The sequence below is a fragment of the Ranitomeya imitator genome, chromosome 1 (genome assembly GCF_032444005.1).
Source record: "Ranitomeya imitator isolate aRanImi1 chromosome 1, aRanImi1.pri, whole genome shotgun sequence".
NCBI lineage: Eukaryota > Metazoa > Chordata > Amphibia > Anura > Dendrobatidae > Ranitomeya > Ranitomeya imitator.
In genome coordinates, this window is record NC_091282.1 from 75,188,381 (window position 1) to 75,332,559 (window position 144,179).

The following is a 144,179-nucleotide window of genomic DNA, read 5'->3' on the forward strand; positions in this document are numbered from 1 at the left end:
AAATACATACAGACAGAAAAACTGAATTTTTTAATGATCATGACCTTTTATTTGCCTCGTTATTTGTAATTTTGTTTTGTTGTATATTTTGTCTATAACATGGGATTGCTTATTGCATTTAATGTGGGAAATTTTTAAGGTGGGTTTGATTTTAATTTATTTTTCTCACTTCATAGACAACTAATTATTTATTTTATCTGATATCTTGATTTGTTTATTTGATATATTATAGCTTTTTTGTTACTCAGTATTATGTTGATGATAGGGATTTACCTTTTTTTTACATTACTTTTCTATGTACAACTAATATCTCGACAATGTCTAAGGCCGGCGTCACACTTGCGAGTTTTACGGACGTAAGAGCGCAGAAACTACGTCCGTAAAACTCGCAAAAAATACGGCACAATTATTCTCTATGCCCCTGCTCCTATCTGCCGTATTTTACTGATCAGTATTATACGGCTTTCTACGGTCGTAGAAAATCGCAGCATGCTGCGTTTGTCACCGTACTGCGCAAGAAATACGCCAATGAAAGTCTATGGAAGCGTGAAAAATACGGATTACACACGGACAAGCAGTGTGACTTGCGAGAAATACGCAGCGGTGTTAGAGAGAAAAGCCGGTAATTCAGTGCGGTGTACAGTAAAATCACACTGACAGCTTACAGTCCAATAGGTAGAATAAATGTGTACACATAGAATAGGTATATATATATATATATATGTCAGTGAGACACATATATGTATATATATTAATATTTATTCCAGCGCTATACAGCTTGAAAGCCGGTAATTCAATTACCGGCTTTTTCTTTCTCCTTCCTAAACCCGACATGATTTGAGACATGGTTTACATACAGTAAACCATGTCTTCTCTCTTTTTTTTTGCAGATTCCACACTACTAATGTCAGTAGTGTGTATCTGCAAAATTTGGCCGTTCTATCTAATAAATTAAAGGGTTAAATGGCGGAAAAAATTGGCGTGGGCTCCCGCGCAATTTTCTCCGCCAGAGTAGTAAAGCCAGTGACTGAGGGCAGATATTAATAGCCTGGAGAGGGTCCACGGTTATTGGCCCCCCCTGGCTAAAAATATCTGCCCCCAGCCACCCCAGAACAGGCACATCTTGAAGATGCGCCTATTCTGGCACTTGGCCATTCTCTTCCCATTCCCGTGTAGCGGTGGGATATGGGGTAATGAAGGGTTAATGCCACCTTGCTATTGTAAGGTGACATTAAGCCTAATTAATAATGGAGAGGCGTCAATTATGACACCTATCCATTATTAATCCAATTGAATGAAAGGGTTAAAAAAAACACAAACACATTATTTAAAATTATTTTAATGAAATAAAAACAATGGTTGTTGGAGTATTTTATTCTACGCCCAATCCAGTCACTGAAGACCCTCGTTCTGTAAGTAAAAAAACATAATAAACCAACAATATCCTTACCCTCCGCAGATCTGTAACGTCCAACGATGTAAATCCTTCTGAAGGGGTTAAAACATTTTGCAGCCAGGAGTTCCGCTAATGCAGGCTGCTCCTTGCTGCAAAACCCCGGGGAATGAGGCTAAATATAGATCAATGATCTATATTTAGCTTCATTTGCGGTGAGGCGCCCTCTGCTGGCTGTTCATAGATCGTGGGAACTTTCCTAGAAAGCCTGGGAGCTTTCTAGGTAAGTTCCCACGATCTATGAACAGCCAGCAGAGGGCGCCTCACCGCAAATGAAGCTAAATATAGGTCATTGACCTACTTTACCTTCATTCTCCGGGGTTTTGCAGCAAGGAGCAGCCTGCATTAGCAGAACTCCTTGCTGCAAAATGTTTTAACCCCTTCAGAAGGATTTACATCGTTGGACTTTACAGATCTGCGGAAGGTAAGTATATTGTTGGTTTATTATGTTTTTTCTTTTACAGAACGAGGGTCTTCAGTGATTGGATTGGGCGTTAAATAAAATATTACAACAACCTTTGTTTTTATTTCATTAAAATAATTTTTAATAATGTGTGTGTGTTTTTTTAACCCTTTCATTCAATTGGATTAATAATGGATAGGTGTCATAATTGACGCCTCTCCATTATTAATTTGGCTTAATGTCACCTTACAATAGCAAGGTGGCATTAATCCTTCATTACCCCATATCCCACCGCTACACGGGAATGGGAAGAGAGTGGCCAAGTGCCAGAATAGGCGCATCTTTCAGATGTGCCTGTTCTGGGGTGGCTGGGGGCAGATGTTTTTAGCCAGGGGGGGGCCAATAACCGTGGACCCTCTCCTGGCTATTAATATCTGCCCTCAGTCACTGGCTTTACTACTCTGGCGGAGAAAATTGCGCGGGAGCCCACGCCAATTTTTTCCGCCATTTAACCCTTTATTTTAAGAGCTAGAACGGCCAAATTATGCAGATACACACTACTGACATTAGTAGTGTGGATTATGCAAAAAAAATGGTGATATGAGATGGTTTACTGTATGTAAACCATGCCTCATATCATGTCGGGTTTAGGAAGGAGAAAGCAAAAGCCGGTAATTGAATTACCGGCTTTTTGCTATCTCGCGCTGTATGAAGGAATAATATATATATATATATATATATGTGTCTACTGACATATATATATATATATAGACAGTATATATGTTTTTATTTTTTTTTTAACACATGGATCCCTTGTATAGGCGTATGTCGGTTTGGCAAGCCTCCGATAAAAACACGCAGTACGGCTGCCATACGGATTACATACGGAGGATGCCATGCGCAAAAAACGGTGACACACCCTGCCTACGGAGGAGCTACGGACCACTATTTTCGGGACTTTTCAGCGTATTACGGCCGTAATATACGGACCGTATTTGCATACACTGAGTGTGACGCCGGCCTAAATGTTCCGATGACTGTTTCACTCTGAGCTGTCGGACGTGGAGGGGTGATGGTGTGTTCATGGTTTGCAATGACTATTTGTGTGTTTTTCACACCGGTCTCATGTATGAGTACATGTTCCTCATTATGGTAGTAACTTATTTGTTCACAACATCGGTGAGTTCAAAACTAGTTTTTAATACGTTTATTAGTGCTATGCGATAAAAAATCACTTAGCACTCGGAGCAATGTTAATCTATGGGGCAGCTCCCATCATCCGTTGTTTTCTCGGCCGTATTCGAAGTGCGAGAGAAATCGCAGCATGCTGCGATTTCCACCTTATCTTGGCCGAGAAACGCCAATGCAAGTCTATGGGTGTGAGAAAAACTCGCACACCACATGGACCATCAGTGTGACTTGCAAGAAATACGCACCACTGTCCTTTAGAAAAGCCGTCAATTCAGTGCGGTGTAATGTAAAACCACACTGACAGGTTAAAATAGAATAGATAAAATAAATGTCTACACATAGTATAGGTAAATATATATATACTAGCTATTGAACCCATTCTACGCCTGGGTGGCGAGCATTTATATTGGTATATGGTCTCCATCCTGGTATGTGCTGCTCCCATCTTGCTCCCCCAACCTGTCATGTGCTGCTCTATCCTGCGTCCCCATCCTGTCATGTGCTGCTCCATCCTGCGCCCCCATCCTGTCATGTGCTGCTCCATCCTGTGCCCCATCCTGTCATGTGCTGCTCTATCCTGCGTCCCCATCCTGTCATGAGCTGATCCATCCTGCGCCCCCATGCTGTCATGTGCTGCTCCATCCTGCGCCCCATCCTGTCATGTGCTGCTCCATCCTGCGTCCCCATCCTGTCATGCGCTGCTCCCATCCTGCGTCCCCATCCTGTCATGTGCTGCTCCCATCCTGTGTCCCATCCTGTCATGTGCTGCTCCATCCTGCGCCCCATCCTGTCATGTGCTGCTCCATCCTGCGTCCCCATCCTGTCATGTGCTGCACCCATCCTGCGCCCCATCCTGTCATGTGCTGCACCCATCCTGTGCCCCATCCTGTCATGTGCTGCTCCATCCTGCGCCCCATCCTGTCATGTGCTGCACCCATCCTGCGCCTCCATTCTGTCATTTGCTGCTCCCATCCGGCGCCCCCATCCTGTCATGTGCTGCTCCCATCCTGCGCCCCCGTTCTGTCATGTGCTGCTTCCATCCTGCACCCCCGTTCTGTCAGGTGCTGCCCTCTTCTGTCATGTGCTGCTCTATTCTGTCATGTGCTGCTCCCATCCTGTGCCCCCGTTCTGTCATGTGCTGCTTCCATCCTGCACCCCCGTTCTGTCATGTGCTGCCCTATTCTGTCATGTGCTGCTCTATTCTGTCATGTGCTGCTCTATTCTGTCAAGTGCTGCTCCCATCCTGCGCCACAGTTCTGTAATATGCTGTTTCCATCCTGCGCCACCATTCTGTAATTTGCTGCTCCCATCCATATGCCCCATACGCTGCTCCATAAAGGTTGATGGCCACCATAAGATGCTCCATAGTATATGCCTCATATGCTGCTCCATTATGGTTGATGGCCCCCATTAGATGCTCCATAGTATATGCCCCGTATGCTGCTCCATAAAGGTTTATGGCCCCCATAAGATACTCCATAGTATTATATGCCCCGTATGCTGCTGCGATATATAAAAAAAATAACATACTCACCTATCGTCGCTGGGCGCCGAGTGCTAGGGGGCCAGAGCAGGCGGGGACACCGGCGCGCTGTGGGGGTCAGGTGCCGGAGTCGCCGCTAGCTCAGGCCCCCGACACTTGCTATATTCACCTGTCCTGTTCCAGTGCTGCGTGCCGCTCCGTCTTCTGGGTACTCTGGCTGTGACTGTTCAGTCAGAGGGCAGCGCCCATTAAGCGCGTCATCGCGCCCTCTGAACTGAACGTCACAGGCAGAGGACCCGGAAGACGGAGCGGCACGCAGCACTGGAACGGGACAGGTGAATATAGCATACTCACCCTCCTGGCACATCCCTGCTTCTCTGTTGGAGATCGCGGTGTGCGTTCAGTGCTTACGCATACCGCGATCTCCGGGGCTGCATCACTCTGTGGGGTCCAGACTGCGCCGGCGCAGTTTATAAAGACTTCGGACAGAGTGACGCTCCCAGCATTATATTATAGATATATCATTGACACATATATATATATATATATATATATATCTAATATATAATTGCCTAGAATACTACTTCCTGCAATTTGTGCCAACTTCCGTGGCTTTGTCCGGAGCTAATGTCCGGAGCTAATGTCCGGAGCTAATGTCCGGAGCTAATGTCCGGAGATTAATTGCCTAGAATACTACTTCCTGCAATTTCTGCCAACTTCCGTGGCTTTGTCCGGAGCTAATGTCCGGAGCTAATGTCCGGAGCTAATGTGCGGAGATAATGTCCGGAGCTAATGTCCGGAGCTAATGTCCGGAGCTAATGTCCGGAGCTAATGCCCGGAAATAAGTGACGTCAACAGTGTCCAGTGTCTGATTGGTTGCCGCCTGCTGCGAGCGACCAATCAGAAACGTGCCGTACTGTGACACACTCCGCCCGCCATTTTGGTGTGATTTTTGAATTTTTACCTCACAGCAAGTTTCTACTGCGTGGAGGCGGGCCCAGTGACGTTGCTCTTCAAGCTCCTGCCGAATTTCGTCAAAAAAATGATAATACCATTTACCAAAACTATATATATTTAGTTGTGAAGTGGTTCAGTGACATTTTCACACCAATTTTGAACTTTTGTTTGGTGTTTTCTCCATATACTGCCTATTATTTTTGTTCTTTCTTACTATTATTTATTAATTGTATTATTCTTACATTTGAATAAATAAAGTATATATGGATTCTAGACTCCCGATTCTTTAGAATCGGGCTGCCATCTAGTATATATATAAATATATATATATAGTACAGAGCAAAAGTTTGGATTTGGACACACCTTCTCATTTAAAGATTGTTCTGTATTTTCATGACTATGAAAATTATACATTCACACTGAAGGCATCAAAACTAAGCTGCTGTTAACCTGCGATTTCTGAGTTTGGTGACTCGGATAAACTTATCCTCAGAAGCAGAGGTGACTCTTGGTCTTCCTTTCCTGGGGCGGTCCTCATGTGTGCCAGTTTCTTTGTAGCGCTTGATAGTTTTTGCAACTGCACTTGGGGACACTTTCTAAGTTTTTCCAATTTTTTGGACTGACTGACCTTCATTTCTTAAATTAATAATTGATATTTTTAATATATTTATTGCACGCTCAATCCAAACAAAGCCCTCGCTCTCCTGTAAAAAATTCCAAGATAAAAAAACAACAATATCCCATACCTGTCTGCTGTACAGTCAAGTCCCACGCTGTAAATCCATCTCAAGGGGTTAAATAGTTTACAACCGGGAGCACTGCTAATGCAGCTGCTCACGGCTATTAACGACAGGGGAATGAATGAAATTCAGGGAATGGAGCTTCGGTGACTAGCAGTGCCGTCACCAAAGCTGCGCCCCCTGGCGGCATGAACTCATATGAACTCTGTAGCGTGGGAAAGATTCTGAATATTTTCCTACACTACAGAGTTCATGTGGGAGTCATATATTGTTAAATACAGTATTATGGGCCACATATATTGCTCCATACAGAATAATGGACCCATACACAGTATTGCTCCATACAGAATAATGAGCCCCATAAGTTGATCCATACAGTATTATGGGCCCCATATATTGATCCATACAGTATAATGGACCCCATATAATATGGCATGGGGAGTAATTGGCACTGTGTATTGCTCCATAAAATATAATGGACCTCATATAATGCTCCATGCAGAATAATGGACCTCATATAATGCTTCATACAGAATAATGGGCTCCATATAATGCTCCATACAGAATAATGAACTCCATATAATGCTGCATATAGAATAATGGGCACCATATAATGCTCCATACAAAATAATTTACCTCATATAATGCTCCATACAGAATAATGGCCCTCATATAATGCTCCATACAGAATAATGGGCACCATATAATGCTCCATACAGAATAATGGGCCCCATATAATGCTCCATACAGAATAAAAGACTTCATATAATGCTCCATGCAGAATAATGGGTCCCATGTAATGCTTCATACAGAATATTGGGCCCTATATAATGCTACATAAATCCATACATAAAAAAATAAATAATAATGAAATACTTACCTCTCTCTCTTCCCCCACAGTTCCAGGCTCCGTTGCTCTAGGTTTCTCAGTGTCTTATGACTCGCTGCAGTGCACAGCGCAGAGGGCATGCTGTAGTGAAGTCATCACGTGTTCTGCCCTGAGAAGCCAGAGAGTCATGGACACTGGTGCTGCAGAAGAACAGGGAGAGGTAAGTATTTCAGTTTATAGCAAGGGGGGCCCGGTGCCAGCACCCGCACTGGTACAAAGCCCTCCCGACTCATGGGCCCCATAGCGTTCTGTTCTCCCCGATGGTCCTGGGGCCTGCAAGGGCCCCCCTCCACCTTCGGGCCCTGACGGTATGTCCGCCCCAACTTCCTGTATAAGAGTGAGATCACCAGGTCCAGTTTCAATAATGTAACTACCCCACACAGCAGTGATGTCACCATCCAAAAACTAGCATGTAAAATGACAACAGTCCCAAGCTTATTTTCTGCAAGGTCTTTAGAACGGCCAGCAAAGCCCTCCTTTCTCACCATATATGGACAGCTATGGAAGCGCACAGGGGTATTCTCACCTAGAATTGCCACCTATACAATGGACAAGCAGTAAATGGTTTTGGTGAATTGGCCCTTTAAAATTTAAAAGTATCTGACAATATTTTTTCCGCTCTGGGTGCTGCATGACAGTGATTCCTCCCCTCCCCCCTCGTGTATCATCCAGGACCCAGTCCCACACATCACTGAGGCTCTGGAAAGAGTGCGCACGAGCACAGCAGCAGCAGTGAGTCACTAGAAGAGCCTGCTTCAGTGACTCACTGAGAGGCCCTCCCCCTCCCTCCTTTCTTCCTGTTCCTGCGTCTTCCTCCCATGACCGCACAGCATCTCCCCAGTGACAGCCGGCCTTACAGCAGCATAATATATGCTAACAGGTGAGGAAGGGGGCCCATTTGACTGTCTATTCACATTCGTGCAGCAGAGCGGGCCCCCCTACTTCTCCTGTTAACAGCAATACTGCCGCCGGCTGTCATTCACAACATTGCTATGTATGTCCGTCTCTGGCCCCCTCTCGCTCTGGGCCGAGGTGCAGTTGCACCGGTTGAACCAGCGGTATGTCCGCCCAAACCTCCCCTACCGCAAACAAAACAGGAGATAATGAATCATTGCACTAAGGAAGAAGCTGCCTGATAGGAGATAGTAGTTCAGTCACTGTAGACTTGTGTCTATCAATGTTGACTCCTAATTAATCTGCAAGAAAATGTAAAGTAATCCAAAGATTTAATTCTAGTAAAGTCTTTTGGTCTTGTTCACCTGCTACATTTGTAGCATTTTTTTTTAAGGGTAAGGCCATGTTTATATGTCTAGTTGTAGTTAAAATAGATCCAGCAGCAATCCGTGGGCAAAAAAATGCTGACACAACTTTTTAGTCCATTTTTCAAGAACTGATCTCTGCTAGATCTGATTTTTTTTAACACTGAAGTGTATAGAAAATTGATCCGTTAATCATTCCTCCATTTTTCTGGGTCCCGTAAGCAATAACAGATCCTTTACAAATGAAGGAAAAAATGGATCCATTTTCTATAGACCTCAATGTTAAAAAACCCAGATCCAGCAGTTATTTAAAAACGGACTAAAAAGTTGTGTTTGCACTATATTTTACCGACGGATTGCTGCTGGGCCCGTTCTAACCGATCTCTACTGGACATGTGAATGGAGCGCCCCCAAGGGCTAGGGGTACTCGGTACCGGGTCCTTTGGTACTCAGGGGGGATGTCACGGCGGCTGACCCAGTCCGTGGCCCGTGGGATGTCCGTTGTAAAAGGGGAAGGTCTTTAAAGGGATATGTTCATGACGCCACCTGTGGTATTCGGTCAGGGTGGCTCACACTGCTAATGGGTCCGCTGGGGTGATATTATGGCAGCTAGATGGTATACCTTCCCACAGGTGAAGTATGTCCCCAGGGCTCCCAGTGTGTAGATGGTGGATGGTGTGAGGTGCAGTGAAGAGCAAGGACACAAGGTTGCAGTCACTTTACCTTTTACTGAAGGCTTCAGCATCCACAGTCCAGAGCACCAGATCACAGAGCAGGCAGAGTCCGGTCGGTTTGGAGGCAAATCCAGAGTCCCCTTATCCAAGTGGAAATCAGTAGCCTTCCTCTAGCACCTTGGTGTTTTAGTACCTTACTGCTAAGCCTCTCATAAGGTCCTTACAGATGTTGTAGATGTTATCGATGTTATGTCTCTCTCTCTGTCCCCCAGATGCATAGGACAACCTGTATGACCGGTGGCTTGAAGCTTTTTACAGGGACTCTATCATGCCCCGGCCTCTCGTGGGTGCCACCTTGCTTCCTGGGTGTGGGGTGGATCAGTAACTTGCAATTAGCTGTCCTGCCTGTCCAGCATAAAGGACTGTTGCTCCCTCGGTGTTCCGGCTACCAGGATCCTGCGCCTCAGAAGGAGGCAGCCTGTGTAGGGCAGAACTCCTTCTGGTATCCACTCCTTTGCTATGACTTCTTCACCCTCTCTACAATACAGTTCTCTTGTCGTGTCCTTTCTTAGGAACTGCTGCACATAGGGCAGGCACAGCTCCGTGTCCCTCTGTCTCAGCCTCTGAGAGGCTCCCACCCCTGTCAGAGACCAACTACCTGAGAAAAGCTCAGCCAGCAACTGCCTACCTTCCTATCCAGGCCACCAGTTTTACCTAAGTATGAAGAGTGCCCTAATAAATAGGAGCATAGCTCCCCTTGGAGTATGAAATGTGTTGTATGTTTGTGATACCTGGTAAAGAGATCTCTTTCATTGCCTCCAAACGTAACATCATTCCCCCCCAGAGGAGAATTACATTACTGCAACGACCAGGACTCTGGGGCGCTGCATGAACACAGCCTAAAAAATACCGCACTTCACAGTACAAGCACAGTGAATGAGATTTCTGAATATTTAGTCCAAACATTTTTTCAAATCTGCAGCATTTCAACATTTTTGCAGCATTGTTCACCAATTCAAATTAATGAAAATAAAGCAAGAAAAAAATGCATAAAATATGCGTAGAAATGTCCAAGTCACGCGTCTTGTACACGTTTTTCCTACAGAAAAATCTGCTTCAAATACTTCTTCAGGGACTTCACTCTGTAACCCGCCTGAATAAGCACTAAATAAAGGCTAAAAAGAATGATCATATACATAGCAATGTAAAAATACCTTGTTGTACATATGTTCAGTCTTTCGAGCTTTTAACTGGTTCATGTTTGTAAAGAAGCAAAGCGATGAAAAAAATGATTGTCCGTCCTTCAGGCAGCTTCAGCTTGGATACCGCTCACTTATTAATTTATGCAAATACATTTATACAAATAAAATAAAAACAGTAGCTGCAAAGTTGCAGGAAAAGGCGCTTCATCAAAAGCGCTGCTTGCGGTTTTTCTTAAGAATCTTCTCCTTGGAGAACTGATTTTGTATTATAAACTGTGTAGAATACTAAAGGGGTTTTCCTGTTTTATAAAACCTTTTACTCCTTTACCCTCCATGGATCCAGTTCTAGTCGGCGACGCAACACACAACGCATGCAAAAACGCATGCAAAATGCAGCAAAACGCTGCGTTTTGTGACGCATGCGTTCATTTTTGTAGCGCAAAAAAAATGCAACAAGCAGCGTCCTCTGCGCCCTGACGCTTGCGCCCCAAAAACGCATGCGTCACAAAACGCAACAAAACGCATGTCCATGCGCCCCCCATGTTAAATATAGGGGCGCATGGCGCATGCGTCGCCGCGGTTGCGCCCGACGCACCGCAAATGTGATTGTAGCCATAGCGCTGCTGCCAATCATTGAGCTCAGTGGCTCTGCCAAGGTTGAGCCACTCACAGCCACTAACCTCACTAATTGGCTGCAGTGCTGTTGATGTGATATCAGCTCTGCAGACAATAAGACAATAATAATAAGTGAGTCGTCACTGAAAGTCCCTTTAAATAGATGTCATATTTATTTTAGAAATTGATGTTATAATGGCTGTAAAATCCTTGATGAATATTTAAATCAATCTACGCCCACATATCCTGAATGGCAGCTCTTTACTGTCCCTCCTCCTTGCTGCAGCTGAGATCTAACACTGCTCAGTACAAGCTGCAGCTGTCAGGTATGCTGGGCAGGCAGAGAATGGGATTCATGATCCCATTTAGCTGAACTCATAGAACGATCATCTTGATATCAGGCTTATAAAGCCATTCTGGCATGGATTTTCAAAGTAAATTCACCAGGTTTTATCTGGCCCAAGAGATCTATCTAATAAGGTATCTGCAGCTGATCTGCAGTACCTGGCAACATCTGCTACACATTGAACAGAGCTGCACAGTTCAGCTCCATTCGCTGTCTGTATGCGGCTGCTGGCGGAGCTAAGAATAAATAATGGGTTTGGGGACCCAGGTGTGGGATCTAAACTGATCTGCTATTGAAAAGGTATCCTAAGAACAGGTCTTTGATTTCATGAGACTGGAGAACCCCATTAATACTTTTCCATATTACGTCGGCCAGTTGACCCTTCCTTGTGTTTTTACCTTGGTACAAGCCCTCAGCCTCCTATTCTCTAGAACCTGCAGACAGTAAGGCTGCCGTCACACGCTCAATATTTGGTCAGTATTTTACATCAGTATTTGTAGCCAAAACCAGGAGTGGAACAATTAGAGGAAAAGTATAATAGAAACATATGCACCACTTCTGTATTTATCACCCACTCCTGGTTTTGGCTACAAATACTGATGTAAAATACTGACCAAATACTGCTAGTGTGACGGCTGCCTAAAAGAGAGGTCCGAGGGCAGACACTGAGCAGACACTGAGCTCTGGCTAGTAGCCATGTGCGCAATATTAAAATATTAGTAGATTTTACCATTACGTTGAGATGCGTTGGAGCAATAGTACAATGTTACAAAGGTTTAAATTCCTCTTTAAAGGGAACCTGTCATCTGAATTTGGCGGGACTGGTTTTGGGTCATATGGGCGGAGTTTACGGGTGTTTGATTCACCCTTTCCTTACCCGCTGGCTGCATGCTGGCTGCAATATTGGATTGAAGTTCATTCTCTGTCCTCCATAGTACACGCCTGCGCAAGGCAAGATTGCTTTGCGCAGGCGTGTACTATGGAGGACAGAGAATGAACTTCAATCCAATATTGCAGCCAGCATGCAGCCAGCGGGTAAGGAAAGGGTGAATCAAACACCCAAAACCTCCGCCCATATGACCCAAAACCAGTCCCGCCAAATTCAGGTGACAGAGTCCCTTTAAAGTAACATCAAGAAATGCAATCTTGAAAGTAGCAAACGTTGTCATCTTTTTCCCGCGATGCGATACATTTCTACGTCTTTTAAGAACATGCAAGGGACAATCACCACCGATGTGAACCTGGAGCGGACTCCACCCCAGATAAAGGTGCAGAGAAGGAAATCATCGAGAGAAATCAGCCCCTGGGCTCCGAGCCAAAAGAAATAGTTTCCAGCAGTCTATAAATACAGAGAGCTGGAGGGGAGCGCTCATAGAACGTGTCCAAGTCTCCAATCCACAACTGACACTCGCTCAGGATGAAGACAGTGTGGACTCTGCTCATCCCCGGGCTCCTCCTGTGCCACCTTGTCTGCCTGCAAGGTAAGCACTGTGTATACTGCTCATGTATAACCATAGTGCCACCTGCTCATCCACCGGGCACTTCCAGTACACCATAGAAGCTGAACCCACTCCAAAAATATGTATATATATATATATATATATATATATATATATATATATATATATATATATATTTTATTATATATATATATATACATATATATATATATATGTATATATATATACACACATATTATATATTTTTTTCTTTATTATTATTATTATTTTTATATATATATTTTTTGTTCAATATGTTACTAATAAAGTGAAGATTTTACAGTTTATTGTATTGATTTTTATATAATATTTTCCCCAAAACATAAAAAAAAAAATAGCTGTGAGATAATAATCATGCGTTACTGGTCGTGTTGCGCAGGTTACTAGTTACATTATATTCATCAGATCTATTATAGATAGTGTGATGGAGACTAATTAGGATGTTGCAGCCTGCGGAGGTGTAGATGGGTGACAGAGAATAATGGGTACTGGGATTCCTGTCATTTGGTACAATGGGATTAATTTCCAGCATCATGCATCCAACCCATATATCTGTGCGCAGAGTGCATTGCATGTTCTCCAGCAGGATGATATACACAATATATAGATTGTATGAATAATGATAGAAATGAGCTTTTCATGGAATTTAAGAGAGAAAATGAAAATAAATAAAACCTGTCGATATACTGGAAACGTTTGCAGAGTTTTTAATAGGAAACATCTTACGACCAATTATATATTTTTCACGTGTACTGAAAAATCTATTAAGATACCGGCTACTGGGCCGAATCCTAACTGATCACAGCCCATTCTTGTCTAATTAATGCTTGGAATTTATCGCAATTTCTGTGTTTTTGTTTCTCTTTCCACGTTCTGAGGATTGAACACAAGTTCTCAGTGGGAATGAGATCTGGGAAGTTTCCTAACCATAGACCTAAAATGCTTTGATCACCAAGCCACTTAGTTTTCACTTTTGAAGATACTCTTGAAGGATGTTTAGATCCCATTTTTTATTCTTGTCAGTGTCTTAGGCAAAATTGTAAGTGAGCCCCCTCCATGGATAAAAAGCCCCCACACATGAACGGTCTGAGGATGCTTTACTGTTGGCATCACACGGGATCCATGACAGGTCTCGCTTTTTTTCTCTGGACAATCATTCTTCCAGATTTTCCAGTTTAAAGGGGCTTCATCAGAGAGAGTAACTTTACCCTCGACCTCTGCAATCCAATTCCTGCAAAGTTATTTTCTCTGATGAAGCCCCTTCACCCTTGTTTTAGACATCTCGAATAATGTGCAAAGAAGAAAAAGTTCTGTGTGATGCCAACAGTAAAGCATCCTGAGATCATTCTTATGTGGGGGCTTTTCATCCATGGAGGGGGCTCACTCACAATTTTACCTAAAAACACAGTCATGAATAAAGAATGGCGTCTGATCATTCTCCAAAAGCAACTTCTCACAACCATCCAGGAGCAATTTGGTGATGAACAATGCTTCCTCCAGCAGGATGGAGACCAGGTCACATAGTAATAACTAAGTGACTTGGTGAACAAAACATTGAACGTTTGCATCAATGGCCAGGAAACCCCCGAGATCTCAATCCCATTGAAACCCTGTGGCCAATCCTCAAAAAGTAGAGAAACAAAAACACAGAAATTGTGATAAACTCCATGCACCGATGAGACAACAATGTGCGTCCGTCAGTCAGGATTTGGCCCAGAGTCTCGTATCCAGCTGCCGGGGCGAAGAGCAGAACAATGGAGAAACAAGGGAGAATGCTGTCAATAGTCGTACTGTCGTATTTGTCAATAAGAGTGTTAAACCTTCTGAAATGCTGATTATTGTCCTTCAGTAACTATAGAAATATCCCTCTAAAAGATCTAAAACCAATGAGGCAGCAAACCTAGATTTGTGTCGGTCTCAAAACCTTTGTCCACAACTATATACATACATTTCTGCTAGATATGTATTTGTATATGTATATCTTCCTCTCTCTGACAAAGAAAAATGGTCAAAATTTTTAAAAAAACAGCGCTTTCAGACCTCAAATAATGCAAAGAAAAAAAATCATAATCATTTAGAAACAACAATATTAATGTTTTAACTCAGGAAGAGTTCAGAAATCAATATTTTGTGGAATAACCATGATTTTTAATCACAGCTTTCATGCGTCTTGGCATGCTTTCCACCAGTCTTTCACACTGCTCCTGGGGCAATAATGTAAGTAGTTCTTCTTTGTTTGATGTCTTGTGACTATCCATCATCCTCTTGATTACATTCCACAGGTTTTCAATGGGGTTCAGGTCTGGACATTGGGCTGCACATGACAGGGTTTTGATGTGGTGGTCTCTTAATTTTTGCCAGAGCTGTACATACCTACAGTGTATAAAAGCATGTTCACAGTATGGATAATTCACAGACAAAGCCCAAGGAAAAAAAAAAACAAAATGAGTAAATGCCCACAGATAGTAGATTAGTAAATAATAATAGCGCATTTAATTAACATAGAGTACTTAGTTATTACTATTTTGATAAAAAGCCATCTCTTATATAGCACCACTAATTTCCACTGCGCTCTTGCGGACATCATCATAAATACTTACAGTAATATAAACGTTGATATCCGTAGAAATAAATAATTGGACGTAAGATGTTCCATATTGTGGTAAATATTCTGCAAGTCCTTCCATATACTGATGTGGTGGAATTGCTTTGTTTGTGTTTTTCCATTTTCTCTCTTAAATTCCATGAAAACTTCATCTATAATATGTAATGACAATAAAGAATGTTGAGCCCAAAAATGTCCAGATTGTCTCCTCTGTGAGTGCAGAGTCTAATGAAAAGCACATGGGTCTTGTACTCGCTGCAGCCGCACAACAAGTATGGAAGCTGAAGACATGAGAAGTGACCAGTCAGATCAACAAGATAGATATAATAGATAGATGATAAATAGGTAATAGATAGATAGATGATAGATAAATATAATAGATAGATAGATGATAAATAGATAATAGATAGATATTAGATAAATGATAGATAAATATAATAGATAGATAGATAGATATAATAGATAATAGATAGATAGATAGATAGATAGATGATAAATAAATATAATAGATAGATAGATGATAGATAAATATAATAGATAGATAAATATAATAGATAGATAGATGATAGATAGATAATAGATAGATATTAGATAGATATGATAGATATAATAGATCGATAATAAATAGATGGATAGATAAATTTAAAAGATAGATATAATAGATAGATGATAGATAAATATAATAGATAGATAGATGATAGATAGATGATAGATAGATAATAGATAGATGATAGATAGATAATTAGTGTTGAGCGATACCGTCCGATGCTTGAAAGTATCGGTATCGGATAGTATCGGCCGATACCCGAAAAATATCGGATATCGCCGATACCAATATCCGATACCAATACAAGTCAATGGGACATCAAGTATCGGAATGTATCCTGTTGGTTCCCAGGGTCTGAAGGAGAGGAAACTCTCCTTCAGGCCCTGGGATCCATATTAATGTGTAAAATAAAGAATTAAAATAAAAAATATTGATATATTCACCTCTCCGGCGGCCCCTGGACATCACGCTGCTAACCGGGAGGCTTCTTTGTTTAAAATGCGCGCCTTTAGGACCTGCGAATGACGTCCCGGCTTCTGATTGGTCGCGTGCCGCCCATGTGACCGGCACGCGACCAATCAGAAGCCGCGACGTCATTCGCAGGTCCTTAATTCCTAGAATTAGGAGTTTTTGTGAATGAGAATGACGTCGCGGCTTCTGATTGGTCGCGTGCCGGTCACATGGGCGGCACGCGACCAATCAGAAGCCGGGACGTCATTTGCAGGTCCTAAAGGCGCGCATTTTAAACAAAGAAGCCTCCCGGTTAGCAGCGTGATGTCCAGGGGCCGCCGGAGAGGTGAGCATATCAATATTTTTTATTTTAATTCTTTATTTTACACATCCTTATTGATCCGATACCGATACCCGATATCACAAAAGTATCGGATCTCGGTATCGGAATTCCGATACCGCAAGTATCGGCCGATACCCGATACTTGCGGTATCGGAATGCTCAACACTATAGATAATAGATAGATATTAGATAGATAGATATGATAGATAGATATAATAGATCAATAATAGATAGATAAATTTAAAAGATAGATATAATAGATGGATAAATAGATATATTAGATAGATATAAAAGATGGATAGATATAATCTGTCCATCTATTATAGCTTTCTATTATACATCTATTATATCTATTATGTCTGTTCATCCAACTATCTATTAAATCTATCCATCTATTATCTATCTGTTATAATAGATGGATTATAAACAGATGGATAGATACAATAGAATAGATTGATAGATATAATAGATAGATATAATAGATGGACAATGGATAGATGGATCGATAAATAAATATAATAGATAGATATTAGATACTATATAGATATTAGATAGATATGAGATAGATAGATACATAGATATAATAGATGAAAAGATAATAGATATATAAATGGATAGATGGATAGATAGATGGCTAGAGAGATAGATAAAATAGATGGATAATATATAGATAAATAGATATAAAAGATGGATGATGGATAGATAGAGAAATATAATAGATAGATATAATAGATGGATTGATAAAGATAATAGATAGATATGAGATAGATAGATAGATACATAGGTCTAATAGATATAATAGATGAATAGATAATAGATATATAATAGATAGATAGATAGATAGATAGATAGATAGATAGATAGATAGATAAGTTATATTTACCTTAAAATCTGCTTTGTCGATTTTGCTGTTATTTATTGTATTTTGCTGTTTTCTATGATTTGAAATGACATTTCATTGTCTCACTCTGTTTGATGTTAATGAAGAAATATAATATTCATTTGTGCCCTTTAAAGTTACGATCACATTAATAACCTCCACAACCATCTAATGACACTAAAGTGACTTAGGCCGGCTTCACACTCAGCGTATGAAAATACGGTCCGTATATTACGGCCGTAATACGCTGAAATGTCCCGAAAATAGTGGTCCGTAGCTCCTCCGTAGGCAGGGTGTGTCAGCGTTTTTTGCGCATGGCATCCTCCGTATGTAATCCGTATGGCATCCGTACTGCATGGTTTTCTCGCAGGCTTGCAAAACCAACATACCGCTATAGAAATGATCCATGTGTCCCAAAAAGAAAAAAAAATATATATATGTTGTCTATATATATATATATATATATATATATATATATGTCATTAGACACATATATGTATATATATTAATATTTTTTCCAGCGCTATACAGCTTGAAAGCCGGTAATTCAATTACCGGCTTTTTCTTTCTCCTTCCTAAAACCCGACATGATTTGAGACATGGTTTACATACAGTAAACCATGTCTTCTCTCCATTTTTTTGCAGATTCCACACTACTAATGTCAGTAGTGTGTATCTGCAAAATTTGGCAGTTCTAGCTCTTAAAATAAAGGGTTAAATGGCGGAAAAAATTGGCGTGGGCTCCCGCGCAATTTTCTCCGCCAGAGTAGTAAAGCCAGTGACTGAGTGCAGATATTAATAGCCTGGAGAGGGTCCATGGTTATTGGCCGCCCCCCTGGCTAAAAATATCTGCCCCCAGCCACCCCAGAACAGGCACATCTGGAAGATGCGCCTATTCTGGCACTTGGCCACTCTCTTCCCATTCCCGTGTAGCGGTGGGATATGGGGTAATGAAGGGTTAATGCCACCTTGCTATTGTAAGGTGACATTAAGCCTAATTAATAATGGAGAGGCGTCAATTATGACACCTATCCATTATTAATCCAATTGAATGAAAGGGTTAAATAAAACACAAACACATTATTTAAAATTATTTTAATGAAATAAAAACAATGGTTGTTGGAGTATTTTATTCTACGCCCAATCCAGTCACTGAAGACCCTCGTTCTGTGAAAGAAAAAACATAATAAACCAACAATATACTTACCCTCTGCAGATCTGTAACGTCCAACGATGTAAATCCTTCTGAAGGGGTTAAAACATTTTGCAGCAAGGAGCTTTGCTAATGCAGGCTGCTCCTCGCTGCAAAACCCCGGGGAATGAGTCTAAATATAGATCAATGAGCTATATTTAGCTTCATTTGCGGTGAGGCGCCCTCTGCTGGATGTTCATAGATCGTGGGAAATTTCCTAGAAAGCTCCCAGGCTTTCTAGGCAAGTTCCCACGATCTATAAACAGCCAGCAGAGGGCGCCTCACCGCAAATGAAGCTAAATATAGCTCATTGATCTATATTTAGCCTCATTTCCCGGGGTTTTGCAGCAAGGAGCAGCCTGCATTAGCAAAGCTCCTTGCTGCAAAATGTTTTAACCCCTTCAGAAGGATTTACATCGTTGGACGTTACAGATCTGCGGAGGGTAAGTATATTGTTGGTTTATTATGTTTTTTCTTTCACAGAACGAGGGTCTTCAGTGACTGGATTGGGCGTAGAATAAAATACTCCAACAACCATTGTTTTTATTTCATTAAAATAATTTTAAATAATGTGTTTGTGTTTTATTTAACCCTTTCATTCAATTGGATTAATAATGGATAGGTGTCATAATTGACGCCTCTCCATTATTAATTAGGCTTAATGTCACCTTACAATAGCAAGGTGGCATTAACCCTTCATTACCCCATATCCCACCGCTACACGGGAATGGGAAGAGAGTGGCCAAGTGCCAGAATAGGCGCATCTTCCAGATGTGCCTTTTCTGGGGTGGCTGGGGGCAGATATTTTTAGCCAGGGGGGGGCCAATAACCGTGGACCCTCTCCAGGCTATTAATATCTGCCCTCAGTCACTGGCTTTACTACTCTGGCGGAGAAAATTGCGCGGGAGCCCACGCCAATTTTTTCCGCCATTTAACCCTTTATTTTAAGAGCTAGAACGGCCAAATTTTGTAGATACACACTACTGACATTAGTAGTGTGGAATCTGCAAAAAAAATGGAGAGAAGACATGGTTTACTGTATGTAAACCATGTCTCAAATCATGTCGGGTTTTAGGAAGGAGAAAGAAAAAGCCGGTAATTGAATTACCGGCTTTCAAGCTGTATAACGCTGGAATAAATATTAATATATATACATATATGTGTCTCACTGACATATATATATATATATATACCTATTCTATGTGTACACATTTATTCTACCTATTCTACTGTAAGCTGTCAGTGTGATTTTACTGTACACCGCACTGAATTACCGGCTTTTCTCTCTAACAGCGCTGCGTATTTCTCGCAAGTCACACTGCTTGTCCGTGTGAAATCCGTATTTTTCACGCTTCCATAGACTTTCATTGGCGTATTTCTTGCGCAGTACGGTGACAAACGCAGCATGCTGCGATTTTGTACGGCCGTAGAAAGCCGTATAATACTGATCAGTAAAATACGGCAGATAGGAGCAGGGGCATAGAGAATAATTGTGCCGTATTTTTTGCGAGTTTTATGGACGTAGTTTCTGCGCTCTTACGTCCGTAAAACTCGCAAGTGTGAAGCCGGCCTTAGGCTACGTTCACACTAGCGTTGTGCGCCGCTGCGTCGGCGACGCGATGCACAACGCACCGAAAAACGCGTGCAAACGCATGCAAAAACGCTGCGTTTTTCGACGCGTGCATCGTTTTTTGACGAAAATCGGACGCAAGAAAAATGCAACTTGTTGCATTTTCTTGGTCCGATGCTAGCGTCAAAAAAGACGCACGTGTCGGAAAACGCAACAAGCAAAAACGCATGCGTCCCCCATGTTAAACATAGGGGCGCATGATGCGTGCGTCGCCGCTGCGTCGCCAGACGCTAGCGCGACGCACACTAGCCGAACGCTAGTCTGAACGTAGCCTTACGTGATCCTGTTTACGCCACCCGTCATTTTATTTATTTTTTGTAATTGAGGTCAATGTGTGTAAATAAACTGATGCAGAGTAATGTCATCTGTTGTCGGCTTTTTTCTTCACTTGTACAGTATAGAAGTCGCAGAGCTAAAAACAATGCAAGTGTGAACCCGGTCTTACAGGACGGAGTATTAGTTAAAGATACAAGGGACTTTGCTATCGGTTGGCTCAGTGGTTCGCAGCTTTCTCTAGATCTTGACCCCACGTCACCTGAACATTGTGTCACCATTGGAATCTGATGTGAAATCCTACAACTGTAATATCTAGGTCTAACACTACATTTACAGAATGGATTTGCATTTCTAAAAGCCATAATGTGTGCCTTTGGCTATAAGGGAGAATGTCTATGCGGCTTGTTAAATCACAGAGGAGTACGGGTGATCAATCACTATTGTAAATAGAATTGTCCCTGTTGGCGCCTTTATCTTTCCTGATTCTGCCAGTAATATCCAATATATAAACAATGAGGATCAACAATGATAAATGAGATTAATGACAGCTTTATACTTCCTCTTCATTAAAGTGAATACATAAAATCATAAGTGGTGTAATAAATGACCGATGTAAAGAGACTTCAGGGCGTGTGCACAAGTCACGTTTTTCCTGCAAAATATCACTTGATTTTACTGTCCCAGTGAAGTGATGAGGTTTCTGAAATCTCCTGCACGCTGCTTAATTTTTCCTTGCGGTTTTGAAGCAGTGTCATATCTGCAGCACGTCACTTCTTTCAGCGTTTTGACTCATTCTAAGGCCGGAGTCACACTCAGCGTAGGGAAATGCGATCCGTTTTTTACAGGCTTAATATGCAGAAATGATCCCAAAACAGTGATCTGTATGTCATCCGTAGGCGGGGTGTGTCAGCGTATTTTACGCATGTCATCCTCTGTATGTAATCTGAATGACATCCGTACTGCGTTTTTTTCTCGCAACCTTGCAAAATGGACATATAATGGATCCATGGGCTCAAATATTCCTGAAAACATATATACAGTATATATATATATATGTCAGTGAGACACACACATATACTGTATGTATATATATATATATATATATATATATATATATTTCATACAGTGCTAGATAGCATAAAAGCCGGTAATTCTTTTGCGATCTCCTTATCAAACCCGACAGGATATGAGACCTGGTTTACATACAGTAAACCATTTCATATCCCTTTTTTTTTTGCATATTCCACACTACTAATGTAAGAAGTGTCTGTGTGCAAAATTTTGGGGGCTCTAGGTGTTAAAATAAAGGGTTAAATTGTGGAAAAACACTGACGTGGGCTCCCGCGCAATTTTCTCCACCAGAGTGGGAGAGCCAGTGACTGAGGGCAGATATTAACCCTTTCCCGCCACGGCCCTTTTTCGCTTTTGTGTTTTCGTTTTTCACTTCCCTCCTTCCCAGAGCCATAACTTTTTTATTTTTCCATCAATATGGTCATGTGAGGGCTTATTTTTTTGCGGAACGAGTTGTACTTTTGAACAACACCATTGGTTTTACCATGTCTTGTACTAGAAAACGGGAAAAAAATTCCGAGTGCGGTGAAATTGCAAAAAAAGTGCAATCCCACACTTGTTTTTGGATTGGCTTTTTTGCTAGGTTCATTAAATGCTAAAACTGACCTGTCATTATGATTCTCCAGGTCATTATGAGTTCATAGACACCTAACTTGTCTAGGTTATTTTTTATCTACGTGGTGAAAGAAAAATTCAAAACTTTGCTAAAAAAAATGCGCCATTTCCGATATCCATAGCATCTCCTCCATTTTTCATGATCTGGGGTCGGGTGAGGGCTTATTTTTTGTGTGCCGAGCTGACATTTTTAATGATACCACTTTGTGCAGATACGTTCTTTTGATCGCCCATTATTGCATTTTAATGCAATGTCGCATTGACCAAAAAAACGTAATTCTGGCGTTTTTAATTTTTTTCTCGCTACGCCATTTAGTGATCAGGTTAATGCTTTTTATATTGATAGATCGGGCGATTCTGAACGCGACGATACCAAATATGTGTAGGTTTGATTTTTTTTATTGTTTTATTTTGAATAGGCAAAAGGGGGGTGATTTAAACTTGTATATACATATATATATATTTTCATATTTTTAAAAAATTTTTTGTTAACTTGTGCCATGCTTCAATAGCCTCCATGGGAGGCTAGAAGCTGGCATAGCCTGATCTGCTCAGCTACATAGCAGCGATCATCAGATCGCTGCTATATAGCTGAAATGCAAGCTTGCTATGAGCGCCGACCACAGGGGGGCGCTCACAGCAGGCCGGCATCAGTAACCATAGACATCTCAAGGACCTCTATGGTTACTATCCTGATGCATCGCCGACCCCGATCATGTGACTGGGGTCGTCGATGTGCTCATTTTCGGCCGCGCGTCCGGAAGCGCCGGTTAAATGCTGCTGTCAGGGTTTGACAGCAGCATTTCACAGGTTAATAACAGCGGGTGAATTGCGATTTCACCCGCTGCTATTGCACGCACATGTCAGCTGTACAAAACAGCTGATATGTCGCGACTTTGATGTGGGCTCACCGACGGAGCCCACATCAAAGCAGGGGATGCGACATGCGCCGTACTAGTACCGGGTATGTCGGGAAGGGGTTAATAGCCTAGAGAGGGGCCATGGTTATTGGTCCCCCCTGGCTAAAAACATCTGCCCCCAGCCACCCCAGAAAAGGCACATCTGTGAGATGCATCAATGAGACACCTATTCATTATTAATCCAATAATATTAAAGGGTTAATAATACACATGCATTATAAATAAAGTATTTTATTAAAATAAATACACACATGATGTTGTAAAATCTTTATTATACACTTAATCCACCTGAAGACCCTCGTTCTGTAAAAGAAAAAAAAGAAAAAAGCAACAATATCCCATACCTTTCCAGTGCTCAGTCACGTCCCACGCTGTAACTCCATCTGAAGGGGTTAAATAATTTTACAACCAGGAGCCTGCTTATGCAGCTGTGCTTCTGGCTGTAAAATCTGGGGAATTAATAGAATGCAGGGGAACGTAGCATCGTAGACTTGCGGTGCTGCGCCCCCTGGTGGCATAAACTCGAATGAAATCGAGCGTGAGAAAATATTCAGAAAAATTCCCACGCTCGAGTTCATATGAGTTTATACTAGCAGGGAGCACAGCACCGCAAGTCTGTGATGCTACGTTCCCCTGCATTCCATTCATTCCCCAGATTTTACAGCCAGGAGCACAGCTGCAATAGCAGGCTCCTGGTTGTAAGATTATTTAACTTCTTCAGATGGATTTACAGCGTGGGATGTGACTGAGCGTTTGAAAGGTATGGGATATTGTTGCTTTTTTCTTTTTTTTCTTTTACAGAATGAGGGTCTTTAGGTGGATTAAGTGTATAATAAAGATTTTACCATTTTATTTAAATAAAATAATTTATTCATAATGTGTGTGTATTACTGACCCTTTAATATTATTGGATTAATGATGGATAGGTGTCTCATTGACACCTTTCCGTTATTAACCAGGCTTAATGTCACCTTACAATAGCAAGGTGACATTAACCCTTTATTACCCCATATCCCACCGCTACAGGGGAGTGCCAGAATAGGAGCATCTCACAAATGTGCCTTTTCTAGGGTGGCTGGGGGCAGATGTTTTTAGCCAGGGGGGGCCAATAACCATGCTCCCTCTCCAGGCTATTAATATCTGTCCTCAGTCACTGGCTTTACCATTCCTGCGGAGAAAATTGCGCGGGAGCCCACGCCAGTTTTTTCTGCGATTTAACCCTTTATTTTAACAGCTTTTGCACACACACTCTACTAACATTAGTAGTGAGGAATATGTAAAAAAAAGGATATGTAAACCATGTCTCATATCCTGTCGGGTTTGATAAGGAGTTAGCAAAAGCCGACAATTGAATTACTGGCTTTTATGCTATCTAGCGCTGTATTAAATATAAATATATATATATATAGTACAAACCAAAACGGCTCACACAGAGAGGCTATAGTAAATGGCACTTGGAAAGAGCCGAAAAAATAGTTGAAAAAAGACCACGCTTCAAACCAAAACAAAATACTAACATTTGTTCCACAAACTCAGTCACCTTGGTTCTGCAAATCTATTTTGAGAGAGGACCAAGATATTGTGAAAATTTAAAAAAATGGATGCAGAATTGTGTCTAGAAAAGCACCCTCCTTAGGCCAATCTCACACGTCCAGATAATTCCGCTACCGGAAAAATCGGTACCGGAATTATCAGTGTCCGTGTGTCAGTGCGTTTATGTGGCACATCAGTGTGGCACACGTGTGGCATCCATGTGCCGCCCATGTGCCAACTGGGTACCCCACACAGCATGCAGGAGACATAGCTAGAGTTAAGCGCTGTCCCCTGCATCTGGTGCTGAAGCCGCCATTCATATCTTCTCTCCAGCAGCATTTGCTGTAGAGAAGATATGAAAAATCCTTTTTTTTTTTTGTTCGTGTTTAAAATAAAGATCCCTGTCCCCACCCCCTCCCACCCCCTGTGCACCCGCCCGCTGTTAATAAAATACTCACCCGGCTCCCTCGCAGCGTCCTGTCCTCGCCACACCTTCTCCTGTATGAGCGGTCACGTGGGGCCACCCATTACAGTAATGAAAATGCGGCTCCACCCCTATGGGACAGGGATCTTTATTGTAAACACGAAAAAAACAAAAAAAAAAGAGGATTTTTCATATCTTCAATCCAGCAAACGCTGCTGGAGAGAAGATATGAATGGCGGCTTTAGCACCACGTGGGGGGGACAGCGCTTACTGTAGCGCTGTCTCCTGCACGGCACACGGACTGCACACGGACAGCGTCCCTGTGCGGTTCGTGTTTTACACGGACCCATTGACTTTAATGGGTCCGTGTAATCCATGCGCTCCCACAAACACTGACATGTCTCCGTGTTTTGCACACGGACACACGGTCCGTGAAAACACGCTGACATGTGCAGAGACACATTGATTTCAATGTGTCTACGTGAGTCAGTGTCTCCAGTACGTGGGGAAACTGTCACCTCACGTACCGGAGCCACTGACGTGTGAAACAGGCCTTAGGCTGTAGTCTTTCACCCAGTTCCTTGAATGCCCCTCGGGCTCAGCTATCCAATTGGCTTAGCGCAAAGGGTTTTTATAAATGTGGTGCTGCAGCCTGTAAAACTTGTAAAGATTCACAAAAATGTCATAATTTTACAGATGCTAGTAATCAGAACACATATATACTAAAAACCCTCTTTAATTGTAATACAAACAATGTGGTCTATATTATGGAATGCACAGCTTGTCATCTTAAATACGTTGGCAGTACTATACGCCAACTTAAAGCAAGAATTTGAGAACACATTTATGATGTAGAAAATGTTAATATCAATAGAAATACATTACAAATCTCAAAGCATTTCATCGATCAACATCTAGGCAACCTTGAATCCCTTAAAGTTTATGCAATAGAAAAAACGCATTAAACCATTTAGAGGAGGTAACACTGAGAAACAGAGAAACCTGGTGGATATTTAAGCTCGGTACGAGAATACCGCATGGTCTAAATAAGAGAAGGGACATTATGCTTTTTTACTAATTTTTTACGAATTTTGTTCTGTTATTTGTTATTTTGTGGTCCTCTCATCATGTAATAATTTTGTCTTATCATAAGCATGCATCTATTAGATAATTATATGCAACAGCAATGGATTAACATTTACCGGCAATAGTCATGTGTAGTTTTCCCCTTCTTGTCTCTTTTCTGGAAGGATTTAATTTATAGCTTATTTAGACCCTAAAACTTATCTCTTTCATGACTAATTCTAGCACATAAACTTTAAATGTTCTTTTCCAGCACCCAGTGTTATACTGGGTAATCATGCATAGCGGTAACAAACTTACGGAGCTCTGTTATTCCTCTTTCGGAGTTTCCAACTGTTAGCTCATTTATATTCTAGGAGTAATTTTCTGGATAGGAAACCCTGCATTATTAATTCCAAATGCTCCTATATTACATATAATGAACTGTATATCTTAAAACAAAAACACAAAATAAAATCTATATATGTTTAAAATATATTCTTTAAAAACATTTTCTAGTCTATGCGGTTTTTGCCAGTACAAAATACACACAGGGCATTTTGTCCCTTTTTTTTCCCCTCCTTCTAAGGCCGGTTTCACACGTCCATATAATTCCGGTACCGGAAAAAATCGGTACCGGAATTATCCATGTCCGTGTGCCCCTACGTTTCTGTGGCACATCAGTGTGGCACACATGCGGCACACGTGTGCCGCCCGTGTGCCCACTGGGTACCACACGCACCGTGCTGGGTACCACACGTACCAGCATCTGGTGCTGAAGCCGCGATTCATATCTTCCCTGCAGCAGCGTTTGCTGCAGAGAAGATATGAATAATAGTGTTTAAAATAAAGATCTATGTGCCCCTGTGCGCCCCCCCGCTGTTCTGAAAATACTCACCCAGCTCCCTCGTTGGCTGTCGCTGCTTCCTGTTCTGGCCGCATCTTCTCCTGTATGCGGTCACGTGGGGCCGCCGATTACAGTAATGAATATGCAGCTCCACCCCTATGGGAGGTGGAGCCGCATATTCATTACTGTAAATGAGCAGCCCCACGTGACCGCATACAGGAGAACATGCGGCACATAGATCTTTATTTTAAACACTATTATTCATATCTTCTCTTCAGCAAACGCTGCTGCAGGGAAGATATGAATCGCGGCTTCAGCACCAGTGGGGGGGACAGCGCTTAATGTAGCGCTGTCTCCTGCACGGCACACGGACAACGTGACTTTAATGGGTCCATGTAATACGTGCGCTCCCACGAACACTGACATGTCTCCGTGTTTGGCACACGGAGACGCGGTCCGTAAAAAATCAATGACATCTGCACAGATGCATTGATTTTTATGTGTCTACGTGTGTCAGTGGCTCCGGTACGTGAGGAAACTGTCACCTCACATACCAGAGACACTGACGTGTGAAACAGGCCTAAAATGGATACAAAGGTCAGCATGCTACATCAAACCTGCCGCTAATTATATTAACCCCTTAGTACTTATAGTGCAGAACAACCACATGTAACGCAACCAATCATTGATAAAATCCATTTATAGGACTTTATTCACAAATTGAGTGATAGCATTAGATTTGCTTTTATACTATATGCGCTAAAAAAATATGGTGTATTATATTGTATGCGCTAACAATTATGGTGTATTTTCCCATGCTTATAAAATCATGACATCAAATGAAATTCCATATATATGGGATATTTTTGCTGCTACTTATTCAATACTGTGAAAAATATATTGCCCATATTGTATTTTCATCCAGCCAGAGTATTTGTTTTAATCTGTATGTATATTCACTCTCTTGTGTTTTCACTTTGTTTAGCAATTATGTTAATTAATCAGTGTACTGGTGTGTTCACCGGATCTTAGTATAAGAATGCAAGACAAGCCACACACTAGAATGCATGATTAAGGGTGCTTGATCACCAGAAACGCGTTGATATCGCATTTTATCCTTCGTATTCGCTGATGTTTTTATACTCCACTGAATATATTTTCAAGTGAATAAAGAAAAAGTTTTTTTTTTCACTACCTCGTTGAGCTGGATTCCTCATTTCTTCTTCGATTGCAAGTATTTGCCTTTTTTAAAGCCGTATCTGAGCCCTAATGTTTAAAAAATGTCAAATAAAATTGCCAAATTCTCCTGTAAATAATTGTGCAAAGAGAGAACCATCATACCATTAAAAAATACGAGTTAATTTTCCTGGGCCCATCCAGTATGTGGGTTCCAAGGTCTAATGGGGTGCATATGACAGACTATGCAGCAGGGCTGGCCTTGCCGCCAATGTGTAAAACAAAGGAGTACAAAACGCATATTGTGAAGTGGATTTTCATGGGCACATCCAGTGTGTGGGTTCCAAGGACTAATGGGATGCATATGACTATGCACTCTCTTGTGTTTTCACTTTGTTTAGCAATCATGTTAATTAATCAGTGTACCGGTGTGTTCACCGGATCTTAGTATAAAAATGCAAGACAAGCCACACACTAGATAGCATGATTAAGGGTGCTTGATCACCAGAAATGAGTTGATATCGCATTTTATCATTTGTAATCGCTGATGTTTTTATCCTCCACTGAATATATTTTCAAGTGAATAAAGAAAAAGTTTTTTCTCACTACCTCGTTCAGCTAGATTCCTCATTTCTTTTTCAACTTCTCCACGCCCTGACACAGCGGTTCCGTGCTCCAAGTTCCCAAGGATGTCCATCATGGTGAGCTAGACTTTGTTCGATTAAATACTTGTAATACAAGTCAATTTTATTGCAAACTACAAAATTCAAGGAATAGTATGATTGAATAGTGTGAGCGAGTACACTTTTGTATGTGTTAACATAAATAGGTTAATAAGTGCATATAAGGATTAAATAAATATAGTGATTATGTGTATATGAAGATTAACTACATACAGTATAGTTAGATCATCACCAAGAGGCTTTTAACATCATCCGTCTGGAATATCAGAGAAGCAACACCAAGACAGAGAACCCCTGGGAGATTACCTACACTGCATGGGCATCCCCAATTATGCAGGTATCAGAACATTGTACATGTACAGGTACCTCAGTTTTGGCATCTATCTTAATCATGTTTCTCTGGTCTTATGTAGTGAATAACACTATGTAGTAACTCTAGTTTCACCCACACCTTTAAGTGGCCACTTTTCAAGGTTGGATGAAGCTAAGATATCATGGAGTCATCAGACGAGGGGCCATAAACCCCTAGAAAATAAAAGCCACAAGGATTTAGATCAAACCACCACCGGCATAGTTTCAGTAAACCTTAATGTTTTACAATGACAAACAGCAAACATATAGAGGCTTAGAACTGTTTGTGAAGTGAATAAACAAACATTTATCAAGATTGTGTCACTATGAGCATTGTCTGTTCCATCTCTAAATGTTTTACAAGAAATGCAGCTATGTGATTGTCTGAATGCATTCGGTATACAGTATTTCAATCTTGTTTACAAATCGCCATTTGTATATTCTCCATTTGTATATTTGAGGCAGACAAAGTTAAGGCTCGCAAGGAGAGAAACTAATATAGTTTCCAAAGCTATATTTTTAATTAACTACTGAGGCAAAGTAACATCATTGCTGTATCAAATTTATATGAAGTGTATTGTGTCCAATGTTAGCAACCAGGCAACACAAAAAGGAGCTTTTCAAGATAGCACTTTAAGGTACACAAATGTTATGAAGTGTTTTCCAACAAGGATGTGGTTTCACCAATGCGGGGTACCTTTTGTAAAAATAGACTAGTGCCATCACAGCCCCCCTTGACCAAACTTCACCGGCCTATAACAGTACAAATCACGTTCACCCTGGTGATCTAGTGGCAGTTATTCAAAAGACATTGCAGGAGACAGAGTTAAGAAGTAGGCCCAATGGAATGCTATGCCCAATTCCCCAATGTGGGGTCCTTTTTGGACTGATTGAAAAAGTGCCATCACAGCCCCTTAGACCTAAATGCCCCGTACAGACCACGTTCACCCTGGTTATCTACTCGCAGGTATAGGACAGATTGCAGGAGACAGAGTTAAGAAGTAGGCCCAATGTAATATCATGCCCAATTTCTCAATGTAAAATCCTTTTTTTTAAAAAATAAGAGTGCCATCACAGGCTCCTTGGCCAGCATGCACAGTACAGGGCACGTTCACCCTGATGATCTACTGGCAGGTACAGGACAGATTGCAGGAGACAGAGTTAAGAAGTAGGCCCAATGTAATGCCATGCCCAATTCCCTAATGTGTTGTCCTTTTTTAAAAAAATAAGAGAGTGCCATCACTGCCCCCTTGGTCAAAATGCACCGTACAGGACACGTTCACCCTGGTGATCTATTGGCAGGTACATTTTAGAGTGCAGGAGACCGATTTAAGAAGTTGGCCCAATGTAATGCCATGCCCAATTCCCCAATGTGTTGTCCTTTTTTAAAAAAAATAAGAGAGCCATCACAACCCCTTTGGTCAAAATGCACCATACAGAGCACGTTCACCCTGATGATCTATTGGCAGGTACATTTTAGAGTGCAGGAGACCAAGTTAAGAAGTTGGCCCAATATAATGCCATGCCCAATTCCCCAATGTGTTGTCCTTTTTAAAAAAAACACAAGAGTGCCATCACAGCACCCTTGGCCAAAATGCACCGTACAGAGCACGTTCACCCTGGTGCTCTATTGGCAGGTACATTTTAGATTGCAGGAGACCGAGTTAAGAAGTCGGCCCAATGTAATGTAATGCCCAATTCCCAATGTCTTGTACTTTTTTTAAAAAACACAAGAGTGCCATCACAGCACCCTTGGCCAAAATGCACCGTACAGACCACGTTCACCCTGGTGATTTAGTGGTTCTGGATGAGGAGGATGAGGATAAGGAGGAGGCTAAAAACAAACAGACCAAATCTGGAAGAGTATACCCATGTGTGGGTGTAAAGAGGTGCATGAAAATACACCTCCCCAAAAGAGAGAATGTATTTGAGGTTATGTTTCACTGTTTTCACTTGGTTGTGTACAGAAGTCTTTCCCAATGCAGGCCTTGTTCATTTTGATAAGAGTCAGCCTGTCAGCATTTTCAGTTGACGGGCGGATGCGCTTATCTGTTAGAATTCCACCAGCGGCACTAAAAACCCTCTCTGACAGAATGCTAGCAGCAGGGTAGGCCAGGACCTCCAAGGTGTAGAGAGCCAGTTCATGTCATGTGTCCAGCTTGGATACCCAATAATTAAAAGGCACAGAAGAATCACGGAGGATGTTTGTACGATCTGCAAGGTACTCCCTCACCATCTTCCCAAACATTGCACTTCTTGTTTCAGCACCCCTTGCCTCTGTGCCACCACGATGGGAGGATCTGAGAAAACTGTCCCAGAACTTGGCCATTGTTCCCCTGCCTGAGCTGGATTTTACTTCTGTCTCTCTCGCTTGGAGTCCTTGGTTGTACAACAAACTCTGACGTCTGCTGCCAGCGTTCTCACATAGGAATTTTCTAACTAATGCTGCTATAAGGGCCCTGTGGTACTGCAACATTTTAGTACACCTCTCTGCCTCAGGCAGAAGAGATTGAAAGTTCTCCTTGTAGCGTGGGTCTAGAAGTGTCACCAACTAGTAATGAGTGTCACCCAAAATTTTGATAATCCGAGGGTCACGTGAAATGCAGCGCAACATAAAGTCAGCCATGCGTGCCAGACTGCTAACAGGCAAGACTTCCGTGTCCTCACCAACAGGACGACTGACCATACTGTCCTCCTCCTCCTCATCCTCCTCCGTGTCCTCAGGCCATCCCCACTGAACAGAAGTTAATACAAATGTGTTTGTAGTACCGTCTATAGCGCATGAAAGTAGCTCCTGTTCTTCCTCCTTCTCCTCATTGCCTACCAATCCACGTTGAGAAGACATGAGGCTGGGCTGAGTGTAATCCCCCTGCATGTTTCCTTGCTCCATGTCCTCGTGCTCCACCTGCAATGCATCCTCTTTGATTGTGAGCAGAGAGATTTTCAGAATGCCAAGAAGCGGGATGGTGATGCTAATTTTGGCGTCATTGCCGCTCACCATCTTGGTGCAGTCCTCAAAGTTTTGGAGGATGTTACATATGTCTGACATCCATGTCCACTCCAGAGGTCTTATGTATGGAGTCTGACCTGAAATTCGATGGCCTTGTTGATGTTGGTAGTCAACAACGGCCCTCTTCTGCTCACAAATCCTTTCCAACATATGCAGCGTAGAGTTCCTGCAAGTGGCAACATCACACAACAGTCGGTGAGCTGGAAGCTGAAACCGCTGCTGTAGCACGGCAAGGGCAGCTGAAGCAGTAGCTGACTTTCTAAAATGGGCAGACAGATGGCATACTTTCACTAGCAGATCCGGCAGCTCCGGGTAGCTTTTTAGAAAATGTTGAACCATGAAGTTAAGTACATGGGCCAAGCAAGGTACTTGTGTGAGCTCACCTTGCCTCAGAGCCGCTACCAGGTTATGGCCATTGTCACACACGACCATACCTGGCTGTAGGTTCAGCGGTGTCATCCAAACATCTGACTGCTCTTTCTGTGCTGTCCACAACTCTTCTGCATTGTGCGGTTTATCACCTATGCAGATTAGCTTCAGCACAGCCTGTTACCGCTTGGCTGAGGCAGTGCTGGCTGCAGTGCTTCCTTCTAACTGATGTGTTGACTTCAGACATGGAGGATGAAGAGGAGGAGGTGCAGGAGCTGTAGTCTGTGGGGGCAACCCTGTTTGACGTAGGGCCAGCAATCCTCGCCGTGGGGAGGATGTGTTCCATCCCAAGGTCCAACTGGGTCCCGGCTTCCACTATGTTAACCCAGTGTGCCGTCATTGAGATGTACCGTCCTTGCCCTGCACTTGTCCACGTGTCTGTGGTTAGGTGGATTTTCCCAGTAACAGCATTGTTGAGGGCACAGCTAATGTTGTGGGACACATGCTGGTGTAATGCCGGTATGAGTACTTTGGGATGGCTGCCGCCATCAGGTTGCGGAAAGCTTCCGTCTCAACAAGCCTAAAAGGCAGCATTTCTAGTTCAAGCAGAAGAGAAATATTAGAATTGAGGACTGTGGCCTGTGGGGCGTTGGCTGGGTATTTCCACTTGCGTTCCAAAGACTGGGTTATAGACAACTGAGCGCTGTGCTGGGACAAGGATGTGGATGCGCTTGCTGATGGTGCTGCTTGACTGTGGGCCACAACAGGTGCAGGGCTAGAGGCATCTTCACATGCACGGTGTACTGGGGATTGGCTTCTACGCAAAACAGTGGAAGAAGCAGTGGTGTGACCAGCAGGAAGTGGTCCTGGAGCCTTGGGTTCGGCCCACAAAGTCGGGTGCTTTGCTTGCATGTGCCTGATCATGCTGGTGGTGGTCAGGCTGGTTATTTTACTACCCCTGCTGATGCGGGCATGGCAGGTGCTGCAAATGGCCTGTTTGGGGTTATCGTCAGAGTCTTTAAAAAATAGCCAGACTCTGGAAGATCTCACAGGTGGAATGGCAACTTCACTCATGTTGGTGTTATGGGGAACGGATGCATGCCTTCTGTCTGTGGCCACCACACTGCTTCTTCCTGCCTGTTGGGGGGATATGCCTCCTTCCCCATTTGTGCTGCTTTCCTCGCTATGCATGTCCTCCTGCCAGGTTGGGTCAGTCACTATGTCATCCACCACCTAGTCTTCCACATCCGCACTCTGCTCCTCCTCCTGACTTTCTGGCAATTGTGTCTCATCATCGTCCACCTCTTGTGACGCTTTCCCACCATCGCCTTCATGTGACTGGGGCTGGTCAAAGCTTTGTGCAGCTCTACATGCGATCTCATCTTTCCCCACTTCAAGTTGACCGGCAGAGATTTCTGAATCTTGAAATGGAAAACTGAACAGCACTTCAGAGTGTCCAAGTGTGGGATCAGTTGTTTCAGGGCACTCGGCACGGTGGGAGGAAGGAGGATCAGAGTGAGGAATATCCTGGCCACACTCACGGCTACTCAGACTTGACCATGTGGGGAGACAGTCAGGAGGTAGTAGGAGGTGGGGACTACCACCTCCTGACTGTCTCCCCACCCTGCCCTGCAATTAGGTAAGCTTATGTCCTTACGCTGGTCACTATGACTCCAAGTATTTTTGTATAAGCTGCAGCAGGGACGGCACTTTTGTGCGTATAGGCGCCTATTTGTTAGGTTGAGGCACATCTGTGTTTCTATTTACCCGTGTCTCTATTTACCTGTGGACCTTATAACCCCTGGTGCTGTGTTCTTACTAATTTATATGGTTTTAGTACCATTACGATGTTTAATCTAATACTATCACGTAGTGTATGGGGCTAGATTCCTTTCAGGTTGGACACACGTGTGTCCATGGGCATATTTCCATCAACATTTGTGCTTCAACCTTGTTCCTCCCTCGGTTTTTTGGAGGGGGTGGGCATGGGTTTGGGGGAGTAGGAGTATGGGGGTTACTTGTCAGCATATTCTAAGCTTTCATCGTTGTTCAAATTACTCCATGATACTTGATATGAGATTTAATGCTATTTTATTGGTTTTGGAATAAAGCTTATCATAATTGTTCATCAATGCTCATTTGTTTCTCCTTGAACTACAGTAAATAAGCTGCAGCAGCAGCAGGCAGTTGTGGAGCTTTGAGAAGGATGCAGTGGGAGCAATGGATGCACATACAGTGCCTGCAGGCCTTGCACTGATGTGGATATGTTGTGCCCTGCCTACCTAGCTCTGCAATATCGGGACCCACAAATTAGCCCTAAAAAGGACTTTTGGTTTCTGACGAATTGTGAATGTAAAAGTTGCAGACCTTCACTAACTCTAAAACCACGATTCTGACCTCGGCAGCAGTTTTCCCTACTCTCGCTGAAACAGGAACAGAATGCGGCGAGCAGGGCGGCGCCTGGTCTCCTATACTCGGAATGATGCTGTACTGCTCAGCCAATCACTGCACAACCACAACAAAGATGGCTGCGGTGTTTCATGGCCTGGCAGACAATCCCTGCACTGTGATTGGGTCTCTAAAGTCTGCCAAAACTGCTGGGTGGAGACTGCAGTTACCGCCGAATAATCCTGGAAATGCTTGCTGTTCTCCGAGTACGCCGAGCATAGTGATACTCGGGCGAGTAACGAGTAGTGGCAAGCACGTTCGCTCATCACTATCTGTGACCTATTTTCTTCACACATATGTTTTGATCATTGTGGCCAAAGAGTTCTATTTTAACCTAGTCAGTCCACAGGACTTGTTTGCAAAAAAGGCAACAGGTTTGTTTAGATGTTCTTTTGCACACATCTGACACTGAATTTTATGTTGAGGATGCAGGAGTGGTTTTCTTCTGATGACTCTTGCATGAAGGCCATATTTTTGCAGGTGTCTCTGAATAGTATAACAATATACCACAACTCCAGAGTCTGCTAAATTTTTCTGTAGGTCTTTTGCAGTCAATCTATGGTTCTGATTTGCTTCTCTAGAAATCCTATGAGAATTTCACTGAAATTTTGCTTCGTCTTCCAGACCTTATCTTGACCTCCACTGTTCCGGTTAACTGCCATTTCTTAATTACATTTCGAACTCAGGAAAGGGCAACTTAAAAATGCTTTGCTATCTTCTTATTGCCGTCTCCTGCTTTGTGGGCCTCCACGATTTTCAGCGTGCTAGGCAGCTGCTTAGAAGAACCCATGGCTGCAGTTTTTTGGCACAAGGTTAGAGTAGGCTGGGTTTTTATAAAACTGGGAAATTTTCATCCCCTTGTCCTTTTCTAACAATGATAGCGTACAAGACGTATCCCTAACAGTGTAATTAAGGTCTGAAACCTTGGTCAAAGTTATCTAAATCTACAAACTTTTGCATCTGGACTATTGCCCTTTTTTATAATTTTTAAGATGAAAAAAATGACAATATATTTTTTGGGGTCAAAAATACAAAAGAAATGTTTCCTCTTTAACTTGCTTGACTCTTCACAATAACAGTAATTTTGACAAGCAGTGTCCAAACTTTTACATGCCTCTGTATATGGGCCCTTTAAAGTTCATTAGCTCATCATAATTCCCAACTCCTGGTTTAAAGATATAAGTGCACCAATGATGTGTCCGCCATGATACTTGACACCAGGGTGTCTTCATACATTAGCTTCTGCCTGATGTGAATGGGGTTTAGCGTGGGGTGACATGTGGCACCAGGTACTGCTGCAGGTGCTGAAGCATTGCTGTCTGTAGTACAATTGTGGAGTTGGGGCACTTGATTTGGCCCAAGTAAACTAAAGCAAAGCATATTGAACATTTTAGATTGCTTGGTCAGCGCAGGCTCAGCTACCATAGGTAGAGATGAGTGAATATTTCAATGTTTGGTTTGGATTACGATCGCCGAATTTGCAATATTCGCTGATTAATTTGTCGAATATTCTCCGAACATAATCGAACGCCATTCATGTCAATGGGAGGGAAAAGCAAACGCATGCACAATGCCTTATAACGGCCCCAAATGCTGCCAAAACATATCAAATGAGGGACAGACACCAGGAAAGTGGCATCAGTTCATCCGCAGTACAAATTTTAGCATGGCACTGCAGCAATCAGTCAGACATGAAGTATTGGGTCTGGGACAGCATTTACAGCTTTCAATTGAATGTCAAAGTAAGACAAGGTGGGTGAGGGATCATGGTAGGTCTCTTTTGCTGGGAGTCCTGATACCACAAGCAACACCTCTACCTCCTTTCATGCTGAGCCACACTTAAGTGGCACAAATATCAGTTTCGCAAACTACCATTGTCAGAAAAATGTTATGATAGTAAGACAGGTAGTTGAGTCCAAGGAAGTGGATGCCTGATGGTCTCAGAGGCCTAGTGCTACAGGCAACACAAGTGAAGGAGACCCAACCAGGCATGTTCACATTTCCAAAAATTATTGGCACCACAAAAGTGGCATCAATTTCACCACAGTAGAAATAGTATAATAGGGCCCAATAGGTCTTCCACTACACCCAATCCAGCAGATGGACACCCAACCAGGAGTGTTCACATTTAAACAAATGAAGGCCTTACACCACAGAAGTGGCATCAATTTCACGGGAGTAGAAATAGTATAATAGGGCCTGACAGGTATTCCACTACACCCAACCAGGAGTGTTGACATTTAACCCCTTCATGACCCAGCCTATTTTGACCTTAATGACCTGGCCATTTTTAGCAATTCTGACCAGTGTCCCTTTATGAGGTAATAACTCAGGAATGTTTCAACGGATCCTAGCGGTTCTGAGAATGTTTTTTCGAGACATATTGGGCTTCACGTTAGTGGTAAATTTAGGTCGATAATTTTTGCGTTTTATTTGTGAAAAAAATGGAAATTTGGCTAAAATTTTGAAAATTTCGCAATTTTCACATTTTTAATTTTTATTGTTAAACGAGAGAGTTATGTGACACAAAATAGTTAATAAATAACATTACCCACATGTCTACTTCACATCAGCACAATTTTGGAAACAAATTTTTTTTTTGCTAGGAAGTTATAAGGGTTAAAATTTGACCATTTTTACAACAAAATTTACAAAACCATTTTTTTCTAGGGACCACCTCACATTTGAAGTCAGTTTGAGGGGTCTATATGGCTGAAAATACCCAAAAGTGACACCATTCTAAAAACTGCACCCCTCAAGGTGCTCAAAATCACATTCAAGAAGTTCATTAACCCTTCAGGTGCTTCACAGCAGCAGAAGCAACATGGAAGGAAAAAATGAACATTTAACTTTTTAGTCACAAAAATGATTTTTAGCAACAATTTTTTTATTTTCCCAAGGGTAAAAAGAGAAACTGGACACCAAAAGTTATTGTACAATTTGCCCTGAGTATGCGAGGGGGAACCACTGTTTGGGCGCGAGACAGGGCTCGGAAGGGAAGGAGCGCCATTTGACTTTTTCAATGAAAAATTGGCTCCAATCTTTAGCGAACACCATGTAACGTTTGGAGAGCACCTGTGTGCCTAAACATTGGAGCTCCCTGAAAAGTGACCCCATTTTGGAAACTAGACCCCCCAAGGAACTTATCTAGATGTGTGGTGAGCACTTTGAACCCCCAAGTGCTTCACAGAAGTTTACAACGCAGAGCCGTGAAAATAAAAAATCTTTTTTCTTTCCTCAAAAATGATGTTTTAGGAAAAACCGAAATTCAATACTACTATAGGTCAGAGAGAATCAAAGTACAACCAAATAAACTATAATCCTCAATTAACTATATAAAACAATGCTTTTATTGGTTAAAACCATAAACACAACCACAACCATAACACAACACACAACCATGCTCTCTGGATATACCCTATCAAGGGGACCCTTAGTACCTACTACTTATCAGTGGAGGTTGGCACTCTAGACACAATCGAGATTGGCGCCCCCACTAAACGGTGGCTCACCCTAAATCTCCTGTTACTGCCCTAAATATGTGTCACATTTTGGCTCACAGATATACAACAGGAAATAATTGGGTAGACAGATATCAGTAGCCAATACTGCCTAATGGTAGATAAGGCACAAAAAATTGTATTTCTTATGATAGGGTGAGAGACACAGACATACAAAGTGCAAAACAGTGCAAAATAAAGTGCTAAAAGTGACCAAAAAATCCTTGCTACACTGCTCCCTAAACTCAGTTCCTGCCTTGCTGTGGGGGTTGGCACCCTACTGTACAGCGGAAATGGCGCCCCCACTCCAAGTCGGCTATCCCTTGGATTCCCTATGGGTAACATAGTAACATACATAGTAACATAGTTAGTAAGGCCGAAAAAAGACATTTGTCCATCCAGTTCAGCCTATATTCCATCATAATAAATCCCCAGATCTACGTCCTTCTGCAGAACCTAATTGTATGATACAATATTGTTCTGCTCCAGGAAGACATCCAGGCCTCTCTTGAACCCCTCGACTGAGTTCGCCATCACCACCTCCTCAGGCAAGCAATTCCAGATTCTCACTGCCCTAACAGTAAAGAATCCTCTTCTATGTTGGTGGAAAAACCTTCTCTCCTCCAGACGCAAAGAATGCCCCCTTGTGCCCGTCACCTTCCTTGGTATAAACAGATCCTCAGCGAGATATTTGTATTGTCCACTTATATACTTATACATGGTTATTAGATCGCCCCTCAGTCGTCTTTTTTCTAGACTAAATAATCCTAATTTCGCTAATCTATCTGGGTATTGTAGTTCTCCCATCCCCTTTATTAATTTTGTTGCCCTCCTTTGTACTCTCTCTAGTTCCATTATATCCTTCCTGAGCACCGGTGCCCAAAACTGGACACAGTACTCCATGTGCGGTCTAACTAGGGATTTGTACAGAGGCAGTATAATGCTCTCATCATGTGTATCCAGACCTCTTTTAATGCACCCCATGATCCTGTTTGCCTTGGCAGCTGCTGCCTGGCACTGGCTGCTCCAGGTAAGTTTATCATTAACTAGGATCCCCAAGTCCTTCTCCCTGTCAGATTTACCCAGTGGTTTCCCATTCAGTGTGTAATGGTGACATTGATTCCTTCTTCCCATGTGTATAACCTTACATTTATCATTGTTAAACCTCATCTGCCACCTTTCAGCCCAAGTTTCCAACTTATCCAGATCCATCTGTAGCAGAATACTATCTTCTCTTGTATTAACTGCTTTACATAGTTTTGTATCATCTGCAAATATCGATATTTTACTGTGTAAACCTTCTACCAGATCATTAATGAATATGTTGAAGAGAACAGGTCCCAATACTGACCCCTGCGGTACCCCACTGGTCACAGCGACCCAGTTAGAGACTATACCATTTATAACCACCCTCTGCTTTCTATCACTAAGCCAGTTGCTAACCCATTTACACACAATTTCCCCCAGACCAAGCATTCTCATTTTGTGTACCAACCTCTTGTGCGGCACGGTATCAAACGCTTTGGAAAAATCGAGATATACCACGTCCAATGACTCACCGTGGTCCAGCCTATAGCTTACATCTTCATAAAAACTGATTAGATTGGTTTGACAGGAGCGATTTCTCATAAACCCATGCTGATATGGAGTTAAACAGTTATTCTCATTGAGATAATCCAGAATAACATCCCTCAGAAACCCTTCAAATATTTTACCAACAATAGAGGTTAGACTTACTGGCCTATAATTTCCAGGTTCACTTTTAGAGCCCTTTTTGAATATTGGCACCACATTTGCTATGCGCCAATCCTGCGGAACAGACCCTGTCGCTATAGAGTCCCTAAAAATAAGAAATAATGGTTTATCTATTACATTACTTAGTTCTCTTAGTACTCGTGGGTGTATGCCATCCGGACCCGGAGATTTATCTATTTTAATCTTATTTAGCCGGTTTCGCACCTCTTCTTGGGTTAGATTGGTGACCCTTAATATAGGGTTTTCATTGTTTCTAGGGATTTCACCTAGCATTTCATTTTCCACCGTGAATACCGTGGAGAAGAAGGTGTTTAATATGTTAGCTTTTTCCTCGTCATCTACAACCATTCTTTCCTCACTATTTTTTAAGGGGCCTACATTTTCAGTTTTTATTCTTTTACTATTGATATAGTTGAAGAACAGTTTGGGATTAGTTTTACTCTCCTTAGCAATGTGCTTCTCTGTTTCCTTTTTGGCAGCTTTAATTAGTTTTTTAGATAAAGTATTTTTCTCCCTATAGTTTTTTAGAGCTTCAATGGTGCCATCCTGCTTTAGTAGTGCAAATGCTTTCTTTTTACTGTTAATTGCCTGTCTTACTTCTTTGTTTAGCCACATTGGGTTTTTCCTATTTCTAGTCCTTTTATTCCCACAAGGTATAAACCGCTTACACTGCCTATTTAGGATGTTCTTAAACATTTCCCATTTATTATCTGTATTCTCATTTCTGAGGATATTGTCCCAGTCTACCAGATTAAGGGCATCTCTAAGCTGGTCAAACTTTGCCTTCCTAAAGTTCAGTGTTTTTGTGACTCCCTGACAAGTCCCCCTAGTGAAAGACAGGTGAAACTGTACAATATTGTGGTCGCTATTTCCTAGATGCCCGACCACCTGCAGATTTGTTATTCTGTCAGGTCTATTAGATAGTATTAGGTCTAAAAGTGCTGCTCCTCTGGTTGGATTCTGCACCAATTGTGAAAGATAATTTTTCTTGGTTATTAGCAGAAACCTGTTGCCTTTATGGGTTTCACAGGTTTCTGTTTCCCAGTTAATATCCGGGTAGTTAAAGTCCCCCATAACCAGGACCTCATTATGGGTTGCAGCTTCATCTATCTGCTTTAGAAGTAGACTTTCCATGGTTTCTGTTATATTTGGGGGTTTGTAACAGACCCCAATGAGAATTTTGTTACCATTTTTCCCTCCATGAATTTCGACCCATATGGACTCGACATCCTCATTTCCTTCGCTAATATCCTCCCTTAAAGTGGACTTTAGACAAGACTTTACATAGAGACAAACCCCTCCTCCTCTCCGATTTTTACGATCCTTTCTAAACAGACTGTAACCCTGTAAGTTAACTGCCCAGTCATAGCTTTCATCTAACCATGTCTCGGTTATTCCCACTATGTCAAAGTTACCTGTAGATATTTCTGCTTCTAGTTCTTCCATCTTGTTTGTCAGGCTTCTGGCGTTTGCAAGCATGCAGTTTAGAGGATTTTGTTTTGTTCCAATCTCCTCGCTGTGGATTGTTTTAGAAATGTTCTTACCTCCCTTCTGAGTATGTTTTCCTGGATCTTGTTTGTTCAGGGTAGCTATGGAGGATGGCACAAAAATGCCTAATAATCAGCTTGATATAATATATCAAGCAAGGCAGAAATAGATAGATGCACTGATTAAATAATAGATGGTACAGCAGTCTATGTATGATAAAGATATATTAGCAGACCAATAGTTATGCAAATCTAATACAGATCATCATGGTATGAAAATTATTATTCAGAGGCCACCCTAATCAATAGCCAAAGGTTTAACAATCTTGCACAGAGATAGCAGCCTCATTTATAGTCATTGCATAAAGTACCATACAATTATTCAGTATAGCCAATATAGCTATAACCGCATTAGTCTGTCAGTGTACATAGATGACGATACAGTAGAGCAGTGAGCAAGGAACAATACTCATCATTCTGAAGATGTCATAGTACGCCTCTACGCGTTTCACTTTCACGGATCATCAAAGCCTCCTGATGATCCGTGAAGGTGAAACGCATAGAGGCGTACTATGACATCTTCAGAATGATGAGTATTGTTCATCAAAAATGATGTTTTAGCAAGAATTTTTTTTATTTTCACAGGAGAAATTGGACCCCAATAGTTATTGCCCAGTTTGTCCTGAGTATGCTGGTACCCCATATGTGAGGGTAAACCACTGTTTGGGCACACGTCGGGGCTCGGAAGGGAAGTAGTGACATTTTGAAATGCAGACTTTGATGGAATGGTCTGCGGGCGTCACGTTGCATTTGCAGAGCCCCTGATATGGCTAAACAGTAGAAACCCCCCACAAGGACCCCATTTTGGAAAGTAGACCCCCCAAGGAACTTATCTAGATATGTGGTGAGCACTTTGAACCCCCAAGTGCTTCACAGAAGTTTACAATGCAGAGCCGCGAAAATAAAAAATAATTTTTCTTTCCTCAAAAATGTTTTAGCAAGCAATTTTTTATTTTCACAAGGGTAAAAGGAGAATTTGGACCCCAATAGTTGTTGCCCAGTTTGTCCTGAGTATGCTGGTACCCCATATATGTGGGGATGAACCACTGTTTGGGCGCACGTCGGAGCTCGGAAGGGAGGGAGCAGCATTTGACTTTTTGAGCGCAAGATTGGCTGGAATCAATGGTGGCGCCATGTTGCGTTTGGAGACACCTGATGTGCCTAAACAGTGGAAACCCCTCAATTCTAACTCCAACACTTACCCCAACACACCCCTAATCCTAATCCCAACTCTATCCATAACCCTAATCACACCCCTAACCACAACCCTAACCCATCACACGCCTAACCCTAATCCCAACCCTAATCCTAACCCCAACCCTAACCACAACCCTAACCCCAACACACCCCTAACCACAAGCCTAATCTTATCCTATTTCCAACCCTAGCCCTAATTCCAACCCTAACTAATTCCAACCCTAACCCTCAGGCTATGTGCCCACGTTGTGGATTCGTGTGAGATTTTTCCGCACCATTTTTGAAAAATCCACAGGTAAAAGGCACTGCGTTTTACCTGCGGATTTACCACGGATTTCCCGTGTTTTTTGTGCGGATTTCACCTGCAGATTCCTATTGAGGAACAGGTGTAAAATGCTGCGGAATCCGCACAAAGAATTGACATGCTGCGGAAAATACAACGCAGCATTTCCGCGCGGTATTTTCCGCACCATGGGCACAGCGAATTTGGTTTTCCATAGGTTTACATGGTACTGTAAACCTGATGGAAAACTGCTAAGAATGCGCAGCGGCCAATCCGCTGCAGATCCGCAGCCAAATCGGCACCGTGTGCACATAGTCTAATTCTAAGGGTATGTGCACACACTGCAGAAAACACTGCGGATCCGCTGCGTTTCCGCAGCTGCGGGTCCGCAGCAGTTTCCCATGAGTTTACAGTTCAATGTAAACCTATGGGAAACAAAAAACACTGTGCACATGCTGCGGAAAAAACTGCGCGGAAACACAACGGTTTACATTCCGCAGCATGTCACTTCTTTCTGCGGATTCCGCAGCGGTTTTACAACTGCTCCAATAGACAACCGCAGTTGTAAAACCGCAGTGAAATCCGCAGAAAAACTGCGATAAATCCGCAGTGGTTTTGCACTGCGGGATTTATCAAACCTGCTGTGGAAAAATCCGCAGAGGACCAGAACGTGTGCACATAGCCTTACCCTAACGCTAGTTCTAACCCTAACCCTAATGGAAAAATAAAAGTAAATATATTGTCTTTATTTATTATGGTCCCTACCTATGGGGGTGATAAAGCTGGAGGGGGGTTCATTTACTATTTTTTTCATTTTGATCACTGTGATAGGTTTTCTCACAGTGATCAAAATGTACATGGAATGAATCTGCCGGCCCTAATATGGCGGCGTCCATGGAGAAGACGGACGACACCGGGAGGCTCGGTAAGTATGAAGGGGGGGAGCACGGGGGGTGGTGGATCGGAGCACAGGGGGGGTGGATCAGAGCATGGGGGGAGCGGACAGGAGGACGGGGGGAAGTGGACCACAGAACGGAGGACTGGGGAGGAGATCGTTGGCGGTGGCGGGGGGCACATCAGGGTTTCCAGCCATGGCCGATGATATTGCAGCATCAGCCATGGCTGGATTGTAATATTTCACCACTTTTCATAGGTGAATTATTACAAATTGCTCTGACTGGCTGTTGCACTTTCAACAGCCAATCAGAGCGATCGTAGCCCATCCCTTCTTCCTTCTTCATTTGTTCCTCGGATCTTGCACCTTCAATAACAGTTTGTCTGCTATCACCAGCCCCCCTCAAACGCAGTAATCCACCCTCCCTTGACACCCGCCTGCGTGACGACAGCCTTGAACTTAGAGAAAATGTTATCCCTGCTGTATCCTCCTCTGCTTCCTCCTCTTCTTCTGGGACCACCATCTCCTCCTGCAGGCTATTCAAAGTCTGCACCAGCATATAAATTACCGGAATAGTGATGCTGATTATGCTTTGTCAGCGCTAACCATCTTAGTCACCATTTTGAAACTGTGCAGAACAGAAGGATACAGAGCTCGTTAATCAGTGCCCACTCTGTAAAAGTGATATGCGCCATGTACATACTGCTTTGACCCAGGCTATACGACATGACATACTGCATCAGGGCTCATTGCTGCTGAAACAGTTGCTGCAACATGTGCACAGTGGAATTCCACCATGTCGGCACATCGCATATCAACCAGTTAACTGGCATGGATAAAGACCTCTGTATCAATGCAAGTCGATGACTTGAGGGGTGCAAAAAGTGGAAATGAGCACACAGCTTACATGTTTTCTGGAACAGCTCACCCAGGCCAGGACAGTGATGGAGAAAACACTTACCACCAGGCTGATGACGCGAGCCATGCAAGGCACGTGTGTGAGGTTGCTCGACATAGGGCTGCCACCAGGTTTGCACCGTTATCGCACACGGTCTTCCCTAGATGCAGTTTCAGTGGAGACAGACATTGATCAAACTGCTGTCCACAACACTTCAGCTGTATCACTGCGATCTCCAAGGCACAGCAAATTTAATACTGCCTTATCGCGGTGAGCCCTGGCTGCGCAGTACAGAGGTGGGGCGGATTCGCTCTGCACTGTTGGAATGCTTGTGGTATAAGCATTCCAACAGTAAGTGGTGTAAGCAGTGGTGTAAGTGTTAAATGTAAAGGTTTATCCTGCAAACCTTGGGGATTCCAAGACTTGTGGAGCAGCGCCTACCTCCACAGCCACCAGAGACACACAGTGTCCAGACAGCAAGATGTAACATCCTTAGAAATGCTTACTCATCTAAGTGTCTGTGGTGAAATGCACCCTGGCAAACAGAGATTTAGTCAAGGAATGGGTGATGTTGTCTTTGACATGCTGGTGTAGCGCAGGCACAGCTTTCTTAGAAAAGTAATGGCGACTGGGCAATTGGGACTGGGGGACTGCGAGGGGTATCAGCTTTCGGAAACCATCTGTATCTACCAGGCGGAAAGGCAGCATTTCTGTGGCCAACAAATTGGAGATGGTAGAGTTCAACCTCTTAACTTTATCATGTATAAGAGGAAACAATCTTTTACGTGACCACAACTGCGGAACCGTGGTGTTGTGAATTCTGTGGCAGAGCTCCCTCCTGTGGTCACAAGTGGTGCTTCGGCTGATTCTCTCTGTGAGCTTCCGTTGGTGGAGGAGAGTGGTACTGCGGCTTCTGAGTTTCCTTCCTCAGGTGATGTGGTGAAGTCGTTAGGTGCTGCTCTATTTAACTCCACATAGTGCTTTGATCCTGGCCTCCAGTCAATGTTCTAGTATTGGACCTGTTTCCTCCTGGATCGTTCCTGTGGCCTGCTGCTCTGCATAGCTAAGTTCCGCTTTTGCTATTTGATTGCTGTTTTTTTCTGTCCAGCTTGATTTTTTGTTTTTTCTTGCTTGCTGGAAGCTCTGGGACGCAGAGGGTGTACCTCTGTGCCGTTAGTTCGGTACGGAGGGTCTTTTTGCCTCCTTTGCGTGGTTGTTTGTAGGGTTTTGTGTTGACCGCAAAGTTACCTTTCCTATCCTCGCTCTGTTCAGAAAGTCGGGCCTCACTTTACTAAATCTATTTAATCTCTACGTTTGTCTTTTCATCTTAACTCACAGTCATTATATGTGGGGGCTGCCTTTTCCTTTGGGGTATTTCTCTGAGGCAAGGTAGGCTTATTTTCTATCTTCAGGCTAGCTAGTTTCTCAGGCTGTGTCGAGTTGCATAGGGAGCGTTGGGCGCAATCCACGGCTGCCTCTAGTGTGGTTGGAGAGGATTGGGGATTGCGGTCAGCAGAGTTCCCACGTCTCAGAGCTCGTTCTATGTTTTTGGGTTATTGTCAGGTCACTGTATGTGCTCTGACTTCTATGTCCATTGTGGTACTGAATTACCAGATCATAACACCGTGGGCTGGCTGCAGTGCTGAGAGAGAGCAGAGTACGGTGAACCGGACAAACTGCTGGACCGTGAGAGAGGTGCAGGTGGAGATGTTATGGTGGATTGAGAAACTTGGGGTGTGATCGTTCCCTGAGATCGGTCAAAAACAGCAGGCATTTCCACTTCCGTTTCATTTGACGGCGGGCTCTCAGTCAGCGTGACCGGAGCGGGTAAAGAACCTGAGGTTCTGCGGTCGAAGACCTGCATCTCAGTGGTTGGCACGGTAACAGAGGAAGAAGCAGCTGATGTGATTGATGGACCGGCTGATGTTTGTTAAGGTCAACTGTCCTCATTTCTGTGCAGTGGGATTTCCACAGTAAAGCATGTTAATTGCGCATGTGAAGGTTCATATATGTAGTAGTCAAGTTATTGCACTTTTAACCTCATTTTTTTTTTTTAAAGTTGGCAGATTACATGAATTGGCTCATCCTTTCCAGTGTCAAAAAAGGCCCACGCAAGGAAACCCTTGCCACTGCTGTGAGCTGAGGACCCAAGGATGTTGCTGGTCACAGGATGCCTTGCTCGCTATGGCTGCATCACTAAGTGTCTGTGATGTATGGCGCAATGTAATCTCCTTGTTTTCATCCCCTGGTGACCTACTCAGTTGTGTGCCTCTATGTTCATGCCAATTGGAATCTAACCCCTCATCATCATCATCCTCTCTGCTATCACATTCCTCACCCTTGGAGTCACCCTCCTAGTCTTGACTCTGTGAAGCTTTTGAGTACACTTCTGATGACCATGTCATAGAATGTGTGAACAGCTCTTCAGACTCACCCATCTGTGGTTCTGTACAGTCAGTTGTATGGTTGGATATTTGGGACGCGGAGGGAAGCAAAGGGAATTTGGGTGCCTGCTCTGTGGACTGTACTGGGTGTGATACTGAAGTGAAGGAAGAGGCGGATAGGCCACTTGAAGCTGTGCTTGCGATCTACTCAAGCACTTGCTCTTTCTGGGCCTCATCAACAAGGTGTATAGCTTTGCATCTGCCAAAGAAAGGTAGTGGAGTAGCCCATCCAGCAACAGTAGTTGTCAGTTGTCCATTAAAACAAGAAAAAAGCAGCAACACTCCACTTCTTGGTGAAAAAACAACCTTAGTCCTTTATTGCATAATAAAGATCATGGACAAGGTATTACGGGTAAAACAAGTGCAGGTTATGCAGGCAAATGAAGCAGGACGACGGCCGTTTCACGCAATATGCGCTTCTACGGGTCCAGATACAGAGAATGGTAAGTCAGTTCTTTTAAATACACACATGTGATCACATTTGCATACAATTAAAAATCATGAAAAACACATGCGGCGATGTCAGCATAACATACAAGAAGAATGTGCATTTAAAAAACTGTTCCTCAGAACAGTATAATCCAGAATGACAAAACATTCAAACATTGAATGCAAATACATAGGCTGTTTAGAGGTGATAAAAACCATGTGAGACAAGTAATCTGAAAAACAGAAAAAGAAACATCAAAAAAAAATTTTTCTTCAAAAAATCTTTTTTAAAAAATTCTACAAAAGATTCTACAAAAAACAAGAATAATCCAATCTCTCATTCAGTCCCAATGGACCTTGGGCATTTGCTTTAATAATCCATTTAGCTTCACGCCTTAAAAGGATTTTATTATGATCCCCCCCGCTTGGTGGTAATTTAACCACTTCCAAGCCTGCAAAACGCAGGCAGCGAGGGTTACCATCATGTTTTTCTTGAATATGCTTAATGAATCTAGGGGAGCCTTTGCCCGTTGTGACTGAATGAAAATGTTCACGGAATATAATGAAGACAGGTCTTATAGTCTTACCTATATAATAGAAGGAACATGGACAAAAAATTGTATACACCACATATTTGGTTTTACATGTTATCAAGTCTCTTACATGATGATATATAGAGCCAATTTGTAACGATTTACCTGTTTGATGATAAGAACAGAAATTACAATCCCCACAACGATAATTGCCTTTTGGGGTATTAGTAGAAAGCCAGTTAGTATTACGTTGAGAAATACGGAGTTTCACTAACATATCAGTTAGATTAGTCGTCCGTCTATAAGAAAAACGTGGAGCGATTTCACCGAGTTTGTGCAAGACCCCATCTGAAGCCAAAATGTGCCAATGTTTACGGATAGACGAATAAATCGCCTGATCAAGAGAGGTATGTTCAAAACAAAAGTTAAAAATCCTTTGTGAACTGCCAGAACGCATTGAGGAGCGACCTGATTTCTTCCTCAACAAAGCAGATTGCGATATTTTTTTAACACGTTGTTCAGATGCATTCAGCAAATTTTTTGGATAACCTCTTGCCTCAAACCGCGTTTTTAAATCATCTAATTGCTGTTGAAACACACTTTCATCGTTATTTATTTTCCTTAGACGCAACATCTGGCTATAAGGCAAACTTTTTTTCGTATAGTGCGGGTGGGCAGAATCATAATGTAACACTAAGTTGGAAGCTGTGGGTTTTCTATGGACTTTTGTTATAATAACATCATCTTTGACACTTATATCAATGTCTAGAAAACACAAATTGTTATATCCAAAATTAGAAGTAAAGCGCATATTTTCATCATTGATGTTGTTCAAATACGCCACAAATTTTTCAAAATCAGAAATATCACCATCCCAGATAACAAATATATCGTCCACATAACGTAAATAGCATTTTATATGCTTCAAGAAGGGATTCTTTATACCAGTAATAAACTTCTCCTCAAAGGCTGCCAAAAACAAATTGGCGAAAACGCATGCTACGGGCGTACCCATTGCGGTACCAACCACTTGTAGGTACCACTGATCCAGAAATTTGAATGCGTTATGAGTTAATACAAAATCAAGCCCTTCTAATATAAAGGAAACGAATGCGGACGATTTATTTGAGTTATATAGAATTCTCTCTACTGCTGCTATACCAAGCTTGTGCGGGATTCTGGTGTATAGACTCTCTATATCAATAGAGGCTAGGGAAAAATTAGGTTGCCATTCAATTGACTGTAAAATCCTAATAAAGTCGCCGGAATCTCGCACAAAAGAGGGAATTTGGGACAGCAGCGGTTTTAAACACCAATCTAAATACTGGGAGAGAGGTTCTGTGACAGAATTCAGACCTGACACGATCGGTCGTCCAGGAGGGTGTGATTTTCGCCAATTTGTTTTTGGCAGCCTTTGAGGAGAAGTTTATTACTGGTATAAAGAATCCCTTCTTGAAGCATATAAAATGCTATTTACGTTATGTGGACGATATATTTGTTATCTGGGATGGTGATATTTCTGATTTTGAAAAATTTGTGGCGTATTTGAACAACATCAATGATGAAAATATGCGCTTAACTTCTAATTTTGGATATAACAATTTGTGTTTTCTAGACATTGATATAAGTGTCAAAGATGATGTTATTATAACAAAAGTCCATAGAAAACCCACAGCTTCCAACTTAGTGTTACATTATGATTCTGCCCACCCGCACTATACGAAAAAAAGTTTGCCTTATAGCCAGATATTGCGTCTAAGGAAAATAAATAACGATGAAAGTGTGTTTCAACAGCAATTAGATGATTTAAAAACGCGGTTTGAGGCAAGAGGTTATCCAAAAAATTTGTTGAATGCATCTAAACAACGTGTTAAAAAAATATCGCAATCTGCTTTGTTGAGGAAGAAATCAGGTCTCTCCTCAATGCGTTCTGGCAGTTCACAAAGGATTTTTAACTTTTGTTTTGAACATACCTCTCTTGATCACGCGATTTATTCGTCTATCCGTAAACATTGGCACGTTTTGGCTTCAGATGGGGTCTTGCACAAACGCGGTGAAATCGCTCCACGTTTTTCTTATAGACGGACGACTAATCTAACTGATATGTTAGTGAAACACCGTATTTCTCAACGTAATACTAACTGGCTTTCTACTAATACCCCAAAAGGCAATTATCGTTGTGGGGATTGTAATTTCTGTTCTTATCATCAAACAGGTAAATCGTTACAAATTGGCTCTATATATCATCATGTAAGAGACTTGATAACATGTAAAACCAAATATGTGGTGTATACAATTTTTTGTCCATGTTCCTTCTATTATATAGGTAAGACTATAAGACCTGTCTTCATTAGATTCCGTGAACATTTTCATTCAGTCACAACGGGCAAAGGCTCCCCTAGATTCATTAAGCATATTCAAGAAAAACATGATGGTAACCCTCGCTGCCTGCGTTTTGCAGGCTTGGAAGTGGTTAAATTACCACTAAGCGGGGCAGATCATAATAAAATCCTTTTAAGGGTATGTGTCCACGTGCAGGAAACGCTGCGTGTCTGACGCTGCATAGAGCTGCAGCGTCAGACACGCAGCGTCCAGATGTTACAGCATAGTGGAGGGGATTTAATGAATTCCCGTCTCCACTATGCATGGTAACACGCACGCGGCGGCCCTGCGACTCCGGACATGCTGCGCGTCTTTTCAGATCGCAGCATGTCCGTATATCTTGCGGCGACGCAGCGTCGCCGCAAGATATAGCACAGGGCGCTATGGTGGGGAGCGATGATCCCGGATGTGTGCTATGAACACATCCGGCATCATCGCGTCCCAGAAAGGGGGCGGGGCTTACCGCAGAGCGGCTAAGCCGCTCCGGCGATACCGCCGGCCATCCTGAAAGTGGACACATACCCTAAGGCGTGAAGCTAAATGGATTATTAAAGCAAATGCCCAAGGTCCATTGGGACTGAATGAGAGATTGAATTATTCTTGTTTTTTGTAGAATCTTTTGTAGAATTTTTTTAAAAAGATTTTTTGAAGAAAAATTTTTTTTTATGTTAATTTTTCTGTTTTTCAGATTACTTGTCTCACATGGTTTTTATCACCTCTAAACAGCCTATGTATTTGCATTCAATGTTTGAATGTTTTGTCATTCTGGATTATACTGTTCTGAGGAACAGTTTTTTAAATGCACATTCTACTTGTATGTTATGCTGACATCGCCGCATGTGTTTTTCATGATTTTTAATTGTATGCAAATGTGATCACATGTGTGTATTTAAAAGAACTGACTTACCATTCTCTGTATCTGGACCCGTAGAAGCGCATATTGCGTGAAACGGCCGTCGTCCTGCTTCATTTGCCTGCATAACCTGCACTTGTTTTACCCGTAATACCTTGTCCATGATCTTTATTATGCAATAAAGGACTAAGGTTGTTTTTTCACCAAGAAGTGGAGTGTTGCTGCTTTTTTCTTGTATTATTGGACCCTTTATGCACCTTCTTCATAGCAAGCACCTCCAGCAAGGTGAAGGTTTCTGGAATGTGTCCGTGATTCAGAGCTCATTCATCCTTTATCAGTGAGTACTAGGAGCTTTTTTTCTCAGTGCCATTCATATCTCTTTTTACTGATTTGCGTAGTTGTCAGTTGTCTTTGCATAGGACGTGACGTTGTGTGGATAAGGCCTGTACGACAAAGAAGATATGCTACAAACAATTTGAAAGTCAGATGTCCTCTACTGTATGACGTTAGGAACACAATAATTTTTTAGTGGCCTCTGGATAAGGCCTCTATAACACACTAGATGCTGCAAACTATTGGAAAGTCAAGTCGTCTACTGTAGGACACTAGGAACAGAAGGATTTTTGGTGGCCTCTTGATCAGGCCTCTAAAACACACTAGATGCTGCAAACTATTTTAAAGTCAGGTCCTCTACTGCATGACAATAGAACTGAAGGATTGTTTGGTGGTCTCTGGATCAGGCCTCTATAACACACTAGATGCTATAAACTATTTTAAAGTCAGGTCTCCTAGTGTATGACACTAGGAGCAGAAGAATTTTTTGTAGCCTCAGGATCAGGCCTCTACAGCTTTATTTCAACCCAACAAAATGAGAAAGTGTGATACGGCGGGTTGTCTAACTTTTTGAAACTGAAAAATTAGATATTTTTTCATTGTGCCTTAGGACTGCAGACAGTTTCATATCACCACAGCACAAAATGACAAGGTGGGATACAGCAGGCTGTTTTACATTTAGCTAGTGAAACAATATTATTTAGAATGCTATACTCGTGCATGGAGCACAATAGAAGCAGTGCACACCACACTTGGAGGACATGTGTCCTGTTTGGCTTTGTCTGTGGGCCTCAGTGAGGCTATGTGCACACGTTGCGGATTAGGCATAGGAATTTCTGGTGCGGATTCTAACTCTCCTGGCAGAAAACACACCTGCGGATTTGTCGTTTTTTGTGCGGTTCCACAGTGTTTTTTGTGCATCTTTGCTACGGTTTTGTTGTGGATTTGCTGTGTTTTTTATCCCTGCTGTTTTCTATAAGGGGTAGGGTTGGCATTAGGGTTAAGTTTGGCATTAGGGTTGCGTTTGGGATTAGGGTTAGGTTTTGGGTTAGGGTTAAGGTTAGGGTTGGGATTAAGGTTAGGGGTGTATTGGGTGTAGGGTTAGGTTTGAGGTTAGGGTTGAGATTAAGATTAGGGGTGTTTTGGGCTTAGGGTTGAGATTAAGATTAGGGGTGTTTTGGGCTTAGGGTTTTGATTAGGGTTATGGTTAGGGTTAGGTTTAGGGTTAGGGGTGTTTTGGGGTTAGGGTTGGAGTTAGAATTGGGGGTTTCAACTGTTTAGGTACATCAGGGGGTCTCCAAATGAGACAGCCAATTTTGCGCTCAAAAAGGCAAATGGTGCTCCCTCCCTTCTGAGCTCTGCCATGCACCCAAACAGTGGTTTACCCACACATATGGGGCATCAGCGTACTAAGTACTAGTTGGAAAACAACTTTTGGGTCCAGTTTCTTCTGTTACCCTTGCAAAAATAAAAAAAAAACTGGGGACTAAAAAAATCATTTTTGTGGAAAAAAAATATTTTTTATTTTCACGACTCTGCATTATAAACTTTTGTGAAGCACGTTGGCATTCAAAATGCTCACCACATACCAAGATAAGTTCCTTGGGGGGTCTAGTTTCCAAAATGGGATCACTTGTGGGCTGTTTCTACTGTTTAGGTACATTAGAGGCTCTACAAACGCAATATAACGCCTGCAGACCATTCTATCAAAGTCTGCATTCCAAACGAGCTCTGCCATGCGCCCACATATGGGGCATCATCGTACTCAGGATAAATTGCACAATAAATTTTAGAGTCCAATTTTTCCTGTTACCCTTGTGAAAGTAAAAATTTTGGGGTAAAAGATCATTTTTGTGGAAAAATAAGATTTTTTATTTTCATGGCTCTACATTATAAACTCCTGTGAAACAGTTGGGGGTTCATAGTGCTCACCACACATCTAGATAAGCTCTTTGGTGGTCTAGTTTCCAAAATGGGGTCACTTGTGGGGGGTTTCTACTGTTTAGGTACATCAGGAGCTCTGCAAATGCAACATGATGCCCGCAGACCATTCCATCAAAGTCTGCATTTCAAAACGTCACTACTTCCCTTCCGAGCCCCGATGTGTGCCCAAACAGTGGTCCCCCCCACATATGGGGCATCAGCATACTCCGGACAAACTGGACAACAAATTTCCTGTTACCCTTGAGAAAAGAAAATATTGCGAGCTAAAAAATCATTTTTGAGGAAAAAAATTGATTTTTTATTTTCACGGCTCTACGTTATAAATTTCTGTGAAGCACTTGGGGGTTCAAAATGCTCACCACACATCTAGATAGCTTCCTCAATGGTCTATTTTCCAAAATGGGGTCATTTGTGGGGAATTTCCATTGTTTAGGCACATCAGGGGCTCTGCAAACGCGACATGTCGTCCGATCCCAATTCCAGCCAATTCTGCATTGAAAAAGTCAAACGGTGCTCCTTCTCTTCCAAGCCCTGCCATGCGCCCAAACAGTGGTTTACCCCCATATATGGGGTATCGGCGTATTCAGGAGAAATTGTACAACAAATTTTGTTGTTCATTTTCTCTTTTTACACTTGTGAAAATAAAAAAAATTGGTTCTGAATTAAAATGTTTGCAAAAAAAAAGTTAAATGTTCATTTTTTTCTACCACATTTCAGTTTCAGTTCCTGTAAAGCACGTAAAGGGTAAATAAACTTCTTGAATGTGGTTTTGAGCACCTTGAGGGGTGTAGTATTTAGAATGGTGTCAAGTTTGGGTTTTTTCTGTCATGTACACCCCTCAAAGTGACTTTAAATGTGAGATGGTCCCTAAAAAAATGGTTTTGTAAATTTTCTTGTGAAAATGAGAAATCGCTGGTCAGCTTATAACCCTTATAACTTCCTAAGAAAAAAAAATTTGGTTCCAAAGTTGTGCTGATGTAAAGTAGACATGTGGGAAATGTTATTTATTAACTATTTTGTGTGACATATCTCTCTGATTAAAGGGCATAAAAATTCAAAGTTTGAAAAAACAGAATCAGTGGGATCCGTTAAAGCGTTCCAGAGTTATAACCTCATAAAGTGACAGTGGTCAGAATTGTAAAAACTGGCTCGGTCATTAAGTACCAAATTGGCTCTGTCACTAAGGGGTTAAGGGGATCAGAACAGCACAACTATGACAGATTGTTGATAAATCAAGTGCCAAATGTTTTATAAATAGTAAACAATTATTATAAATAATAGTAGTCAATTATTATAAAGGGATGGATAGTGAAGGCTCAAGTAGAAAAAAATTCTACCTCCATTAAAATTCCTCGTCTGTTAGCCAAACTAGATTATCTCTGCAAATGGTGTCACTAAATATGGAGAACCTAACAAACATTTAAATAGTAAGGAATTAGTAATGGAAATTGAGGTCTACATAAAAATATAGAGATGGTAGAAAACCAAGGTAAAGATTAGAAAGGGATGAAGCTTTAGGTGGGACTGTAGAAGGAGTTGGAGAACAATGTAGATCCAAAAAAAAAATGTAAATCAAGAATAGAACAGAGAAGATAATAAAGAACTGAGTGCACATGTTAATAGAGAGATATAGATCTAAATGTGCATGAAGGAGGTGGAGATGTAGGAGTAAGCTAAAGGTACCGTTACACTAAATGACTTACCAACGATCACGACCAGCGATACGACCTGGCCGTGATCGTTGGTAAGTCGTTGTGTGGTCGCTGGGGAGCTGTCACACAGACAGCTCTCTCCAGCGACCAACGATCAGGGAAAAGACTTCGGCATCGTTGAAACTGTCTTCAACGATGCTGAACTCCCCGAGTAACCAGGGTAAACATCGGGTTACTAATTGCAGGGCCGCGCTTAGTAACCCGATATTTACCCTGGTTACCATTGTAAAAGTAAAAAAAAAAAAACACTACATACTCACATTCCGATGTCTGTCACGTCCCCCGGCGTCAGCTTCCCACACTGACTGTGTCAGCGCCGGCCGTAAAGCAGAGCACAGCGGTGACGTCACCGCTGTGCTCTGCTTTATGGCCGGCGCTGACAGTACTGTTTTTTTTTTTTTTTACTTTTACAATGGTAACCAGGGTAAATATTGGGTTACTAAGCACGGCCCTGCACTTAGTAACCCGATATTTACCCTGGTTACAAGTGAACACATCGCTGGATCGGCGTCACACACGCCGATCCAGCGATGACAGCGGGTGATCAGCGACCAAAAAAAGGTCCTGATCATTCCCCAGCGACCAACGATCTCCCAGCAGGGGCCTGATCGTTGGTCGCTGTCACACATAACGAGATCGTTAGCGGGATCGTTGCAACGATATCGTTAACGAAATCGTTATGTGTGAAGGTACCTTAAGACATAAAAAGAAGATAAGGATGACATCTAAACATAATCTGAGAAGGAGATAAAGATATAGATATACAGTTTGTAGAACAAGAAGATGAATCAGATGTCATTGAGGAGGAGAGGGAAATACAGACATAAATGTAGAAGGAAAGAGGAGATGAAGATCTTAAACTAACGGAGAACAGGATGGAAAATAATGTGGATGTAGGCAGAGAAGAAGATTGCCTTTCTGATAAGTAAGCTACTGCCAGTGAAAAAGGTTTAATTCACTTATCCATCTCTTTATCTAAGTCACTATGGCAAAGTGTCTTCTTGGCTCCACTCCATTAGTAGCCAGCATCTGGAGCACATTCCAGGGTTGCTTCCCCCCAGTAGATCCCCCTGAACATGAAAACGGAAAAGTTAGTAGAGAAGGAGATGGAGATCTAGATGTAAAGGAAGAAAGCACGGTGGCTCAGTGGATAGCATTGCAGCGGTGGAGTCCTGGGTTCAAATGCCACCAAGGACAATATCTGCAAGGAGTTTGTATGTTCTCCCCGTGTTTGTGTGGGTTTCCTATGGGCTCTCCGGTTCCCTCCCACATTCCAAAGACATACTGATAGGGAGTTTAGATTGTGAGCCACATCGGGGACAGCGTTGATAATGTGTGCAAAACTGTAAAGCGCTGCGGAATATGTTAGCGCTATATAAAAATAAAGATTATTATTAAAGTAGTGGAGATCTAGATATGAATGGAGATATAGAAAGAAAAGACAATGAAGGTTTAAATGTATGAAAAGAAAGAAATGAAGATCTTAATGTGAATGTAGAGAGATGGAGCGCTAGTTGTAAGTGGAGATAACGATAGAGAAGTAAAGGGAAATTGAATGGAGCTAGAGAAAGAGATAATTGTGAACATAGAAAGAGGAGGGGATAGAGAACAAGATATAAAGCAAGGAGATAGAAGAAGAGGATGATCTAGATACAAATGAAGAAGAAAACAGAAGGAGATGAAGTTCTAGATGTAAATGAAAAATGAGATTAAGATCTACCTGTAAAGGAAGGAGACAGAGGGGGTGAAGATCTAGATATAAATGGAGAAAGAGAAGCAGGAGAGGAAGATCAAGATATAAATGGAGAAAGAAGTAGGAGAGGAAGATCTAGATATAAATAAAGGAGAAAGAGAAGGAGATAAAGATCTAGATGCAGATAAAGAAGAATTAGGAGAAATAGATTGTACATGTTTAAGCCTTCCAGGGTCGTTCTTCACCAAGTCACAAGACTACTGCGCTTCGAGGTTGACTTGGAAGCTGAAGTATTTTAGAAAGACTGATTGAGTTGTCACAATGTTGTGCAACATAAGAAACAATTGATCTTTCTGTAAAATAAACACTGATGCCAAGTTCATTCCTTTTAAAAGACACAAAACTTTACAAAGGGAGAAGGATAATTGGTTCCAGCTTTATGATGTCTGTTATCAGGACAGAACGTGTCCGCAGTATTGTTTAGCTTCATATTTCTGCAAAATATTTTACAATAAACAAACATTTCTGGGTCAAATAATCAAGTTTGTTATTTTTTTTACTTCACATGACACTTTCTCTCCTCCTTATTTGGTTTCACCATTCCAGATGTATTGCTCTGGGTAATTAATATGTGGAGGTTGAAATTTTGGAGAGACAGTGTATGGATTAGTGTTTCCAATTTGTATTGCACTTTTTGAGGACCTATAGGACCGTCTTGCCCTACCCTAATTAATCACAATATGCAGGATATTAATTAGGGCTCATATACGGGACCGTATAAATCCCTCTCTCACCTCGATTGTCACCCCACAACGCAATCATGGGGAGCTGATGATGGTCATGCACTCGGAGGTGTTCATGAAGGTCATGCCACTCCTGGTCTGCCAGGTTTGGTGGCCTGTGAGTCTCAGCCATAGCCAGGGTCTAGCAGGTGTCCTATCAGTGTAATTTGACAGGTCTCATGCATTGTACCAGTAATCAGTGAAATAAAGTTAAAGTCTCATAGAGGGCCTAGGTAAAAAAGTAAAAAAAAAGTAAAGAAAAAAAGCCACAAAATAAAGATAAAGAACAAAAGAAGTACACTAATAAATACACACATTTATATTTTGAACTTTTCTGTGTAATATGACTATCTGGATAAGGCCGGGGTCACACTAGACCGTAATACGGCCGAGTGCAATGCGATAAAAAATCGCATTGCACTCGAACCAATGTTACCATATGGGGCCGCTCCCACCAGCCGACTTCTTGTCGGCCGTTTTCCTCGGTCCGAGACAATCGCAGCATGCTGCGATTGTCTCGGACCGAGGAAAACGCTCAGCTCACTCGCACCCGTATAAGCCTATGTGTGCGAGTGAGACAGCGCACACCACTCAGATATCATCCGAGTGATGTGCGCTATAAGCGGACCCCAGCAATGGAGGAGATGGAGAAATTCATTTCTCCGCCTCCTCCGCAGCTGTGCTCCGATCCTCCCTGTGCGAGAGAATCGGAGCACAGACGCACGACACTCGGCTCCTGCTCTGCTGCGAGCAGGAGCCGAGGGTCATTAGCATATCGCATCCGATGCTCTCGCATCGGATGCAATACGCTAGTGTGACCCCGGCCTTAAAGGGATAATCATTCAAAGTTTGAATATTGCTATTTTTTTTTACATTTTTGGTCAAATGTCTGACATTTTTATAAATAAATGCAAAACATATTGACCTAAATTTACCACCAACATAAAGAAAAATGTGTCACGAAAAACCAATCAGAAAATTATGTGGATATGTTGAAACATTCCAGAGTTATTACCTCATTAAATCACGTTAAATTTTTTAAATATAAATTGGCTTGGTCACTAATGGGTTAAACTGATGCGAAAACACCAAAAGTTGCAAAAATTTTGCGCAACTCTCTGTGTCACAAAATGTGTGACTTTTTAAAGCTTTTACACCAGTTTTCTGCTGTGCAAACGTTAATTGGCCACTTGTGAACATACCCCTATGTGCTATAAAGCTCCCATGTAGAACTGATATAGGATGTAATATCCTGGGGCAGTTTACTGCCGAGCCTATGTATATAGCTCACTATGTGTTCATATGTTGTCATTTTATGTATATAATGATATGTAGAACGTTTACACATAAAAGTATATGGAACATTTTTTATTTTATTTTTTTGCAGGGACATATTTTTAGTGCTTGTGGCCTTAATTTAAAAGAAAAACAACAAAAAAACACTCCCGATAACTTAAACTTTATAACTGATCTGAGCTATCTGGAATATAAATTTAAAGAAGTCATCCTATGAAGTTTTTTCCTTCACTACATCTGTGTAGTTATGCATGTAGTGTAGTGTCGGTGTGTTAGTATACAGTACTCGCCTGCTGCTGTCTTCTCTGGTGTCCAGCTCCATTCTGCTCCTCTTCGGAGTGACGTCACTACTTGTCTGACTCTACAGGGCACCCTAATGTATACACTATGTGTGAGCTGGAAGTCTCTTTTAGGCCGGTTTCACATTTGCGGTTGTGTCCGCAGTATTTCTTCCGCAAATATCCGCATGCGTTGTGTATTCCTATATTTAACATTAGGGACGCATGCGTCTGCGACCGGTTGCCTTTTGCCGCGTTTGACGACGCATGCGTCGTTTCGTCGTCTGCAGGTTGGCGCGGTAAACGCTACATGTAGTAATTTTAGAGGCGTCAATTTGCCGCCTAGAAACATATGCGGTCGATTGCGTAAGGAATGCGCCAAAAAAACGCATTGCTGGCTATGTGAACGCATGCGTTCACAAGCATATGCGCTTGCTTGCGTTCGTGAACGCATGCGTTGCACCAGAGAAAAACATGTCTAGACACTGATAAGCCACCCCCCACATACAAGGTGATAAAGGGAGGGAATGGACAGTTGCAGGTCACTACGCAGCAGACAGAGAAGCTTTCCAGATGCAGCAGACCAGACACAGGAAGGAATCTACACTCAGAACAATGTGAGTATATCCTAGCCAATGCCTTTATTTTCTATTTTCTGTCTCTACATGTCCTAATTTCTGCCATTTCTTTCTTTCTGCATGCATCAGAATGTCTTCTTCTGATGAGGAGCAACAACCTGGGCCTTCTGAAGCCGAACATGTCAGTGAAGTGAGTACTCACCTCCTCAGATTGGTAAGTATTCACTATAGAAAAGAAGAGCAGCATCCATACCGGGTGATAGAGATCCAAGAAACGATTTATTCTGCCTAGGCAGAATAAATCGTTTCTTGGATCTCTATCACCCGGTATGGATGCTGCTCTTCTTTTCTATTTTGATTATTTGGTCCGATTGGATCCTTGGACTTTGGAGCGTGCATCCTTCAAGCTGAGTGCTGATGGTTGATTTTTCTATATTTGGTAAGTATTCACTGTCACATCAACACATATGACAATTTTTGTTTTTCATTTTTTAGAGCACTTCTTCTACTGCGGCAGAGGCTGGACAGGAGCAGCGGGGTCACGGTCGAGTGTCAAGGCGGCAGCGTGTAAGTATACCTGGCTGATTGTTTCCTGTATCCTCACTTTAGTATTCTTGAATCTTCCTTTCTTTACATTCCTATTTCTTTACATTTTTCTTCTGGAATCCTTTTGTATCTTGACTTTCCTTATTCATGTCATTTCTTAGCATCTGTTTTCTTTCTTTTCCTTATGTTAATGTATCCAACATTAATGTCTGTATTTAATTTTAAGGTTCCAGAACGGGATGAAGACCTCATAGAAAATTACCTCCTCATCTCCATGGTACAGGAGCGAGTCCCGTTGTGGGACACCCGGGTTCCACAGCACTCGGACAACGTGACGATCCAGCGCCTATGGAATCGGGTGGCCAAAGTAATGTGGGATGGCTGGGACAACTCCCCTACTCGGGTCCAAAATGCATTTTGTAAGTATTAGAATGCAGTGTGAAGCAGCAGAGACCTTGGCCGTGCTCACACAACTGTGTGTGATGAGAGAAACTTGGCCAAATGTACATTGTCTAACCATAATTTTTTGTTTTTTCAACAGAGCTCAAAGTCAAAACACGTTGGCGTTCGATGAAGGACCGCTTCAACAAGGACCTGAGTCAAGAGATCCATGTTCCCAGTGGTTCAGGAGCAAGGATCCGAAAGTACAAATACCATCACGTTCTGGCATTTTTAAGACCGGTCCTTGCCCAGAGAACGTAAGTATTTCTGCCGTGCATTAGGTTGTGTTGTATTAACATAATCTGTATGTTTCTATTCCACAGGAGTTGGCGTCTGGTTAATTTTTGTTATTAATTTTTTTTTTCCTTTTTTCACAGCACATGGAGCAGCACTGTGGGCCCAGGTTCTGGAGCAGTCCTTCATCAGACAGTCACGGACCCGTCCCAGCCATCCAGCAGCACTGCAGCAAATGGGCCTGCCACACAAGCTGGAGACCAGGAAGCTTGTCCATCAGGTCTTCCCCTTTTCCAGTCCTCTGCCCCTTTTTTGGGGGGGCTCCTCCCGACAGCGGCAGAGGGCAACGGACAGGTCCCTCATGCCCGAGTTTTTGCACATGAGCTCGGTTTTTCACGAAGGACTCAAGGCTTTGGGTGACCGAAAAGATATTTCACTTAGCCACATGAATACACGTATCCAGGAGGTCACCAAAAGCCTTGACCAAGTAAAAGCCGACCTCCAGAGGCCAGCACATCATTTATTTAACCAAATTGAGCAGGGCATGTCGGAGAACCTTACTCCTGATCTCCAGCTTAGTGTCCAGCAGGCCTGCAATGCTGCTTATGTGCAGGCTAGGCAGCAGAGTCGATATTTTCAGAAGACAGTGGCGGCATATCCACCTGTGCCTTCACTGATGATTAACCTCAATGCTGACCTCTGCTGCATTCCACTGCATGGCCACCTCTATTCCTAGCACTGCCGGACACCAGTACACCACCACCACCATGCCGAGTGCTGTTGGACAGCCCACCGCCACCACCATGACAACCGCTGCTCCTGCTTGGACCTCCTCCACTGACACCACGATGCAACAGGACCCTGGCATGGCCTTCCATACCATCACCACTGTGATGCAGCAGGACCATGGCGTGGCCTTCCGTACCGCCACCACCATGATGCAGCAGGATCCAGGCATGGCCTTCCGCTCTACAAGCGCTATGGCCTTCTGCTCTATGAGCACTATGGACTCTGGCATGGCTGCACGCTCTACGAGCACTATGGACTCTGGCATGGCTGCACGCTCTACGAGCACTATGGACTCTGGCATGGCTGCATGCTCTACAAGCACTATGGTCTCTGGCATGGCTGCACGCTCTATGAGCACTATGGACTCTGGCATGGCTGCACGCTCTACGAGCACTATGGACTCTAGCATGGCTGCACGCTCTACGAGCACTATGGACTCTGGCATGGCTGCACGCTCTACGAGCACTATGGACTCTGGCATGGCTGCACGCTCTACGAGCACTATGGACTAAGGCATGGCTGCACGCTCTACGAGCACTATGGACTCTGGCATGGCTGCACGCTCTATGAGCACTATGGACTCTGGCACAGTGCAGCCAGACCCTGACAAGTCATCAACCACGACCATGCCACGATATATGAGCCCATTGAGGCTTACCAGAACCCGGCGATCCCAGAAAGGGAGAAAAAATAAAAAACTGCGTACTCTTAGTATTCCTTCCCCCTCACCTCCCAGTGTGTCTGTAATGTCAGGTTTGTCTCACCCTTCCAGTGTGTCTCAGGCCTCCCATGTGTCAAGCCCTATCTCCGAACTACTAGACCCCATAAGTTTCATTGCCCCTTCTCCTGCCACCCCTGAGTCATCCACTGTTTGCTAGGCCTCACTGCTTCACACTCCCTGTTTCCATGACTCTACCCCAAGCAGACACAGTTAAATAAAAAGTTTGTGTATAACAAAATAAATAATATTATTTTTAGCACCCAATTATGTGTGGTTTAATTGTGTATTTCGCCACCGTCAACACACACCGTGCGCCGAACACTTAATTTTTTGGCCACATCATAGTTCCAGTAGTTAGCAAGTAAAAGACTGCAGCTTTGTGTGTCTTTAGTATAGAGATATGAGGTGGCCCAAAAAATTAATACTTGTATTATCTCCATAATCTCTTCCTTCTGCTTAGTCTGTGACTAGTGTTGCAGACTGAAGAGAAAATGGCGGAAATACAATGCAGAACTATACTCAACAGGTCAGGTGTCCAAAAACTCATTAGTTAGGACACCTGACCTCGTGAGTAGAGAACTGCCTTGTATAACCTCCATTTTCTCTTCTGTGTACGTAATCTATATCACACAAAGTGAAGGGATGATGGCGGTCATACACGGCATATCTATGCTCACCTGGACCTGTGTCAGAAATAGTGCATTCATGAGGCTGCTATATGTGCATCATGAATTCATTATTTCTGACACCTGACTTGATGAGTATAGATCTGTTTTGTATGACTGTCATTGTCTATTCAGTCTGTGTCCAATGGATACTGCAGAACAGAATCAGGACGCAATGACGTCAACAACCTTACCACTAAAACAACATGGCTGCCATCACAATAACAGTATGTGGTCAGTATTTTATATCAGTATTTGTAAACCAAAATAACGATTGGAACAATTATAGGAAAATTATAATAATAACATATCTAGCACCTCAGCTTTTATCACCCACTCCTGGTTTTAGATTACAAATACTAATATTAAATACAGACCAAATACTGCTAGTGTGAGGACAGCCTTGGTTTGTAGAGGATATACATAGGAGACACGGTCAAGACACCAAAAAATAAAGTTTATTAACGAGAAATATTAGTTACATTTAAGAAAATAACTGGTACAGATAAAATCCCAACAGGACATTTACACAACATTGTCCTGCCATGACACACGCCCAATATCCGAATCAAAAAAGGCAGCAAATTGGTCCCGCATGTGGCCAACTTCAGCTGTTGACCGCAGCGGGTGATGCTGGTAATCGGGCAGTGGGTGTGCAACTGGTTCATCCAGTTCAATGTTGGGCCGCTCCTTAGGCATTGCGTAATTGTGCAGAACCACACAGGCTTTGACCACATCGTCAACTATCTCCATTTTTAGATTAATGGCTGATGCAAGAATGCGCCATTTTGAGACTAGAATCCCAAAGGTACACTCTACTGTTCTTCGGGCCCTGGTCAGTCTGTAGTTAAAAATCCTTTTATTGTGGTTCAAGTCCCGACTGGAATATGGCTTCAGTAGGTTTTCACAAATCTGAAAGGCCTCATCACCAACCATAACAAATGGCATTGGTGGACCTTGAGTGTTGGGGAGCGGTCGTGGCCATGGAAAATTAAAATTTTGCCATACACACGGCGGCCCATATCAGAGTTCTTAAAAGTCTGGGAATCGTTGCCACGGCCAAAAGCTCCAATGTCCACGGCGATGAAGCGACAGTCCACATCGGCTATTGCCATGAGCACAAACGAAAAATATTTTTTATAATTGAAGTACTCCGATCCTGTTCTGGCTGGTTTGATAATGCGGATGTGCTTTCCATCCACTGCTCCCAAACAGTTGGGGCAATCACACACACTCCAGAATTTTTCTGCAATTCCAATCCACATGTCCAAGGCAGGTAGGGGTATAAACTCATCCCGGAGTACATTCCACAAAGCCCGGCAGGTGTACGCAACTATTCCGGACAGGGTGGATATTCCAAGCCAGTATTGGAAGTGGAGGGATGATAAACTCTCTCCGGCTGCCAGAAATCTGGAAGAAAAAAAAAAAAAGAAATTACAATCAATTCTATTTATGGTGTTTTTATGCTAAAGACATAAAGGAAAACACCAAAAAAATACATGTCAGAACACCCAAAATTTGCACTGCTACGTACCGTAATGCAAACAGCAAACGTTCCTCTAGTAAAATAGCTCTACGGAGCTGGGTGTCCTGTCTCCGTATGGTTCCTTGGACACGAGCAAGCAATCCCGGAACAAGTCTTGTGACATCCTTGTATGTTCCGGGAATTTGTCCGGGTTGGCATTAAGCTCACCATACAGCGTGTGATATGCTCCACGGCTCTCACGTAGTTCAATAATGGGGTGTCTCCAAAAACGCCTACAATGTCTCCTTCTCCATCTTTCTCGATTTCTGTCTTGCTCCCAAGCAAACGCACAGGCAAGAAACAGCTTGATGCTTAAATCCAGGTTGAAATAAAAGCTCTCCCTGTGAAGATCCATCATGACTAGTGTTGAGCGATACCGTCCGATACTTGAAAGTATCGGTATCGGATAGTATCGGCCGATACCCGAAAAATATCGGATATCGCCGATACCGATATCCGATACCAATACAAGTCAATGGGACATCAAGTATCGGAAGGTATTCTCATGGTTCCCAGGGTCTGAAGGAGAGGAAACTCTCCTTCAGGCCCTGAGATCCATAGGGATGTGTAAAATAAAGAATTAAAATAAAAAATATTGATATGCTCACCTCTCCGGCGGCCCCTGGACATCACGCTGGTAACCGGCCGGCTTCTTTATTTAAAATGAGCGCCTTCAGGACCTGCGAATGACGTCGCGGCTTCTGATTGGTCGCGTGCCGCCCATGTGACCGGCACGCGACCAATCAGAAGCCGCGACGTCATTCGCAGGTCCTGAAGGCGCTCATTTTAAACAAAGAAGCCGGCGGGTTACCAGCGTGATGTCCAGGGGCCGCCGGAGAGGTGAGCATATCAATATTTTTTATTTTAATTCTTTATTTTACACATCCCTATTGATCCGATACCGATACCCGATATCACAAAAGTATCGGATCTCGGTATCGGAATTTCGATACCGCAAGTATCGGCCGATACCCGATACTTGCGGTATCGGAATGCTCAACACTAATCATGACACAGGATACAGGAGCAAAATCTGAAGATTTCAGCTGTTGAAGGGTCTATATAAAGATACTAGATTGTGGCCCGATTCTAACGCATCGGGTATTCTAGAATATGCATGTCCCCATAGTATATGGACAATGATGATTCCAGAATTTGCAGCAGACTGTGCCCATCGCTGATTGGTCGAGGCAACCTTTATGACATCATCGTCGCCATGGCAACCATTATGACATCTACGTCGATACTGTGCCCGTCGCTGAATCAGAGACGCGGGATGTCTACGTCCTTTATGACATCATCGTCGCTGTGCCGGTCGCGGGATTTCTACGTCGATACTGTGCCCATCGCTGATTGGTCGAGGCCGCCAGAGACGCGGGATTTCCAGGACAGACAGACAGAAAGACAGACAGACAGATGGAAAAACCCTTAGACAATTATATATATAGATCCCATAATACACGCCCTCTGTAGTCACATTGGCGGTGTCTGGTTATCTAGATTTTTCTCCTGTAAAATTTGTCACCATGCGCACCAAAAACGCAAACACAGGAAAAAACGCATTGAGAAGCATGCAAACGCGGCGGTTTTTTAACTGCATGCGTTCCCGCATGCGTCTAAAAAATGCAGTGTTTATATGCATTTTTTCCTGTACTTGCAAATGCGGATTAAACGCTGCGGATTCTAACGCAAATGTGAAACTAGCCTTACAATGTAAGTCTAAGGAGCCTTGCTCTGAGACGTACCTGGTTGACCCTGCCAGTAACATATCCTTGTCTCCAAGATTAAGCCATGCATGTGTAAGTACAAACTGATGGTACAGGGAAACGCCAAATTGCTATTTGGTTATCAGGCTATTCACAAGTCCATGGCCTGAAATTGATGCTACCAGTGTGTGGTGACTGCAGTTTTATGGTGGTGGTTATTAATTTTTTAGGGCCTATTGGGGCATATCAGGGCATGCTTTCGGTGAGGGGGGTATCAGATGTGAATTTAGGGTGCCAACCTCCGTGGCGAGATAGTGTCTTCATCACAGATATGACAGGGCATTTTAGTGATGGTTAATTATCTCCCTGTTTAGTGGCCTACTGGTTCACGGCATTATCCCATGATATTACAGTGGGGCAAAAAAGTATTTAGTCAGTCAGCAATAGTGCAAGTTCCACCACTTAAAAAGATGAGAGGCGTCTGTAATTTACATCATAGGTAGACCTCAACTATGGGAGACAAACTGAGAAAAAAAAATCCAGAAAATCACATTGTCTGTTTTTTTAACATTTTATTTGCATACTAGCTGAAGAGCCCGGCGTTGCCTGGGCATAGTAAATATCTGTGGTTAGTTATAGCACCTCACTTCTCTTATTTTCCCATCACGCCTCTCATTTTCCCAATCACATCTTTCATTTTCCCCCTCACATCTCTCATTTTCTCCCTCACACCTCTCATTTTCTCCCTCACTCCTCTCATTCCCCCCTAACACTTGTCATTTCAACCTCACATCTGTCATTTTCTGATCACTCCGCTATTTTTCCTCACTCCTCTCATTTTGCACTCACACCTTTTCATTTTCACCTCACACCTCTCATTTTCACCTCATCACCTCAGTATATACATGTTTGTCATCTCCCTTATATATAGTATACATCTGTATGTCATCTCCTGTATATAGTATATACCTGTATGTCATCTCCCCTGTATATAGTATATACCTGCTGTGTCATCTCCCCTATATATAATATATACCTGAATGTCATCTCCTTCTATATATAGTATATACCTGTATGTCATCTCCTCCTGTATATAGTATATACCTGTGTGTCATCTCCCCTGTATATAGTATATATCTGAGTGTCATCTCCTCCTGCATATAGTATATACCTGCATGTCATCTTCTATATATAGCATATACCTGTATGTCATCTCCTCCTGTATATAGTATATACCTGTGTGTCATATCCCCTGTATATAGTATATATCTGAGTGTCATCTCCTCCTGCATATAGTATATACCTGCATGTCATCTTCTATATATAGCATATACCTGTATGTCATCTCCTCCTGTATATAGTATATACCTGTGTGTCATCTCCCCTGTATATAGTATATATCTGAGTGTCATCTCCTCCTGCATATAGTATATACCTGCATGTCATCTTCTATATATAGCATATACCTGTATGTCATCTCCTCCTGTATATAGTATATACCTGTATGTCATCTCCTCCTGTATATATATGTACCTATATGTCATCTCCTCCTCTATATAGTATATACCTGTGTGTCATCTCTCCTGTATATAGTATATATCTGTGTGTCATCTCCTCCTGTATTAGACCTCGTTCAAACGTTATTTGCTCAGTATTTTTACCTCAGTATTTGTAAGCTAAATTGGCAGCCTGATAAATCCCCAAGCCAACAGGAAGCCCTCCCCCTGGCAGTATATATTAGCTCACACATACACATAATAGACAGGTCATGTGACTGACAGCTGCCGTATTTCCTATATGGTGCAATTGTTGTAGTTTGTCTGCTTATTAATCAGATTTTTATTTTTGAAGGATAATACCAGACTTGTGTGTGTTTTAGGGCGAGTTTCGTTTGTCAAGTTGTGTGTGTTGAGTTGCGTGTGGCGACATGCATGTAACGACTTTTGTGAGATGAGTTTTGTGTAGCAACATGCGTGTAGCAACTTTTTGTGTGTCGAGTTACATGTGACAGGTTAGTGTAGCAAGTTGTGTGCAGCAAGTTTTGCGCATGGCGAGTTTTGCGCGTTGCGAGTATTATGTGTGGTGCCTTTTGAGTATGTACAAGTTTTGTGTGAGGCAACTTTTGCATGTGTCGCAACTTTTGTGCATGTGGCAATTTTTCCGCGTGTGCAAGTTTTGCGTGTGGCGAGTTTTTCATGAGGAGAATTTTGCACTTGTGGCGAGTTTTGCAAGAGCCTAGTTTTTGCATGTGGCGAGTTCTGCGCGTGGCAAGTTTTGAGTGGCGACTTTTGTGTTTTGACTTTTATGTGGCGAGGTTGGTGTATTTGTGGTGAAATGTGTGCTGAGGGTAATATGTGTTCAGGCACGTGGTAGTGTGTGGCGCATTTTGTGTGTGTTCATATCCCCGTGTGTGGTGAGTATCCCATGTCGAGGCCCCACCTTAGCAACTGTACGGTATATACTCTTTGGCGCCATCGCTCTCATTCTTTAAGACCCCCTTGTTCACATCTGGCAGCTGTCAATTTGCCTCCAACACTTTTCCTTTCATTTTTTCCCATTATGTAGATAGGGGCAAAATTGTTTGGTGAATTGGAAAGCGCGGGGTTAAAATTTCACCTCACAACATAGCCTATGACGCTCTCGGGGTCCAGACGTGTGACTGTGCAAAATTTTGTTTCTGTAGCTGCGACGCCTCCAACACTTTTCCTTTCACTTTTTTCCCCATTATGTAGATAGGGGCAAAATTGTTTGGTGAATTGGAAAACGCGGGGTTAATATTTCACCTCACAACGAAGCCTATGACGCTCTCAGGGTCCAGACGTGTGACTGTGCAAAATTTTGTTGCTGTAGCTGCGACGCTTCCAACACTTTTCCTTTCACTTTTTTCCCCATTATGTAGATAGGGGCAAAATTGTTTGGTGAATTGGAACGCGCGGCGTTAAAATTTCGCCTCACAATATAGCCTATGACGCTCTCGGGGTCCAGACGTGTGACTGTGCAAAATTTTGTGGCTGTAGCTGCGACGGTGCAGATGCCAATCCCGGACATACACACATACACACACACACACACATTCAGCTTTATATAGTAGATTATGGTGGAAAATAAGTATTTGGTCAGAAACAAAATTTCATCTCAATACTTTGTAATATATCCTTTGTTGGCAATGACAGAGGTCAAACGTTTTCTGTAAGTCTTCACAAGGTTGCCACACACTGTTGTTGGTATGTTGGCCCATTCCTCCATGCAGATCTCCTCTAGAGCAGTGATGTTTTTGGCTTTTCGCTTGGCAACACGGACTTTCAACTCCCTCCAAAGCTTTCTATAGGGTTGAGATCTGGAGACTGGCTAGGCCACTCCAGGACCTTGAAATGCTTCTTACGAAGCCACTCCTTCGTTGCCCTGGCGGTGTGCTTTGGATCATTGTCATGTTGAAAGACCCAGCCACGTTTCATCTTCAATGCCCTTGCTGATGGAAGGAGGTTTGCACTCAAAATCTCACGATACATGGCCCCATTCATTCTTTCATGTATCCGGATCAGTCGTCCTGGCCCCTTTACAGAGAAACAGCCCCAAAGCATGATGTTTCCACCACCATGCTTTACATTAGGTATGGTGTTTGATGGATGCAACTCAGTATTCTTTTTCCTCCAAACACGACAAGTTGTGTTTCTACCAAACAGTTGCAGTTTGGTTTCATCAGACCATAGGACATTCTCCCAAAACTCCTCTGGATCATCCAAATGCTCTCTAGCAAACTTCAGACAGGCCCGGACATGTACTGGCTTAAGCAGTGGGACACGTCTGGCACTGCAGGATCTGAGTCCATGGTGGTAGTGTGTTACTTATGGAAGGCCTTGTTACATTGGTCCCAGCTCTCTGCAGTTCATTCACTAGGTCTCCCCGCGTGGTTCTGGGATTTTTGCTCACCGTTCTTGTGATCATTCTGACCCCACGGGGTGGGATTTTGCGTGGAGCCCCAGATCGAGGGAGATTATCAGTGGTCTTGTATGTCTTCCATTTTCTAATTATTGCTCCCACTGTTGATTTCTTCACTCCAAGCTGGTTGGCTATTGCAGATTCAGTCTTTCCAGCCTGGTGCAGGGCTACAATTTTGTTTCTGGTGTCCTTTGACAGCTCTTTGGTCTTCACCATAGTGGAGTTTGGAGTCAGACTGTTTGAGGGTGTGCACAGGTGTCTTTTTATAGTGATAACAAGTTTAAGCAGGTGCCATTACTACAGGTAATGAGTGGAGGAAAGAGGAGACTCTTAAAGAAGAAGTTACAGGTCTGTGAGAGCCAGAAATCTTGATTGTTTGTTTCTGACCAAATACTTATTTTCCACCATAATATGCAAATAAAATGTTAAAAAAACAGACAATGTGATTTTCTGGATTTTTTTTTCTCAGTTTGTCCCCCATAGTTGAGGTCTACCTATGATGTAAATTACAGACGCCTCTCATCTTTTTAAGTGGTGGAACTTGCACTATTGCTGACTGACTAAATACTTTTTTGCCCCACTGTATATCTGGCATATTGATAACCCATATCGGAACCGGGACCAGTGGCTCGTTCCCTGTCCCTAACGCTAGGGGCACTCTAGCTAGACTTGATCCGCAGATTACTACTGATGGTGACCATGCCGGGGCCACGTACCTTGCCTGAATTCCTTTATCCGCCCTCAGTCTGTACCCTTTTCCCACCCAGAGAAGAGGGGAGGAGTAGAAAAACGAAAGTACGAGAAGGATGGGATTAGCACACAACCATAACCACGCAACAGTCTTTGATAAATCCACAAAATGCCTTCTCAAATAACAACACACCACCATCTCCGGAATCATTGAGCAATGAAGCTAACTCTGGCAATGATGGTGGCCAGAGCCCAGAATATATAGGAGAGGGGAGTGCACAGGGCACAGATGAGAACCTTAATACAGGACAGCATCCAGGAGCTCTCAACTGAGCAGATTACCCTCTGCACTGCTTAAAGGATCTTGCACCATTTACTAAGATGATGTAGTGCTTCTAGTCAGTGCAGGAGTAGGAGAAATCAGATTTTGTGGTCTTCTGGCTCCTATTTGTCATGGTAAACTCGTGACAGGTAGCCTATTATATTTGGACTACATTTGCATTTGTTATGTGTTAATTTTAATGACCATAATAAAAACCTATATTTTAATAAGTGCATTATTTGGTTAGTTTTTTAAAGATTATATGTTCTAGTTATTTTTTCCCTTGATGGCTTCATAGACTTACATTGTAGAAGTCACTTCTGGGTAGGGTTGAGCGAAACGGGTCGGCCATTTTCAGAAGTCGCCGACTTTTGGCAAAGTCGGGTTTCATGAAACCCGACCCGACCCGACCCCTGTGTGGGGTCGGCCATGAGGTCGGCGATCTTCTGAATCTGGTATCGGAATTCCGATACCGAGTTCCGATATGTTTGCAATATCGGAAATCGGTATCGGAATCCATATATAAGTGTAAAATAAAGAATTAAGATAAAAAATATTGCTATACTCACCCTCTGACGCGCCCTGGTACTAACGGGCAGCCTTCCTTCCTTAGAATCAGCGCGTGAAGGGCCTTAGATGACGTCGCGGCTTGTGGTTGGTCGTAATAGGAATATACTCACCCTCGGACGCGCCCTGCTTCTTTCCGGCAGCCTTCCTTCCTAAGAATCAGCGCTTGAATGACCTTCGGTGACGTCGCGGCTTGTGATTGGTCGCGCGAGCAGTCACATGGGCGGTCGCGCGACCAATCACAAGCCGCGACGTCATCTATGGCCCTTCACGCACTGATTCTAAGGAAGGAAGGCTGCCGGTTAGTACCAGGGCGCGTCAGAGGGTGAGTATAGCAATATTTTTTATTTTAATTCTTTATTTTACACTTAAATATGGATCCCAGGGCCTGAAGGAGAGTTTCCTCTCCTTCAGACCCTGGGAACCATTGGAAACCCAATGCACTGCATTGGGTTTCGTGTTTCGGCCGACCCCGACCCCGACTTTTTTATAGGATCGGCCGATTTCACTCGACCCGCGTGAAACCCGACCCGATCCTATAAAAGTAAAAGTCGCACAACCCTACTTCTGGGTCACGCAGAGCGAGGAGTGATCTACAGAGTCTGCAGCGTGGGACATCACTGAGAAGCTGAGCAGAACGGCACTGGATACCCGACAGAGTAGCAGTAGGTGAGTATATTCATGCAGTTACACACACTTTATGCATATACACACATTTAGACTATGTACCCATGATGAGCTTTTTGTGCGTTTTTGATATTACAGAATTTCTGCACCATTTTTGTGTGCATTCTTAATATTAAGCAGCAGTTATTAAATGCATCAAATTCATATCAATCAAATTTGCATAACAATAATCATTTCTAGTATAATCGTGTCAATCAAAATTACAAAATTATGTTATCAATCAAAATTAAAATCAGTCATTAAATGTTTCCACATTTTTCTTTAAAAACATAACGCAAACAAATATGCTTTTATAGCATATTTTATAGCAATTAATTATTTACATCAATAACAAACACTTTGCATCCACACACTGTCCCTGATTTCAGCAATGCATTCATTCAGTACCCAGTAAAGTTTCTCATTTACATATGAACAAAGAAAATCACACTTTACGTCCCAGGTCACCTCGACGGGATAGTGCGTCATATGGGATTAAGGGGTTAAGTACCAAATTGGCTGTCACTAATGGGTTAAATAAAGCTGCTTTGTTTTCCCTACTTCCTGGTATTTGGCTTTGACAACATTTTATTGATATACTTAGGTACAGATTATATGGGTTTTTGATGTGTTTCCACTATGGAAATGCACTAAAAACACATGTGTTTTTTTTACCTACAGATTTTCCGCATCCAATACAAGTCTATGGATAAAATCCGCACATAAAACTCAGCGTACCCGCCGGAGAAATGTACAGTTGTGGATAGGGTTGAGCGAAACGGGTCGAACATTTTCAAAAGTCGCCGACTTTTGGCGAAGTCGAGTTTCATGAAACCCGATCCGACCCCTGTGCGTGGTCGGCCATGCGGTACGCGACTTTCGCGCCAAAGTCGCGTTTCAATGACGCGAAAAGCGCCATTTCTCAGCCAATGAAGGTAAACGCAGAGTGTGGGCAGCGTGATGACATAGGTCCTGGTCCCCACCATCTTAGAGAAGGGCATTGCAGTGATTGGCTTGCTGTCTGCGGCGTCACAGGGGCTATAAAGGGGCGTTCCCGCCGACCGCCATGTTACTGCTGCTGATCTGAGCTTAGGGAGAGGTTGCTGCCGCTTCGTCAGAAGCAGGGATAGCATTAGGCAGGGTCCATTAACCACAAACCCGCTTGTGCTGTAGCGATTTCCACTGCCCAACACCACCTTCGGTGTGCAGGGACAGTGGAAGCTCCTTTTTTTTTTTTTTTCCTCAGCGCTGTAGCTCATTGGGCTGCCCTAGAAGGCCCCCTGATAGCTGCATTGCTGTGTGTAGCCGCTGTGAAAACCAACTGCTTTTTTCAAAGCACAAATCCTCTTGTTCCTTCCTTTCTGCACAGCTATCTTGTTTGTTTGTCCACACTTTTTATTTAATTTGTGCATCAGTCCACTCCTTATTGCTGCCTGCCATACCTGGCTGAGATTACTGCAGGGAGATAGTAATTGAAGGACAGTTCCTTTTTTTTTTTTTGGTGGGAGATTAAGATTGACATTTCTGCTAGAGTGCCATCCCTGTCTGTGTCATCTCTCACTCAGTGGGCCATAGAAAGCCTATTTATTTTTTTGCTTGATTTGGGTTCCAAAATCTACCAGAAAAAATCACAACATCAATCAGTGGGAGAAAAATATTGGCCTCAGGGCTTGTGTGCCACTCCTTACTCCTGTGTGTGCCATCTCTCACTCAGTGGGCCATAGAAAGCCTATTAATTTTTTTGCTTGATTTGGGTTCTAAATTCTACCTGAAAAAATCAATAAATCAATCAGTGGGAGATTAATATTGGCCTTTGGGCTTGTGTGCCAGTCCTAAGCGTGCCATCTCTCTCTCTCTCAGATAGTGGGCCATAGAAAGCCTATTTTTTTATTATTTTATTGGGTTTATACATTTTCCCTGGAAAAAAAAAAAAAGTGGGAGATTAATATTGGCCTCTGGGCTTGTGTGCCAGTCCTGAGCGTGCCATCTCTCTCACAAATAGTGGGCCATAGAAAGCCTATTTATTTTTTTGGTTGATTTGGGTTCATAATTCTACCTGAAAAAATCAATCAATCAATCAGTGGGAGATTAATATTGGCCTTTGGGCTTGTGTGCCAGTCCTAAGCGTGCCATCTCTCTCTCTCTGATAGTGGGCCATCGAAAGCCTATTTATTATTATTTTTTTTATTGGGTTTATAAATTTTCCCTGGAAAAAAAAAAAATGGGAGATTAATATTGGCCTCTGGGCTTGTGTGCCAGTCCTGAGCGTGCCATCTCTCTCACAAATAGTGGGCCATAGAAAGCCTATTAATTTTTTTGCTTGATTTGGGTTCCAAAATCTACCAAAAAAAATCACTAAATCAATCAGTGGGAGATTAATATTGGCCTCTGGGCTTGTGTGCCACTCCTGACTCCTGTGAGCGTCATCTGTCACTCAGTGGGCCCTAGAAAGCCTATTTTTTGTTTTATTTGTTTTCTAAATTCTCCCTGAAAAAATCATTTTATTTTCTTTGGTTTCTAAATTATTCCTGAAAAAAATCATTTTTTTTGTATTTTTTTTTCTCTAAAGTCTCCCTGAAAAAAAAAAAAAAAAAAAATCTGTGGGAGATTCATATTGCCCCTTCTGCTTGTGTGCCAGTCTTGACTCCTGGGTGTGCCATCTCTCTCTCTCTCCCCAATTGTGGGCCATAGAAAGCCTATAAATTTTTTTGCTTGATTTGGGTTCCAAAATCTACCAAAAATAATCACTAAATCAATCAGTGGGAGATTAATATTGGCCTCTGGGCTTGTCTGCCACTCCTGACTCCTGTGTGCGTCATCTGTCACTCAGTGGGCCCTAGAAAGCCTATTTTTTGTTTTATTTGTTTTCTAAATTCTCCCTGAAAAAATCATTTTATTTTCTTTGGTTTCTAAATTATTCCTGAAAAAAATCATTTTTTTTTGTTTTTTTTTTTCTCTAAAGTCTACCTGAAAAAAAAAAAAAAAAAAAAAAATCTGTGGGAGATTCATATTGCCCCTTCTGCTTGTGTGCCAGTTTTGACTCCTGGGTGTGCCATCTCTCTCTCTCTCCCCAATTGTGGGCCATAGAAAGCCTATAAATTTTTTTGCTTGATTTGGGTTCCAAAATCTACCAAAAAAAATAACTAAATCAATCAGTGGGAGATTAATATTGGCCTCTGGGCTTGTGTGCCACTCCTGACTCCTGTGTGCGTCATCTGTCACTCAGTGGGCCCTAGAAAGCCTATTTTTTGTTTTATTTGTTTTCTAAATTCTCCCTGAAACAATCATTTTATTTTCTTTGGTTTCTAAATTATTCCTGAAAAAAATCATTTTTTTTGTATTTTTTTTTCTCTCAAGTCTCCCTGAAAAAAAAAAAAAAAAATCTGTGGGAGATTCATATTGCCCCTTCTGCTTGTGTGCCAGTCTTGACTCCTGGGTGTGCCATCTCTCTCTCTCTCTCCCCAATTGTGGGCCATAGAAAGCCTATTAATTTTTTTGCTTGATTTGGGTTCCAAAATCTACCAAAAAAAATAACTAAATCAATCGGTGGGAGATTAATATTGGCCTCTGGGCTTGTGTGCCACTCCTGACTCCTGTGTGCGTCCTCTCTCACTCAGTGGGCCCTACAAAGCCTTTTTTTTTTTTTTTTTTCCTAAATTCTCCCTGAAACAATCATTTCATTTTATTTGTTTTATAAATTCTTCTGTAAAAAATAATTTTTTTTTAATTTTTTTTTTCTGAAGTTTTTCTTTTTAAAAAAAACAAACACAAATCAGTGGGAGATAAATATTTACATTTGCGCTTCAGTGACAGTCCTGCGTGTGTGCCATCTCATTTGTTGCCAACAACAACAGAGTGTGTAACATTGTGGCTGATTTTCGTTGTGGTCTCACCCACCTGTAAAGGGGTAGCTAAATCATACTGAAGTTATAGCTCACCGTGTAAGTTGTGTGACAGCAACAAATACCGTTCCCCTGGAACCAATTTTAAATTGCCTACAGCCAGCCCATTTTATTATGTTAGGCCTTCGAAGCCTGTCTGCGGTCCCTCCTTCCACTAGGCCTCCACTGACCTGTCTACTGCTGCCCGTGTACCCCTTGAACCAACATCATAAAATAAAAAAAAAAGTATTTTGCTTATAAAAAAGAAAATACTGGTGAGATATCAAATGCAGACATTTTAACATTAAAAACAAACACACAACTAAAATCTGGTACAGTACTAAAAATGGCCACCAGCTACAATTACTTTATCCTGCAAGTATTTAACTGAAAGGTTTTTTAAATTGAAAACACAGATATGGCATCCACCGAGTGTTGTCCTGTCGCGTCTTCTTTATATTATTGCCGAGAAGATGCAAAACAATGAAAATAATAAAATCATTAATTACCAAAATAATAGAGAAAGTCAACACCACATTGCAAATAAACATTCATTCCAAATAAAGAAGCAGGGCGCGTCCGAGGGTGAGTATATACCTAATAAGAATATAATCACCCTCGGACGCGCAATGCTTATTTCCAACAGCCTTCCTTCCTAAGAATCAGCCCTTCCGTGGTGTAGAGAGACATTGTGTTACACTCCAAGGTGTTCCCCAGGTTGCCTTTCCTGAGCTTCGATCTTCCGGCTTTCGTTTAGTAGTTGTTGGAAACTACGCTGCATTAGGCCTTCAAATTGGGTATGGGGTGTAGAGAGATGGTGTGTTACACTCCAAGGTGTTCCCCAGGTTGCCTTTCCTGAGCTTCGATCTTCCGGCTCTCGTTTAGTAGTTGTTGGAAACTACGCTGCATTAGGCCTTCAAATTGGGTATGGGGTGTAGAGAGAGGGTGTGTTACACTCCAAGGTGTTCCCCAGGTTGCCTTTCCTGAGCTTCGATCTTCCGGCTCTCGTTTAGTAGTTCTTGGAAACTACACTGCATTAGGCCTTCAAATTGGGTATGGGGTGTAGAGAGAGGGTGTGTTACACTCCAAGGTGTTCCCCAGGTTGCCTTTCCTGAGCTTCGATCTTCCGGCTCTCGTTTAGTAGTTCTTGGAAACTACACTGCATTAGGCCTACAAATTGGGTATGGGGTGGAGAGAGATGGTGTGTTACACTCCAAGGTGTTCCCCAGGTTTCCTTGCCATTGCTTCGGTCTTCCGACTCTCGTTTAGTAGTTGTAGAAAAGTACACTGCATTAGGCCTACAAAATGGGTATGGGGTGGAGAGAGATGGTGTGTTACACTCCAAGGTGTTCCCCAGGTTGCCTTTCCTGAGCTTCTATCTTCAGGCTCTCATTAAATTGTGGTTAAATGGAACAACTGCATTTGGCGTACTAGTTGGTTTGGGGCCTACTATCGGTGTCTGCCACTCCTTGCTGTTCTCCTGGTTTCCTGTCCTGAAATTCCATTTTCAGGCTCTCGTTAAGTAGTTGTTAATGTTAGACTGCATTTGGCCTACTAGTTGGGTTGGGGCCTACTATCGGTGTCTGCCACTCCTTGCTGTTCTCCTCCACTGAACAAAGCTGTGCCGCCTGTTTACTACGGTTGCCAATTTTGAACTGCATTTCGACTACTTACTGATTTGGCCCTACTCTCTGTGTCAGCCTCTCATTCCAGTTGTCCTCCACTGCAATGCCCCCTGGTTATTCCTGTGTTACCAATTTTGAACTGCATTTAGCCCACTTTATTCTTTGGGCCTATATCTGTGTTTCCACTTCATCGTGCCCATTGCCCAGCCAGTGATAGATGAGTCTGCTGGTACATTGACCCATAACGCAACATTCCCCGTGCATGCTACACAACAACATTGTGACCCTGCTGAAAGTCAGGTTGCTCTTCCCGCATACCATACCACCTTACACGGGGGCAAAGAGGAAGGTGCAGATGAAAGTGCAGGTTCCTTCATCAGGTGGGGGGAGGAATACTAGTTGGCGACGTCACTGGCACATGGCCTCTCATAGTACGCAAAAGTGTTGCTGCCGGTGGGAGGCGCCCCCGCCGTGCAAACACACCGCTGTACTTTGAGGGGCCCTGTGCCAGTGCCAATGCCAACAAGTGGGCCCCCCCTGCTTGCTCAGGATCACAGCACTTGCAAAGTTGAAATACTTACCTCTCCCTACTCCACTGCCGTGACGTGGTCCAGATTTCCTGGGCCCACTAATTACTTGAACCAGCCCTACCCCACACAACTTTAGCCAAATGACCCCCAATTTCAAATGCCTTCCAATTATTATAAGGTAAATTACGCTTGACAAGCTTCATTAAGAAGAATGGATGGTTTTGACATTAAAATGGGCACTCTAGGTGTTTTCCTGGCCCCCACTCACTGCCGACTATGCTGCCCCATTGACTTGCATTGGGTTTCGTGTTTCGGTCGATCCCGACTTTTCGCCATAATCGGCCGATTTCACTCGACCCGACTTTTGAGATAGTCGGGTTTCGCGAAACCCAGCTCGACTCTAAAAAGGTCAAGGTCGCTCAACTCTAGTTGTGGATTTGAAACACGCACCGCAGATCAGTTTATGCTGAGTGTAAAGGAAGCACAGTGAGTGTGAGATTTCTATAAATCCCATCCACTTTGCTGGAACCGTAAGACGCTGCGTTGATGCAGCAAAAACTCAGTGTCAAAAACTCACCAAAAACTCATCATGGGAACGTAGCCTAAATGTAATAGAAACTTAATGCGAGGGCTTTTCTAATGCCTGAGAAATATTATTGATCAGTAATTTTGGAGCAGAGTACTGTACTTGATCTTTCCGGGGTTGAATACACAGATCACATACTTTTGTGGTTAGGCTAAGTTCACAGTTAGGTTTGCACATTCTTGAGGAACTGACAGAAATAAATGTGGAAATGTAAACGTGGTCTAGATAGCTTTATCTGCTGATAATCTGTATGAACCGGTTTTTAGCCAGCCGTCACACTGACCTAACGTCACCTTCTACTCGTACAGCTATAGACACAGACATTACACTCAGTGGATGGCTCTAATGCTTTGTAACTCTTCAGAAATCACTTTTTTTTAATCTCAGGACATATGGGGGTCTCGGCTGTGTCCACTGACCCCTGGTATCATGGTAAATTAGTCATTGCTGGGATGCAAATCCACTTCTTACTAAGTACTTATCAGTGGGCTTCATTTTCAGTTTACACACCTACGGGTCGACTAATAAAACAATTTGTGCCAGAAATATGCCATAAAATTTGTCAACTTTTTGAAAACTGGGCAGACTTTATCATGGAGGTGGGCATGGCTGACCGCTGCCAACAATCTCCTCACAGCCCGTGAGTAAATTATGAAAAAAATGCACTTGATTACGAAATGCACTTGATTACATGACAGGAGTATATTTGTTATGCTGTTGTTCAGTAGCTGAAAGATGCATCAAATTTGTTAACAAATGTATTTCAATCCAAAGGACTCTGCATAAGGGCTCGCTCACACTGACGATCTGATGATTCTCTCTAGCAAGATTGGGATCACAGGTGTGGAGAAGATGGAGAACTTAATATCTTCATCTTCTACATTGTGTGAGTCGGTGCATATCAAGCTATACTCAGATGACATCTGAGTGCAGTCCGATATTTTTCACAAACCCATAGACTTGTGTGGTTGCGCGCCATGCGATAATATGCTGCCAATTGCAGCATACAGCGATTTTTAATAAGCCCTAGTTGGTACGACTCCACTATGTGCGCACGTTCAGTATTTGCTTGTCGAAATTTCTGCAAGGTTTCTGTATCTCTTGGCAGGAAAAACGCTGCAGGAAAAGCACGCGTTTTGGGGGCATTTTTGGTGCGATTTTGTATGCATTTCTGTACAGCAATGAAGGTTTTTTGAGCTAATAAAGATATTTAAAAAAAAAGGTTTGTGATGTATTTTCTTGGTTCAACACCACCTTTTTCATGATGGTGAAGTGGCATCAGAATACTGGGACTAATGCTTGGTGTCAGCAGCTGTCATTGACACCTAGGCCTAGGCTTAGTAATGTAAATGTGTCAGCCCGACACCCCCTTTACTAAGCAGATAAGTAAACACAAACACACACAAACCTACACACACATTGTCACCAGCTTATGTAGGAGCATTAACAGAAAAAAAGTACATAGGCTGTAACCAGACAGCAACTAAAGAAAAAAAAAATGAAAAAAAAGGCATGGGCTCCCACATAATTTTAATAACCAGTAGAGGGAAAGCCGAAGGCTGGGGGCCAATGTTTATAGCCTGGGAAATGGGTTGTACCCAGGGAGCTTCCCAGGCTAGTAATATAATTTCACAGCTGTATACTTAGCCTTTGCTGGCTATTAAAATGTGGGAACCCCTAATAACATGACGTGGGGTCCTCTATAATTAATAACCAGCAAAGGCTAGGCAGACAGCTGTGGGCTTATATTAACAGCCTAGGAAGGGGCAATGGATATTATCCCCCCAAGCTAAAAACATCAGCTCTCAGCTGCCCCAGAAAAGGTGCATTCTGGCAGTGGGGTTGATGTCACCTTTGTATTGTCAGGTGACATCAAGCCCACAGGTTTGTAATGGAGAGGTGTCAATAAGACACCTATCCTATAGTAACCCCATAGTGATAGTGTATAAAAACACAGACACCCAGAATAAAGTCGTTTATCTATCTATATAATTGTCTAAGGGGTACTTGCATCTGTTTGTCTGTCTGAAACTAACTTCCGTAATGGAAATCCCACATCGCTGATTGGTCGCGGCCGGCAGGCCGTGACCAATCAGCGACAGGCTTACTCCGGCCCCTCCCTACTCCCCTCCAGTCAGTGCCTGTGTTGCCCCATCTCGGACCAACTTTTTACTATTGATGCTGCCTATGCGCATTAATAGTAAAAAGATATAATGTTAAAAATAATAAAAAAAATAAAAAATTGTGCTATTCTCACCTTCCGCCATCCACCGATGCGCGCGATGCTGCCTCCAGCTTCCATTCCCAGTGATGCAATACGAAATTACCCACATGACTTAGTGGTCTCGCGAGACTGCTAAGTCATCTGGGTAATTTCGCCATGCATCACTGGGAACGGAAGCTGGCGGCAGCATCGCACGTATCGGCACAGCTTTGCTGGACGCCGGAGGATGAGTATATAACTATTTTTTATTTACATTTTTTTTAACAGGGATATGGTGCCCACACTGCTATGAACTATGTGGCCTGTGTTATATACTGCATGGGCTGTGCTATATATTACGTGGGCTGTGTTATATGCTACGTGGCTGCTATATACTACGTGGGTGTCTGTGTTACGTGGGCTGTGCTATATACTACATGGCTGTGCTATATACTACGTGGCTGTTCTGTATACCACGTGGCTGTGTTATATACTACGTGGCTGTGTTATATACTACGTGGCTGTGCTAAGCGCGACGTACATACATACATATTCTAGAATACCCGATGCGTTAGAATCGGGCCACCATCTAGTTTGAAATAATGACACAGACCCCATTAATGAATCTTAGTTAAACCCAGGGGTGAACCTAGCCACACTGCTGCCTGAGGCAAACTTCAAAAAGGCGCCCCCCAAAACTCATATACAGTACAGTCCCCCTATAGTGCTCCCATCTCATATACAGTCCCCCCATACATTACATGAGTGATAACTATTGTACATTCTACAATAGGTCATAAATCAGACAGTATAGTCCTCCATACAGTATTGTGGGTACCGCACAGTGCTCCATACAGAATAACATGCCCCATATATTGCTCCATACTATATAATGGCCACACATAATGATGCATACTGTATAATGGCTGCACATGATGCTCCATACTGTATAATGGCCACACATGATGCTCCTACACACGCGGCTCCGCTCCGTACACCTCGTACACACGCGGCTCCGTTCCGTCCACCTCGTATACATGCGGCTCTGCTCCGTACACCTCGCAGACACATGGCTCCGCTCCATACACCTCGTACATATTCACTCCACTCCATACACCTCATACACACACGGCTCCATGCACTATTATGGGAGGTCTGTAGATGACGCACTATTATGAGAGATCTGTGGGTTACACACTGTTATAGAAGATTATGGGGATCTGTGGGTGGCACACTGTTATGGGGATCCGTAGATGAACCTGTTATGGGGATCTGTAGATGACACTGTTATGGAGATCTGTGGATGACACTGTTATGGGGATCTGTAGATGACACTGCTATGGGGATCTGTGGATGATGCACTGTTATGGGGGATTCAGAAGATGACACACTGTTATGGGGATCAGTGGATGACACACTGTTATTATGGGAGATCTGTGGGTGACACAGTTTTGGATAATCTGTGGATGACACACTGTTATGGGGGATCTGTGGGTGACACATTGTTATGGGGATCTGTGGATGACACACTGTTATGGGGATCTTTGGATGACACACTGTTATGGGGATCTGTGGATGACACACTGTTATGGGGATCTGTGGATGACACACTGTTATGGCAGATCAGTAGATGACACACTGTTATGGGGGATCAGTGGATGACACACTGTTATTATGGGACATCTGTGGATGACACACTGTTATGGGACATCTATGGATGACACAGTTTTGGGTAATCTGTGGGTGACACACTGTTGTGGGGGATCTTTGGGTGACACACTGTTATGGGACATCTGTGAGTGATGCACTGTTATGGGGATCTGTGGGTGACAGTTTCGGGACATCTGTGGGTGACACATTTATGGGGATCTGTAGATGACACTGTTATGGGGATCTTTGGATGACGCACTATTATGGGAGATCTGTGGGTTACACACTGTTATAGGACATCTGTGGGTTGCACACTGGTATGAGGATCTGTGGGTTACACACTGTTATGGGGATCTGTAGATGACACTGTTATGGGGATCTGTAGATAACAGTGTTATGGAGATCTGTAGATGACACTGTTAAGGGGATCTGTGGATGACGCACTGTTATGGGGATCTGTGGGTGACACAGTTTTGGGTAATCTGTGGATGACACACTGTTATGGGGATCTGTGGATGACACACTGTTATTATGGGACATCTGTGGATGACACAGTTTTGGGTAAACTGTGGGTGACACACTGTTATGGGACATTTGTGGGTGACGCACTGTTATGGGACATCTGTGGGTGACACAGTTTTGGGTAATCTGGATGACACACTGTTATGGGGGATCTGTGGGTGACACACTGTTATGGGACATCTGTGAGTGACGCACTGTTATGGGGGATCTGTGGGTGACAGTTTTGGGTAATCTGTGGGTGACACACTGTTATGGGGATCTGTGGATGACACTGTTATGGGACATCTGTGGATGACACACTTATGGGGATCTGTAGATGACACTGTTATGGGGATCTTTGGATGATGCACTATTATGGGAGGTCTGTGGATGACGCACTATTATGGGAGATCTGTGAGTTACACACTGCTATAGGAGATCTGTGGGTTGCACACTGTTATGGGGATCTGTGGGTTACACACTGTTATGGGGATCTGTGGGTGACACACTGTTACGGGACATCTGTGGGTGACACAGTTTGGGGTAATCTGTGGATGACACACTGTTATGGGGATCTGTGGGGGACACACTGTTATGGGGATCTGTGGGGGACACACTGTTATGGGGATCTGTGGATGACACTGTTATGGGGATCTGTGGGTGACACACTGTTATGGGGATCCGTGGATGACACACTGTTATGGGGATCTGTGGATGACACACTGTTAAGGGGGATCTGTGGGTGACACACTTATGGGGATCTGTAGATGACACTGTTATGGGGATCTTTGGATGACGCACTATTAAGGGAGGTCTGTGGATGATGCACTATTATGGGAGATCTGTGGGTTACACACTGTTATGGGGAATCTGTGGATGACACACTATTGTGGGGATCTGTGGGTGGCACACTGTTATGGGGATCTGTAGATGACACTGTTATGGGGATCTGTAGATGACGCACTTTTATGGGGATCTGTGGATAACACACTGTTATTATGGGACATCTGTGGGTGACACAGTTTTGGGTAATCTGTGGATGACCCCCAACCCTAACCCTATAGTCCTAACCCTAACCCTAACGGAAAAATGGAAATAAATACATTTCTTTTATTTTTTTATTTTTCCCTAGATAAGGGGGTGATGAAGGGGGGTTTGATTTACTTTTATAGCGGGTTTTTTAGCGGATTTTTGTGATTGGCAGCTGTCACACACTGAAAGACGCTTTTTATTGCAAAAAAAAGTTTTTGCATCTCCACATTTTTCCATATTTTGGTCCACAGAGTCATATGTGGTCTTGTTTTTTCCGCGATGAGTTGACGTTTTTATTGGTACCATTTTCGGCCATGTGACATTTTTTTATCACTTTTTATTCCGATTTTTGTGAGGCAGAATGACCAAAAACCAGCTATTCACAAATTTCTTTTGGGGGAGGCGTTTATACCATTCCACGTTTGGTAAAATTGATAAAGCAGTCTTATTCTTCGGGTCAGTAGAATTACAGCGATACCTCATTTATATTTTTTTTATGTTTTGGCGCTTTTGTACGATAAAAACTATTTTATAGAAAAAATAATTATTTTTGCATCGCTTTATTCTACAGGCTATAACTTTTTTTTATTTTTTCACTGATGATGCTGTATGGCAGGTCGTTTTTTGCGGGACAAGATGACGTTTTCAGCGGTACCATGGTTATTTATATACGTCTTTTTGATCGCGTGTTATTCCATTTATTGCTCCAAGGCTCTCAGGGAAGCACACAGGGAGCCCCCTCCCTGTGCAATGCTTCCCTATACCGCTGGAACACTGCGATCATCTTTGATCACAGTGTGTCGAGAGTTTATGTGCAAGGAGCGGTCCGTGACTGCTCCTGGCACATAGTGCCGTGTGTCAGTTGCGATAGTCAGCTGACACCCGGTCGCGCTCCCCCCGTGAGCGCGGCTGATCGCATATGACGTACTATCCTGTCACTGGGAATTACGTCCCAGGTCACCTCGACGGGATAGTGCGTCATATGGGATTAAGGGGTTAAGTACCAAATTGGCTGTCACTAATGGGTTAAATAAAGCTGCTTTGTTTTCCATACTTCCTGGTATTTGGCTTTGACAACATTTTATTGATATACTTAGGTACAGATTATATGGGTTTTTGATGTGTTTCCACTATGGAAATGCACTAAAAACACATGTGCTTTTTTACCTACAGATTTTCCGCATCCAATACAAGTCTATGGGTAAAATCCGCACATAAAACTCAGCGTACCCGCCAGAGAAATGTACAGTTGTGGATTTGAAACACGCACCGCAGATCAGTTTATGCTGAGTGTAAAGGAAGCACAGTGAGTGTGAGATTTCTATAAATCCCATCCACTTTGCTGGAACCATAAGACGCTGCGTTGATGCAGCAAAAACACAGTGTCAAAAACTCACCAAAAACTCATCATGGGAACGTAGCCTAAATGTAATAGAAACTTAATGCGAGGGCTTTTCTAATGCCTGAGAAATATTGTTGATCAGTAATTTTGGAGCAGAGTACTGTACTTGATCTTTCCGGGGTTGAATACATAGATCACATACTTTTGTGGTTAGGCTAAGTTCACAGTTAGGTTTGCACATTCTTGAGGAACTGACAAAAATTAATGTGGAAATGTAAACGTGGTCTAGATAGCTTTATCTGCTGATAATCTGTATGAACCGGTTTTTAGCCAGCTCTTTATTTTCTGCAACTCTTTCTCCTAGAACCTGCCGTCACACTGACCTAACGTCACCTTCTATTCGTACAGCTATAGACACAGACATTACACTCAGTGGATGGCTCTAATGCTAATGCTTCTGATTGGTCGCGTGGCGGTCACATGGGCGGCACGCGACCAATCAGAAGCCACGACGTCATTCCGCTCAAGGCGCTCATTTTGAACAAAGAAGCCTGCCGGATGCCGGTGGCTCGCGGTGATGTTCCAGGGGCCGCCGGAGAGGTGACTATAACAATATTTTTTATTTTAATTCTTTATTTTACACCTCCGATACCGATACCCGATACCACAAAAATATCGGATCTCGGTATCGGAATTCCGATACCGCAAGTATCGGCCGATACCCGATACTTGCGGTATCGGAATGCTCAGCACTAATAGTGATACATTGTAACAAACACACAGAGATAACATAAAAAAATTATCATAACAAATGACTGTACTTTGGATATGGAATTAGGTTGCTTTTCAGGTATTGGCCACCAGATGGCGCAGTAATTCCATAAGTGATACCGGCTATGTTCTGCTTAGTAGCCCAAATACCTATGAGCTGTGCATGACCAGGCGAGAGAAGATTCCAGTATTACCATTTGCCTCGTGTCTGTAGAAAGAATCCATTCTTTTATCCCTTTATATCATTAAGAAAATTGAATTTAGTAAAGATCTCATCTTTTTTTATTTTCATCTATCAACATTTTTTCCAAAAGACATATATACATATATATGTATTCTTTTAAATAAATGTATAAAAGCATTTGCGCTGCTATGATTTTTTTTATTTTTTTAAGGAGATGTGTCATTCGAAAAGCAATATTGGTCACTTTTCTATTTCGCCATAATACATCCGTCTTATCTTCTGTTTCTTTCATCAAAACTTTCAGGATTTCTGATTTTGCATCAAATTTTGTTACATGTCCCTTGGAAAAAAGAATACCATTTGAAAGTGTATAATGCTGCCAACCTCTTTTTTTTACACTGGGTTTCCTGCAGTGAAAAGTCAAAAACTACATATTTTAGGCAGCACGGTGGCTCAGTGGTTGGTACTGTAACCTTCCAGTGCTGGGGTCTTATGGTTCAAATGCAGGAAACATCTGCAAAGAGTTTGTATGTTCTCCCCGTGTTTGAGTGGGTTTCCTCCAGATTATCCAGTTTCTTCCCCACACTCCAAAGACATACTGATAGGGAATTTAGAATAGATTGTGAGCTCCAATGGGGACAGCGATGATAATGATGACATCTGTAAAGCGCTGTGGAATATGATGGCGCTATCTAAGAACAAAAAACAAATACAGCTCTGGCAAAAATTAAGAGACAACTGCAGAATGTTCAGTTTGTCTGGTTTTTCTCTTTATAGGTATATTTTTGAGTAAAATGTAAATTGTTCTTTTATTCTGTAAACTACTGACAACATGTCTCTGAAGTTCCAAGCAATAATTTTTGTATTTTTTTTTCTGAAAATGAGAAATGGTCAAAATAACAAAAAAAAAATGCATTGCTTGCCGACCTCAAATAATGCAAAAAAAGCAAACAAAAACAATTCCTAATCATTTAGAAGTCAATATTTTGTGGAATAACCATGATTTTTAATCACAGCTTTCATGCGTCTTGGCATGCTTTCACACTGTCTTTCACACTGCTTCTCGGTGAACTTTTGCCACTCCTGGTACAAAAATTAAAGCAGTTCTTTGTTTGATGTCTTGTGACTATCCATCTTCCTCTTGATTACATTCCAGAGGTTTTCAATGGGGTTCAGGTCTGGAGATTGGGCTGGCCATGAGAGGAATTTGATGTGGTGGTCCTTCATCCACACATGGATTGACCTAGCTGTGTGGCATGGCGCATTGTCCTGCTGGAAAAACCAGTCCTCAGAGTTGGGGAACATTGCCTGAGCAGAAGGAATCAACTGTTTTTCCAGGATAACCTTGTCTGTGGCTTGATTCATACATCCTTCGCAAAGATTTAACCTGCCCAATTCCAGCCTTGCTGAAGCTTCCCCAGATCAATACCTGGTCGTCTAATGGTTAGACGGAGACCTGGAGAGGCGTACAAGCCACAGTGTCTTGCATCTACTGTGAAATGTGGTGGAGGATCGGTGATGATCTGGGGATGATTCAGCAAGGATGGAATTGGACAGGTTGTTCTTTGCGAAGGACGTATGAATCAAGCCGCATACAAGGTTCTCCTGGAAAAAACAGCTCAGGCAATGTTCCCCAACACTGAGGACTGTTTTTTTCCAGTAGGACAATGCGCCATGCCACACAGCTAGGTCAATCAATGTGTGGATGAAGGACCACCACATCAAATCCCTGTCATGGGCAGCCCAATCTCCAGACCTGAACCCCATTGAAACCCTCTGGAATGTAATCAAGAAGATGATATATAGTGACAAGCCATCAAACAAAGAAGAACTGCTTACATTTTTGTAAAAATTCCAAAATGCTAACATGTCGAAACTAAAAGAATAGTATCGGTATGAACTACATTTTGTTCTGCAAAACGGCCAGTTATTTGACATTCAGAGGTTCTATCATTGGGGTCAAATGGTAACTTCTCTACAATGGCTGCCAACCAGGTGTGGGGTAATATATACTGTAACTCTTACATCATTACAGTGATTTCTTGGTTATTTTCCAATTTATTGCCTTTCAGGTGCCGGAGTGGCAGTGAAGGACTGCTGTCTACAGACAAGTGTCAAGAAGATCCCATTTGGTGCCATTAACGGGTATGAGATCCAGGCAAAGCATACAGGCTGCCCCATAGAAGCCGTGGTGTAAGTCACCCCCTATGTCGAACGAAGACCTTGTACACATTATATATAGAAGAGAGGGGAAATAAATATAATATCATGATGTTGCATTTGTTTTCTTGCAGGTTTCTGACAAATACCAATCCAGTCAAGAATCTATGTGCCACCCCTGGCATCTCATGGGTTAAAAAATGGGTAAAAAAACTGGAAAAGCGTAAAAAGGATACGGAGAAGAAAGAAAATAAAGCAAAGAAGTCGGTAAAACATGAGCTGGAATGAGCCAAGGTACAAACCTCAGATGGAGGAAAGTTTACTGTTTCTTGCCTCTGCACAGGGGATTTCTAGATCGGTAGAAGAAAAACAAAGCTTCAACCACTTAAAAAATATATTAAGAAATTCATCTGCTCTGAATTCTAGATACAAGTAGTTGTTGAAAAGGCTTGAAAATCAATTTAAGTGATGGTGTGAAAACTGACACTAGAGGGCGCCTACTGCATATTGTCATTTAGTTAAAAGGGGTTGTCCGTGACTTTTATATTGATGGTCTATAGTTAGGAAAGGTCATCAATATCTGATTGGTGGGGGTGAGAATTCTGTCCTCCATCAAAAGCAAAGGGATGAATCGGAAAGTAAGATAACAGGACCCCTAATGCATCCCTTCCCCCAGATGACAACCACTTCCACTAGAATTGCTGACTATTTCACCAGAAAATACCAGCAAATGCGGTGAACTTCAGGGTATGTTTCTGGAGCGCCTCCATGGGGCCATGGGGTACTCGGTACCGGGTCCTGCGGTTCACAGGGGGGTGTCACAGTGGCTGACCCGGTCCGTGGCCCTGGGACGTGCGTGTAAAAGGGAAATGCCTTTAAAGCAGAAATGTTCGTGACGCCACCTGTGGTTTTCAGTCAGGGTGACCAACGCTGCTTTAAGGGGTCTGCTGGGGTGATGTTACAGCAGCTAGATGGTATACCTTCCCACAGGTGAAGTACGTCCCCAGGACGTGTGTAGATGGTGGATGGTGAGAGGCGCAGTGAAGAACGAGGACACAAGGTTGCAGTCTCTTTACCTTTACTGAAGGCTTCAGCATCCACAGTCCAGAGCACTAGATCACAGGGCAGGCAGAGTCCGGCCGGTTTGGAAACAAGTCCAGAGTCCACTTATTCAGGTGGAAATCAGTAGCCTTCCTCTAGCACCGTGATGTAGTAGTCCCTTACTGCTGAGCCTCTCATAAGGTCCTCACAGATGTTGTAGATGTTATATCTCTCTCCCCCCAGATGGATAGGACAAACCCTTATGACCGGTGGCTTGAGGTGTTTTACAGGGACTCTATCATGCCCCAGCCTCTAAGGGGTGCCACCTTGCCTCCTGGGTGTAGGGGCGGGCAGGTAACGTGAAATTAGCTGTCCTGCCATCTCTGAAGTAAAGCGTAGAGATCCTTACTCCCTTGGTGTGCTGGCCACCGGATCTCTGCTCCTCAGAAGGAGGCAGGCTGCTCCTGGCTGATCTCCCTCTGATATCCTCTCCTTTGCTTTGCTGTCCTTCATGTTTGCTGCAATATGTTCTGCTTTCTATCCATCTGTTCCCTAGGAGCTGCAGCTCTTTAGGCTACACGGCTCCTATGCTTCCTTTCCCTCTGTCTTCCTGACAGGAACTGAACCTTTTCCCTCCAGTTCAGGATGTTCTTATAGGGGAGTTCACCTAAAACAGGCTTAGAGCTCCCCCTTCTGGTCTGGAGTGTGAACATGTTGCATGCATTGTGTTACCTGACAAAGAGTTCTCCTTCATTGCTTCCCAACGTAGCATCACTCTCCCCGAGAGGAAAGCAATACCATTGCGACGACCAGGACCCTGGGGCACCGCATTTCCACGCTAAGGATTCGTTCAGGATTTGCTGCAGATTGGACACTGTGTAGAACTGCAGCGTCCAATCCGCAGCGTCCAGATGTTACAGGATAGTGGAGGGAAGTTTATGTAACCGGACATGCGGTGCGTCTTTCCAGACTGCAGCATGTCTATTTATCTTGCGGAGATGCTCCATCTCCGCAAGATAAATAACACAGCCTATGAATATGATGCTGTGATTCTGGATGTGTTCAGTGAACACATGTGGAATCACCGCACATACAACAGGGGGCAGCGCTTTGGGCGGAGTGGAGTATCTGTGGAAACATAGCCTTAGGGATAGGGCTTACTTGCTTAATTTTACAGTTAGATATAAGAATCATTAGTTGCTTATGAACCGTTTGGACGATACAAGTGACAAATAGTGAGATTCATCCTTGACACCCTATACTTTATATGTTAAACCCAAGAATAGTCATGGAAACTAATACAATGTATCTATAACAAGGAGTGTTTGATTTCAATTATGGTGTCCAGCATTTGACAAATACCCTAGTGGAAATGAAACAGATCCAATTGCATCCATGGGACAAATACAGCTTGCAACAAAACTGATGATGGTTCTTATGCAGTTTTCCTGAACTCATTGTGGCTCTGGTGATGCATTCATGTACTAATGATGATTCTTGTGATGTATTCATGTAGTGATTGCAGTTCTGGTGATGTAATCATGTCCTGATGGTGGTTCTAGTGTCACATTCATGTAGTGAAAGTGGTTCTGTTTATGTATTCATGTACTGATGGTTGTTCTGGTGCTCTATTCATGTACTGATAGTGGTTCTGTCGACATTTCCAAGTGGTGATGGTGGTTTTGCATATTCATGTACTACATATGACCCTGGTAATGAATTCACGTAGTCATGGTGGTTCTGGTGAGATATTCATGTAGTGATAGTGGTTCTGGTGCTGTATTCATGTACTACTTATGGCTTTGATAATGTATTCATCACCACAACCATCATCAGTACATCAATGCAACAACAAAAGCATCATTAGTAGAGATGGGCGGACCCCTGAATGTTTGGGTCTGGTGGGTTCGGCTGTACAGTTAAAAAAAAAATTTGGATTCAGGTACCAGAACAGTACCCGGACCTGGGCCTGAACACGGACCCCATTCACTTGAATAGGAGACCCGAACATCCAGTGTTTGCCATACTGTCATGTGCATGACAGTGCGGCAAACACTGCTTCTGATCAGCTGTAAAATAAAAATGGGCGGACAGCACAGCACTCCTCCCATTTTTACAGACATCTGCAGGACCCCTGTGGGTCACTTCAGTAGACCTCCGGCTGCAATGTTAACTCATTGGCACCAAGCAGTAGCGTGGGGAGGGGGCCGATGACAAACTGGTAATTAAGCACTAGCAACATAACCATTTAAAATCCACTGTCACTGATTGTTTTAGGCAGATGCTGACTGTGTAACACAGCCGGTATCTGCTAGGTATGGTGAAGGTTCAGATTCTGAGCCTGCTCTGTACGCCATCTGCAACCGTATGACACTGATAAGAAAGTGATTTATAAAATCAGTAGTCCCTGGTGGTTCAGCAATAAGTAATGTCTCTGAATATAATGTCAGCAGACCATAGTGATACTATGGCAGGCAATGTAAACAACCCCATGTGACCCAGCGTAGAATACCCGATGCGTTAATACAGGCCACGCAATATATAACAGTGGCCACGCAGTATATAACACAGCCACGTACTATATAACACAGCCCATGCAGTATATAGCAGCCACGCAGTATATAACACAGGCGACATAGTATATAACACAGGCCACGCAGTATATAACACTGGCCACGTAATATATAGCACAGCCCACGCAGTATATAGCAGCCACGTAGTATATAACACTGCCCACGCAGTATATAGCAGCCACGTAGTATATAACACTGCCCACGCAGCATATAACAGTGGCCACGTAATATAAAGCACAGCTCACGCAGTATATAGCACAGCCCACGGAGTATATAACACTGCTATGTAGTATATAGCAGCCACATGGTATCTAACAGCCCACGTAGTATACAGCAGTGTGGGCACCATATCCCTGTTAAAAAAATAATTAAAATAAAAAATAGTTATATACTCACCCCTGGGATCCACCGAAGCTCCAGTGATACGCGCGCGGCTGCCGCCATCTTCCGTTCCCAGGATTCATTGCGAAATTACCCAGATGACTTAGTGGTTTCGCGAGACCGCTAAGTCTTCTGGGTAATTTCGTAATGCATTGCCAGGAATGCAAGATGGCGGCAGGCGCGAGCGCATTGTCGGATGACGGAGGGTGAGAATAGCAGGTTTTTTGCTTTTTTATTATTTTTAACATTAGATCTTTTTACTATTGATGCCGCATAGGCAGCATCAATGGTAAAAAGTTGGGGACACACAGGGTTAATAGCAGCGGTTTCGGAGTGCGTTACCCGCGGCATAACGTGGTCCGTTACCGCCGGCATTAACCCTGTGTGAGCGGTGACTGGAGGGGAGTATGCGTGCGCCGGGCACTGACTGCAGGGAGGAAGGAGCGGCCATTTTCTTCCGGACTGTGCCCGTCGCTGATTGGTCGTGGCTGTTTTGCCGCGACCAATCAGCGACTTGGATTTCCATGACAGACAGAGGCCGCGATGAATGAATATCCATGACAGACAGACAGAAAGACAGACAGAAAGACAGATGGAAGTGACCCTTAGACAATTATATAGTAGATGAGCAAAAACTATTTTCAATTTAATAACACCCTGGGGGTCTCCAGGAACCACGATTTCAAATGATTAATCCCGTTTATCTTTACCTGCTTTGTAAAACACTACTGATTGCTGCACGGGCAAGATTTTTGATTTGACTTTAGGTCTGTTTCCAGAATAGAAAATGCTAAACTTTCCATACAAGGGGAAATCCATTTAAAGAGCATCTAACAATAAGTCTGACATTGGTTGCAATGAAGCTATTGCCTAAATACCACAACAATCATCATAGTGGGCGCATGTCTAAGAAACCCCCCTCATACAGCGTGAGTCAAAAGACAGTGTCCTATTATATTATAAATATAAATAACACATTTTAGTGAAAATCATTTATGTGGGGAACATTTATACATAGGGAAAAATATAAATATAATAACACTGATTTCAGTGAAGAACATTGAACCTATTATAATACTTTCCTCTATGCACTAAATATAACTACTATACTACAGTCTCTATGTCCAAGCATTTAACTATAGTAATACTGCCCTAATGTACTTGAAAATCACCGAAGATCAAGAATATAACTACTATAATACTCTCCCTTAAGATCAAGAAAATAACCACCACATACTCCAACTCCCCCTCAACTAACACCAGGGCAGGAGGATCAACGGATGGAACCACAGGCACCACGTATCTCCGCAATAACCACCTATGGAACACATTATGGATGGCAAAAGAAGCAGGAAGGGCCAAACGAAATGACACAGGATTGATAACCTCAGAAATCTTATACGGACCAATGAAACGAGGCTTAAACTTAGGAGAGGAAACCTTCATAGGAACATAACGAGACGACAACCAAACCAAATCCCCAACACGAAGTCAGGGACCCACACAGCGCCGGCGGTTAGCGAAACGTTGAGCCTTCTCCTGGGACAATGTCAAATTGCCCACCACATGAGTCCAAATCTGCTGCAACCTATCCACCACAGTATCTACACCAGGACAGTCTGAAGACTCAACTTTCCCTGAAGAGAAACGAGGATGGAAACCAGGATTGCAGAAAAACGGCGAAACCAAAGTAGCCGAGCTGGCCCGATTATTAAGGGCGAACTCAGCCAATGGCAAAAAGGACACCCAATCATCCTGATCAGCAGAAACAAGGCATCTCAGATATGTTTCCAAAGTTTGATTAGTTCGTTCGGTTTGGCCATTTGTCTGAGGATGGAAAGCCGAGGAAAAAGACAAATCAATGCCCATCCTAGCACAAAAGGATTGCCAAAACCTTGAAACAAACTGGGAACCTCTGTCAGAAACGATGTTCTCCGGGATACCATGTAAACGAACCACATGCTGGAAAAATAATGGCACCAAATCAGAGGAGGAAGGCAATTTAGACAAAGGTACCAAATGGACCATCTTAGAAAAGCGATCACAAACCACCCAAATGACCGACATCTTTTGAGAGACAGGGAGATCCGAAATAAAATCCATAGAAATATGCGTCCAGGGCCTCTTCGGGACCGGCAAGGGCAAAAGCAACCCACTGGCACGAGAACAGCAGGGCTTAGCCCGAGCACAAGTCCCACAGGACTGCACAAAAGAACGCACATCCCGCGACAAAGACGGCCACCAGAAGGATCTAGCCACCAAATCTCTGGTTTTTTTAATAAAAAAAAAAAAAAAAATAATAAAAAAAAAAAAAAAAAAAAAAAAAAGGTTCCTCGCATCATGTTCTCATACACTTTATGCAGTATTAGCCCTCTGTGTCTGTACTGTTACATACTTAGGCAGTTAACTGGTTCATGCAGCTTTACATGAACACCCGAGCCTTACACTATGGCCGGTCCGAATAACTAAAGCAATTGTTACCATCCACCTCTCGTGTCTCCCCTTTTCCCCATAGTTTGTAAGCTTGCGAGCAGGGCCCTCACTCCTCCTGGTATCTGTTTTGAACTGTATTTCTGTTATGCTGTAATGTTTATTGTCTGTACAAGTCCCCTCTATAATTTGTAAAGCGCTGCGGAATATGTTGGCGCTATATAAATAAAATTATTATTATTATTATTATTATTACCAAAGATTCCAGGATGCCCAGCCAACACTGAACAATGAATCTCAGAGATAACTCTACTAGTCCATCTATCAGGGACAAACAGTTTCTCCGCTGGGCAACGGTCAGGTCTATCAGCTTGAAATTTTTGCAGCACCCGCCGCAAATCAGGGGAGATGGCAGACAAAATTACCCCCTCTTTGAGAATACCCGCCGGCTCAGGAACACCCGGAGAGTCAGGCACAAAACTTCTTGACAGGGCATCAGCCTTCACATTCTTAGAGCCCGGAAGGTACGAAACCACAAAATCAAAACGGGAGAATAATAACGACCATCGAGCCTGTCTCGGATTCAACCGTTTGGCAGACTCAAGATAAGTCAAATTCTTGTGATCTGTCAAGACACGCGATGCTTGGCTCCTTCCAGCCAATGACGCCACTCCTCGAATGCCCACTTCATGGCCAACAATTTACGATTACCAACATCATAGTTACACTCAGCAGGCGAAAACTTTCTAGAAAAGAAAGCACATGGCTTCATCACCGAGCCATCAGAACTTCTTTGCGACAAAACAGCCTCTGCTCCAATCTCAGAAGCATCAACCTCAACCTGAAACGGAAGCGAAACATCTGGCTGGCACAACACAGGGGCAGAAGAAAAACGACGCTTCAACTCCTGAAAAGCCTCTACAGCCGCAGAAGACCAATTGACCACATCAGCACCCTTCTTGGTCAAATCAGTCAACGGTTTAGCAACAGTAGAAAAATTAGCGATGAAGCGCCGATAAAAATTAGCAAAGCCCAGGAACTATTGCAGGCTCTTCACAGATGTCGGCTGAGTCCAATCGTAAATGGCCTGGACTTTAACAGGGTCCATCTCGATAGTAGAAGGGGAAAAAATGAACCCCAAAAATGAAACCTTCTGAACTCCAAAGAGACACTTTGACCCCTTCACAAACAAGGAATTCGCATGAAGGACCTGGAACACCATTCTGACCTGCTTCACATGAGACTCCCAATCATCCGAAAAGACCAAAATATCATCCAAATACATCAGGAATTTATCCAGGTACTCTCGGAAGATGTCATGCATAAAGGACTGAAATACTGATGGAGCATTGGAAAGCCCGAATGGCATAACCAGGTACTCAAAATGGCCCTCGGGCGTATTAAATGCTGTTTTCCATTCATCGCCTTGTTTAATACACACAAGATTATACGCCCCTCGAAGATCTATCTTGGTGAACCAACTAGCCCCTTTAATACGAGCAAACAAATCAGACAGCAACGGCAAAGGATACTGAAATTTGACTGTAATTTTATTAAGAAGGCGGTAATCAATACAAGGTCTCAAAGAACCATCCTTCTTGGACACAAAAAAAAAACCCTGCTCCTAACGGTGATGACGACGGGCGAATATGGCCTTTCTCCAAGGATTCCTTTATATAACTCCGCATAGCGGCGTGTTCTGGCACAGATAAATTGAACAATCGGCCCTTAGGAAACTTACTACCAGGAATCAAATTAATTGCACAATCGCAATCCCTATGAGGAGGTAGGGCACTGGCTTTGGGCTCATCAAATACATCCCGATAATCCGACAAAAACTCTGGAACTTCAGAAGGAGTGGAAGACGAAATAGGCAAAAATGGAACATCACCATGTACCCCCTGGCAACCCCAGCTGGACACAGACATACAGTTAGGGCCAGAAATATTTGGACAGTGACACAATTTTCGCGAGTTGGGCTCTGCATGCCACCACATTGGATTTGAAATGAAACCTCTACAACAGAATTCAAGTGCAGATTGTAACGTTTAATTTGAAGGGTTGAACAAAAATATCTGATAGAAAATGTAGGAATTGTACACATTTCTTTACAAACTCTCCACATTTTAGGAGGTCAAAAGTAATTGGACAAATAAACATAACCCAAACAAAATATTTTTATTTTCAATATTTTGTTGCAAATCCTTTGGAGGCAATCACTGCCTTAAGTCTGGAACCCATGGACATCACCAAACGCTGGGTTTCCTCCTTCTTAATGCTTTGCCAGGCCTTTACAGCCGCAGCCTTCAGGTTTTGCTTGTTTGTGGGTCTTTCCGTCTTAAGTCTGGATTTGAGCAAGTGAAATGCATGCTCAATTGGGTTTAGATCTGGAGATTGACTTGGCCATTGCAGAATGTTTCACTTATTGGCACTCATGAACTCCTGGGTAGCTTTGGATGTATGCTTGGGGTCATTGTCCATCTGTACTATGAAGCGCCGTCCAATCAACTTTGCAGCATTTGGCTGAATCTGGGCTGAAAGTATATCCCGGTACACTTCAGAATTCATCCGGCTACTCTTGTCTGCTCTTATGTCATCAATAAACACAAGTGACCCAGTGCCATTGAAAGCCATGTATGCCCATGCCATCACGTTGCCTCCACCATGTTTTACAGAGGATATGGTGTGCCTTGGATCATGTGCCATTCCCTTTCTTCTCCAAACTTTTTTCTTCCCATCATTCTGGTACAGGTTGATCTTTGTCTCATCTGTCCATAGAATACTTTTCCAGAGCTGAGCTGGCTTCTTGAGGTGTTTTTCTGCAAATTTAACTCTGGCCTGTCTATTTTTGGTATTGATGAATGGTTTGCATCTAGATGTGAACCCTTTGTATTTACTGTCATGGAGTCTTCTCTTTACTGTTGACTTAGAGACAGATACACCTACTTCACTGAGAGTGTTCTGGACTTCAGTTGATGTTGTGAACGGGTTCTTCTTCACCAAATTAAGTATGCGGCGATCATCCACCACTGTTGTCATCCGTGGACGCCCAGGCCTTTTTGAGTTCCCAAGCTCACCAGTCAATTCCTTTTTTCTCAGAATGTACCCAACTGTTGATTTTGCTACTCCAAGCATGTCTGCTATCTCTCTGATGGATTTTTTCTTTTTTTTCAGCCTCAGGATGTTCTGCTTCACCTCAATTGAGAGTTCCTTTGACCGCATGTTGTCTGCTCACAGCAACAGCTTCCAAATGCAAAACCACACACCTGGAATCCACCCCTGACCTTTTAACTACTTCATTGATTACAGGTTAACGAGGGAGACGCCTTCAGAGTTAATTGCAGCCCTTAGAGTCCATTGTCCGATTACTTTTGGTCCCTTGAAAAAGAGGACGCTATGCATTACAGAGCTATGATTCCTAAACCCTTTCTCCGATTTGGATGTGGAAACTATCATATTGCAGCTGGGAGTGTGCACTTTCAGCCCATATTATATATATAATTGTATTTCTGAACATGTTTTTGTAAACAGCTAAAACAAAACTTGTGTCACTGTCCAAATATTTCTGGCCCTAACTGTAGATTTCCAGTCCAATACTGGATTATGAACCTGTAGCCATGGCAACCCCAAAACGACCACATCATGCAGATTATGCAACACCAGAAAGCGAATATCCTCCTGATGTGCAGGAGCCATGCACATGGTCAATTGGGTCCAATACTGAGGCTTATTCTTGGCCAAAGGCGTAGCATCAATTCCTCTCAATGGAATAGGATACTGCAAGGGCTCCAAGAAAAAACCACAGCGCCTAGCATACTCCAAGTCCATCAAATTCAGGGCAGCGCCTGAATCCACAAATGCCATAACAGAATAGGATGACAAAGAACAAATCAGAGTAACAGACAATAGAAATTTAGACTGTACCGTACCAATGGTGGCAGACCTAGCGAACCGCTTAGTGCGCTTAGGACAATCGGAGATAGCATGAGTGGAATCACCACAGTAAAAACATAGCCCATTCCGACGTCTGTGTTCTTACCGTTCAGCTCTGGTCAAAGTCCTATCACATTGCATAGGTTCAGGCCCATGCTCAGATAGTACCGCCAAATGGTGCACAGCTTTACGCTCACGCAAGCGTCGATCGATCTGAATGGCCAAGCACATAGACTCATTCAGACCAGCAGGCATGGGAAACCCCACCATGACATCCTTAAGGGCTTCAGAGAGACCCTTTCTGAAGATTGCTGCCAGGGCACATTCATTCCACTGAGTGAGCACAGACCACTTTCTAAACTTCTGACAATATATCTCCGCCTCATCCTGACCCTGACACAGAGCCAGCAAGATTTTCTCTGCCTGATCCACTGAATTAGGTTCGTCATAAAGCAATCCAAGCGCCAGAAAAAACGCATCAACATCACGCAATGCCGGATCTCCTGGCGCAAGGGAAAATGCCCAGTCTTGAGGGTCACCACGTAACAAAGAAATAATGATCTTTACTTGTTGAACAGGGTTACCTGAGGAGCGAGGTTTCAAGGCAAGAAACAATTTACAATTATTTTTGAAATTCAAGAACTTAGATCTATCACCAAAAAACAAATCAGGAATTGGAATCCTAGGCTCTGACATCGGATTCTGAACCACAAAATCTTGAATGTTTTGTATCCTTGTAGTGAGATTATCCATCCAAGAGGACAGACCTTGAATGTCCATGTTTACACCAGTGTCCTGAACCATCCAGAGGTAAAGGGGAAAATAGAGACAAAACACACTGCAAAGAAAAAAAAAATGGTCTCAGAACTTCTCTTACCCCTCTATTGAGATGCATTAGTACTTTGGGCCACCTGTACTGTTATGACATGGTGGTCAGGACAATAATGGACATGGTGGTTAAGAGCACACGGAATGACCTGATAGTTACTGATAATAAGGACGAGCTCTGGGACGTGGGAACTCTGCTGACCGCAATCCCTAAACCTATCAAACACACTAGAAATAGCCGTGGATTGCGCCTAACGCTCCCTATGCAACTCGGCACAGCCTAAGAAACTAGCTAGCCCTGAAGATAGAAAAATAAAGGCTAGCTTGCCTCAGAGAAATTCCCCAAAGGAAAAGGCAGCCCCCCACATATAATGACTGTGAGTAAAGATGAAAATACAAACACAGAGATGAAATAGATTTAGCAAAGTGAGGCCCGACTTACTGAACAGACCGAGGATAGGAAAGGTTACTTTGCGGTCAGCACAAAAACCTACAAAAAGACCACGCAGAGGGCGCAAAAAGACCCTCCGCACCGACTCACGGTGTGGAGGCGCTCCCTCTGCGTCCCAGAGCTTCCAGCAAGCAAGACAACAAATTAAATAGCAAGCTGGACAGAAAAATAGCAAACCAAAGAAATACAAGCTGGAACTTAGCTTCTGATGGGAAGACAGGTCACAAGAACGATCCAGTAGAGAACTAGACCAATACTGGAACATTGACAGGTGGCATGGAGCAAAGATCTAAGAGGAGTTAAATAGAGCAGCTAACGAATTAACCTCATCACCTGTGAAACTCAGAAACACCCACCAGAGGAAGTCCATGGACAGAACCAGCCGAAGTACCATTCATGACCACAGGAGGGAGCCCGACAACAGAATTCACAACAGTATATAGTGCAGTCCACGTAGTATATAACACAGCCCATGTAGTATATAGCACAGCACACGTAGTATATATCAAAATCCACATAGTATATTGTACAGTCCATGTAGTATATAGCACAGCCATGTAGTATATAGCACAGGGACAACCCACATAGTGTATAGCACAGTCACGTAGTATATTGCAGCCATGTAGTATATAACACTGCCTACATAGTATATAGCACAGTTCACGTGGTATATAGCACAATCCACATCGTATATAGTACAGTCCACGTAGTATATAACACAGCTCACATGGTGTACAGCACAGTCCACGTAGTGTACAGCACAATCCACGTAGTATATAGCACACTGCATGTAGTATATATCACAGCTACGTAGTATATGTTACAGACATAGCCCACATAGTGTATAGCACAGCCACGTAGTATATAGCAGCCACGTAGTATATACCACAGCCACGGAGTATATAACACAGCCCACATAGTATATAGCACAGCCTATGTAGTATATAGCACAGCCCACTTAGTATATAGCACAGGCACAGGCCACTTAGTATATAGCACAGCCACGTAGTATATAGCACAGCCACATAGTATATAGCACAGCCCACATAGTATATAGCACAGTCCACGTGGTATATAGCACAGTCCATGTAGTATATAGCACAATCCACATAGTATATAGTACAGTCCACGTAGTAAATAACACAGCTCACATGGTGTATAGCACAGTCCACTTAGTGTACAGCACAATCCACATAGTATATAGCACACTGCATGTAGTATATAGCACAGCTACGTAGTATATATTACAGACATAGCCCACGTAGTGTATAGCACAGCCACGTAGTATATAGCAGCCATGTAGTATATAGCACAACCCATGTAGTATATAGTAGTGTGGACACCATATCCCTGTTAAAAAATAATTAAAATAAAAAATAGTTATATACTCACCTTCCGGCGGCCCTCGGATCCAGCCCTGGAGTTAGCGATGCTCTCGCGAGGTGCATTCCCAGTGATGCTTTGCGGCAATAACCCGTGATGACGTAGCAGTCTCACGTGATCCAATGTCATCTGGGGTCATTTCGCAAAGCATTACTGAGATCGGAGCTGCTGAGAGCATCGCGAGGATGGGGAAGGCTTCGGGGCCACCGAAAGGTGAGAATAGCACCATTTTTTTTTAATATTATTTTTAATATTATATCTTTTTACTATTGATGCTGCATTGGTCGCTGATTGGTCGCGGCCAGCCAGCAACGCGGGATTTCCGCTACAGACAAACAGACGGAAATGGACCTTAGACGATTATATATATAGATAATATTGCCCCTATGTACACGAATATAAGTACTATATTACTGCTCCTATGTACAAGAATATAACTACTATAATACTGCTCCTATGTACAAGAATATAACTACTATAATACTGCCCCTATGTACAAGAATATAACTACTATAATACTGCCCCTATGTACAAGAATATAACTACTATGATACTGTCTCTTATGTACAAGAATATAACTACTATAATAATTCCCCTATGTACAAGAATATAACTACTATAATACTGCCTCTTATGTACAAGACATTAACTACTAGGGTTGAGCGACTTTTCTTTTTATAGGATCAGGTCGGGTTTCACGAAACTCGACTTTTTCAAAAGTCGGGTCGAGTGAAATCGGCCGATCCTATAGAAAAGTCGGGGTCGGGGTCGGCCGAAACACGAAACCCAATGCAGTGCATTGGGTTTCTAATGGTTCCCAGGGTCTGAAGGAGAGGAAACTCTCCTTCAGGCCCTGGGATCCATATTTAAGTGTAAAATAAAGAATCAAAATAAAAAAATATTGATATACTCACCCTCGGACGCGCCCTGGTTCTTACCGGCAACCTTCCTTCCTAAGAATGAGCGCCTGAAGGACCTTCGATGACGTCGCGGCTTGTGATTGGTCGCGTGAGCGGTCACATGGGCGTCACACGACCAATCACAAGCCACGACGTTATCTAAGGTCCTTCAGGCGCTGATTCTTAGGAAGGAAGGCTGCGGGTTAGAACCAGGGCGCGTCCCAGGGTGAGTATATACCTATTAGGAATATACTCACCCTCGGACGCGCCCTCGGACGCTTCCTTCCTAAGAATTAGCGCCAGAAGGACCTTCGATGACGTCGCGGCTGGTGATTGGTCGCGTGACGCCCATGTGACCGCTCACGCGACCAATCACAAGCCGCGACGTCATCGAAGGCCCTTCAGGCGCTCATTCTTAGGAAGGAAGGCTGCCGGTGAGAACCAGGGCGCGTCCAAGGGTGAGTATATCAATATTTTTTTATTTTTATTCTTTATTTTACACTTAAATATGAATTACGATACTGATTCCCGATATCTTAAACATATCAGGAATCGGTATCGGAATTCCGATTCCAGATCAGAAGATCGCTGACCTCATGGCCGACCCCACACAGGGGTCGGGTCGGGTTTCATGAAACCCGACTTTGCCAAAAGTCGGCGACTTCTGAATCTGGCCGACCCGTTTCGCTCAACCCTATTAATTACTATCATACTGCCCTATGTACAAGAATATAACTACTATTATACTGCTCCTATGTACAAGAATATGACTACTATAATACTGCACCTATGTACAAGAATATAACTACTATTATACTGCTCCTATGTACAAGAATTTAACTACTATAATACTGCTCCTATGTACAAGAATATAATATTTCAGTCTAAAATCTGCTTGTCATTTTATTCATTTCTTTTTTTAATCATAATAGTATGTGCTCTGAAAATTCCTGTGGAATTGATTAGTGCCTTTTGTTTTTTTCTCATAGATAATGATGCCTTCATCTGTTCTTCTTGTGAATGGTCAAGCCAGGAAACAACGGACGGAAATGAGTTACACATTCCTCACCGCATATTGTACCCTGATATGAAAGTTTCTAAAATGATGGCTCATAAAGAGGCAGATATATTATACATATCTCCCTCATCATCATCATCATATTTTCTATTTCCGCATTCGTATCTATGCACAGAATTGATTCCATATAGAACTTAACTATCTTCTGCAGTTACATATTCAGCCTTGACCTGTGGTGAAAAAGGAGCAATATACTCAGTGTGATGACTATGTGTATAAAGACAAGAGTTATATTTTTGTATATCAATCCTGTTAGATCTATACAACATATAGTAAACCTGTATTAAAACTGCAGTAATTGAGAATTTTATTCTAAAATGCTTATTCTATATGTCCAGTTAGGAGATGTGGGCATGATAAATAGAAGCTCTAAGCTCAGAATTCCCTTATGAGTCAAAGGTGTTAAGTAGAAGTTCATCCATTTTTATTCTGCTATTTGCTTAAATGCTGGTATATGGTAAGAAATAGTTAAAATCAAATGACTAAAGATGATCAAATGACTAAAAATGATCAAATCAAATGTAAGTAAAATTTTATTAAATTTGCAGGTCCAAATGAATTTGAGCAATTTGCAATTCGATTTGGGCAAATCTAAAAAAAAAATAACCATTTTTTTCTACATTGAGAGTAGATTTTATCAGTCACAGATGACTCACATGACCTCGGCGTGACCATTAGGGCTTCTCAGTAATGATTTGAAGCTATCTTATTAAATGGTCTAGCACAGCCTATCATGGCCTGTATAAAAGCCAAGTTAGGGAATGCAGTAGATATTTCATAGTGATTTTAGATAGTGAGAATTTGTCAAAGCTAACAGCTCCGCAAAGTCCTAAAATATAGTTAGACAAATATTTCAAGTAGTTGAATAATGGCATCAGTGATGAATATGAAAAAAGTAGTCTGGGAACAATACAGTGGTTCAAATGACAGGGGGAGAAAAATAGGAAAGGTTCTAGCAGCAGTAACAAGCTCAATGTGATAATCAGTGATATGATGTAGCTGGCCTATGGCTTATTGCATTTGCCTTCAAAGTACACATTTATCTTCTTCATTCTTCATGCACTAGAAAGCAACAACAAGACAGCACAAAAAAATAAAATCTGAAATCAATATCAGACAATGTGCGTGCTTGTTACAAGTTACATTATGTTTGCATTTCTTATGCTATCATTTTTTGTGAAGGGGTAGCTGGATGGAACACTTTTTTTTATTAAAGATACAAAGGAAAATTTCCAAAAATACAGGCATTAAAGTGTGACTGTCTATCTCACAAAGGGTGTGAGTTGCAAGCAATTGTTTTTTGTACATCTGTTCTTTTAGTCAAATTTTACACCTGTACACACAACGCCAATACAGTAGACTTTTTGGGTCATATACATTCTTAGCATTTGTTAAGATGACAGTTTGAAAAAAAGTAGACATTTAACTGTACTTGTCTGATTTACACACTTGTTTTACTAGTAGTGATGAGCGAATATGCTCGTTACTCGAGATTTCCCGAGCACGCTCGGGTGTCCTCCGAGTATTTTTTAATGCTCAGAGATTTAGTTTTCATCACCACAGCTGAATGGTTAACATCTGTTAGCCAGCATAAGTACATGTGGGGGTTGCCTGGTTACTAGGGAATCCCCACAAGTAATCAAGCTGGCAAGCAGATGTAAATCATTCAGCTGCGGTGAGGAAAACTAAATCTCTGAGTACTTACAAATACTCGGAGGACACCCTAGCGTGCTTGGGAAATCTCCAGTAACGAGTATATTCGCTCATCACTATTTACTAGTCCAATTTGATAACCATACTATCCACACCAATACTGTGGCATACCACCTCCTTTTGCTTTCTATACATGTACCTGCCTACCTAGTATTTTTTATTCTGTGTTTTTTGGCAATGGTTGGATATTTGGGGTTCAAAAGACTGTAAAAAATAATTGTAGTGTTGTTCAAAATGTACGATAAAAGAAAAAGTGGCAATTGATGGGGTAGTGTAAAAGAAGCAAAACTCATACTATAACTAAGAATATGTGAGCCGCTAACAGCAGCAGAAGCTCCAACACCACAATTGGCCTCCTTTGCCTCCAGCAAGCATTTTAATGTGAAGGATGAGAAGGGCGGTATGGAATATACGGCGCATCTCAGTCCAGAATATTGATGTTACCTCTAACAGCGACACCATCAGTTTGAGTCAGTATTCTGAATAGAATGGCCTGCCTGATCACAAATAACTAGGAGTGATCATTTTTGATCTATCAGTGTGTTATTATATAGACTGTTGGTTACTACTGGGATATCCCATTTTTATGTCAAGGTCATTTTGACATTACTAAGTCTGTTTGCTTTAAAGAGAATGAAAGGGATGGGCTACAGTCCTGGGAGATCTCAGAGTTTTCAGTCAATTGGAGTATCTGTGATTTGCATTGATCATATTAAAAAAAATAAAAAATTTGCCAAACCAGGTGAAATTTTGCTCAACTATGAAACTGACCAATAACATGATTGAGAAATTATCTTTTTGTGTCCTAAAGGGTGCTATATCAGCTTTTATCACTAGAGGTGACTAGGGTTAATCACTTAGGTCTAAACTACATAGTGAATTGTACAAAAATATCACATATCACTCATTTTCCAGTTAAGCTAAAGGATGCATAAATTATCAGGGGCATTTGCATATGCTCTGACGGAGGGTCGGTCTGTTGTATACGTGCTTCCTTCCATATCTTTCACTTAATGAAAAGAATGTGATGCAGCTTGGAAGATCCCTGTCAGATGTGAAAAATGATAAGAAATGTGAATTTTTTATTAATAAGGCAGATAAAAATGTGAACTGTGGGTTTGTTTTATTTTTTTCAATTTTATAATTTTCAATTTAATTCACTGGGGTAAATTCAGAGTTAATGTTGAAGGGTCCTTTGTTTAGGACCCTCAGGTATGAGTCAGATTGAAGAGTGAAGCTAAGAAGAGTCATTCCGGTGGATTCCGCAAATCCATACATTATGTGGACAATCCAGTTATTTCAGAGCGCTGTACATGTAGGGAAACAGCTTATTGACAAACGGAATGGGATCAACTAGGTGTCAATTTATTTTTATATATCTAGGAGGAGTAACAGAGGAATTGTACAATTCAGATTTCTGATAAAGTATAATTCAGAATTGTAATTTTATAAAGAATACAAATACTTGGTACTATATACTTGTCAGACAAGCTAAAGGGATCATCTGAATACATGTATTACTGATCCACAAGATAGGAGATAAATGTTTGATTGCTGGGGATCTAGCCACTTGGCATTCAATACACTGCGGGTCTAAAAGTCCCCTTTTTGCATGGAGCAGTAGTAGACATGCATGGCAAATGCTCTATTCACCTATAAGGGAATCACTTCTTAGGCCGGGGTCACACTTGGGAGTGCAATGCAAGAAACTCGCACGAGACTCTCGCATCTATACCCGTCACTGCCACCGGCACTCAGGACCGGAGTGTGCGGCTACATGTATTTCTATGCAGCTGAATTCTCCTTTCCCGAGTGCTGGCGGCAGTGCCGGGTATTGACGCGAGAGACTCGTGTGAGTTTCTCGCATTGCACTCGCAAGTGTGACCCCGGCCTTAGGACTGTTATGTGCCATGGTTGCCAGACAACTAGTGATCATACAATTATTACCTTTCTTGTGGATTGGTACCCCTTTTGCATCAATGTTATTGCTCCAGTGAATCTACAATGTACAAAAATAAACAAATAAATAAATGCAATAAATCTTCATTAAAAAAAATCTCTTCCCAATTTGTGTATACAGCTCATATGCAGACCTATGTGTCTTTACGATTACGGAATGAAATCAAACCCTGTACGATCTGCACTGCAGTCATATGTTAGGCTAGTTTCACACTAGCGTTCGGCAGGGCTGCGGATGGCAGCCTTCTTCCTCCGTTAGGCTCCGCCCACTGTCACGCCTCTTCCTTCAACTCCACCTACGTCTGCATGCGTGCTGCGTACCCTATCTTTATCATTGGGTGTGCAGGCCATGCAGATGTATGCAGATGCCTCTGCATGGGTCGTTTTGACTCTGCGCTGACCTACGTCGAATGAACTTGTTGCATTTTATTGCGGTCAGCGCCGCATCAAAACGACGCATACGGAGGCATCCTCATACATCCGCATGGCCTGCATGCCCAAAGTTAAAGGTATGGCATGCACGCAGGACGCATACAGACGTAGGCAGAGCGGAAGGAAGAGGTGCGGCAGTGGGTGGGGCTTAACGGAGGAAGAAGGCTGCCAACCGCAGCCCTGCCGAGCGCTAGTGTGAAACCAGCCTTACTCCACAACCGCACATTATACAACAGTATGAGGCCAATGGAGGAGAATATAACTCATGATTGCGAGTATATACTACACAACCCTCCATCCTCCTACTGATAGAAAAAATCTCGTAAATGGTGACATGGATGTCAAGATATATAGATTGTGAGCTCATATGATTCTTGTAAGATCAATCTGATGTTTTACATATTTTTATAGCTTAGCCTAGTTTTGTTCCTGTTAAGCTGACACGAATTCTGAAATAAAGAGGATATTTCCTGGATGTTGTGGTCTCTTCATATATATGGTTGAAACAATCACAAGCATTCCCATCATTAAGGGTCTTATTCAATGATGGACTGGGACTGAAATTGAGCCCTGGCATTTGAAATCACGCATGCCCATGTTATCCCTGACCCTGAGCCTCAGATGGAGAAATATTACTAATATTATGCTACCTGGAGGAAATCAAGATTTTCTAAAAGACCAATATTTCTAAGAATACCAATAATATAACTATATGAGATTAAATCATTATAATATCAAAACAATAATATCAAAATAATAATATTACAATATTACAGACAAATACCAACAGACCATAACTGGAGTTGAGAGAATTTTTCAAAATTCGGTTCCGATTACGATCGGTGGCAAATATTGTATTTGCAATATTCGCTGAGCGTCATTGGAATCAGTGGAAGTAGAAATGACTGAATATGTTTGGAATAGATCATCAAACATAAAGATGGCACGAATAGGGTACAAATATGGCAAATTCAGATTCGGCGACCAATTCCGATCATATTCGCTCAACTCTAATTATGACCAAATATTACCATCATATACAGTATTGATAATATCAGCATACTGATCGTTAAAGGAGTTAAGGTTAAAGTCTATGTTACTTTAGACTTCCGAATCCTCATAGTGCACACTGGGAGGATTCTCAGGTGACAGAATTGGGAGCGGCCATCATGTGACCGCAAGAATGCGATTTTCACACCTCCAGCCACAATCCGACTAATTGTACTTGGTATTTCTAATTTTACTTGTATTGAGCGGTGCAATGCACATCTAGTCAACACGTGATCGCATGTATGCAAATCACATTCTAGCGATAACATGATCAGCGGCGTAAATACAGTAGGTGCAAGAGTTGCAATCGCATCCGGGCCCTGGAGCCTAGAGGGCCTCAAAGCCCTTTTGGCCTGTATGAAAAGACTAATACTATTATGGACTTGCAATAATTGGAGCATGGGTTTCTTCCGGGCACTCCAGTTTCCTCCCACACTCCAAAGACGTACTGATAGGGAATTTAGATTGTGAGCTCCATCGGGGACAGAGATGATGTCTGCAAAGCGCTGTGGAATTAATGGCGCTATATAAATGAGTAAAAGAAATAAATAAATGTCAGTTTTATCCCAGTGCTCTGCAGACCATACAAGTGCTTCTCACTAAATTAGAATATTTGCCAGAGTTGCCAGATGGCCAGTCCCTGGCCTCATTTATCAAAACTGTCTTGAATTATCTTTGTTAACTATAGCAACCAATCAGAGCTCAGCTTTCATTTTTTAAACCGCTGTGGCAAAATGAATGCTGCGCTATAATTGGTTCCGAGGGCAATAAAGAGTTTCTCTTATAGACAGTTTTAATTGTGTCTGATTCATGGGGATGCCCATGAAATAGTACACATATTCAGCAGCCACATGGGATTACACAAACATAACCAAGCAGAATATCACACTCATAAATAACCAAAAACAGACACATGAGACAAGTATCATGGAAGAAATAAAGGTCACATCTTTATTAACCCCTTTACCCCCAAGGGTGGTTTGCATGTTAATGACCAGGCCAATTTTTACAATTCTGACCACTGTCTCTTTATGAGGAAATAACTCTGGAACGCTTCAATAGATCCTGATGATTCTGACATTGTTTTCTCGTGACATATGGTACTTCATGTTATTGGTAAAATTTCTTCGATATAACTTGTGTTTATTTGTGAAAAAAACAGAAATTTGGCAAACATTTTGAAAATTTTGCAATTTTCCAACTTTGAATTTTCATGCCCTTAAATCACAGAGATATGTCACACAAAATACTTAATAAGTAACATTTCCCACATGTCTACTTTACATCAGCACAATTTTGGAGCCAAATTTTTTTCTTTGTTAGGAAGTTATAAGGGTTTAAATTTGACCAGCGATTTCTCATTTTTACACCATTTTTTTCTTTTTAGGGACCACATCTCATTTGAAGTTACTTTGAGGGGTCTATATGATAGAAAATATCCAAGTGTGACACCATTCTAAAAACTGCACCCCTCAAGGTTCTCAAAACCACATTCAAGAAGTTTATTAACCCTTCAGGTGCTTCACAGGAATTTTTGGAATGTTTAAAAAAAATGAATATTTAACTTTTTTTCACAAAAAATTTACTTCAGATCCATTTTTTTTATTTTACCAATGGTAACAGGAGAAAATGGACCCCTAAAGTTGTTGTGCAATTTGTCCTGAGTATGCTGATGCCCCATATGTAATAATAATAATAATTTTGTTTATATAGCGCAAACATATTCCGCAGTGCTTTACATTATAGAGGGGACTTGTACAGACAATAGACATTACAGCATAACAATAAACACAGTTCAAAACAGATACCAAGATGAGTGAGGGCCCTGCTCGCAAGCTTACAAACTATGAGGAAAAGGGGAGACACGAGAGGTGGATGGTAACAATTGCTTTCGTTGTTCGAACCAGCCATAGTGTAAGGATCAGGTGTTCATATAAAGCTGCATGAACCAGTTAACAGCTTAAATATGTAACAGTACAGACACAGGGCTAATTAAATGCATAATGTGTATGAGAGCATGATGTCAGGAACCTAATTTTGGTTTAAGTTTTTTGAATGGGCCACAGAGGGATTGTTAGGTAAATGCGTTGAGGCGGTAGGCCAGTCTGAATAAATGCATTTTTAGGCCAGTCTCACACGTCCAGATAATTCCGGTACCGGAAAAATCGGTACCGGATTTATCTGTGTCCGTGTGTCCGTGTGCTCCCATGGTACAAGAACAAAATACACGGCACTCTATAGATTTGTGAGTAGAGGTGCTCAAGTAGGGTTTCCAGCCCCTTAAATCAACTGTATCAAAAAACTTGGCACTCAATAATGCTTGTAGAAAATAAAGTCATTTATTTTGCATCAGGACAAACAGATCAGCTGTAGCTCGTATCTTGCTAAACGTTTTCGGTCCTTTGTGGACCTTCCTCAGAGCAAGTTTATCTGGAGCATAGGATCTGGACATATACCCAGATGCATGAGTATGCTGACACTATATGTAGAGGCAAATTTCAGAGGCACTAATGGAGACCGTGACTGAGCAGAATAAGCTGCTTGGGCATACGATGTGCCCACACTGTGCACGTTCTGTTGCCTGTTGCTCCCATGGTACATCAGTGTGGCACACGAGCGGCACACTGGGTACCACACGGAGCATGCAGGAGACAGCGCTAGAGATAAGCGGTGTCCCCTGCATCTGGTGCTGAAGCGGCCATTCATATCTTCTCTCCAGCAGCGTTCGCTGGAAAGAAGATGATATGAAAAGTCCTTTTTTTTCCCTCGTGTTTAAAATAAAGATCCCTGTCGCCACCCCCTGTGCGCCCCCCTGCTGTTACTAAAATACTCACCCGGCTCCCTCGCAGCGTCCTGTCCTCGCCGCACCTTCTCCTATATGAGCGGTCACGTGGTGCTGCTTATTACCATAATGAATATGCGGCTCCACCCCTGTGGGAGGTGGAGCCGCATATTCATGACTGTAATCGGCGGCCCCACGTGACCGCTCATACAGGAGAAGGTGCGGCGAGGACAGGACGCTGCGAGGGAGCCGGGTGAGTATTTAAGTAATAGTGGGGGGACGCACAGGGGGTGGGAGGGGGTGGTGACAGGGATCTTTATTTTAAACACGAGGAAAAAAAAAAAAGGATTTTTCATATCTTCTTTCCAGCGAACGCTGCTGGAGAGAAGATATGAATGGCCGCTTCAGCACCACGTGGGGGGGACAGCGCTTACAGTAGCGCTGTCTCCTGCACGGCACACGGACTGCACAGGGACAGCGTGTCCGTGTAATCCGTGCGCTCCCATGAACACTGACATGTCTTCGTGTTTTGCAAACGGACACACGGTCCGTGAAAACACGCTGACATGTGCAGTGACACATTGATTTCAATGTGTCTACGTGAGTCAGTGTCTCCGGTACGTGAGGAAACTGTCACCTCACGTACCGGAGCCACTGACGTGTGAAACCGGCCTTAGGGCACGCTTAAAACTGTGTGGATTGAGGATTAATCATATTAACCTTGGTAGTGCATTCCAAAGAATTGGCAAAGCAAGTGAAAAGTCTTGGAGACAAGAGTGGGAGGTTCTGATTGTTGAGGATGTTAACCTCAGGTCATTAGCAGAACAAAGAGCATGGGTAGGATGGTAGGCTGAGACTAAGTTTGTACTGAATTCTGGAGTGGATGGGTAACAAGTGTAATGACTGGCACAAAGTAGAGGCATCGGTATAAAGATTGGCGAGGAATATGATCCTGGCTGCAGCATTCAGGACAGATTGAAGAGGGAAGAGTTTGATAAGAGGGAGGCCTATTAGTAGAGAGTTACAATAGTCCAGATGAGAATGAATAAGAGAAACAGTAAGAGTTTTTGCAGAGTCGAAAGTAAGAAAAGGGTGAATTCTAGAAATGTTTTTGAGATGCAGATAAGAAGAGCGAGCCAGTGATCGGATGTGGGAGGTGAATGAAAGCTCGGAATCAAGTATGACCTCAAGGCAGCGGGCATGTTGCTTGGGGGTAAGGGTGGAACCACACACGGAGATGGCAATGTCAGGCAAAGGTAGGTTAGTAGAGGGAGAAAACACGAGGAGTTCAGTTTTTGACAGGTTCAGTTTCAGATAGTGGGAGGACATGATGTTAGAGACAGCAGTAAGACAGTCACTGGTGTTTTCTAAAAAGGCAGGTGTGATATCAGGAGAAGAAGTGTATAATTGGGTGTCATCAGCATAGAGATGGTACTGGAAACCAAATATACTGATTGTTTGTCCAATAGGGGCAGTATACAAAGAGAAGAGGAGGGTGCCTAGGACTGATCCTTGAGGAACCCCAACAGTAAGGGGAGGATGAGAGGAGGAGGAACCAGCAAAAGATATAGTGAAAGAGCAGTCAGAGAGATAGGAGGAAAACCAGGAGAGAATGTGTCCTTGAGGCCAATAGAGTGTAGCATAGTGAGGAGGAGCTGATGATCCACAGTATCGAATGCTGCGGAGAGATCCAAGAGAATTAGCATGGAGTAGTGACCATTAGATTTTGCTGTTAGTAGATCATTAGAGACTTTAGTGAGGGCGGTTTCAGTAGAGTGTAAAGAGAGGAAACCAGATTGAAGAGGGTCGAGAAGAGAGTTATCTGAGAGATAGTGGATAAGACGTGAGTTGACCATTTGTTCGAGGAGTTTGGAGATGAAGGGAAGATTAGAGACAGGTCTATAATTAGCGGCACAGTTTTGGTCGAGGGATGGTTTTTTTAAGTAATGGATGTATGATAGCATGCTTAAATGAGGAGGGAAAGATACCAGAAGAAAGAGAAAGGTTGAATCTTTTTGATAGGTGAGAGGTGACAGCAGTGGAAAGGGACTGGAGGAGATGTGACGGAATGGGGTCACTGGTGCAAGTGGTCGGGCAAGAAAGATGCAAGGAGCCTGATTACTTTTTCCTCTGTGACTGGTTCAAAGTCAGAGAGTAAGCTAGATGCAGTGGGGGAGGGAGGACAGTGCATGGTATGAGGGGATTGGGAGATAATTTCCTGTCAGATGTGGTCAATTTTTTCTTTGAAGTAGCTGGCCAGATCGTCAGCGCGGAGATCCGTGGCTGGGGCCTGCACTCTTGGGCTGAGTAGGGAATGGAAAGTGTCAAAGAGAAGTTTAGGGTTATTGGACAGTGAGGTGATGAGGGTGTTGAAATAGGTTTGTTTGGAGAGGTGAAGGCAGAGTTGTATGTTTTTAGCATGAACTTATAATGGATGAAATCTTTGAGTAGATTAGATTTTCTCCACAGACATTCAGTGCACCTGGAGCACCGCTGCAGGAAAGGTGTTTGCAGTGTGTGCCATGGTTGTCGCCGTCTGTGCCAAGTTGTTCTATGTATAAGAGGTACATTTTCATCCAGGGCACTTTGCAGGGTTTCATTGTAATGCTTCAGTGCAGAATCAGGACATGAGATGGAGGAGATAGGGGCCAATGATGACTGTAAGTTCTTCATAAGTTTCTGGTTGTTAATGGCCTGGATGTTTCTGTCAGTGTAGAAAGTGGGGGTGACCTGAGCGGGATGGTAGTTCTTGATAGAGAAGGAAAGAAGGTTGTGGTCAGAGAGCGGGAGTGGGGAGTTTGTGAAATCATCCACTGAGCAAAGGCGGGAGAAGACCAAGTCGAGGGAGTTTCCGTCTTCATGCGTTGGAGATTTAGTATGCTGAGAGAGGCTGAAAGAGGAGGTTAGAGATAAAAGGTGAGCAGCAGATGGGGAGAGGGGAAAAGCAATGGGGATGTTCAAATCACCCATGATTTGGGTGGGGATGTCACAGGAGATAAAATGTGGAAGCCAGGTGGCAAAGTGATCCAGGAACTGATGAGAGGTGTCCGGAGGGCGATATACCACCGCCACTCACATGGAGAAGGGGATGTAAAGTCTGACAGCATGGACCTCAAAAGAAGGGAAGACAAGTGAGGGTCCTTGGGGGATAATTTGGAAGGTACATTTGGTTGATAGGAGCAGACCAACGCCTCCACCTGCTCTCTTGTCTGATTTTGGGGTATGAGAAAAGTGTAGTCCACCATATGAAAGATCAGCAGCAGCAGTGGTGTCTGACTGCTGGATTCAGGTTTCAGTAAGAGCCAGGAGGTTAAGAGAATTAGAAAGGAAGAAATTTATTACACACTGAGCAAGAATTCCAAAGGGCACAATTGAAAGAGGCAGAAGGCATGCATGGAATATCAATAAGGTTAGAGGGGTTTCTGAGTGTAGCGGTTGGGAGGTTAGACTTGCTATAACATGGAGGGCCGGGGTTGGGAGAGATGTCTCCTGCGACTAGGAGAGAGAGGATAGAAAGAGTGAGCAGATTGTTAAGTGATTTGTGAGAGCGTCTCTTGTGTTGGATGGTGGGACTGAATGGATTTGCATTGTTTACCAATGTGAACAAAGCGTGAGTGCTATGCATAGGTGAGGAAAGGACAGAGGGGCCAATATGGATGGAGTGTAAAGAATTAATGCAAGGGCGGTGAATGTGAGTGAATGCAGCAGCCAGAATATAGATTATACAAATGCATATGGTGAGTATTTGTTCTGTTCCAAATGAACAGGCAATAGATTTATTTGATTGTCTTACCTGACTCTTGCCCTGTCTAACTGCCATGTTATGTAGGCGTAAACCACTGTTTGGGCGCATGGCAGAGCTCGGAAGGGAAGGAACGCCATTTTACTTTTTCAAGACAACATTGGCAGGAATTAAGATCAGATGCCATGTCGCATTTGGAGATCCCTTGATGTGGCTAAACAGTGGAAACCCCCCACAAGTGACACCATTTTGGAAACTAGATCCCCTAAGGAACTTATCTAGATGTGTGGTAAGCACTTTGAACCCCCAAATGCTTCACAGAAGTTTATAACGTAGAGCCATAAAAATAAAAAATTATATTTTTTTTAACAAAAATGATTTTTCGCCCCCAATTTTTATTTTCACAAGGGTAACAGGACAAATTGGACCCCAAATGTTGTTGCCCAATTTGGCCTGAGTACGCTGATACCCAATATGTGGGGGTAAATCACTGTTTGCGCACACAACAGTGGTCGGAAGGGAAGGAGCACCGTTTTACTTTTTCAATGCAGAATTGGCATCAGACGCCATGTCGCATTTCGAGAGCCCCTGATGTGCCTACACAGTGGAAACCCCCAACACACCCCTAACCCTAAACCCAACCCTTATCATAACCTTAACAACAATCCTGACCCTAACACACCCCTAACCCTAATCCCAAACCTAACCCTAATCCCAACCTAAACCATAATCCAAATCTTAACCCCAACTCTAACCCCAACCCCAACCTGATCTTTAGCCCCAACCCTAACCCTAACTTTACCCCAACTCACTTTAGCCTATCTCTAAACCTAATGGGAAAATGGAAATAAATACATTTTTATTTTGTGGTCACCATTATACCGATAACGGCGATCGCAACACCGGGTCGGTAAAAACCAACCCGAATCATGTTCTCTGGGGTCTCAGCTACCCCCAGCAGCCGAGACCCCGAAGAAATTCCGATGGTGGAAAGCGGCGCTGTGGTTTAAGTACCCTTAACTGCTGCCATTAAAAGGCATATTGGCAGTTGTTAAGGGATTAAATGTAACTCTGGGGAGAATGATGAGAGTCGTGTTCAGCGCTTGGGAACAGCGCTTACTGCAATGCTTCTTCCCTGGTGCACATTCGGGTGGTACTGATGTGGCACACACATGCCACACGTGTGCCGCAAGTATTACACACACGGACACTGACATCTCCAGTACAGGAAATATCAGGACGTGTGACAGAGGTCTTATATCTTTTTTTTGTTTGGCTGCTATCACGCCATTAATGGCGATAAAGGGGCAGGATGGCATACTGGGACCCGCACCTGTCCCTGCTACTATAATGGGGTCCTGGCTTTCCCTTATCTCAGGGGTACCTATGATGGTTAGGAGGCCTGAGCCACCAGCGTATCCCTGTCTCCTGTGCAGGCCCTATCAGTGGCCCCCTCTCCCCCCAAGAGAGGTGGACTTCACCAGTGTATAAATACAAGAATTAACAGGGTATACAGACAAGGTAACTAAAAGTCTCAAACTCACCAAATGCTCACACAACCACAGAGGAAACACAGAGAAGGGAAGAAAAGGAAAAAACTAGGAAGGAAAACAGGTTTAACATGCAACCAAAACAGCAGACATCAATCTCTGTAAATAAACCTCCAAGCTCCAACACTACGCTCCTTCACACTCCAAGCCAGGCAACAGAACTGATCACTGACAACAGTTGTAGAGAAAGCCGAGTCTATATAGGAGCGGAGATTACCAAAACCAAATCAGCTGAGAGACATAGCTCTCAGTAACTTCAGTAACAAGGTTTAACTCCTGCCCTGCCGGCACAAGACAGCCAGGTCAGAATTCAGGAGAAGAGCTTCTGTTCATTGTGTGTGAATGAGGCCCAAAGCGCTGCGGTTCTCTGGAACCTCTCTGTCGCAGTAGCCCGGTGACAGCTGCTGTCACATGCTAAAAGACACTTTTTATTGCAAAAAATAGTTTTTGCATCGCCATATTTTGAGAGCTATAATTTTTCCTTGTTTTGGGTCACAGAGTCATGTAGGTCTTGTTTTTTGCAGGACGAGCTGACATTTTAATTGGTATAATTTTCGGGCACATGTCATTTTTTGATCATTTTCTGTTCCAATTTTTGGGAGGCAGAATGAGCAAAAACCAGCAATTCATGATTTTATTTATTTTATTTTTTTTTTTGGGGGGGGGGGTGGCGTTCCATGTGTGCTAAAATTGATAAGGCAATTTTATTCTTCGGGTCAGTGCGATTACAGCGATACCTCATTTATATCTTTTTTTTTTATGTTTTGACACTTTTATACAATAAACGTTATTTTATAGAAAAAATAATTGTTTTTGCATCACCTTATTCCGAGAGCTATAACTTTTTTAACGAGACACAAAAGAAACAGCTGACCGCACCACTGAGCCTCCTGACCTGTGACTGCTGCAAGCTGATTCCACCCAGCTGGTCCGCTGATGTCGGGTGCTTGAGCCGAAGAAAAAACAATCGTAGATACGCAAGCAAGAAGTATACGGCAGCACTCACCAATCTTCAGAACTGGTTCCTTTATTGAAACAATATCTTCACAGCACGGGGGAGTATATACAAGGAATGGGCAGCTGCCCATTCCTTGTATATACTCCCCCGTGCCGTGAAGATATTGTTTCAATAAAGGAACCAGTTCTGAAGATTGGTGAGTGCTGCCGTATACTTCTTGCTTGCGTATAACTTTTTTATTTTGGTGATGGAGCTGTATGGGGGCTTGTTTTTGCGCGACAAGATGACGTTTTGAGAGGTACTGTGTTTATTTATATCCTTTTTTTGATCGCACGTTATTCCACTTTTTGTTCGGAGGTATGAATATAAAACATTGATTTTTGCCTTTTTTTATTGTGTTCACTAAAGGGGTTAACTAGTGGGACAGTTTTATAGGTCTGGTTATTATGGACGTGGGGATACCAAATATTTGTACTTTTATTGTTTCAATTTTTTTATTCAAATATTTATTTAACCCCTTTACCCCCAAGGGTGGTTTGCACGTTAATGACCGGGCCAATTTTTACAATTCTGACCACTGTCCCTTTATGAGGTTATAACTCTGGAACGCTTCAATGGATCCTGGTGATTCTGACATTGTTTTCTCGTGACATATTGTTCTTCATGACAATGGTAAAAATTATTTGATAGTACCTGCGTTTATTTGTGAAAAAAACGGAAATTTGGCGAAAATTATGAAAATTTCGCAATTTTCCAACTTTGAATTTTTATGCAATTAAATCACAGAGATATGTCACACAAAATACTTAATAAGTAACATTTCCCACATGTCTACTTTACATCAGCACAATTTTGGAACCAAAATTTTTTTTTGTTAGGGAGTTATAAGGGTTAAAAGTTGACCAGCAATTTCTCATTTCTACAACACCATTTTATTTTAGGGACCACATCTCATTTGAAGTCATTTTGAGGGGTCTATATGATAGAAAATACCCAAGTGTGACACCATTCTAAAAACTACACCCCTCAAGGTGCTCAAAACCATATTCAAGAAGTTTATTAACCCTTCTGGTGCTTCACAGGAATTTTTTGAATGTTTAAATAAAAATGAACATTTAACTTTTTTTCACAAAAAATGTAATTCAGCTCCAATTTGTTTTATTTTACCAAGGGTAACAGGAGAAAATGGACCCCAAACATTGTTGTACAATTTGTCCTGAGTATGCCAATACCCCACATGTGGGGGTAAACCACTGTTTGGGCGCATGGCAGAGCTCGGAAGCGAAGGAGTGCCATTTGACTTTTCAATGCAAAATTGACTGGAATTGAGATGGGACGCCATGTTTCGTTTGGAGAGCCCCTGATGTGGCTAAACATTGAAACCCCCCACAAGTGACACCATTTTGGAAAGTAGACCCCCTAAGGAACTTATCTAGAGGTGTGGTGAGCACTTTGACCCAACAAGTGCTTCACAGAAGTTTATAATGTAGAACCGTAAAAATAAAAAATCATATTTTTTCACAAAAATTATCTTTTCGCCCCCAATTTTTTATTTTCCCAAGGGTAAGAGAAGAAATTGGACCCCAAAAGTTGTTGTACAATTTGTCCTGAGTACGCTGATAGCCCATATGTGGGGGTAAACCACTGTTTGGGCGGATGGGAGAGCTCGGAAGGGAAGGAGCGCCGTTTGACTTTTCAATGCAAAATTGACAGGAATTGAGATGGGACATCATGTTGCGTTTGAAGAGCCACTGATGTGCCTAAACATTGAAACCCCCCACAAGTGACACCATTTTGGAAAGTAGACCCCCTAAGGAATTTATCTAGAGGTGTGGTGAGCACTTTGACCCACCAAGTGCTTCACAGAAGTTTATAATGTAGAACCGTAAAAATAAAAAATCATATTTTTTCACAAAAATTATCTTTTCGCCCCCAATTTTTTATTTTCCCAAGGGTAAGAGAAGAAATTGGACCCCAAAAGTTGTTGTACAATTTGTCCTGAGTACGCGGATACCCCATATGTGGGGGTAAACCACTGTTTGGGTGGATGGGAGAGCTCGGAAGGGAAGGAGCGCCGTTTGACTGTTCAAAGCAAAATTGACAGGAATTGAGATGGGACGCCATGTTGCGTTTGAAGAGCCACTGATGTGCCTAAACATTGAAACCCCCCACAAATGACACCATTTTGGAAAGTAGACCCCCTAAGGAACTTATCTAGAGGTGTGGTGAGCACTTTGACCCACCAAGTGCTTCACAGAAGTTTATAATGCAGAGCCGTAAAAATAAAACAAAATTTTTTTCCCACAAAAATTATTTTTTTAGCCCCCAGTTTTGTATTTTCCTGAGGGTAACAGGAGAAATTGGACCCCAAAATTTGTTGCCCAATTTGTCCTGAGTGCGATGATACACCATATGTGGGGGGAACCACTGTTTGGGCACATGGGAGGGCTCAGAAGGGAAGGAGTGCCATTTGAATGCAGACTTAGATGGAATGGTCTGCAGGTGTCACATTGCGTTTGCAGAGCCCCTAATGTACCTAAACAGTAGAAACCCCCCACAAGTGACACCATTTTGGAAAGTAGACCCCCTTAGGAACTTATCTAGATGTGTGCTGAGCGCTTTGACCCACCAAGGGCTTCACAGAAGTTTATAATGGAGAGCCGTAAAAATAAAACAAAAATTTTTTCCCACAAAAATTATTTTTTAGCCCCCAGTTTTGTATTTTTCCGAGGGTAAAAGGAGAAATTCGACCCCACAATTTGTTGTCCAATTTGTCCTGAGTGCGCTGATACCCCATATGTGGGGGGGAACCACTGTTTGGGCGCATGGGAGGGCTCGGAAGGGAAGGAGCTCCATTTGGAATGAGGACTTAGATGGAATGGTCTGCAGGTGTCACATTGCATTTGCAGAGCCCCTAATGTACCTAAACAGTAGAAACCTCCCACAAGTGACACCATTTTGGAAACTAGACCCCCTAAGGAACTCATCTAGATGTGTTGTGATAGCTTTGAACCCCCAAGTGTTTCACTACAGTTTGTAACGCAGAGCCGTGAAAATTAAAAAAAAAAATCTTTCCCCCCAAAATTATTTTTTAGCCCCCAGTTTTGTATTTTCCCGAGGGTAAGAGGAGAAATTCGACCCCAAAAGTTGTTGTCCAATTTGTCCTGAGTACGCTGATACCCCGTATGTTGGGGGAAACCAACGTTTGAGCGCATGGCAGAGCTCGGAAGGGAAGGAGCGCCATTTGGAATGCAGACTTAGATGGAATGGTCTGCAGACGTCACATTGCGTTTGCAGAACCCCTAATGTACCTAAACAGTAGAAACCCCCCACAAGTGACCCCATATTGGAAACTAGACCCCCCAGGGAACTAATCTAGATGTGTTGTGAGAACTTTGAACCCCCAAGTGTTTCACTACAGTTTATAACGCAGAGCCGTGAAAATAAAAAATCTTTTTTTTTCCCACAAAAAATATGTTTTAGCCCCGAGTTTTGTATTTTCCCAAGGGTAGCAGGAGAAATTGGACCCCAAAAGTTGTTGTCCTATTTGTCCTGAGTACGCTGATACCCCATATGTTGGGGTAAACCCCTGCTTGGGCACACGGGAGAGCTCGGAAGGGAAGAAGCACTGTTTTACTTTTTCAACGCAGAATTGGCTGGAATTGAGATCGGACGCCATGTCGCGTTTGGAGAGCCCCTGATGTGCCTAAACAGTGGAAACCCCCCAATTATAACTGAAACCCTAATCCAAACACATCCCTAACCCTAATCCCAATGGTAACCCTAACCACACCTCTAACCCTGACACACCCCTAACCCTAATCCCAACCCTATTCCCAACCGTAAATGTAATCTAAACCCTAACTGTAACTTTAGCCCCAACCCAAACTGTAGCCCTAGCCCTAACCCTAGCCCTAACCCTAGCCCTAACCCTAACCCTAGCCCTAGCCCTAACCCTAGCCCTAACCCTAACCCTAGCCCTAACCCTAGCCCTAACCCTAACCCTAACCCTAGCCCTAACCCTAGCCCTAACCTTAGCCCTAACCCTAGCCCTAACCCTAGCCCTAACCCTAGCCCTAACCCTAGCCCTAGCCCTAACCCTAGCCCTAACCCTAGCCCTAACCCTAGCCCTAACCCTAGCCCTAGCCCTAATGGGAAAATGGAAATAAATACATTTTTTTAATTTTTCCCTAACTAAGGGGGTGATGAAGGGGGGTTTGATTTACTTTTATAGCGGGTTTTTTAGCGGATTTTTATGATTGGCAGCCGTCACACACTGAAAGACGCTTTTTATTGCAAAAAATATTTTTTGCGTTACCACATTTTGAGAGCTATAATTTTTCTATATTCTGGTCCACAGAGTCATGTGAGGTCTTGGTTTTTGCGGGACGAGTTGATGTTTTTATTGGTAACATTTTCGGGCACGTGACATTTTTTGATCGCTTTTTATTCCGATTTTTGTGAGGAAGAATGACCAAAAACCAGCTATTCATGAATTTCTTTTGGGGGAGGCGTTTATACCGTTCCGCGTTTGGTAAAATTGATGAAGCAGTTTTATTCTTCGGGTCAGTACGATTACAGCGACACCTCATTTATATCATTTTTTTATGTTTTGGCGCTTTTATACGATAAAAACTATTTTATAGAAAAAATAATTATTTTTGCATCGCTTTATTCTCAGGACTATAACTTTTTTATTTTTTTGCTGATGATGCTGTATGGCGGCTCGTTTTTTGCGGGACAAGATGACGTTTTCAGCGGTACCATGGTTAGTTATATCTGTCTTTTTGATCGCGTGTTATTCCACTTTTTGTTCGGCGGTATGATTATCAAGCGTTGTTTTTTGCCTCGTTTTTTTTTTTTTTTTCTTACGGTGTTTACTGAAGGGGTTAACTAGTGGGACAGTTTTATAGGTCGGGCCGTTACGGACGCGGCGATACTAAATATGTGTACTTTTATTGTTTTGTTTTTTTTATTTAGATAAAGAAATGTATTTATGGGAATAATATTTTTATTTTTTTTTTCATTATTTTGGAATATTTTTTTTTATTTTTTTTTTACACATTTGAAATTTTTTTTTTTACTTTTTTACTTTGTCCCAGGGGGGGACATCACAGATCAGTGATCTGACAGTTTGCACAGCACTCTGTCAGATCACTGATCTGATAGGAGTGCAGGCTGCTTCACAGTGCCTGCTCTGAGCAGGCTCTGTGAAGCCACCTCCCTCCCTGCAGGACCCGGATCCGCGGCCATCTTGGATCCGGGGCTGGAGGGAGCAGGGAGGGAGGTGAGACCCTCGCAGCAACGCGATCACATCGCGTTGCTGCGGGGGGCTCAGGGAAGCCCGCAGGGAGCCCCCTCCCTGCGCGGTGCTTCCCTGTACCGCCGGCACATCGCGATCATCTTTGATCGCGGTGTGCCGGGGGTTAATGTGCCGGGGGCGGTCCGTGACCGCTCCTGGCACATAGTGCCGGATGTCAGCTGCGATAAACAGCTGACACCCGGCCGCGATCGGCGGCGCTCCCCCCGTGAGCGCTGCCGATCGCATATGACGTACTATTGCGTCCTTGGGAAGTAAAGCCCACCCCACATGGACGCAATAGTACGTCTAATGGCAGAAAGGGGTTAATGACAGAATAAATCTTGAACTTTTTATTATTTTAATTTTTTTATAGTTTTACAATTATTTAAAAATAATTTTTTGCAGGATGATCACTTCTATAGCATGCAGATGAAGCAGCATCTGCATGCTATAGAAGCTGTCAGCTCTGCAACCTGTGCACACTGACCTGAGAGACTTCCTGACATGTTTGGCACCCCTGAGGTCTGGTTGCCAAAGAAGTACTGCACCTTATCCATAGGTGTGGGACTCCGCTCTCGGATAAGGAGGGGACACTTACCGGGACTCCACACTAGCATCCAACACCACATCACTCCAGTCAGGGTATCTGGGTGTACCCTAAGGAAGGATGGCATAATCCCAGTCAGAAGTGGGTTACTAGGTAGAGGGTGTGGGTGGAGAAAGTTGAGATGTCATGGAAACAGTGGGAGGAGTCAGGAAAGGGCTAGAAAGTTAGTGAGTCTGCTGGGAGAAGGAGAAGAGAGCAGACATGAGGGTCTGCAGCTCCTGTCAGACAGAAAGGAGCTCCCAAAGAGAGGAAGCTGAAGGAAAGTGAAACTACAGAAGGAAGAGAAGGAAGGGGTCCCAGAGGCATGGGTAGTGAGAAGTGCACCCATGGGGCTCGCATTCACGCTGACCAGAGTAAGGTGGAGGGACAAGGTTGCAGTCAGGGGACCGGACCCATTCTAGTGGAAAAACTAAGGATTCAGCTAGATAACCGGAGGCTGTAGCTTTTGCAAGAAGCACAGCCACATCCAACACACTCGCTGAAAAGGCAACCACATAGGATCCAGGGGACCAACAGAGAATGTAGCCTGACAAGATCTGAGACATCTTAGATGAGACGCCAGCCCCACTGACACCGAAGGGCCTCCGGAGGTGCACTCTGAGCAAGTGGTATGTAAAGGGGACCCCAGGGGGCTGATATGATCGAGCTCCGGGGGAAACCCTGGCTGTCAAGTGGGAAGAATATCGCAGGCAGCGGGCAGCAAAATGTGATGCAGAAAAGAGGGCCCGGCAGGAGGAGAGGGAGAAGAGGAACCTGCAGGCTAAAGCCCGAACCCATTGAAGCAAGCGCATTGACCAAGGCCCATTACTGCAAGAGGTGGTGGTTGCCTTTCATCAGAGAAAGGGGTGGTATGTTTTGAACGTTCGAAAATGTACCTCCATGTCAGGGAAACCAACAGCTGCGGACCAGGCAGCAGCCCCAACCACTGAAAGCGCAGTAAAGCCAGTCACCCAGTGCACTCAAGCCACTCAGACACCGGTGTTAGAGTCAACTTTACTTGCACTGTATGGCGAACCCATTGCACTATTTGATCCTGAACTTTACCGGTCAGGAGGTTGCAGGCCTGATGAACTGCTCTGGAAGAAGTACATTTCTATGACTGTTGCTAAAAGTTAAAGTTACTGTCTAAAGTTACCATTTGAAAGACAATAGGATCATGGACAGTAGGTGATCAGAACTTTTGTTGTATATAGTTATCACATCTTAATGTGCTCCTTGTTGATTTTACATCACCACTTTAAGAATGCGAATAGGACACTCTACCCCTTTAATAAAAGACCAACGAAGAAAAACTGTCTGGCGTGGCTGAAGAAGTGGTCCAACATGGAGACCAGCTATGCCTTGTTGTCACACCCAAGAACCTACGTTGGGGGTTTGAGACGGGTCCCCCATATTGCACTAAAGAGAGGGATGCCCCGGTTTGGGATCCCATTAAAACCTACTGAACTTGATAGAGAAAGTTTTATAGACCTTGATAGAAAATGTTTCATTGCATTTAATAGAGAATATTTTGCTGTCTTGAAGAGTTATAATACAATTGTTAGCTGATCTTCAGTGTACCTCCAGCAAATCGTAGCAGATGAAATTACAATCAATCAAAAGACCGGGAGCCCAAACATAGGCTGTACATTGAATGAAGAAAAAAGCTACCAACCAGGCTGTAAATTATATTAAGTAAAACAAGTAGCGTGAAGATAAAATTAAAAAAGAGGACAAAAAGAAACAAACTGTTTGGTGTGCATAGAATTGTACATGTGGTATGTGTAGCCTCTTATGGCAACAGTACTAGGCATACAATAGTGCATTTAGGGTTAAATGTTTGTGCTGATAGGTCTCCAGGGTGCAGTTGGGTGCATTTTGTCTTGTAAACTGGGATGTCTGATCACGTGGGATGCATTTTGATAGCGCTGAGCAGCCCGCCTGATCTAATAGAAGGGTGTAACTACTAAGCTGTTAACCTGGATGCTGTGCATCGCCATAGTGTGAACAGCGCCACATACAAGTCTTTATTGTGCATTCATATACCAAGCAACTGCCCCCTCCATGAATTGGTAGGCTGTGAGCAGTTGCCTCATCGGTATTCTTGCACCCGTGTTACTGCCATCTTAACTATATTGGTCCACTGCATCCTGTTAGTGCATTTGTTTGGAGGCCTGGGCACGTAAGGATCTCTGCCTTTTTGCTGTATTTTTGTATTTTTGGAGGATTTTCAAGTCCTCTTGTTGTGCTATTGCTGTTTAGAGTGACCACTGCTGGTACCAGGTCAAACCCATGTAAATAAATTAATCATTGTACATGATTTAGCAGTGACTTAGCTTATCCCAGTGTAGTAATCCCAGCTACACAGCTCAGTACTGCTGTATTATGTCTTCCATGCTGCTGCAACTTTTGCATACTGTATGTACTAATCAGAAAAAGAATAGCCGAAATCCTCATGTCTCTGTGTAGAAGAAAGCATCATAATAGTTAGACTCCTGCCACAAGTTCAAAGATAACTGAAAATTAGGGAAAAAGCCAATAGAATAAAAAACTGATGAAAAATGCAGGATAAAAGTCCTATACCATAATAAAAATATTGTTATTCCTCATGTACACTCATTACAGCTTATACTGAACAGCCACCTGAAATGTGTGGTACACTTTAACCCTTAAAAGGGTTGCCTCTACTGGACAACGAGTGCTTAATCAATTCAGGACTCTAATTAGGATAAAAACTATACATACTTACCTCCCACATCATTCCGTAACCGCTGCAGCGACTGCTACTTAACTGCAGCCTTCTTTACTATTCCATCAGACAAATATTGATGAGCTGCAGCCAACCAGCAGTCACTTGACACAACCTTGTCACAACCCCTGTAAGCTGGCCAGATATTGTTTCTACAAAATACCAAATAAATCCAACTTGTCCAAAACGCCAACTTATAACATTTCCTGAAGACTTCGCTGACTATTTGTGCACCAGTGAGTGTGACCAACGGTAAGATACAGAACCAATGTGGACACTGTAGGCCACTCAGAATTGCAGACTCTCCTTACATGCTCACCATTTTTATGCCCCCGCTATATTTTTGATGCTTTGCAGTGGGGTGTGTTAGGGTATGTGTCCACCTTCAGGATGGCAGGCGGTTTGGTTGGAGCTGCAAACCTGCTGCGCGCTAAGCTTTGCCCCTTCTGTGACGCGATGATGCTGGATGTGTTCATAGCACACATCCGGGATCATCGCACCCCACACATAGGGCCCTGTGCTATACCTTGCGGCGGCGCAGCGTCTCCGCAAGATACACGGACATGCTGCGATCTTAAAAGACGCGCCGTATGTCCGGAGTCGCAGTGCCACAGGATGCGTGTTACCACGCATAGTGGAGACGGGATTCATAAAATCCTCTCCACTATGCTGGAACATCTGGACACTGCATGTTTGATGCTGCGGCCCCACGCAGCGTCAAACATGCAGCGTTTCCTCAACGTGGACACATACACTTAGGTGTCGAGTTCCCGCTGCTGCACAGGGGGAATCTTGAACCATGTCCACTGCAGTCTCCCATTCTCCTCCAGAAACAGTGGAATCTGCTCAGCAGAGACATCGATCCCAGCGTCTGGCTCAAGCTGATACAGTGTGCTTGGGTACTGCTACCTTTCCAGGCTCTGCCTTTGTAGCCAACACTGTTCAGCAGCGAGCAGGCGTTTCAGGGACTAAGTCCTGCTTTTCCCATACTGAGCATGTAGATCGCCCCCAGACACAGGGCCACGCGTTCTCGGTACCGGGCCTCTCTGGTTCGGTTCTGAGGCTGTCACAGTGGCTAGACCCGGTCCACGACCCTGCTAAGGGGCGTCCAATAAAGGTGGTATAGTCTGTCAGGGGTTCGTGACTCCACCTGTGGTGTTCGGTCAGGGTGACCGACGCTGCTGCGGGGTCCGCTGGGGTGATGGAATTGCAGCTGGATGGTATACCTTCCCACAGGTGAAGTATGTCCCCAGGGCTTCCCAGTAATGTGGATAGGGATGGTGTGAGATGCAGGCAATAGCGAGGACACAAGGTTGCAGTCTCTTTACCTCTTTACTGAAGACTTCAAGATCCTCAATCCAGAGCACGTTTAACAGGACTATCAGAGACAGGCCAGTCTGATGGGCACTTCCAGAGTTATATCAATGTGCATTTTTTTCTGCTAGGCAGCCAACCCCTGCAATGTTTGGTTGGGGTGGTTGTTTTTATCAAGTAGTTTGCACCTGTGCCGCTCCTAGCCTTTATCAGTGGAGGCCTGCTGCATCCTGCTAAGTGTGCATTTGTCATCAGACAGGGTTTTGGGAAGGCCGTATCTCATGGTATGTATTTTTTCTGAGTTTTTTCTATGTTAGCTGTCACTTCCAGAGTTTCCCTCGCAGATGGAAATCGTTGCCTACCACCAGCGCCTGTGTGTTGTAGTTCTACCCTGCTGAGCATTCGGAATAGTCCTCACAACTGCTGTTCTCATTTTGTTCGTTCTCTACAGCTCTCTCTCTCTCGTTAGTTCCAGATGTTGCTAGTTTCTCGTCCCCCAGTATGTTTTGGCTAGGACGCACCCGTATGACGGGAAGGCTTGAAGGTCTTCCGGGACCTTAGAGACGCCCCTCTCCCAATGTTGCCCCCTATGTCTTCTTAGGAAATTTAAGGTAGACAGCCAACTTATAATTAACTGTCCTGCGGAGTTTGAAGTAAGGCCTGAAGTCAGTTACTCCCGCGGTGTTCCGGCCACCGGCTACGCGCCTCAGTAGGATGTTGCCTCGGTCTCACGGCACGACTCCTACTGGTACTCCTTTTTGCTAGATTTCGTTTACACTGTTCCACAATATCCTTCCCTTCTTGTCTCTTTCTTAGGATACCGCCGCAAGGAGGTGCAGGCGCAGTTCCGTAATGTTTTGTTCTGTTCGCTAGGCACCTGCCAGGTTCCCATGCCTGACAGGGACTCCCCTGTGTCTTCTCCCTGCAACACCCCCTGCCACAGGATGTTGCCTGAATCCAACCCAGTCAGCTTCTGACTAACTTCCTCCCCAACCCCTAGTTTTACCAGTGTGAGGAGTGGCCCAATAAATAAAGCCTCTTTCTCCCCCTAGTGGCCGGAGTGTGAAGTGTAATGTGTGCTGGTGATACCTGGTCAGGAGAATTCCTTCAGTGCCATCTGACGTACCATCACTCCCCTTAGTGGCAGAGTGTCATACTGCAATGACCAGATCTCTGGGGCGCTGCACATGCCTACGGGATGATCTCCCATTGGAGATCGGGGGTCACATGCTCAGGTCCTGTTGTGGCTCCTATTGGACCATCAGGAAGGTCCTGGAACACTACTGCTATAAAAGGTTTGCATGGCCGCTCAGCCATGCGCTAGTGTAAACTTATTAACTTGTGTGTGTGTGTGTGTGTGTGTATGAATGTCTGTCGATGGATGAAAGCTCTGAATCATTCCCATCCCTAGTGTTGTTGCCTGCTTGCGAATGGTAGAGCTACATAGCACCCGACAGTGCTATCCTGTACAATTGCACAAGTTGCTGAATTCAGTTAGCAGCGACCGCCAGAGCGGCGCCGTGTGCAGATACTGCACTTTCCTGGCCCTGTTTAGGGTGGTTAGTGATGTCCACCAGAGCGGCGCTGCATGCACTCCTGTGTGGTAAATATTCCCTTTAGTTTCCCTGCCACCTCAGTAGGGGTGTCGAGCGCAAGAGATCTAGAGGGACCCTTACCCTGAGTGGTAGTCTATCTGGATGATATTCTCATCTACTCTCCAGATATAGATTCCCACCGGAGAGATGTTTGCAGTCTTCGACCTCCTACGGGCAAACTCCTTCTATGCCAAGTTGGAGAAGTGTCTGTTTGAGCAGGAGACCTTGCCTTTCCTGGGCTAAATCATCTCAGCCCTGGGATTAGCTATGGATCCTGCCAAGCTACAAGCAGTTATGGACTGGCAGGAACATCATTCTCTCAAAGCAGTGCAGCTCTTTATGAGGTTCATTAATTTTTATCGCCAGTTCATTCCCCACTTCTCCACTTTGGTAGCTCCCTTTGGTAGCCCTCACCAAGAAGGGTGCAAATCCCAAATTTTGGTCGGAGGAGGTCACATACCTATGACATTTTGTCTCAGCAAGGCAGGATGACTGGGCATCCCTGCTACCGTGGGCGGAGTTTGCCTTGAACAATGCCGTAGCCGACTCCACTGGGCAGACCCCATTCTTCCTTAATTGCGGCCAGCATCCACGGGTTCCTGTGCCCATGCTTGTGTCTTCCACTTACTCTAGTGTGGCAGACTGTGCAGTGGAAGCACGGGACATCTGGGATCACACACAGGATGCCATCCTGGCCTCCAAGGAGAGAATGATGATCTCTGCCAATGCACATCGGCGCTCCGACCTTTGCTCCTGGTGACTTAGTGTGGCTCTCCGCCTACAATATCAGGCTGTGAGTTGAGTCCACTAAGTTTGCGCCACGCTACTGAGGTCCCTTCAAGGTTCTGGAACAGGTTAATCCTGTGGTCTACCATCTGGCTCTTCCTCCACGTCTGGTATCACCGACACCTTTCATGTGTCCCTCTTAAAGCCCGTTTACATGTCCCGGTTTTCCGAGTCATCTGCCGGGACATCGGGTTCGTCCACAGATGAGTACGAGGTGAATTCAATCTTGGGGTGCAAGGTGGTATGTGGCAAAAAGTACTATCTGGTGGACTGGAAGGGTCATGGCCCAGAGGGCAGAACCTGGGAAACTGTGGAGCACATCCAGGCTCCGCTGCTCATTGCAGCCTTTGAACATAGCGAGGCCCAGGGAAGGGGGGCAGGAGTGGGGGTAATGATAGGTGTCGAGTTCCCGCCGCTGCACAGGGGGAATCTCGAATCATGTCTACTATGGCCTACCATTCTCCTCCAGCTGCAGTGGAACCTGCTCAGCAGAGATGTCGATCCCGGCATCCGGCTCAAGCTGATACAGTGCGCTTGGGTACTGCTACCTTTCCAGGCTCTGCCTTTTGTAGCCAACACTGTTCAGCAGCGAGCAGGCATTTCAGGGACTAAGTCCTGCTTTTCCCACACTGAGCATGCCCACGGGACGACCTCCCATTGAAAATCGGGGGTCACATGCTCAGGTCCTATTGCTGCTCCTATTGGACCATCAGGAAGGTCCTGGAGCACTACTGCTATAAAAAGTTTGCATGGCCGCTCGGCCATGCCCTACTGTAAACTTATTAACTTGTGTGTTTATGAATGCCTGTCGATGAAAGCTCCAAATCATTCCCATCCCTAGTGCTGTTGCCTGCTCCCGAATGGTAGAGCTACCTAGCGCCCGACAGTGCTATCCTGTACAATTGCACAAGTTGCTGAATTCAGTTAGCAGCGACCGCCAGAGCGGCGCCGTGCGCAGATAGTGCACTTTCCTGGCCCTGTTTAGGGTGGTTAGTGGTGTCCGCCAGAGCGGCGCTGCACGCACTCCTGTGTGGTAAATATTCACTTTAGTTTCCCTGGCACCTCAGTAGTGGTGTCGAGCACAAGAGAGCAAGAGGGACTCTTACCCTGAGTAACATAGTAACTAGTGTTGAGCGATACCGTCCGATACTTGAAAGTATCGGTATCGGATAGTATCGGCCGATACCCGAAAAATATCGGGTATCGCCGATACCGATATCCGATACCAATACAAGTCAATGGGACATCAAGTATCGGAAGGTATTCTCATGGTTCCCAGGGTCTGAAGGAGAGGAAACTCTCCTTCAGGCCCTGGGATCCATAGGGATGTGTAAAATAAAGAATTAAAATAAAAAATATTGATATGCTCACCTCTCCGGCGGCCCCTGGACATCATGCGGCTAACCGGGTGGCTTCTCTGTTTGAAATGCGCGCCTTTAGGACCTGGGAATGACGTCCCGGGTTCTGATTGGTCGCGTGCCGCCCATGTGACCGGCACGCGACCAAACAGAAGCCGTGACGTCATTCGCAGGTCCTCAAATCCTAGAATTAGGAGTTTTTGTGAATGAGAATGACGTCGCGGCTTCTGATTGGTCGCGTGCCGGTCACATAGGCGGCACGCGACCAATCAGAACCCGGGACGTCATTCCCAGGTCCTAAAGGCGCGCATTTCAAACAGAGAAGCCACCCGGTTAGCCGCATGATGTCCAGGGGCCGCCGGAGAGGTGAGCATATCAATATTTTTTATTTTAATTCTTTATTTTACACATCCCTGTTGATCCGATATCGATACCCGATATTACAAAAATATCGGATCTCGGTATCGGAATTCCGATACAGCAAGTATCGGCCGATACCCGATACTTGCGGTATCGGAATGCTCAACACTAATACTAACATAGTTAGTGAGGCCGAAAAAAGACATTTGTCCATCCAGTTCAGCCTATATTCCATCATAATAAATCCCCAGATCTATGTCCTTCTACAGAACCTAATAATTGTGTGATACAATATTGTTCTGCTCCAGGAAGACATCCAGGCCTCTCTAGAACCTCTCGACTGAGTTCGCCATCACCACCAACTCAGGCAAGCAATTCCAGAATCTCACTGCCCTAACAGTAAAGAATCCTCTTCTATGTTGGTGGAAAAACCTTCTCTCCTCCAGACGCAAAGAATGCCCCCTTGTGCCCGTCACCTTCCTTGGTATAAACAGATCCTCAGCGAGATATTTGTATTGTCCCCTTATATACTTATACATGGTTATTAGATCGCCCCTCAGTCGTCTTTTTTCTAGACTAAATAATCCTAATTTCGCTAATCTATCTGGGTATTGTAGTTCTCCCATCCCCTTTATTAATTTTGCTGCCTCTTTGTACTTTGTACTCTCTCTAGTTCCATTATATCCTTCCTGAGCACCGGTGCCCAAAACTGGACACAGTACTCCATGTGCAGTCTAACTAGGGATTTGTACAGAGGCAGTATAATGCTCTCATCATGTGTATCCAGACCTCTTTTAATGCACTCCATGATCCTGTTTGCCTTGGCAGCTGCTGCCTGGCACTGGCTGCTCCAGGTAAGTTTATCATTAACTAGGATCCCCAAGTCCTTCTCCCTGTCAGATTTACCCAGTGGTTTCCCGTTCAGTGTGTAATGGTGATATTGATTCCTTCTTCCCATGTGTATAACCTTACATTTATCATTGTTAAACCTCATCTGCCACCTTTCAGCCCAAGTTTCCAACTTATCCAGATCCATCTGTAGCAGAATACTATCTTCTCTTGTATTAACTGCTTTACATAGTTTTGTATCATCTGCAAATATCAATATTTTACTGTGTAAACCTTCTACCAGATCATTAATGAATATGTTGAAGAGAACAGGTCCCAATACTGACCCCTGCGGTACCCCACTGGTCACAGCGACCCAGTTAGAGACTATACCATTTATAACCACCCTCTGCTTTCTATCACTAAGCCAGTTACTAACCCATTTACACACATTTTCCCCCAGACCAAGCACTTTCATTTTATGTACAAACCTCTTGTGCGGCACGGTATCAAACGCTTTGGAAAAATCGAGATATACCACGTCCAATGACTCACCGTGGTCCAGCCTATAGCTTACCTCTTCATAAAAACTGATTAGATTGGTTTGACCGGAGCGATTTCTCATAAACCCATGCTAATATGGAGTTAAACAGTTATTCTCATTGAGATAATCCAGAATAACATCCCTTAGAAACCCTTCAAATATTTTACCAACAATAGAGGTTAGACTTACTGGCCTATAATTTCCAGGGTCACTTTTAGAGCCCTTTTTGAATATTGGCACAACATTTGCTATGCGCCAGTCCTGCGGAACAGACCCCGTCACTATAGAGTCCCTAAAAATAAGAAATAATGGTTTATCTATTACATTACTTAGTTCTCTTAGTACTCGTGGGTGTATGCCATCCGGACACAGAGATTTATCTATTTTAATCTTATTTAGCCGGTTTCGCACCTCTTCTTGGGTAAGATTGGTGACCCTTAATATAGGGTTTTCATTGTTTCTTGGGATTTCACCTAGCATTTCATTTTACACCGTGAATACCGTGGAGAAGAAGGTGTTTAATATGTTAGCTTTTTCCTCGTCATCTACAACCATTCTTTCCTCACTATTTTTTAAGGGGCCTACATTTTCAATTTTTATTCTTTTACTATTGATATAGTTGAAGAACAGTTTGGGATTAGTTTTACTCTCCTTAGCAATGTGCTTCTCTGTTTCCTTATTGGCAGCTTTAATTAGTTTTTTAGATAAAGTATTTTTCTCCCTATAGTTTTTTAGAGCTTCAATGGTGCCATCCTGCTTTAGTAGTGCAAATGCTTTCTTTTTACTGTTAATTGCCTGTCTTACTTCTTTGTTTAGCCACATTGGGTTTTTCCCATTTCTAGTCCTTTTATTCCCACAAGGTATAAACCGCTTACAGTGCCTATTTAGGATGTTCTTAAACATTTTCCATTTATTATCTGTATTCTTATTTCTGAGGATATTGTCCCAGTCTACCAGATTAAGGGCATCTCTAAGCTGGTCAAACTTTGCCTTCCTAAAGTTCAGTGTTTTTGTGAATCCCTGACAAGTCCCCCTAGTGAAAGACAGGTGGAACTGCACAATATTGTGGTCGCTATTTCCTAGATGCTCGACCACCTGCAGATTTGTTATTCTGTCAGGTCTATTAGATAGATAGAGTCTTGGGCATAGTTCTGAGTCACCTTGCTTGTGCTCTCTGTGCGGTATCGCAGCCCTGTGACGCAACAGGGTTCGCTTCCTTCATACCAGGTGAAGCTAACCCGTGTGTGTACTCACATTATACCGCCATATAGTCCGTCATTACCAAGCAGCAGGTGTCTTACCTGCACGGTGGACCCCGGACTGCGAACACACCTTATATTATCTCCAATTATTATTAGGTGCATTCCGCCAGTCCTAACAGGGTGTTTTTTGACTGTGTGCATACTCGAGCACTCTACTATTTTTTTATTCTTGTGCATATCCTAATTATTCAGGAGTCTTTTCTTGTAGCCGTTTGCTTATAGATTTTGTATTTTAGTTTATAGTCAGGGAATATATGCGTCTATTATGCCATTTTCATAATGATGGATAATTGCCCTTGGCAGAAGATGTGATAAAAAATGTTATTTTTGTTTTTCATTGCACATTTCATGTGATATATGGACAGTGTTTATTTTACAGATTGGAAAGCACCTGTAAGTTCTACACATAGTGGGTTATTACCCCTGTGCGTGAGAATGGCCTCAAGGTGGGTCCTGCGGCTGGATAGCGTGTTTTATCAGTACAATTAGTAGATGTGTGATCCTTCACTGAGTATTCCTGGTAGTAATTCTATTTATCATTAAAAGAATAGATTCTTTACACTATGTATCCAGAAAATAAAGGAATCTGTCCTGGTCATGCATTGATTACATACGTGCACGATTTGTTACAGAACTCGTATGGATATCAGGACTATATCTTGTCTTCGCCCTGCTCCTACACGTCCATCACGAGCACTTCATATAGTTTCTGAATCCAAACATCCACTAACGTTAATGTGATTGTTCTACTAGATAGCCGATACCAGGAGAATGGAGTAGAGCTGTAACGAGTCTGTTGCGTTCATACATTGAGGCCATGTACTTTTCTTGCAACTGCTTTGGTTTTCCAAATATCACAGCACAATAAACACTGCAGTCACAGCAATGCATCATTGTCATGAGCCCCAATGAGTTAATGCAGTTGTTTAGCTATCTATTTTTTATCATGTCCCTCATAGTGGCCATGTACTTTTTAATGACCCCCATTTTGACCTCACACCTTAATGACATAAGGGTCCAAAATGGAGAATGTTATAACTGTATCAGGGCACAAAAGGTGAATACTATTACTGTATGGGGTAGAAATAGTCTCTGTTACTACTGTATGAATGCTGTATTTGGGCATAATGATGAACATTAGAACAGTGCCTGGAAACCTGCTAGTTAGTGCACGCACACCGGGCCGCAGCAGACCTGGAAGGAGCAGGACGGGCTCCTCGGCAATGAATACGCTGGTGTCTGCAGGGAGAGAGGGACTGCAGACAGAGATGTGGGTGCTGCACAGGGTCAGGCAGGAATTAGGTTCCTGCTCGGCGATAGGTGCAGAACCAGTATAGGGACGTTTAGGGCAGACAGGGTGACTTTAGATCTGCCTAGGGTCTCCACTCGCCTCTTCCTTAGTGTTGGGCTACCTTCCCCCCATCCCTTCATGGTGCACTTAGTCTTTTCTACACTGTGCTTGTCTGTATTACCTGTACACGTACACTATATATTATCTACAGAGCTCATGTGTATAGTGTCACAGGTTAGTCACATTATTATCTGTACAGTGACACTATATACAGAGCGCCTTTATATAATGTCACTGGTGATCACTGTATTACCTGTTGTGAATTCCGCTCTTGGGCTCCCTCCGGTGGTTGTAAGTGGCACTTTTGTGAGTTCTGCTCTTGGGCTCCCTCTTGTGGTTTCCATTGGTATGGCTGCTCCTTGGAGTTAGCTGTCATCAGCTGCCTCCACTTATCGTCTCTTCTGCTCGGCTATTTAGGCCTGGCTGTTCCTTCAGCCAGTGCCACTAGTAAATGGTTCCTGGTTGGATTCACATCTCTTTGGAGTTCCCTGTTATCCTGACCAGTTCTGCAAAGCTAAATTTTTGCTTGCGCTTTTCTGTTCACAGATTGTGGACTTATCCGTTCAGTGCTTTCTATGTTTGTCCAGCGTTATCAGTATGAATTAATTCTTTGTTGCTGGAAGCTCTGGGAAGCAGATTTACCCTCCACACCTTTAGTCAGGTGTGGAGATTTTTTTGTAAACTATGCGTGGATTTTTGTAGTGTTTTATACTGACCGCACAGTATTCCATCCTGTCCTATCTATCAAGCTAGACTGGCCTCCTGTGCTCATCCTGGTTTCATTCTGTGTATGTCTTTTTCCTCTCCACTCACAGTCATTATTTGTGGGGGGCTAATCTATCCTTTGGGGATTTTCTCTGAGGCAAGATAGTTTTCCTGCTTCTGTCTTTAGAGGTAGTTAGCTCTTAGGCTGTGACGAGATGCCTAGGGAGAGTTAGGAGCATTCCACGGCTACTTCTAGTGTTGTGTTGAGCTTAGGGACTGCGGTCAGTACAGTTACCACTTCCTTCAGAGCTCGTTCCATGTTGCTCCTAGACCACCGCATCATAACAATTACCTGTTCACTATACACAATATACAGAGCTTCTGTGTACAATGTCACCGGTGATCGCTATATTACCTGTGCACTGACATTATAGACAGAGCTCCTGTGTATTTCACTTTTGATTACAGTATTACATGTACACTGACACTATATAGAGAGCTCCTGTGTATAAACGTTACATGTGATCACTGTATTGCCTACACACTATATTATTATTATTTATTATTACAGCACCATTTATTCAATGGCACTTTACATGCAATATACAAAACTCCTGTGTATAATGTCACCTGTGATCACTTTATTACCTGTACATGTACACTATATATTATCTACAGAGTTCCTGTGTATAATGTTACCAGTGATCACTTACACTATATACTATCTGCAGAGCTCCTGTGTATAATGTTATCAGTGGTAATATTTGTTATTTGTACAATAGTTTTTGTTAATGATCAGTATTGTGTTATTAAGTAGTCAGTAGTGTACAGTATGTGGTGATAATATGTGATGATAATATATGGTCATGGTGTTGCAGTGTGTGTCACTTGTATGCAATATTATTGATATATTGGTTTTGATATAGTGGGTTTTGTTTAGTTGCAGCAGTGGTTAGATTCAGACACTATAATATGTGGTGGTAATACATGGTCATAGTTTTGCAGTATTTGTCCTTTGTAAGCAGTATTATTGTTAAATTTGTCTTGTTATAGTGGACTTTGCTCAGTAACAGTTTGGTGGTAATATTTATTTTGTACTAGTGTGAAGTGTATTTAGAAGTATTATGGAAAAAATGATCGTATTGCCGCATTTTATATGAGAGTGATAAATTTAATCTTTTTTTTAATTTACGCGTGATGAATACATGTACTATTAATTAATGAAAAAAATGAAAATGATGAGTACTCTTTAGCTTATGGGTAATGAGTAGGGATTAGCGAACGTGCTCGGTGATACTCAGATATCCTCAGCACTGGGTGAGGGTAGGAAAGGTCCAATGGCTGGATGCTCAAAAGGATAGAAATGTCCAAGAAGGATGGGATATTTTGCTAAATGAAATTCTCACTGCACAATCAGTAACAACCCCAAAAGAAGGACGAATCACAAGCATTTAAAGAGACCGGGATGGATGAACACATAACTTAAACACTTGCTAAAAAGGAAAAAAGAAATGTACCATATTTTTCAGATTATAAGACGTACTTTTTCCCCCCAAATTTGGGGAGAAGATGGGGGTGCATCTTATAATGCGAATATACAGTTAGGGCCAGAAATATTTGGACAGTGACACAATTTTCGCGAGTTGGGCTCTGCATGCCACCACATTGGATTTGAAATGAAACCTCTACAACAGAATTCAAGTGCAGATTGTAACGTTTAATTTGAAGGGTTGAACAAAAATATCAGATAGAAAATGTAGGAATTGTACACATTTCTTTACAAACACTCCACATTTTAAGAGGTCAAAAGTAATTGGACAAATAAACATAACCCAAACAAAATATTTTTATTTTCAATATTTTGTTGCAAATCCTTTGGAGGCAATCACTGCCTTAAGTCTGGAACCCATGGACATCACCAAACGCTGGGTTTCCTCCTTCTTAATGCTTTGCCAGGCCTTTACAGCCGCAGCCTTCAGGTCTTACTTGTTTGTGGGTCTTTCCGTCTTAAGTCTGGATTTGAGCAAGTGAAATGCATGCTCAATTGGGTTTAGATCTGGAGATTGACTTGGCCATTGCAGAATGTTCCACTTTTTGGCACTCATGAACTCCCGGGTAGCTTTGGCTGTATGCTTGGGGTCATTGTCCATCTGTACTATGAAGCGCCGTCCAATCAACTTTGCAGCATTTGGCTGAATCTGGGCTGAAAGTATATCCCGGTACACTTCAGAATTCATCCGGCTACTCTTGTCTGCTCTTATGTCATCAATAAACACAAGTGACCCAGTGCCATTGAAAGCCATGCATGCCCATGCCATCACGTTGCCTCCACCATGTTTTACAGAGGATGTGGTGTGCCTTGGATCATGTGCCGTTCCCTTTCTTCTCCAAACTTTTTTCTTCCCATCAAACTTTTTTCATCCATAGAATACTTTTCCAGAACTAAGCTGGCTTCTTGAGGTGTTTTTCTGCAAATTTAACTCTGGCCTGTCTATTTTTGGTATTGATGAATGGTTTGCATCTAGATGTGAACCCTTTGTATTTACTGTCATGGAGTCTTCTCTTTACTGTTGACTTAGAGACAGATACACCTACTTCACTGAGAGTGTTCTGGACTTCAGTTGATGTTGTGAACGGGTTCTTCTTCACCAAATTAAGTATGCGGCGATCATCCACCACTGTTGTCATCCGTGGACGCCCAGGCCTTTTTGAGTTCCCAAGCTCACCAGTCAATTCCTTTTTTCTCAGAATGTACCCAACTGTTGATTTTGCTACTCCAAGCATGTCTGCTATCTCTCTGATGGATTTTTTCTTTTTTTTCAGCCTCAGGATGTTCTGCTTCACCTCAATTGAGAGTTCCTTTGACCGCATGTTGTCTGCTCACAGCAACAGCTTCCAAATGCAAAACCACACACCTGGAATCCACCCCTGACCTTTTAACTACTTCATTGATTACAGGTTAACGAGGGAGACGGCTTCAGAGTTAATTGCAGCCCTTAGAGTCCATTGTCCAATTACTTTTGGTCCCTTGAAAAAGAGGACGCTATGCATTACAGAGCTATGATTCCTAAACCCTTTCTCCGATTTGGATGTGGAAACTATCATATTGCAGCTGGGAGTGTGCACTTTCAGCCCATATTATATATATAATTGTATTTCTGAACATGTTTTTGTAAACAGCTAAAATAACAAAACTTGTGTCACTGTCCAAATATTTCTGGCCCTAACTGTACCTTACCGGACGCAGGCTGGGATGAGGGGGTGTTCGGATGTGCGGTGAGGCGCACCGGTGCAGGTGTCCTCCGGTGTTACGGGGCTCTGCCGACATCTTGTGAAAGCCCAGAGCCCCGCAGTCACATGGTTTCCTATGTGGTGGACTGGACTCTGGGAAAATAGCTGCCGATAGCTGAGATCTCATCTCCCAAGATCTTGGTGATGAGATCTCCATCTGCACATGCACCGCCCTTGGCCGGCAGCTATTTTCCTGAAGTCCAGTCCACCGCATAGGAAAGCATGTGACTGAGGGGGCTCTGGGCTTTCACAAGATGTTGGCAGAGACCCCACAGCACCAGACACCCGCAGCGATGCGACGCATCTCATATCTGAGCACCCCCTCATCCCAGCCTGCGGCCTGCAGCAATGCTCCATTCTTGCCTTCCCCAGCGGTGATCCTGGGACCCTGCTCCACCGCAGCCACCACCCGCGGTAAGCAGTAAGATGCATGGATTATAAGAAGCACCAACATCTTATTAAAAAAAAAAGTTTTTTTTCCTAATTTTCTCCTCAAAATTTGGGGTGCGTCTTATAATCCGGTGCATCTTAAAAGCAGCGAAATACTGTATATTAAATGGAAATGGCGAATATAATGCTGTCTGCAGGGATTACAGGGCAACCGTTGAAGAGCTAATGCTAATAATGAAGTGAGGCTTTCAAGGGAAACCAAAGGCATTAAAATTTGATTTTGGGGGCATGTCAAAAGCAAAAGAAAAGGCAAAGATGCTATAGGATTTTTACTGGATAAAACGGGTGAACTGTTCAAAAATGATGTTGAGGCCGGCGTCACACTAGAGAGTTTTACGGACGAGGGAGAGGCGCAAAAACAACGCGTTGTACACGGACCAATGATTTTCTATGGGTCAGCTTCCATCAGCCGCATATTTCTCGGCTGTATTTTACGGGTGAGAAAATCGCAGCATGCTGCGATTGTCAGCGTATTCCTGCACAAATCAGCCAATGAAAGTCTATGAGGGCGAGAAAAATAAGGATTGCACACGAACCACACGTGTGACTTGTGAGAAATACACACCGGTGTCCTATAGAAAGCCAGTAATTCAGTGCGGTGTACAGTAAAATCACACTGACAGGTTAAAATAGAATAGATAGAATAAATGTCTACACATAATATAGGGATATATATATATATCTATAATATAACGCTGGGAGCGTCACTCTGTCCGAAGCTTTTATAGACTGCGCAGGCGCAAGCGCCGGCGCAGTCTGGCCCCCACAGAGTGACGCTCCCAGGAGATCGCGGTATGCGTAAGCACTGAACGCATACCGCGATCTCCACCGGAGAGTCAGGGACCGTGGACGCGCCAGGAGGGAGGGTAAGTATATTCACCTGTCCTCCGTTCCAGCGCTGCGTGCGGCTCCGTCTTCCGGCTCCTCTGCTGTGACAGAGTCCAGTCACAGGCAGAGGAGCCGGAGTGTGTGTTCAAGAAAATGGCGCCGGAAAGCGCGGACTGCGCAGGCGCCGATTCCTGCTGCCGGAATCGGCGCCTGCGCAGTCCGCGCTTTCCGGCGCCATTTTCTTGAAGACACACTCCGGCTCCACTGCAGGTGTGTCTTCAAGAAAATGGCGCCGGAGAGCACGGACTGCGCAGGCGCCGATTCCTGCTGCCGGAATCGGCGCCTGCGCAGTCCGCGCTTTCCGGCGCCATTTTCTTGAAGACACACCTGCAGTGGAGCCGGACGATAGGTGAGTATGGTATTTTTTTTTTTTTTTTATATGGCAGCAGCATACGGGGGCATATAAAACATTAGTGGCGCAGGATGGGAGCAGCACATGACAGAACGGGCGCAGGATGGCAGCAGCACATGACAGAACGGGCGCAGGATAGCAGCAGCGCATGACAGAACGGGCGCAGGATGGCAGCAGCACATGACAGAACGGGCGCAGGATGGCAGCAGCACATGACAGAACGGGCGCAGGATGGCAGCAGCGCATTACATAACGGGCGCAGGATGGCAGCAGGATGGGAGCAGCACATGACAGAACGGGCGCAGGATGGCAGCAGGATGGGAGCACACCATGACAGAACGGGCGCAGGATGGCAGCAGCACATGACAGAACGGGCGCAGGATGGCAGCAGCACATGACAGAACGGGCGCAGGATGGCAGCAGCACATGACAGAATGGGCGCAGGATGGCAGCAGCACATGACAGAACGGGCGCAGGATGGCAGCAGCACATGACAGAACGGGCGCAGGATGGCAGCAGGATGGGAGCAGCGCATGACAGAACGGGCGCAGGATGGCAGCAGCACATGACAGAACGGGCGCAGGATGGCAGCAGCACATGACAGAACGGGCGCAGGATGGCAGCAGCGCATTACATAACGGGCGCAGGATGGCAGCAGGATGGGAGCAGCACATGACAGAACGGGCGCAGGATGGCAGCAGGATGGGAGCACACCATGACAGAACGGGCGCAGGATGGCAGCAGCACATGACAGAACGGGCGCAGGATGGCAGCAGCACATGACAGAACGGGCGCAGGATGGCAGCAGCACATGACAGAATGGGCGCAGGATGGCAGCAGCACATGACAGAACGGGCGCAGGATGGCAGCAGCACATGACAGAACGGGCGCAGGATGGCAGCAGGATGGGAGCAGCACATGACAGAACGGGCACAGGATGGCAGCAGCGCATGACAGAACGGGGGCGCAGGATGGGAACAGCACATGACAGAACGGGCGCAGGATGGGAGCAGCACATGACAGAATGGGCGCAGGATGGCAGCAGCGCATGACAGAACGGGCGCAGGATGGCAGCAGCACATGACAGAACGGGCGTAGGATGGCAGCAGCACATGACAGAACGGGCGCAGGATGGCAGCAGCACATGACAGAACGGGCGCAGGATGGCAGCAGCACATGACAGAACGGGCGCAGGATGGCAGCAGCGCATGACATAACGGGCGCAGGATGGCAGCAGGATGGTAGCAGCACATGACAGAACGGGCGCAGGATGGCAGCAGGATGGGAGCAGCACAGGACAGAACGGGCGCAGGATGGCAGCAGCGCATGACAGAACGGGGGCACAGGATGGGAGCAGCACATGACAGAACGGGCGCAGGATGGGAGCAGCACATGACAGAACGGGCGCAGGATGGCAGCAGCGCATGACAGAACGGGCGCAGGATGGCAGCAGCGCATGACAGAACGGGCGCAGGATGGCAGCAGCACATGACAGAACGGGCGCAGGATGGCAGCAGCACATGA

General features: G+C 43.3%; 1 protein-coding gene across 1 annotated transcript; it reads left to right on the forward strand.

The window, feature by feature from the left end:
• The first annotated feature begins 12,557 nt into the window (after positions 1-12,557).
• Positions 12,558-105,835, forward strand: LOC138662522 (C-C motif chemokine 21b-like). The gene is made up of 4 exons (XM_069748264.1): positions 12,558-12,693; positions 89,664-89,784; positions 89,886-90,045; positions 104,660-105,835. The coding sequence occupies exons 1-3, from the start codon at positions 12,630-12,632 to the stop codon at positions 90,037-90,039; spliced, it is 339 nt and encodes a 112-aa protein (XP_069604365.1). The 5' UTR covers positions 12,558-12,629; the 3' UTR covers positions 90,040-90,045; positions 104,660-105,835.
• The last annotated feature ends 38,344 nt before the right edge of the window (positions 105,836-144,179 follow it).

What these genes read in the sequence shown, in the direction of transcription:
- LOC138662522 (XM_069748264.1), top strand. Translation starts at nt 12,630, where the DNA reads ATGAAGACAGTGTGGACTCTGCTCATCCCCGGGCTCCTCCTGTGCCAC. An exon ending in CCACCTTGTCTGCCTGCAAG is followed by an intron (nt 12,694 to 89,663) that starts GTAAGCACTGTG and finishes ATTGCCTTTCAG; the next exon opens with GTGCCGGAGTGGCAGTGAAG. An exon ending in TGCCCCATAGAAGCCGTGGT is followed by an intron (nt 89,785 to 89,885) that starts GTAAGTCACCCC and finishes GTTTTCTTGCAG; the next exon opens with GTTTCTGACAAATACCAATC.